We start from the raw sequence: 144,179 nt of genomic DNA, 5'->3' as shown, positions 1-144,179 counted from the left end.
TTTACTCACAATTCTTCCTCGGCTTAGAATAAACAATCATCTTAGGATATATGAAGAAATAGAAGTAGATGGATGTTACGCCTTTAAGAGTTAAGAAACTTGAAACCTTGTTTGCGCAACAATCAGTGCAGCTCAGAGCCGCCAAAGTGTCTAGACTAGCACATGATGGTAGTCAGCCAATGGCTCCATCGCTCTCCTCGGGGGCCCTGTGTGTGTGTGTGTATGTGTGTGTGACAGGGGGAGAAAAAAAGGAAAAAGGGAGAGAAACGGAGAAAGAGAGAGAGATCTGGGTTGCAGTTTGACCAGGTCTGAACACGGAACCAGAAGCACACTATAAGTCCACGGATTGTTCCTTTTCTGGCCCCGGCGCGCGCACACAAGGATATTTTTGGATCGCAAAATAGAGTGCGCTGGAATAGTGGAAAACAACCGGAATAGTGAATTCTGTGAGGAATTGTCTGTGGATTTAATTCGCCGAGGAGCAGCTTCATTCATGTCACCAGACCCGCTGTTGAAGAGTGGATTTGAACGTGTTTCAAAGTCCGAAAACATTTGAGAGCGCGCGACCAGTGTAGCTTTTCGCGTGTTTTTTTTGTTTTGTTTGTTTGTTTGTTTTACAACAAATGTATTTGATGTAGTTAAAACCCGTAGTGCGTTTAAAATCTAAAAACTTTCCAAACGTTCTTCACATGTAGGCTACTGACAGCGTTCTTCTAAGATGAATGCGTTTCTGTGTAGCCTTGCGGTTGTTTGACGTTTTCTGTTTTTAATGCAATATAACATTGTGCCTTCAAAACTAATGTTGTGGTTTTGCCACCAATATATGGTGCTCGGCTGTGCACGCGCTGCACGGCATTCGGCCAACATTAATGTTGCACGAGCTCAGAAATAGTTTTAAATCGCTACGATCTGAACGTAAATAACTCATCTAGAGTTTCAAGTTGTCGTATGTTCAGGACGAAACGCTCAGGTCTTGTGCGGCGACTCTGGAGAAGCCGTTTGATTCCAGATAAAGAGGGGGGCGATGGATATGGCAAAAGCGGCGAGGGGTCTCGAGACGATCTGCTTGGCACCAACCCAGAGAAAATTCCCAAGACGGAGTTCAGACCGATGACCCCGAGCGGGTCGCCTGGCGTGGACTATGGGGAAGTGTGTACGAGGAATCCCACTGAGAGCAGCGGCAGTGGTGGTGGTGGTGGCACCTCAGGGGGCGTTTTGGACCAAGATGGGGGTACGGTGTGTACGGTGGGAAGCCCTCGGTCTGTGCAGGACAGCGATTGTAGAACAGTCACTTGCTGTTTATTTAAAGATCGGGACCATCATTCTGGATCTAGAAGCCCGGAGCCTGGCTCGTGCCAGTTCGTGCTGAGGAACATTGGTTCTTCTCGGGACCCCGGTCCACTTGAGAGCCAGGAGACGAAACCTCGCTCCGTCATGGAGCAGGAGCTCAAGACCGCCACCTATTCGCTATTAAAAAGGCTAAAGGAGAAAACCTTGGATACTTTGTTGGAAGCCGTGGAGTCCAAAGGAGGGATGCCGAGCGACTGCGTGATGGTATCGCGGACCGAGCTGCGGTTAGGCGGCCACATGGCTCCTCCACAGCTGCTCATCTGTAAGCTTTATCGGTGGTCAGACCTGCAGCACACGGCCCAGCTTAAAGCGCTCTGTGAGTGCAAGAGCTTCGGAGCTCAGGACGGTCCGGTAGTGTGCTGCAATCCATATCATTACAGCCGGCTCTGTGGGCCAGGTAAGCGAAGGGATCAATGACGATTATGTCTAAAACTTAAACTGACTATATTGTCTCATTATTAGGCTTTGTTTTACACCTGCTGTTATGCCAAAGGTCTTTCCTCAGGGCTCCCCCAACAGTTGCATTGAAGCTGTGTTGTTACAGTGATTCATATACTACAGAATGCCATTGATAAAATTGAGTGCAGTAGCAAAGAAGAATTTAGCTTTGCTTTTCAGTGTAAAAAATAGGCTACGGTTCTTAGTAAAATGTAAACGTTTAAGTTTCAGTGCTTTAAATATCCAGTATTGACAACAGTGACTTAAAGAATTACAACTTGCACATTACCAGCTCTGTACTGTATACGGTTTTAGGAAACTAGCTAAATTGGCGGAAATAAAATACAAACATAGGCCTAATTAATTATATAAAATGCACGTCGTTTTTTAAATTTCTTAATTGCAGGTTACTGAATTGAAGATAGACAACATTTCTGACCTTATCCTTGATTAAATTGGGCTACTTGGTTCATTAATTTTCTGCTGGTCAATTGGTAATGTATTCTCCAAATCGTTGCCTCAAATAGTAGAGTAGTAAAATAATTGGTTTGGGTAGTTATTATATATATATATATATTTTTTTAAAGAATTTTCAGTCTGATGTCATGTAAACACTGGCTATGTGGCCTGAAAGATCTTAAATCTAAGACCAAGCGGTTCAAGAAGCTTAAAAATGTTTTCATTCACCAGTTCCTTAAGTCATTTAGCAATAATAGGCTATAGTTTAGTCAGCTGCTGGATTATTTCCTCTCACAAGGCTCATAGTCACCAATACTTGTTAATTTCTACATTTTAGATGTTATTGTGAAATATTTAGTCTCAACCAAATCTTGTCAGAGATAAACTGCTCTTCACATGCTTTAAAATCCCGAAGATTTATGGGATAACGTAACTGTTAGAATTCCTAGCATTCATTGACAGGATAGATTGACATCTTGTGAGGATACCATTGGGAACCTGAGGCCCTTGGCAACCTATAAGTCAGTTTTTCCATAATAAATCTTCACATATTAAGAGATAATTTTTAATCAAAGGCTTCAAACTGACAATTACACTCTTTGCTCAGCGTTTTATTGGAGTTTCTCAGAGCAGAGACGCTTGAGGGAGACAGCAGCCCCTCTCTCTCCCCTCTGTTCTCTGTAGACACACATAGCTCACAGGCGCTCATGCGTGTCCCCATGAAGATGGTATTTCTTTCATGCGATTGAACAACAGAGCCCTCTCAATCTTCAAACTCTATCAATGGTTTTGACGGGGTTTTTTCAAGGTTAATTTTCACAGATGACGTTAAAGAGAGAAATCCTATTGTTCAGTTGTTGCCCTATGCCTGTGAGTGCATTTATCACATAAAACAGTGTTTAAGCAAACATTTCAATGTATTTAGCAAGGGCTACAAAAAAAACTACGGGATTTGTTTATCAATGTTTAGCGATAAATACTTTTATTTTGCTTTGTTGTAGCTTTAGGTTAAGATGGCAGTATTTACGTTTCCATTTTTTTGAGAAGACTTATCTCTTTGAAATGATATCAGTTTCAAGTTGCGCTTTAAAAGTCGTTTTTTTTTCCTAAGGAGGACCCCTCATGCTATTTAGGTGAAGGAGTGGCGGTAATATACAGTTTGCATACAACTGGCGCCAGACTGACTCGCTGTGTATCTGAGTGACTGAGTTTAGGATCCTGGCAATTACTGCCGCCACTCTTAAAGAGACAGTCCACATTATGCTTTTCTTTTTCCCCCACTAGTACCAAAAGGCGAGGTCATTACTTGTCCAGAGACTTTTTTTCCTTTGTGCTGTCGAACTTTTAGTGGTTTTCTTTGTTACTAGAGGAGTTTTTGAGCATTGAAAAGATGAAAAACTTAATTATATACCTGCTTAAACAAGTAGTTTTTGTATTAATCTTAAATGGAAAAATCCTCTGAATGATGTCCATGCCATTAAATGGTGAATCACCTAAAAACAGGCAGTGTTTTATTCAGCTTAAGGTGATATTTGCCTCGGAAACACTAAAATGAATGAAATATTTGTATATATAGGCCTATAATATATTATTTTACATTACTGTTGTGTGTGTGTTTACAATAATTTTGTTTATGGGCCTACCCAAATTCAGTGATACATGTTTTTTATCCGATGTGTTTGTCTGTTTTAATCATTTATTTAAAAAAAAAAAAAAAAAACAGTGGTAAGAGTATACTCACCAGAGTTAATCTGAGCTGCTATTAAGATATATATTAAGTTTGTGCATATGTGATTTATGTTTTTCAGTTGTAATATTTGTTGCAAAATGTTGATGTATAATATGTATAACAAACTATTTTTGTCTCTCACATTATCTGCTCTGATTTTGGGGAAAATCTGTGTGATTCTGAGGAATTTACCTCTGGAATAGTGTTAAACATGGTGAAACGTGAATAATAATAATATGAATAAGAGTAGTACACTCATTGATATTGCAAAGAATTATAGATCTTAGTAAATGGCAGGCGTTTTAATTCCGCAGAAATGCTTTCTTTGCAGTTTTGTGTATGGACTTATACATATATTTTCTACGTAGTTGTAGAAAAAAATCCATATTGTCTACATTGTGTTTTTTATCATTTAATATATTGCTTTTTTGTGAGTCATAGACTCAACCTTGTCTGTCAGGATTAAATAATATATCTAAAATTAATTTCCCCTATGTTTTTAAATTCCAATTGTAATCATACTCTTGTCATATTTCAGAGTCACCCCCTCCTCCATACTCAAGACTTTCCCCCAGCGAAGAACACAAGCCACTGGGTAAGTTTCAAGCACGCTCTAATTGCTGATTAAATATGTATTTATTTAAGTTGTTGTTGTAAATGATCATGTACATGAACATTCTGAGGTAACAGATGATGGGAGATCATTTACTGACCAATTTAATAAAGTAATCTGTGTAACAAAATAACCTAGCCAAAATAAGTCAGTGCCATCAGTTGTCATCCACTGGTTGAATCCCTGGGCTTTACGGAGAGCCAAAGGGGAAGCAAAAAGTAGAACAACGTGAAGAATTTTAATGGTGGCAATTAGGCACAGTGACCAACTGAGAGCCAGTGGAGGCTGCAGCCAGTATCCGGCAGGCCCATTTTCAGCATGCCAATCTGGAGCCGGCCTGGGCTCGGCCCTGTCTGTTGTGAGGGATGCTGGGGCCTGGCACTGGGCTGGGATATCCTCTCAGTGCCATAGCTCAACATCGGGCACACTGTTGACAAGAGGTGGGGTGGAGAGAGGGTACCATCTGGAACTGATGCTTTGGTGGTTTGCAGCTCAGCTTGTTAATTGTGATTGCGTTTTTTAGAGATCAGCATCTCAGAAAGCAGAGAGCAGCCTGGTGACACATATTTCCGCTCAACATTTTTTACTGTTTACACCATAGCAATGAAATTTCACGATACTCAATAGAAAAGCAATAGCTAATATGCTAGTGAACACACTTGTTTATGTAAAAATTGTACACTACTGTTCAAAGTTTGGGGTCGGTAAGATTTATTAATGTTTTCGAAGCCTCTTATGCTCACCAAAGCTGCATTTATTTGATGAAAAATACAGTAAAAACAGCAATATTGTGAAATATTATTATAATTAGAAAGACAGTTTTCTATTTAATGATTTTTCATGATTCTTTAATGAATAGAATGTTCAAAAGAAAAGCATTTATTTGAAATAAAAATCATTTGTAAAATTATAAATGTATTTACTGGCACTTTTTATAAATTTAATGCATAATAAATGCTTAATAAAAGTATTATATTTGTAAAAAAAAAAATCTTACTGACCCCAATCTTAAACGATATTGTATTTATATAATATAAATATTAACTATTTAAATTAAGGCAATGCCATGTTGCTTGTTACCAGCACTTTTAACATTCCTAGTTGTATAATCAAATGAAAAATGATTTTTTTTGAAATTTCTAATTCTAACCAACTCTAACCAGATCCTTTATCTCCTCAGATCTGTCAGATTCCACACTGTCTTACACTGAAACGGAGGCTGCCAGCTCGCCTAACGTCACCCAAGGGGAATTCTCAGGTGAGTTTTCTCATTTAAAAATATTTTGGCTCTGAAATGTAGTGTTGCTCTGCCAGCATGGCCTGTGATACCATTGTCAGACTTGTTGCTGTTTTTTCCAGTCCCGGAGAGCTCATGTGGTAACATCTTTGTTCAAACAAAGGCTACGTGCCTGTGATGGTGACCTTGCACCAGATATTTACTTTTTTCCCCTCTCTGCAAGAGAGAGCAGTGAGCATGCAGAGGGTGTTTTCCCTTTTAGTCTCCTTTTTTTTTTGTAATACAAATCTCAAAGTTGGGCAGCAGTATTCCGTAGACAGTTTTGCATCCGTTTGCATAGCCAGGAAGGGTTAAAGTGCTCAGTAAAAGTCTAAAATGCAAAGAAAACATCAAGGCATACCTTCCGCTGTCCTAAGTTCTGCGGGTTCCCATGGAGTGTGTTTGAATAAATGAGCAAACTTTGCAGGTAATTTGGTTTTTATGTTGTGCTTTGCTCCTCCTCATTAAAGGCCATTAGGAGTGGAGAGAGTGCGGTGGAGATAAAGCTCTCATTGTGAGCCCAGCAGAGGTTCAGTGGGCCGTGTTGGCTGGCTATAGAGCCTGCCTCCCCTCCTCTGTTTTCTTTCAGAAATATTTGAGTGGGATCAAACTGTAATAAGATCCAAGCTCGCAGGGACACACACACACTCGAGCACACCGAGTCACGTTATACGCTCTACACACAGCGGCGCGTATCGGAACACGCACACACGTATCAGCCTTTATGGCTCTATCTTGACCGGTGTGGGCTTTTTTTCCGTTCCTGTGAAAGGGCCACACTGAGAGAAGAGAGGAGAAACAGTTTTGTGTCATGGTTTGAGATGAAACACTCCCCTCTTATGGAATGAAATCAACATGCTTCTCTCATAAAACTGGAACCGTACAGCGTACGCGGAGGATCATGGCCGCAGAGACAGAAAGGCTAAGTCCTTGTTTTGCAGTGCTAGAAATAGCATTCAAAGAGAGCGGGTCAATCTGCCCCCTTTCCCAGAAGGAGCTACCTGAGCTTGTGGCTTCATGCACCCTGTCACCACCACTTCACAGGCTGGCGACACTCCTTGCGCAAACAAATGATGTTTCAAATGCTTGCGGAGATTTTTTTTTTCTTCTCTGGATTGGGTCTGTGTGAACTATGATTTGCTTTGTAGGTACATAGTAAGGCCTTTTTAGCTTGCATGAAGGATAATTTTTAACTAGATATGTTTATTATTATCCTACACAAATCGGACAATATTTGAGTTTTTCTGTCTTTACCTTTAAAAAGTCTTAGTTGAATGTAATCTTTGGAAATTAATATTCATTTTTCTACTGTACATTATAATAATGCCTACATTCCCTTGTAGCTTTTTAAACAATATATTTAAATTTCACTTTTAAAGACAAAATTATATAGAATTTTAATATTGTATTGGCAAGAATATTAATACCGGTGTATCTGTACAAGGAAATCTTTTTAGTTAAGCATGCAAAACACATCATAGGCCCTGTTTACACCTGATATTAATATGCGTTTTCGTCGATTAGAACACTGTGAAAAAGAATTGTTGGTTTAACTTAAAGTAAGTTACCTGGTCGCCTTAAAACTTTGAGTTAATTGAAATTAAAAATTTGAGTTAATACAATGAAGGCGATTGGTTTAATCAGCAGAAACTCAAAATATTATGTTATCTGAACAACATTAATTATTGAAGTTGATTTGACATTAAAAAAAAATGTGATAACAAATCATGAAAATAATTTTTTACAGTGTAGATGGACACATTCCCATTTAGACCTGGTGTTTTTATCCATCTCTTTTGTCCACTTTTGACCACTTCTGTCCTGATTTCTTTGAGGGGAGCGTCTATAGGTGGGTAAATGTATGGGCTTTTCAGATCTTTTGATCTAATTGACAAAATAAGCTTGCTCAATTTACATATGAACGCGACAGGAGATGACGGAAAAACACATGTTGAACAGCAGCTGTAGTTTCTGCTCTAATATCCACAAAGACCACTACGAACGTGGTGAGTGCATTAGAAATCAGAAATGGTGAGAGAACATTGTGCTTGGTATGTTTTTCATATTCAAACCAAACATGGGTCTTCAGCCGACAAAGTTTAAATCCCGTCTGGCTAGCGTGCTTCCCACAATTTTTACAAATTAGGTCAGTAGCCGGAGAGTAGGTGGTCTTTTGTGGCTGTTCGAATGCATTTGACCACATGAGCGTCTACACTACGAAAGCAATAAAGTGGTCAAACCTCTGGAAGTGGTCAAAAGTGGACAAGCTCAAAACGTTTTAGAGTCTGTTTACACCTGTATTTAGCATCATTCACTTGTGATCCAATCGACCAGAACGCATCTTAATACCAGGTGTAAACAGGGCCTTTTCAGTACAGCTTATAATAATTTGGTGTGAAACATTGAATTGACAGTTTTACAAAAACGCCAGTAGATAAATTGCCATAAGTGACCCTCTCCAAATAAACAAACATAAGGTATGTAGATTTGGAGAGGGCGACCTATGGAAATTCATCCCTTTATGCTACCTGTAAAGAAAGAAAGGAAACTGTAGGATCTACAATCTAAAAGCATTCATGCATATGGCCGTCCACCCACTCTTGAGTCCCTTATCCCACCCCACCCACATGCAGGAACTAGTAAAGCTCTTAAAAGTGGGGCCAGGGGGGCCGAAGGTGGGAGGGGAGCCAATCACAGCCCCCTGGGCGAGTGTAACTCCTGCTCTGAACACTCATCCACTCTGTCTGACAATAGCAACAGAACACATCTCAACGAGTCTGATGAAAACTCCCCGTCTCCCAAGGGCAAGATTTTAGAGAATTTGGTGTCTTGGTTTGAAAGACAGTGTGTGGATGCTTGAGATCTGAGGCTATTTATGTAGTACATCTTTGATGTCTTGCTGCCTCAATGAGTTTGTTTGAAGAGCACTGCGTTAGAATTTTCAGCTCAAATCTTTGAGTTTCTGTAAGCTTTCCTGCATAAATGTAGCATTATGCGTGTTTCCGCACGGCTGTTTTTTCTTTTTCTTGCGTGTCCTGGAATCCGTGTGAATATTTCTGCATGTTTGTGTTGGTGTCTGTGTTGTCTGCGCTCCTGTGTGTTTGGGTACATCTCTGTCTGTTTGTGTTGTTTGTATCTGGATGTCTAGAGCTCGCCGTTTCACCCGCAGTTTCTCGTTTAAAAGCAACTGTGTTTGTCAGTTGATGTCTACACTGTGTCAACGCACAGCTATTGATTAAGTGTTCGCTATGTTTTCAAAGCATGGCCGTCGAAACAACATGTGGTCGTGATGTGCTACACGTGTGTCTGTAAAAAAAAATGTGTGTGTGTTTCCAGTCACATTCTGTAGCTGTGACTGGGTTGTAATGCAGCCCACCTGTTTCCTCACTCCTTGTTGTGGCCGTGTGGAGATCAGAATTATGTTCTTTGAAGTAGGTCTCATTGCTTCCTGTATAACTGTATGCATGTGAGTTTGTGTTTCCTCTCTATATTGGGGTTTTTGTGATCTTTGTGGTTCACAAGTCCCTGTATTGGGAAGTGGTCTCCTCGTACTCTGTGCTCTGATGCTGACGGAGAATGTCAGCATGATCATAATGGTTGGCACAATTTTGTCATGATTCATGCATTGTTATTTGAATGGAATTATACTTACTGGATGTTTCATTGTATTTTAAATAGAAGTTCATACAAATTTAAAACAGATAATTGTATTCTAATTTTTCTATACTGGTCCATAAAATGAAAGTTAATTTATTGTATAAATTATATATTAATTTTATATTAATAATTTTATATAAAGTAATATTTTTACATTTTTACATCTGTAATATACTAGTGATGTATCTGGGTCAATGACATGACGGGTCTTTTTTTTTTTTTTTTTTGTCCAAAGGCCTTAATAATAATAAAAAGCAAAGATATGACATCCAAAGTATGTAAGGTAGTACAACTATATCTCGTATATTGAATCCAAAAGGTTTAAATTATATTTTGCTACATATAAAGGTATTTTAAAGATTTTGAAGTATCAAAAGGTCATTCGTTTTTAACCGTCCAAAGGATAATACAGCCATTTCATTTGTGATTAAAATATCTTAAAATGTAATAAATGTATATATTTTTTTATTCTGGCATGATTCTATAACATCATATATCAACATAGAGCAAGATGTTGTGTAGAAGTCGTTGCTTTGTTATGAGCAAGAATGTCCAGAAAAATGAATTTCATTGATGTCATTCAGAGTAACCAATATAAAGGGACCATTTTGGATCAAGCCATGCGGTCAATATCATGTGACAGGATATGACATCATCCAGACACTACATGGTCATGAAGCAAAGTAACTAACTCTCTTTTAACTATTTGAAGAATTCATGTTTTCACTTGCTCATACGCTTGTCCTGAAAAATCATGTCATTCGGTACAACCGTTATAAAACATGGAAAATGTTGTAATATTTTAAAAACTTGTACTAAATATAAAATTTTTGATTGTCCTTTTGCTAGCTAGCTAGATATCAGCCTGTTAGCATTGTTTGAAAATATCGTCATTCGGTTTAACCAAAAGTGTCATTCGGTAAAACCGAAATTTTGACAAATTTTGTCCATCTTGTGAAAAATGACAAAAGCAGTGTTAATTGATTATAAAAACCACATAACCTCATTGTTAACACTTAATAAATCTTGAAAAAAATGAATTATATCTCCATTATGTTTTTTTACATTTTATTCGTCAAAAACCTTATTCGTCAATGACCCATCTATCTGAAAAACTTTTCTTTTCTTGTTAAAAATGACATGCAGTTTAATGAATTTCTTTGAATTTCAAATAATTTACTTTAATTACTGACAGCAGTTCTATTTGTTAGTAATTCAGCAATTGAATTGGGATTTAAAAATTCTCAAATGAATTCTGAGTGACGCACATCCCTGCCGCAGAACAGTAGAATTGTTTTTCCAGTGATTATTAGTCTCTGTGTTGACCAGTGGCTGTTTACAAATCATTCTCAGACCAGTCATTGATGTTCTACAGCTGAGAGATGCACCCTAATAAAGTCACTGAAATTTGTAAAAGGAAGCAAATCCAATAGTTTTCATGCGTATGCGTTCATACACTGAGACGTCACAATCACAGTGAGAATTTACTGTAGTTGTGTCATCGCTGTAGAAGAGACCCCACATCCCTCTGAGGAACCCTGTGGTGCCATTATGTTTTGTATGTTGTGTTTATTTTTTCTGGGGAATGTAGGAAAGGCGGTCGGATGGCTGTGCGGGTAGGTTTATGAAGAGCCGTTCTGGCCTGAGGAGGAGGAAAGGCTCAGTCAGGTATAGAGGATTGGTTTGGTGTTCTGTAATTTTACTCTGGGTTCACTCTTGGTGCTTTGTGATGTTTACACTGCCCTCACTGTTTTTGGGGAGTAGACCACAGCCTGGCTGGCGTCCCTAAGTGAGGTCTATCGGTGCTGTATGTCTTAAAATGGAAAGCAGTGACAGCCTCATTCAACTGTACTGGACTTTACCAAACTGATCAGCATTGTGACTGAAAACTAAAGCCAGTGAGACATTTTTTCAATAGTGTTACTGCTGGTGTTGGGTTTTTTTTTATTAAAAGGAATTAAATAATTAAAAGATTAAAAGGGATTTAAGGGAATAACGAAAAAGAAATAAGAATGGTAAAAGGTTGGGTTGGAGGACAATTTGGCCATTTCAATATCTATGGTGGTTACGGCCCTCAGGTAATGTCCCAAAGTACAGTTTCATTTTTCAAATCAAGAGTGGAAATGCGGGACTATTCAGAGAGTGACATTTGCACCATTTTAGTGAAAAGGGAGTTAGTGTCATGAAGTATTAAAGTTGTTGAATCCGAAGCACCTGGAGCCATTGGTTGATCACGGTATCAGATATAGACAGCATCAGATAGTACAACTTCTCGTCTTTGTTTTCGTAAAAGTGCCATTTTACAGGCCAGTATGTGTTTTGTTTTGACTGATAGTCTGACACAAGTATAATCACATACTTTCCCTCTCAGAGAATCACAAAACAGACCTTTTCTTTTTTTTCTTTTTTGTTGATAAACTGGCAGCACTACACACATGCCAGTCTGTCTAGGTCTGACCTGACCTCATTTCTACAGTGCATGAAAAGGGCATCTGGAAGAACAACAATTAAACAAAGTAATCGAAGCATGTGACGGCGTGCTGATTACCACTGATTTGATTGCATCCATAGATTTTGAACAGCCTTAAAAAGGCATGTGATGTCTTCTATTCAGCTTATTAGCTGGCGTGCAGATGCCTGAAAATATCTAGACAGTGTTTTTCAAATTCTTTTAATTGTCAATGCCTAAATCTTTCAGATTTGTTTAGGCTTTTAAAGGGATAATTCACCCAAAAATGAAAGTTCTGTCATCCTTTACTCTCCCAAATTTTAAAAGAATGTTTACGCTGCTCTGTTCTATATAATGAGAACATAAAGATTTTAGACCTTTCTGAATCTGAAGACTTGTACTGTATTTTGTCCGTCGCTGAGGTAAACTAAGCTCGTAGCAGTGACATCAGCTGTATTACGTCTTTTACAACAGAACTACGAACGATGAGTTGTATAACTTTAAGAGTCTAAACATTTCTTCATTGGGACCGTTTCAGTTTGAGCTATCCTTTTCCACTCGCTTTCTGAAAAAGCCATGCCAGTCCATATAACAGAAAGACAGAACAGTTCCACACGCACACACCCTGCCCTGCCTCTGTCACGGTGTTACTATGCCAATGAAAAATGAGCCACGGTGGGGTGGACAGTGCTGGGCCACCCTTTTGCCCTCCCCCTTCATATTCCCTCACCTCGGCGAGCCTTGGTATCTCTCCCCCTCTCGCTCTTTCCCTCCTTTTATCTTTTTTCTCCCTCTCCCCTATTCCCGTTGCCTGGCACGGGGCCTCAGGTTTCCACCGCAGCCCCAGAGCCTGCCCACACTCCCCCAGGGCCCCAAGTGCTCCAGGATACGGGATGTGGAAATAATGTGACTGGAGTACTTCCACCCTGCCTCCAGAAAATCAGGTTCTGCGGATTGTTTATTTGAGGGGAAGGAGGCCTCAGCCAAACATCCTGTTTTAAAAAGCTTGCCTGGGTTTTGTAGTGCAGTGGCTGCTCAACTACCCCTTTGACGGCAGGGGGAAGCTGAGGAATGTTGAAGAGAAGCCCAGCGGCCTGGAGGTGATGAGTTAGGATACATGTGTGAGAATACATGTGTCTGTGTGGCATTCATTTGATTTCAAATTATGTTATGTTTTTTATTTTGACGGAGAGATGCGCAGTTCCTTGCCATCGTGGCTATACCATACAGCTCTCCTTGAGCGTGTTCCTGTCCTGAATGATCGACTTCCTCTTCCCCTTACATAACACACATAAACAACACAAACAAATGCTCATCAGCCGATAGCAGATAGCAGAGTTATTCACCCACATTTATTGTATCCCACAACAGATTCCAAAAATGACAGGCATATTTGTTTATCATCATGTTATTTATGTCTCGTTGAGACTGTATTGAGTTTTTGTCAGTGGGTTTACATGTGTGTGCACAAGCAACTTGGTCTTCTTGATGAGGATTTGGAGTTGGATTTTTAGCGATATTTGATTTAATTTTATATTTTATATCCGCTTTGTTTGACCGCTATAAATTTTTCAAGATGTGAAGCAGTATTGAAAAGCAGAATTTTTTTTCTCAAAAGAACTCAGACTGTCTGTATTATTGTTGTGATATCAGTCACATATTACACAAAATCAATATCAAGAATGAGTCACTATTGGCGGTATGATGATAACTCTTTTTCTTGTAATTGACTGTGGCTTTAATTTCAACCAGGCATGTTCATTTAGTCCAATGTGTTTTTACAGAAGGCGTCAAAATGCAGGTGCAATATTCACTTTATAAGTCCTCTAATCCAGGGGGTTATTGTTTATTTTTTTTATAAACAATTATTTTATTTTATTGTATTATTTTATTATTTTTATTTTATTTTTTTTATTTACAGAAAGTGTGCAATATTTACTATATACATCCTCTAATCTAGCGGTTATTATTTTATTTATTTATTTATTTATTATTTTATTTAAAAACTATTATTTTTTTTAATTTTATTTTAATATTTATTTTATTTTATTTTATTTACAGAAAGCGTCAAAATGCAGGTGCAAAATTTACTGTATATGTCCTCTAGTCCAGGGGTTATTATTATTTTATTTTTTTATAAATAATTATTTTATTTTATTGTTTTATTTATTTTTTTTTTTTATTTTAATATGTATTTTATTTTATTTACAGAAAGCATCAAAATGCAGGTGCAATATTTACTATATATGTCCTCTAATCTAGGGGTTATTATTTTATTTTATTTTTTTATTATTTTATTTAAAAACAATTTTTTTATTTTATTTTATTTTATTTTATTTTATTTTATTTTATTTTATTTTATTTTATTTTATTTTATTTTATTTTATTTTATTTTATTTTATTTTATTTTATTTTATTTTATTTTTGTCCAGGCTAACACAGTGACATGAAGCATGCTTATTTATCATCCAACATATGACCAATGTGTCTGTCCATTTTAAAAGACACACCTATGAAAAGCTTGTGTGAAAATGCAGACCATTTGTACAGGTAATCGTTTCCTCACTGGCCCCACCCCCACCCAGTAATGAGTGAGGGATCGAGTCCTGCAATGCGCTCTGGGAAGGCTGGGGCAGCCCATCTCTCCTCTCCCTCCACCCTGCACGCTGCTGCGCCTGCCTGCCTCCTCCAATAGAGCCATTCATTCAGTCCGGGCCACGGGGTTAGGGAAACAAATAAAGAGGCAGCCATGCCATTAAAAATGTATGGAATGTCCAACTGTTAGTTTAGTGTTTTAGCGAGCCTCTTCTCAAGGCTGCGGAAGGGGGAACAATACTCCGTTGAGCGACCGTCACTGTAAAAAGCTTTTGCTTTCGGCCTCAGCTGGCTTGTGCCCAGCGGGCAAAAAAGGTGGCAGTAGTATATGCAAAGGCCGTTTTTATTTTCCAACCAGTTTCGGATTCCCGGTAATTATAAATTCCCGAGCCTGGCACCGGGGCGAACAAGCGGTGATTTAGGCCTGCGGTTTGATTGCCTAGCTAAAATAAAGTGAAGAATGTTTTCCCCCCTTCCTCCCCAGAGGAACATTGACAGTTGTGCGGGGACCTATGGCAGCCAGTATTTTTAAAACTGGGAGAGCCAACGCATTCCTCTTGCCTGCAGAATGCACTGTGTGGATTAACTGCAGGGGCCCATGGAGTCCAACATCCTCACGTTAACCTTCATTAAGAGAGAGAGACACAGAGCGTACATGGAGAAAGAGACATGGTGTATGAGGCACAATGGAGCGCTAGTCTTTAAATGATTAGTTCACTCAAATTTACTCACCGTCATTCTTTCTTTGTGATTTTTAAGTGAACTATTCCTTTCAGTGTTGTGTATGTCTTCTAGATACAGCGCGAGTAATTTTCTGATGTAATGTTATTCTCACACTGGATACATTTGTCACAGTGCATTTGCACAGTGGTTTTCTGACTTTTCAATGTTTCATTTGTCAATTTTTCTGTTTCTTCCTTTCTTTCTTTCCACAAGTTTGGCCAAGCAATGATGATGTTCTCTTGTTTTAGAAACGGGTGCTACAATCAAAAGGGTTGAAGGCAGTGCACACTTGTCAGGCTAACTCATATTGGCACTGGCATATTTTCGGATTTTTCCAGAACTCCACAAGGAGAGTTGTTTTTTCCTCTTGTGTTTGCTGCTCAAAATTATGGAAATATTATTCAGACTAACCGAGCAGGATATGCATGTCCAAAAGGGGGACTTCTACTCTCACAGAAGTCAAGAAATTAATGTATTAAATAAAATATATTACAATTATTCAATATGAATAATTCAATAATTGAATTCATTTGCCATTGATATACAATTTTTTTTTACTCTTACACACAAATCTTTCACCAAATAGTACACAGATATTGCAAAATAGTCAACTTATTCTAGTGACTAGGAGGAGCCATCTGCTTTTCTTAACATTTAAGAGTCCTTGATCCTCAAGCTAATGACTGCAAAACAGATAAGGGAAGGAGAGATAGAGATATAGCAAGAGAGACAGGGCTGGCGATCAAACTGCAATCACTCACTCTTTCACTCACTTAGCCGCAGCACATTCTCTGATGTGATTAGTGGTATGACGAAGCACACTGTACCTGTTTTAGTTTGCCCTGTTGGTCAATCTAAGCGCGGAACAAAAGACTCCCTCAGAGACACAAAACAGGATTTGTGAGCACCAGAGAGCAAGAGGAACACTGAGTTGATCCGCACTAACTGGACGTATTTGCTCTGTGTCCAGAGTTTGGTCTCTCTTTCTAAATTCAATTACAGCCCTCAATGGGGAGTTCATGCCATACCTCAGTGGCCCTTATTGAGGACTTCGTAAGCCCACAGCAAACAAGCCTGTTTACTTCTGCTTATTGTTGAGTATTTCATAGATTTTAGTGGCATTTTGAGGTGCGGTTGTCACGGTACCAAAATTTCAGTAGTCAGTACCAATACCTGTTGAAAGCTGTTGAATTAAGTACTTTAAAAAATTTTGTCCCGTTTTGTTTTGTCCGTCGGTTATCGCTGTCAATCATCGCAGTTTCCGATTCAGTCGCGCATTTAAATACGGTTGTCATTCCAGAAACTTTGCAGCGTACTTAGCACCTTGAAAAACTGAACTTGTATTCAAATTGTGAATGGGTAATCATGTTGAACAAAACAAAGACTTGTGCGGTAAGCGCATTCTGACTAACTTACGGACTAACACCTCTGATAGACCAGTGCGTTCACACGCTCAACAGATATGATTGTGATTGGCTACAGTGATCAGCGTTTGTAAAAACATGCTGTAAATAGAAACCAAACACAAACGAGAGCGTTTGAAAGCAATGTATATCAGCGGGTACCGAATATACCCAGTACTTGGTACTACCGGTACTGCAGAAATGCTGGTACCATCAACTTCTTTCTTTTTTTTCTTTTTTCTTTTTTTTTTTTTTTTGCTACCGATTGGTACTGGTAGTACCGGGACGTTTGACAACCCTGTTTTGAGTTGAACATGTCTGGGGGAGTGTCTTTTAAAGTATATGGTACTGGTGTGCCTCAAGGCTATGTCACTGGCACTTTGCTATTTCAGTCTCTCTGTTTCTTTGTCCTTCTTGCTTTGTCTTGGTCCTACCTGACAAGCTTTTCTTAGGCCGTGTGTCCACCAAAGCGTTTTTAGCCAGCTGAAAAAGTTAGGCGCTTCAGCAGTGCAGCGTTTTGTTTTTTTTTTTTAGTTGAGACGCTTTGTTGCTATGATACAGAATATCTGCAGCACTGTTACTTTTTCAGGTAATTTGTTTCAGACTAAAAATGTTGACACAATGTAGAGTACTTGCTATGTATGTTCAGAGACAAGCAATATTAATTTATCATCCATTTTGTTCCGTTCTCTGCTTGTTGATGTCTTTGTACAGCAAGAATGTTGTGACAGTTGGTCGGTGTTGTATTTGTCCCGCCCCTCCTCCACTCTGATTGGACGGCTGGCTAAAAAGTGACAGTGATGAGTGCAGTGTTTTACTCAAAGTTGAACATTCTTCAACTTGAGGCGACCGGTAAAAAACGCCAAGCGGTCAAGCGCTTGTGCATGAAAAAGACGCTCAGCGCCTCGCTACACTCAAAACAATTGGAAAAGTACCCTAGCCGCTGGAAAAAAACGCTTTGGTGGACACATGGCCTTAATGTAAGCCTTCTAAAGCTGGATAAAAAAAAATTTGTTTGAAAATTATATCTCAATCACTTTCCTTTTGATGATATTCGATACTTAGTTTTTTAGTTTTTTCTATATAAACATGAATGACTAATTAAATAATTTTAATTTAAATGCACTTATGTAACAGCACATGGTGATAAACACCAATATTTACTTATATTTAATATATTTTTTTTTATAAACCTCTTGATATCTTTAGGAAATGTACATTGAAATCTGTTAATTTATTGTTGAAATAATTGAGAATATATTGTGAATATTCAGTACATATCGCCAAGCCCTAGAGCCTTAAACTGTCTCTCCATTCATGTTGAAAGGCCTCATACCTCACAAGCTATTAAAAGTGCTCGCTTGTGCATTTTTAATAGGGGAACATAAACAGTTTGCTTTGTTTTAGGAAGCAGCTGTATAGCTACCCCGCACATGCGTGGCTTCAAGCTTTTGTGACTGAAACAGAAGGCGAAGACGGCACGGCTGTCAGGATGTATTCACTTGAGTGTTTATGATCCATTGGGCCGATCAATAGCACGCCATCATCTGAGCTGAGTATGTGTCCATCACCTTGCAGATGAGCTGTATCCAAATACACAGCTTTCGCCCTAAATTAACCTGAGATCAAGAACTGTCTCAACCACTGGCCTGGCTCCCTGCTCTGAAACTGTACCTGCTGTGTATCATTCAGCTGCCAGAGCCCATTTTACATTAATGTACGGCAAATATCTTTTATGACAGGAATGTTTGCGGTAATCAAACTCTGGTTTTCTGATAAGTTACGCTTAATAGATCATAATCACTTGAATAATAGATGATCTGTATTTTCGCATCTGTTTTCCTTGATTAAAAATAAGGATGGCTCCGGAACCAGTGGGAGAGAGTTTTTGGATAGAGTTAGAGTTTTGGAGTGTCCCCATAATAAGTATACTGTAATTTGCTTTGGATAAAAGTGTTGACTAAATGACAGACGAGTAAGGGTTTCATGGTTCATCAGATCTTTATGGCTTAAGTAATGCATATTTTCTTGGCTTCTTAGATATTGTGCAGAATCACCTTTAATCTGTTTTATTGCACCTACAGAGTGGTAAACACAAACCTATAATCTATCCCACACTCCCCTATAGAAGCAGCAGCAGTGTGATGTTGCGAGCGAGCTGTAGAAGGTCTGTATTTCTGGGAGTTTGTCCTTCACACTGCCCCGTCTGTTCTCATGGTAAAGGAATTCGGTTTGGATCCCCCAGTCCTTCTGGCTAAGTCTCACCCGTGGAGATCAGTACACAGATCTGTGGGTCTTCGCACCGTTTGACTCGGCTGTGGAAATCATTGCCGAGGCCCAGCAATCTGACCTGGGGAGACCGCATATTCGTTCATTTGTTGCTCTGGGCTCAGATGGCCCATGTGTTGAAATGTCAACACTAGTGAGTGTTAAGGAATCCGGAGAGGCAGGGCAGCAGTGACTGTCAATGAATCTGACTAGCTAAGCTCTGCTTTATATGGGTCTGAGGTGTGAATCTTGAGCACATTTGACCAAGTCGTCATTAACACTATAGAGCCATAGTGAAGGGATTAAAATATATGCTCGCCATCTGCAATGCAATCCGCTTGCAGTCTGTAATTCTAGGCTGTGAATTCTGTTTATTTGCATTTTGATAAATGCAAAACAGATTGAGATTGCATAGCCCCTTCTTGGCCTAATTATAGGGCTGCACAAGTTATTGAATAAAGAATAATAATTATGGTTTCTGCAATGAATCATGAAAAATGTTGATTACAGCATTTCTTTTATGTCTTGTCCTGATGCCAGTCTATTTGCAGCTTGTTTTTTTTTTGTTGTTGTTGTTTTTTTTAATTAATTATTTATTTATTTTTGCAGGAATTGTAACCTATCATAGACAAGTAAATGCATAAATGCAGTGAAGAATTATAATTTATTAATTAATAATTTATTTGAAATGTTATTTGAAAAGTAAATATGCAGATTTGATCTGGACAAAGAATACATCATGCATTGCCCTACACAAAATTTTAATGTAAATTATATTAAGCTGCAGCCCTATGTGAATGTTTTTTTTTTTGTTGTTGTTGTTTTTTTACATTTTTTATTTAAAATTCTGTTTGTCACCAATATAGAACCTATGAAATAGGAGAATAATAAAAAGGTAAACATGAATGAATATTAAGCAAATATAAATGTATTATTTGTATATTTCTATTATATATATATATATATATATAATTATAGAAATATATAAATAATGTTATTTATCTGTTATTTTTTTTTTAGCTCTGTTTGTCACCAATATAGATCTTGTGAAATGGAAAAATAAATAAAAAATATACATAAATATACATTTTTAATATTCATTCATAAATATAAAATTTATATTAAACGAACATTAATTTATTATATTTGTATAATTATATAAAAATGTATATATTTTATCCCTATTAGCCCTATTTGATGATTATTATTATTATTTTTTTTAACTCTTTGTCACGATTACAGAACTTGTGAAATGGCTCGACAAGCACAGTTTTCATTCCTGTGTTGATGTATTTCCTGTTTAAACAGGAAGTGGGGGCGGGACACATATTTTTTATGTCTTAAAAAAACTTAACTTTAGTTAAACCTGCATGAACCATGATTTTGCTCCCTGATGGTGGTTGCAGGTGGTATTAAAGTAAAGGACATTGTCATTCTAGAGAGCATTTGATTGGACAAAAATCTGTCTAGTGCAACATGAGTCAGTATTTTTGGTCTGTGTTTAAGTATTTTAAATATGTATATCTACTAAATGTTAAATTAGCACTTGCATACAGATGACCACAAAGCAGCCCCAAAGCTGTCATTTTGTTTTCCTGGTGTCTTTAATCCAATAGTTCCCTCTCACAGAAATGGTATAGAACGTTATTCCCTCTGCATGATTCCATTGATTTTGCTCCTGCCTTTTTAGATATGTCATCTCACCACTTTACAGCCCAGCAATGGAAACAAGGAGCCTGAGAAAATAGTAAAAACTCTAAAATTAATGAAGTGAAGGGAAGAAAAGGAGAACGGGTCAAAGAGAAAGAGATCTGTGTGAGAGTGCCGCCCCAGTTAGTGCGTCTGGCTGATAAAGCAGTCTTTGATGGCAGAGATAGCACAGACGCCAGCCTAAATGTGGCCCGTTAGTGTGTTGTAAGTCGCCCTGTAGTGATAGTTGTCTAAAAAATCAGAGCCGTACCAAAGAGAGGCGAGAGGGAGGGAAGTATGCCGGCATTGTTTGTTATGTTTCACTTTTTCCCCTGGTCCAGGCAACCGTAATTCCAGCTTCCCTCTCTGACCCCAGTGAGAAGAAGAATGCCCAGGCCTGTCAAGAGTGGCGTCAAAAGATGAATTCTGTCCACCATAAAACTTCACTGTTCTGTTTCTCCTGCTCACATAAACACTCTCTGTCTTTCTCCCCCTCCGCCTGTCAGCGCAGTGGTACAGTCTAATAGCTGGAGGGAATCTAATCCTTGGCACAGGATAAGAGACTCAGACTCCCCCTCCATTCCCTCCCTCTCCATCTCTCTCTCTTTCTCTCTCTCATTCGCTCTCAGTTCAGTTCAATTCAAGAAAGCTTCACTGCCATGAATGTTAGGATCACATTATTTCCAAAGCAACAGTGTCTCTCTCTCTCTCTCTCTCTCTCTCTCTCTCTCTCTCTCTCTCTCTCTCTCTCTCTCTCTCTCTGTCCTGTCTCTTTCCCTCTCTGGTTAAAGGGTCTGGCAGGAGTGCTGTGGAGGAATGAGTTCATCTTTTCAGAATTCCCTGGATTAGAGGGGATGAAAAAGACAGGGATGTGGGCCTGTAGTTTGGTGGGAAGAGATGACAAGCTGCTGTTTTTCCTCTCGATCTTTCTCTCGCTCTGGATCTGCCCAGAGCTCTATGGACGTGTGTTTACCCCAAGGCGGTTCTTTTCTTGCCTTTTCTCCTCCCTGCATGGTGTTTTTAAAAGCATTAGTGGATAATCACATAGTATCACCATTGAAATCAACCCCTTTTTGTGTACTTAGAGTTAATTACCTCCAACTCACCCCAAATGAATTTTTTTTTTGGTGTGGTGTGGAGGGTGGGGTGTGTGTGTGTGCAAGCAGATTCTCCAAATCTCTTTTTCTGCCTTTTTCTTTTAGTCGTTTCACCTCACATGGAGTCTCACTTCTGTGCATCTGCAAAAATGTAATGCGAGACATTGTTTGAAATACAATATGATCAATGTATGGTCCACATTTTTTCATGCATAATTCATATTCTACCATTCCTGTTGTCTTTGCTTATAATGCGCCGCATAAGGTCTAAACACAATGGGACGAATACATGAAACAGTTTTGCAGTCTCTATTACTTGTTCACCAATCACCTACAATCTAGTTGGACCAGGTGCTAGTACATTTAATTATTTAATATACTATAAGTCTCTTGTACTTAACAAGGTTGCATTTGTTTGATAAAATTCTGTAAAAACAGTAGTATTGTGAAATATTACTACAGTTTAAAATAAATAATATATGGGTCATTGATGAATAAGGTTTTTAAAAGTGTAAAAATGGAGATATAATTAATTTTGAAGTTTTATCAAGTGTTAACAATGAGATTGTGGTTTTTATAATCAATTAACACTGCTTTTGTAATTTTTTTACAAGATGGACAAAATTTGTCGCCAAAAAAGTAATTTGGTTTAACCAAAATTTCGTTTTTACCAAATTACACTTTTGGTTATACCGAATGATGATATTTTCAAACAATGCTAACAGACTGATATCTAGCTAGCTAGCTTGCTAGCTAGCCGGCAAAAGGACAATCAAACATTTTATATTTAGTACAAGTTTTTAAAATATTACAACATTTTCCATGTTTTATAGCGCTTGTACCAAATGACCTGATGTTTCAGGACATGCGTATGAGTAAAAATATGAATTTTTCAAATAGTTAAAAGTGAGTTAGTTACTTTGCTTCACGACCATGTGGTCCTGTGCAGGTGTCTGAATGATGTCACATCCTGTCACATGATATTGACCGCATGACTTGATCCAAAATGGATGTCCCTTTATATTGGTTACTCCGAATGACATCAATGAAATTCATTTTTCCGGACATTCTTTCTCATAACAAAGCAACGACTTCTACACATAATTTTAATACTAGTTTGCAATATGTTGATATATGATGTCATACCTCAAACTTTTGAATGGTAGAGTATATAGAAATATTAAGTAAATATTAGTAATATATAGTATTTATATTTATATTTATTTAAGATTATTCATATCAAAACCATAAGTGCAAAACAGCTTAGAGTAGTAGAGGAACAGTACCTAAAACAATATTACAAAACCAATATTTAGCCACATTCAAAGCCATTGTAAAATAGTTAATATACACATGACTGTGACTGCACATCAGTTGAATTCTTGCACCATTGCCTGGCAACCGTAAACAACTAAACTCCGCCTAACATTCTGCCTAACAACACCCCTTATTAACAAGTTGTTCATCGCCTTGACTTGTCTGTGTATTTTTGCATTACTCCACGTTTCCTCGTTGCACGTGTAAATAACGTAAAACAGTCCTGCCCACTGATAGCCGCGCACTGTATATACCACAATACCGCCCATTCCAACACAGATTGTTTTTTTTCTTTAATGCAAACATGGCCGTCTAGCCTGAGAACGGACTGTGAATTGCATGTTTACCTTACTGTTCGAGTAGCACATCCACCAGAGCATTATGTACAAGCTCTGAATTTCAAAGGAAATACCTTTGTGGCTGTCTAGCTGAGCGTGTGTGCATGTTTTGTTCATTTCAAGGGCTGGTATTTGTCTGAAAACAAAATGGAGACTAAATAAAAGACTTTAGCCTTCTGACAAAGTAACCTTTAGTCTCGCAGCCTTCTTAAGCTCTTGCTTTGTAAGTCAACAAGGCCCTCGCTGTTGTTTGATCTCAGCTGGACATGTTTGCTTTCCTTTGAGCGATTTACTACTCTAATATAATCTTTTCCTCAAGCAACTGTTGCATTTTCTACAAAGTTTGCACCTGTGGGCTGTGTGCAGAATTTTACACACTCTTGAACTGTCACTAAAAGTAGTCGCTGATTGTTTTCAACTGTGTAGTTTTCATGTGTTACAGCACACGGGCAGCAGCATGTTTGTGAAGCTTTGTGTTTTTCAGTCGTTCCAGCTGAGCTCGGGAAGGGGGTCAGACGCCGCCGTCCCCTCGGAGCCGATGACAGCGTGTGTCTTCTAAGAGATTGACACTGGCGGAGACAGTTTTGAGAATATAATAACAATAATAACACACTCTACTTTTCTAATGGGTAAACCGAGCTGTTGAAAGGTGCTGGGGTTAAATGAACGCAGAGCGGCGTAATTGTTCCCAGCTTTTGTCTTCCACCCCTAGTGAAGTGCGCGTGCGTCGAAAGAGAGAGAAAAACTGAAGAGTTCTGAGGTGTTCTCACTTAAGCTAGCACTTAGTCTGCCATTATTATCTGTACTCAAAGTGATGGGCCCACAGCGCTTAAGTGTTGTTAACTAAACCGTTGCTGAGTCATTAAGGTACATGAGTTGAGATGTCCACCGCCTTTGAACTAACACCTACTTGCTGCAGTTGATGCAGCCTAAATGAGGTTTATTATACTAAAGTACCGTCATTGGCTGCGATTAGAGCCGTGGTGCCGTCCGTCTGTCTGTCTTTCCTGGTCTGAGTAAGACTGTATTTCCAGCTCTGGCGGCTTGTCAGAGGCTCTTCACTGACTCATGAGTGAGGCCTCCAGGGAAGGGGAGACAGGAACTATTGTATCCTGCTTGTTGTGTGCTTGCTGATGTGCATTTTCCAGCTTCTACCTGAACACATGCACGCACACAAAAACACACTACCACACGGTGCAATCATTTAACGTTCTGATCAAGGGATGAATTTGTTTCTTGAAATGTGCAAATAAATGACCCTTTTATTTTATACTAAAAATGCCAGTTAAGATACAAAACATAATTCACAACTACACGCAGCACGTTTGGGCTTCCGCAAGAACCAATGAGGTTCATTCTCGTGTGTTACGCAGCACGTTTCGGCTTCAGCAAGAGCCAATAAGGTTCATTCTCATGTGTTACGCAGCACGTTTGGGCTTCCGCAAGAGCCAGTGAGGTTCAGTCTCGTGTTTCGCAGCACATTTTGAGCTTCCGCAAGAACCAATGAGGTTCATTCTCGTGTGTTACGCAGCACGTTTGGGCTTCCGCAAGAACAAATGAGGTTCATTCTCGTGTGTTACGCAGCACGTTTGGGCTTCCACAAGAACCAGTGAGATTCATTCTCATGTGTTACACAGCACGTTTGGGCTTCCGCAAGAGCCAATGAGGTTCATTCTCATCTTACGCAGCATGTTTCGGCTTCAGCAAGAGCCAATAAGGTTTATTCTCATGTGTTACGCAGCATGTTTGGGCTTCCGCAAGAACCAATGAGGTTCATTCTCGTGTTACGCGGCACGTTTGGGCTTCTGCAAGAGCCAGTGAGGTTCATTCTCGTGTTACACAGCATGTTTGAGCTTCCGTAAGAACCAATGGGCTTGCGCAAGAACCAATGAGGTTCATTCTCATGTGTTACGCAGCACGTTTTGGCTTCAGCAAGAGCCAATAAGGTTCATTCTCATGTTACGCAGCACATTTTGAGCTTCCACAAGAACCAATGAGGTTCATTCTCATGTGTTACGCAGCACGTTTTGGCTTCAGCAAGAGCCAATAAGGTTCATTCTCATGTTACGCAGCACATTTTGAGCTTCCACAAGAACCAATGAGGTTCATTCTCATGTGTTACGCAGCACGTTTGGGCTTCCGCAAGAGCCTGTGAGATTCAGTCTCGTGTTACGCAGCACATTTTGAGCTTCCGCAAGAACCAATGAGGTTCATTCTCGTGTTACGCAGCACGTTTTGAGCTTCCGCAAGAAACAATGAGGTTCATTCTCGTGTTACACAGCACGTTTGGGCTTCCACAAGAACCAATGAGGTTCATTCTCATGTGTTACGCAGCACGTTTGGGCTTCCGCAAGAACCAATGAGGTTCATTCTCATCTTACGCAGCATGTTTCGGCTTCAGCAAGAGCCAATAAGGTTTATTCTCATGTGTTACGCAGCACGTTTGGGCTTCCACAAGAACCAATGAGGTTCATTCTCATGTGTTACGCAGCACGTTTGGGCTTCCACAAGAACCAATGAGGTTCATTCTCATGTGTTACGCAGCACGTTTGGGCTTCTGCAAGAGCCAGTGAGGTTCATTCTCGTGTGTTACGCAGCACGTTTGAGCTTCCGTAAGAACCAATGGGCTTCTGCAAGAACCAATGACGTTCATTCTCGTGTGTTACACAGTACGTTTGGGCTTCCGCAAGAACTAATGACGTTCATTCTCATGTGTTACGCTGCACTTTTGGGCTTCCGCAAGAACCAATGAATTTTGGTCTTGTGCGTCAAGCAAATACGGATGAGCTTCTGTTTATGTTCGCTGATCAAAGTTTATATGTGAATAAAAGCCTAAATTCAATCTCTTCATCATATAAAGTGATCTTGTCTCTTTAGAAAAATTGGTCTAAACCGCTCAATTCATATGGATTAGTTTTACAATCTCTTTATGAACTTTTTGAAGCGTCAAAGTGGTAGTTGCGTAGCTGTCAATGGAGGGACAGAAATCACTCCAGTTTTATTAAAAATATCTTCATTTGTGTTCCAAAGATGAACGAAAGTCTTATGGGTTTGGAACAACATGAGGGTGAATAAAGAATGACAGAATTTTCATTTTTGGCTGAACTATCCCTTTAAGTTGGTATGAACACTGGTAGGTAATTTGTTTGTTGTTCTTAGACCAACTAGAAACTATCTACCATGTTGCAAAGCTATCTTAGGCTGGATATTTCAGGCAGGGAGTGTTTAAGGAAGAGTAAATCTGAAAAACAAAGAGATGGCACTGACTGGTTTTGAGTTCTAAGATTCTAATGAGTTTGCCCGATTTGTTCTCTTCCTTCCCCGTCTCCTTTCCCACTGACACACACTCACACGGCACCACTCAGGCGAGAACAGCCAAAACACACACTCCTCTCTCAAACACAAACATTGGCTGATATTCTCTTCAGCTCTAATATACTTAAAACACATGAACACACATGCACAACACCCTCAGGAAAAGGGCCGGTCTCTGGGCTGAGCATTGTTCGCTCCCAAGCTAAACATTAAATAGATTATTAACCTTTAATCTTTGCACCTCTGTTTAAACCCACAGAGCAGGCAATGCAGACTCAACCACCCCCTTTCTGTATCTCTTTCCCTCTCGCTCACATTAAAACAGGGGGGCATTAATCATATCACAGCACTTCTGCGTTAGACCGCCATGTTTCATTTTTGCATCTCATGGATTTAGGTATAAGTTCGAATTCAGCCCTCATTAGGCTGCATAGCTAGAAGCATGTCTTCCTGTATCTTTTCCAAGCTACTGAGTTCACATAGATTCTTTGTGGAGAAAAATCTGGAGAATTATTATGATTTAGTCACAATATTCCCCATGGCGTGTTTTTGGATGTAAAGGCCAGTGCAATGGTTTCATTAAACCATTCAGGCAGAAAAACCACCTTGCAAGCTCAAAGGATGTAAGGAATTCTGTAATTTTAACACATAGGGGCCCAGTGCAAGGGGCCATTTCAGTAAAGAGTGTGTGTAAAGAGAAGTCAGTCCTGATTCCACATATCCAAACAGTTATGCTTGAATCGGCAGCAGTTCTCATACATTTAATTTGTAGGTTTGCTCACTGTATGCATGTGTGTGTGCTTACATTGTTTGACGTATTTGATTTATGGGTCAATTATTGGTCCTCTACTACATCAGATCTTGGCACTGGTTAAAGGGATAGTTTACCCAACAATAAACATTCTCTCATTTATTCACCTTTATGTAGTTTCAAATTCATATGCTGTTATGTTGTTTTTCAACAGAACACAAAATGAGAGTTCTGAAGGTAAGTCTTTAAATTGGAGTCAAGAACCCTAGGGTTCTATAGAACCTTTTTTTCTAAGAGTGTAGTTTTATGATTTTTTTTGTGTGTGTGTTTGATGTCCTTTTTGGAACATGACAGCCTTGGTCGCTGTAAAATGTCGCATAAAGATTCTTAAACTTGCAGCACACGGATTTGGAAAGACATGAGTGAACTATTCCTTTAATGACCTGGGCATTTGTTCGCCCCTGGGAGTCACAGCAAGTGAATGAAAAGGAACCATAGACCTGGCCCTTAAAATCTCCCTGCCAATAGCCTCTCGGGAGCAAAATAATAGCATCACTCAATGTGCAAGTTAATCTGAGCTGATAGTGTGAAGCCTGAGGGGTCAGGAGGTCACAGACTTGCTCTAAGTTGTCAGGGAGCTGAAAGCTGTCCCCAGGCCCACAGCGTGAGCTGGCAGGGAGGAGACGCTCCCTTTCCATCCAAGCCATCACCACCATCACCCACCCACAGGAATGTGGAAGAGAATAGAGACGGGGGAGGGAGTTGTTGCCGGATATGAGCTCACAGCTTTTCCAAATACCCCATCCCCACAAATACTTTCTCCCCGGATCAAGAAAGAGCGCGCAGAAATATACACAATGCCTGCCGCGTGGAAGCGTTTAAGTGTGTGTGTGGCTGAGATAGACACGTATTCAGGGAGTTGTAAGTCACTCAGGGTTTGGCAACATATATGCAATCCACAAACAAACTCTCAATCCATGGAAGTGAATCAAATGAGCTGGTTTGGAGGGTTTTGGCTGTTCTGTATAACGTGTGAATTGCGAGTATGCTTTTTTTTTCCTTTTTTCTTTTTTGGAGAGTATAAGATTCAATTGGAATTTGGAATATTTTTTGTACTTGTTTTGAGACCTTTTTTCTCACCTTCAGCTTTTCTTTTGCGCACAACATATGAGTAAATAACTTGAATGAATTAAGTTTTGAAGTAGTGCCCTCTTGAGGCAATACATAACAGTGCAGCATTCAACTCCACTTCTCTAACTATGTTTCTGGCCAGCAAATGTTTTCATTTTGTTTGCAGTATAATGTCATGGGAAAACTTAATGACAGACCCATTCTCTTTTCTTGTTTCAGATGCCAGTCTGTCACCTGATGCCCCCAAGCAGAGTCATTGGTGTAACGTGGCGTACTGGGAGCATCGAACGCGGGTGGGCCGCCTCTATACGGTGTACCAGCCAGCTGTCAGCATTTTCTATGACCTACCTCAAGGCACGGGTTTCTGCCTCGGCCAGCTGAGCCTGGACCAGCGCAGCAGCACCGTGCAACGGACGCGCGGCAAGATCGGATACGGCTTGCTCCTCAGCAAAGAGCCGGACGGAGTCTGGGCCTACAACCGCAGCCAGCACCCCATATTTGTCAACTCGCCTACCCTGGACGTACCGGGGAGCCGTAGCTTGGTGGTGCGCAAGGTGATGCCTGGTTACTCCATCAAAGTGTTCGACTACGAACGCTCATCCATGCTCAGGCAGGGGGCCGAATCCGAGCTGCTAGATGGACCGTATGACCCGAACAGTGTGCGCATCAGCTTTGCGAAGGGCTGGGGCCCTTGTTACTCCCGTCAGTTCATCACTTCCTGCCCGTGCTGGCTCGAGATCCTCCTCAACAACCACAGATAACACATACACACATGGACTTGATTGTGTTGAGAGACTTTTGGACTCCACAAACTATCCCAAATATCATCTACTTAGATTTAATATAAAGTTTTATATATTATATGAAATATATATTATACTTGTAAATACTGGAGTCATTTTTACGATGTAATTATTTATGTATGGTGCAATGTGTACATGGACAAGAGGAAAAAACGGGAAATGCACTTTGGCTTATATATTATATATATAAATATCTATAAAGATACAGAATCTTTCAATACCAATTTGAAAAATTATACAGCAAAAATAGGAAGAGCCTGGTTTTGGTGTATAGTTTTCATATACTATTAATATCCAGATGAAAAGCTAACACCATTCACACATTGATAATAAAGTATTCGCATAATATCGTTTTGCTTTTTTTCTTTCACTTAGGATTTTTTCACCCATGAACAATACTTGATTTTAAATGATTGTTTTTACATGAAAAACAAGACAATGTGAGTGAGTACTGCACTGTACGCTCTTAAAGTCCCGCTATTATGCTATTTTAAAGATTCTTAATTTTGTTTTGGAGGTCTCCTATAACAGGTTTACATGCATCAAAGGTCAAAAAATGCTTTAATTTTCTCATAATATACATTGCACATCACCACATTTTTCAATGATTCTCAAACGACTCGTCCGATGCAGTCTCTCTAAATCCCTCCTTTCCTAAATCCCTCCTTTCTGTTGTGATTGGTCTACCACTTACACCGCATGCGAAAACAAACGCCCATTACCATAACTGATTCAGCTCCGGAGGGTTCCTAAAGCTCAGCGATTGTACACACTGTAAAGACAGTAACGATGACGTTGATTTTACTATATCAATCCGAGAGCAAGTCCGATGATGAAACATTGGAAGAACTAGTTATTCAACTTGAAACTCCATCGCAAGAACGACTTGAGCAGGACGTTTCTCAGTGATAGACTACACTACCACAATTTGACGTATATTATGACATGTTGCAACTGTAATTCCTCTACATCAGCATTAACAAGTGTATCCCTCAACAAACCGATGTGTATATTTCTAATTTATTGCGGTGCACATGTGGGAACCGTATCATTAACTATCAATAATAGTGCTAACGTTAGCCAAGCACTAACGTGAATGACTGATGTAACATTAAAGTTTGTAAAACAAAACTTGCTCCATCCTTTATCACTACTCTGAGTAGTAAGAACGACAGACAATCTGCATTAATGGACACAATTTTACCTAATAGCCAAGACTATAGAATAACACAAGATGCGTCACATATTGTTTTGAATGGTGCAACACGCAATATGGAGGAATAAGTCCCGCCTTCTAATTGGTAAAGTCATTGCGCCACTGCAGCGGCCGTTAGAAGCTCCGGTTCCTATAGAAACAGTCAGACGTGCACTTTCGGCTTCACAACTTTGGAGATCGTTTACATTCACAGACAGCTACGTTACACATTGCATGAAAGGTAATATTGGAAAAAGCATAATGGGGCACTATAAAAATAATGGTTCCAAAAGGTGGTTTTCAAAGTGATACCATTTTGGGTTCCCCAAAGAACCTTTCAGTTCAGCATTTCTAAAAAAAAAAAAAAAGTGTTTTTTCTCAGTGTGAAGAACATTTCCTAAAGAACCATTTTCTACTATAAATAACCTTTTGTGCAATCTAAAGGATCCAGGGATGTTTAAGGTTCTTCATGGAACCATAGATGTCAATTAAGAACCTTTTTAAGAGTATAAACCATCATTTAAAACTGATAATAGGCTTTGTGCTTTATCATCACATCCTCAGTTGTAATTTACACTGTGTCAAAACCAGATGCTACTTTGTGCCATCCTTCTGTCCACCATGAAACCTGATTGGCCGAGAAACCTGCTCCTCATAACAGTACATTAAACATAAAAAAATCTCCTGATCACGCCTGGTTAGGACGTGGTGTTGTGCACGACCTGCTGTTGAAACAAACTTTCATCACTGTGGAGGTGAAAAGAAATACACACTTTTGAAAGAGAATTTTCAAACTGGGGCTTTGGGCATTGGCTGTCATTCTATAAACTGTTCAAACCTCTGGAATTAACATTTTAAAACCGAGGGAGGCTGTTTTGCTGGTGCAAAGTTATTTCAGGCATCAATCTCTGCTTTCGCTCCAGAGCCGTTGGTTGAGAGGAGGTTACAGCCAGAGTTCCTTGAGATCCTTGAGAGCCTTGCTGGCTGATGTTGAAGAGGGAGGAGTTTTTCTGAAGAGAAGATGATGTATCCTCAAGCATGGCTTCATCTCTGCTCCGTCCCTGCAGCTCCTAGCCGACTAGCCTCCACAGCGCCCATGGTCAGTGGTTTATGGGCCCAGCTGTGCTTCTTTCTTCTGCGAGAAGAGGAGGTGGTGGCTCCCATCCCAGTGCATTGATATATCTCCATGAATGCACATGGCAAAACCAAGACCTTTAAAAGAAACTATGCGCAGGCCAGTAAACTGCATCCAAGGTGGATGTGGTAGGGCTGGCTTCCTTTCTAATTGTGGGTGTTGGTTGTCAAAGTCGCTGGGAGAGAGGAGGAGGGGGCGGTGGACTAAGGCCCTGATGTACTCACGGCAAATTTCTTTTTAATTCTTTGCTTAGGGGTAAAAAGAAGTTTGAAATGCCTGAGCAGTGCTATACTGTTAAGGCCGGGATACACCAAGCCAACGGTGGGCCGTTGGTCAACGTTGTGTCGTTTTTGAGCGTTGGTCGGCTTCATTTTTTTTGGTGTGTTCTGCACCGTTGTCTCTAGTTGGATGTCGTCAAGGTTTTTTGGGCTGATTCAGCATGTTGAATCGGCGCCGGGCCATCGGTGAGAGAGAGAACTCTGATTGGCTGTTCAGCTTAGCAAACGAATCAGTGCATGAGAATAAAAGCGAAAGTGATGAAAGTGAGCAAAGAAGTCAAGACGGTACAGACAGAATGCTGTTATATATTTTACATCATCTTACCTGAACATTCGAAAGCACAAATATTTTCATAATAACATGAGCTGATTGGAATGAAGTAAGTGATCAGTGTGATTGATATTCAAAATGGTAAGCAAGCGCTGCTTTGTTTACGGTTTGTATATCTGCAGTCCTAGTTTCGGTTTCCCTTTCTGAATAATGAAAATAGACTATTGATACCTGCTGATATAGACAGATGTTTACTTACACGCAGACGCAGAACGTACGCACTAGTTGACAGTCGCCTTTAGTCCTTTTGGTGTGTTTAAGCACAGCTTTTTGGCCGAGATGAAGCCGACGAGGCGACAACACAGTCAGCTTTCGTCGCCGCTAGTTCTTTGATGTGGAACCATGTGCTTCACTTTAAATTAGAAGTACAACTTCAGTTTCTACTATAAAGCAGCTATCCAGTGTGTTCATGCTTTAACTTGTATCTGTCCTCGATGGACTGAACTAAAGAAATGAACTAGAGAAGATTTTAATGTCAAAAAAAGCGGAGCCCCAGAGCATAATCGCCACGGACCAGTCATAGTTCGAAGGTGTTTATTAGCTGGAGCAAACTTTTTCAGAACTTTTCCAAAGTCCTGAAACAAACTCCAAACAAACTTCATTTTGGTCTGATTTTGTTCAAAATTAACACCAGTTCATGTTTCAATTTTGCTTGAAGTATACTGGGGACTAAACCTGCCAGCAGCTAGTTTAAAAAAAAAAAAAAAAAATAGATGTGCAACACTGGAGGTATTGCAAAAGCGGCTTTGCCATCTCACACAGAGAGCAAAGCATTTTCTCCCTACACGCTGTCTGCCGCCAGCCCCGTGCCGAGTTCAAACAGCCCAGAGGAGTGGCTCCTCTAACTGCAACTGGGGGCCATTATCCTGCTCTTTTGTGTCTGCTTTATGGGAAGAGGGCCCGGATCACCACTCGGGGAGGAACTGGCAGACTATTATACTGGGCAGGGCTAGAGCCTGAGACACATAGTACGCAGATTACACAAGGCACCTCAGCGGGTACAAAAGGGGGCCTAATTAGACCAGGCCTGGGTGAGGTCCAGAGAAATAGCGAGAGAGAGCGCTACCAGGCCTGGGAACGCGCCCTGCTCCTCAGCGACTCCAGCGCAGAGTGAGTAAGAGAGGGACGGATGGGGGAGAAAGAAAAGGAGGAGGAGAAACGGAAAAGCCATGTAAGCAGCTTTGCGAGTGTGCCGCTACCTCAGGGATGGTATTGATTAACAGGGTTTCAGAGCGCTCTCGCTGCCAAAGATGTCTTAAGCTGCTATGAGCTGGTGAGGGCCAGCAAGCACGCCATTTTGTTTGCCCTGTTAATGTACAGTTCAGTGGCCTTTGTGCCTTGCAAAAAAATCAACTTTTTTTTCTCATGTCTCTCAAATTAAAGAGAGACATTCAGGAGAGATATCAATAATGTCTCAGATTTGCCAGGATAGCTTGATGCTTAATGAAACATAACTTAAAATTCCATAAAAGCTACTGAGCTTTCAATGAGCAAACTCTGAGCAATAAAATGTTCTTCTAGGTCTTAATTTGACTCTTTTTGACTTAAAGACCTGTGTTGACATTTCTTATTTGGCACGGAGACCAAGCGGGCAAAACATCCATAGAACTGCATTACCGATCAATTTTCCATCTTAAAAGAAGAAAAACAAAAATATGTGAAAAAAAAGCCAAGTTTTGGGCACCCGTGATCCATATCCAGCACCTGCTGCAGTATTTCAATCACTTAAAACAGTGAGACGTTCTAAAACGCTTAACGCATAAAGAGCTTAAAGTGCCTTAATGTACTAAAACAGTGATGTTAAAAGACCAAATTCAGTATACACCTTATTGATGATGAATACTATATACAGGTGAGATGAGCCCAGAATATGAATGCAATGTGTTTTCTTTATAATGGTTTTCTATGGAAAAACGCTTTTGTGTTCTGTTTATATTCTGGGTTCATCTGCTAGTCTGTACATAGTGTGCATCATCAAAAAGGTGTATATTGAATTTAGTCTTGTAATATTACTGTCTTACTTCATTAATACTTTGTACAATCTTGGTAAAAATAACTGACAGGCAATGAAGGAAAGCCTTGTTTTGCCCTCCAGGTGGGCGTTCCTATAAGTGTGTGATGTCATGTGAAAACTATGAATAGGCACATAGTGTTTCTTTACAAAGTATCATCGCCAACTACTGGCCTGGCATGCATAATGGTTTTAGTCGTTTTCGCTGATCTGTGTGAACGGGGATCGTTTTGACATTGTCGTCTGTACGCAAAAAACGCAAAGGAAAAAACTTTTCCGTTTTTAGTTCATCGTCGTCATTTAAACATACCCTAAAAGACAACAACTCCAAATTTGATTTAACAACCAGTATTTTTCAGCATTACTCTACACTGACAAAAAAAGTGTTCTTAAAATTGTCTTTGAGTGTTCGTGCTTGCTCTTGAGTGTCCTGAGTTTACATCTGACTATTTCTTTTAAGCCTAGTTTGGAGGCTTTGTGATTATGACGTGCTTCTTGCCAAACCCTCAATGAATTCCGTTGGCCACAGAGTTCAGGATGCTGTCCCTCCTTGAGTCTGCTCCCCTGTTGCACACAGGGTAATTACTGCTAAACGCTAAAAATGGACTTGTTTTTGTCACAAACAAAGTGAACTGAAACAATCGCAGAAGTAGTCTTGCATAGCCAGACCTTTTACTTCCAGCACAAAGTCTGGTTCTCGATGAAGCTTATTCTAGAATCGCCCCCAAGAAGAGACTATCTGGATGAACCGAACACAGTTTGTTTTGCTTTCACTGAGTGTGTAATCTGAAATGCATAACTTGTGTTACCTTTTTCTCCTGGTCGACGTGATTTTGCCAAGCAAGACATCTTCCTGGATCAATACTTTTTGTTCCTGTCTGAAAACATAGTCCTAACCCTACACATAACTTATCCCTAAAATCAGCGGGGAAATGATAGGTGAATAACACTAATGTAGAAGCACCTGAACCTGGTTGCAAGCCTAAACTATAGGTTGATTAGAATGTTGTTCCAGGATTGACAAAGATGTTGATCCAGGAACATGTAGTAATCACTTTCACCTTTTCCCTCCTGATTCTGAATTTTAACATCTCTTCACCAGGTGCAGATGGTTGACTTACAGATGCATGCATTAGTCAGTTGCACTGCTGACATACTTATAATTTTATACCTCTAAAGTATTATTTAAACATTTCCCACACAGAACCCACCCACGTTAGCCTTTCTATAAACTAAACAATGGCTTATAGACTTACTTTATGACTCACCTTTTCCTGTGCCGTGCATTTTGCTTTAAAAAATAAAGAGCAACCTATGATAATAAAAGGGTTTACTGGTTTACTAGATTTAGGGCCAGATTTACTAACAGCTTGCACCAGTGCAAACCCACTTTTGGTTTTGAAAAAACTATACCGTCAGGATTTACTAAAGATACGCAGTGAAAAAATACCGCTGAAAAAGCGTGGACAGGGTTATTTTTGCGGTTGACCTTATTGCATATGCATTTTTAGGAGTTTCCCTTTCAGATACAAAATTAATGGGAGGAGAGTATTTAAATGAATCATGCCATTTACTAAATTTTGTGATTTATCAGGTGATTTACTAAAGTTTGCGCTAGTCAATTTACTGGTATTTTTCGCCAATATTTAACACCCAAAAAGCATGTCTTAAACCAGACGCTAATTTGCACTGCTCTTGGTAGATTGCGTTGGTCATTATGGAAATGATCCGACTGCGTCTGTGTTCAATTTGAGCGTCGTCAGTAGATCACGCGCAGAACTTTCCACTCCCATCTGCGCTTTTTTGGAATTGCGCTCTCATGCTAATTTGCCCTGTTTAGTAAATCTGGCTCTTAAAGTCTTAATTGACTTTATTGGGGTCTCATTTATGTTTCTTGTAAATATTAATTTCACTTCTAAAATTAAAAAATAGACCCAATTGAGATCATTTTTGACATACAGTAAAAGCATAGTGCTAAAATAATGCAGCATAGATAGCATTGCTTTGATAATTTGGTCTCAAACATATCTGACTTTTGATTGCAGACCACACTGTAAGACTAATAATTTTTTTCTAAATCTTTATTTTCAGAGTAGAAAATTAACATTAACATGACCAAAAAATAAAAATTCTGTCATCATTTAATCACCCTCATGTCGTTCAAAACCTGTATGACTTATTTTCAAACAATTTTGAGTACTGAAAAAAAGACATTTACAAAAAGTCTTTTCAACTGTTCAACAGAAAAAAGAAAGTCATTCAGATGGGTGTAAATGATGATGAAATTTTCATTTTTGGGTGAACTATCCCTTTAAGCTCTTATTACTGTCTTTTCCTTTTCTTCATACCAAATGTCACTTTTCCGCTTGATTTTTACTAGATCATAATACTTTTAATCCTTGATGTGTTGAGAGAATTCCAGATGTGAAATGATATCAAGGGCTCAGGTTTATTCTTGTAAAATCACTCTTACACCACTCCCAGGTAATTCCCTAGGCTGTTATCAGCGTGTTTGATGATACAGCACTGGAATGTGTTCAGATGCTGTTTTATTGCATGCTGTCACATCCTGTGAATCACTCACTCTTTACACAGCCATGATAAAATGTCAACTTAACAGAACAGTCATGTATTTACTTCTTCCGCTTTGTTTCTGTGACAACCGTTCAACAAAACTGCACTGCACAAACTGCTCAAACTCCGTGTTTAGCTCTGACAGACAGGGAGTGGAGGAGCAGTTAGCAGCAGCTGCCTGATTACCGTACTGCACAGTAGCTGCTGCTGCAGTTGATGACCTGCTCCAGCCCAGCACATCTGGCGCCGACACAAACACACTGGAGTAATAGCACATTTGAAGGCAGGCGATAGAAGAAGATTACATGGAGCGCCTGAAAGACTTCCTGCTCGCTCTCTCTCATGAGCGAGACCTGCGGAAGTCTTCTCACCTTGGCTCAGGGCGCTCTAATTACAGAACTTCACCTGACAGCAGTTAGACGGACATGCACGCACATGCTTTCACGGTTGATGGTTCGGGGATGTACAGAGCAGGAGATGAGACCACACTCGGGTATTAGGGAAGACAATGCCGGAGATGTTCCTTCCTATTATGAAACGTAAGATTGGATTAACATGCCTTGGTGTGGCTAAGGCGCATCATTCACACCCTAGATAATGGAGCATGTTAAAAATGCCATCTTCCTGTCATATTGTTCTCTCTAAGTCTTCATTCTCTGACTTGCAAGAAAAGTGTTGGGCAATAAGTGTTGTTTACAAGTACATTGGGCAATATTATGACAATATCAGCTCAGTTTGAGATCAAATTGGCCTTGCAGAGTTTCATCCAAGAGGTGAAATGCCTGTGCCGAAAGCTTAAGGTACTTTTGAGAGCACTGCAGCAGCAATGTTCCTGCACTGTTCCCTCCCTCCCTTCTATAATTGCAGGGTTAAGAGGGGCCTCACTGACGTACACACAGGATTTATTTTAGTGAGTTTCCACAGAGCTTAAAAGAATGCCATAGCACACCCTCCACACACATACACATACGGAGACTTTTGAGTCTAACATGCAATAAATACAAATGCACTCTCATTCCACTGCATGCACTCACTGAAAAACACACACACACACACAGCCTTGGGCAAGTTTCTGATAACATAAATCATCCGGTACATCTTCACAGCCTTCACCTCACTCAAAGCTCTCTTTAGGCAAAAAACACACAATAGACCTTTTTTAGTTTTGCGGTTTCAGTTCGGCTGTTTACCAATGTTAAAGACCTTTGATAATTTATAGTCACTGCACAATTTCATTGAGAATTTTTCCTTTAAAGGCTTCCTTGTTAGCGCAAGCACTGATACAATGGGCCGGCTTTGTGAACTACTCGGGTTTGCGTTTGGTTTTTTGCATTTTAAAGACTGACTCATTGTCTTCAGGTCCTATTTGAAAATGGAGCACATTAGTATGTTTTCTCTCTCTCTTAACACAGAGACGCTGCGACTGACTCCACTACAATCTTCCCATTCAACAGCATGTAGCCATGACAGTGGGCCGTGTCCCTACTCCTGAAACCTGGCCAGGACCCCCCCTTTTTCTGAAGAATGAGAAAGGCATTCCTTTTTCAGTTAACCCCTACCAGGGGACAAGGCTCCATTAAAATGGAATCAGACTTAAATTACTTTGTCAGAACTTTTGTTTTAAAGAATGGAAAGGTGATTTTTCATATGGATACTCGCTGGTCCACCATAGACCAATGTAGATCATTCATTCACATGTGTTTTTTTTTTTTTTGCATACAATATAATGAAAAAAAAAGAATAAAGTACCTAATAATTATTTCTGACTAAAGGCCTGTTCACAGTAAGAACAATAACAATATTGTTTCTCTGCGTTATCGTTGTGGTGTGGCTTTCATATCCCCATAGAATAAGTATGATTACTATAGGTCAGGGGTGTCCAAACTCTGTCCTGGAGGGCCACTGTCCTGCAGAGCTTAGCTCCAACTTGCCTCAACACGCCTGCCTGGAAATTTCTAATATGCCTAGTAAGAACTTTATTAACTGGTTCAGGTGTGTTTTGCATTTTTGCTGCGTTATATAGTTCAAGTCTGCTGAACTTTTTAATTTGTATTAAGTGAAAACGAGTGACTAATAGAAGGACGACAAGTCTCATTCGTTGCTGTGTTCGAATAAATTTCGCTTGCGTTACACTCACCCCCCTAAACCTCACTCCCATCTGGGTCACGGCACCAAATGTGACCGGTCCTACTCAACTTGCTCTGAGCGGGACTCGAACCGGTGTCTCCGGTATGGGAGGTGGGCGTGCTAACAAGGACACTAAAGACTGCACTCTCTAGCATCAATCACTAGCGTGCCTCTTGAGGCCAGGGGAGTGAGGTTTACATGCACTGCTCTTACTAGCTTGCTTCCGTTACACTCACCCCCCTAAACTTCACTCCCATCTGGGTCATGGCACCAAATGTAACTGGTCCTACTCGACCTGCTCTGAGCAGGAATTTTGAAGCATTTTTTTTTTTTTTTTAATGTATATAATAAGTAACTTAATAAGACAATTTGGGGATGTGAGTGTGTGCAGTTTACGTTGTAGAGCAAAACGTCAAGTATCGTCAAGTTATGTTTACCACAGGCTTTATTTTACTCATAAATTAAAAAAAAAAAACATTTTAAAACCCATAGAAAAATTTCAAAGGAACCACTGGCGAATTGTCTTCGGGGTTCAGACGTCATACCTGCACCACTCTATTGAGGCTTGTATATGCATATATGCCTTATATGGAAAAGATTTGGGTACGTTTAATGCAAATTACTAACCTGCTGAGCTCACTAATTTTGAGCAATCCAGATTTATCAACATTATCGAAGGTAAGAACAAATTTACGTGCATGCGCAATTGTTGTGAATCTGCCAGAAGTTTTGTGTAAGAAGGTTTTCTGCGCAGACAAATTATTAGTAAATGTGGACCAATGTTTTGTTAGTTTAGTTTGTTAGTTTAGTTTAATTTTGTTGATTCCAATAAATCTTCTATGTGATACTATTATTTGGTTGGGCGATTAAACAAGAGACAGAATGCATCATTTTAAGGCTTCATAAGGCTTCACTCCTGGTATAAAAGCTGTTATGAAAGGTAGGCAACTTAATTATCATGCTTTATACCTCCTTTATGCCACATAGTAATCCCAGAATACATTGCGACAGGTTTAGTGGAGGGGAGTGCTGAATTCTGACCCACGTACTGGCATAAAACTCTTAAACTCTTCAGCAGAGGACTGATGAATGTTGATTATAAAATAATATAATTCATTTCAAAAAGTGTCCATAAAAATAGGTTAAAATAATTATAAGCATATTTAACCCAAAATTTGTGTGTGCTATATTTATACTTATTAGACTCTTATGGTGTTCATCTTATGTGGCGTTATTAGTATGACACGCTATCAACTGTAAAGCATTCCCAGATAAGTGTACACCCACACACAATTTGCCCACAGACTTCTGCAGAACTGGAACACCCATCATTCCTAATAATCCATTTATTCTGTAGCAATCTCAGCTATATGTAACATATTTTACTACATTTAAATATCTGTTCTGCGCAATTAGATTTTTCATCAAAATCAGTGCAGATTAAAAAAAGTCTGCAGGTTCTGTCTGGGCCTGCTTATGAGGTTTCATGATTATTATGATGAGGCCTTAGAAGACAACTTTGCATCAGCAAGCTTGGCAAATCAGATGTTTATGATTGGTTTTAACTTTGTCGGTAACACTTTATAATAAGTATACAGTAATAAAGTACTTACAAATGTATTGTAGTCTCTACATTGTTAATATATTAATAGACTATATACAAATAGTGAGTTCTTCGTTCATTGTCACCGTAATTAACACAATTATTATTGTTTAATTAGCTCGTAGTAAAGGAAATGTTCATTGGTTATCAGGAGTAAATAGTTCTCACTTTAGATTAGGTCACGGAAAATGGGAAAATGCCATTAATTAAAGGATTAGTTCACTTTAAAATTAAAATTGCCCCAAGATTACTCACCTTCAAGCCATCCTAGGTGTATATGACTTTCTTCTTTTGGTGAACACAATCGGAGGTATATTAATACATATCCTGATGCATCCAAGCTTTATAATGGCTGTGAACGGGGATAATGAGTTTGAAGCTCAAGAAAGTGCAGTTATCCATCATAAACGTACTCCACACGGCTCCGAGGGGTTAATAAAGGCCTTCTGAAGCAAAGCGATGCGTTTGTGTATGAAAAAGATCCATATTTAACAATATGCCTTCCATATTCAACTTACGAAGAAAGTGTAACGCCTCTCACAGTTCAAAACACTTATGCTACGTCCTACGCCTTTCGTATTCAGCTTACGGAAAAAGCGTGACTGACGCGACGTGGATGGATGCACTTTCTTGAGCTTCAAACTCGTTGCCCCAGTTCACTGCCATTATAAAGCTTGCACGTGTCAGGATATTTATTAGCTATGAATTAACTAGTTTGCAAATGATTTGTAAGTACTTTATTACTGTACTTATTATAAAGTCTTACCAATTTGTCAATGTGGATTGTGGGTACAGTCGATGAAACAAAAATGCATGTAAATCGCTCAAGTCATTTTTGATGCCCTCTTCTGCTATGAACTTTTGCCACAACATTCCCTCATGTCCCGTTTGTTTTTACAAGGCATAGCATTCCGTGATTTAAAACGATGTAACGCTACTTTAATTTGGGGTGAACAAGCGGCTTTTCTTTTATACTGGTCTACCAGCCTGTCCCATCAGCAGTAAGAGAGACAGTTTTTTTTTTTCCAAGGGGGCCTATTAAATAGAAAATGTACAATGCTAACCACCTCTCTCTTTCTTTTACTCCCTCCTTTCTCCTTCCTAATATGTTCCATATTGTGAGTTTAAATAGGGTGGACTCAGGAAATGCAGTCACACTGGCTTGCCTTTCCAAGATTCCAGGCTGAGGTTTGGCCCAGTGTGACGGTGGTTCTGCGGACCCGGGCTCCTGGGCAAGCCTGTGTCGGGTTTCCTCCTCTTGGGAGAATAGGTGTCCACGTCGCCTGTTTTTGCAAGTTATATGCAGAATGGTTTGTTCTCTGCTGCTGCTTTGCAATGCAATCCTTTTGCAAATTAGGTGCAGTTGTACAACAGGGTCATTTAAACAGTTATGGAAGCTGTGTTATACTCATAAAAGTCTGCAAATAATTTTTGTTGCACGAGGTGTGAGAATTCTGTACTAGTATGTTTGTGCATGCACAAGATCATGGCATCCATTGCATATCCTAAAGATTCCAATCTCAGTTCTGGGAGAATCTGGAGAACTTCAAGAACACTTCAGCGAAGCAGAAGAGATCAGAGATGTTCTGTGAATACCTCCCTCTTTCTCTACTCCAGCTAATCAATCACAGAGCTCGGTTTGCTGCTGCCAAACATCTGAAGTGCTTCTTGCGGGGGAATTAGACAGAGCAGTGTTGTAGTTCTCATTCATGTCTTTATCTCGGGCTGTATCTCATGCAGAATTGCCCGCAAGGAAAGTGCCTCCCGACTTTAAATAATATTCTTATTGTGGTTTTCAGCTCGGCTGTTTGCAGCTTCACCTCAGGAGGAGCGTGTATGTGTGTATGTGAGTGTGTAGAGGGGAAAAGGGGGGTTTTGGGTCCTTCTCTGAAGAAAAAAGATGAGTGAATAGATTCAGCTCCAGCTTAGAGGTCAGGTTACACATTCCAGGGGCACACACTACTGCCTGTCTCCACACTGAAATACCTGTGTGCATTTGTGACTGTGTGTATGTGTGTGCTCGTTCATTTGTGCATGTAACCATACACATACTTTTCATAAACAACTGCATTTCAATACTCTGACGCACACACAGTATTCCTTTTCATAAATCCACAGACGCACACTCATTCCAGATATGATATCCAGCATATAATTACAGTATTGTAAGAGGCGAATTACTCTGCATTAGTCTGTGGAGGGCTTTTTTGTGCAGAAGACTTTGACATTTCTGTGGGAGAGAATGGAGCTGGTATGAGGGCCAGGCTCCAGAGCAGTGCTGTGGAGAGGGGTAATGAGAGAGAGGAGCCCAGAGGCAGCCACTGTAATTGGGCTGTAAATGTCCAGAGAGCCCCAGGGACCAACCCCCACACATGGACTTTCCAGATGTTGGACGCCCTCTTCAATCATTCTGATATCTGAGTCACAGTAGCCACACCCATCTGTTGCATTTTTATAGAAAGTCTTCAATAACATTTTTTTTTTTTTTTTTTGATAAACAGTCGATCATATAAAGAACTCCAGTGCAGGACACTGAATGTTTGGTTTTCGATTTCATGACTAATCGTTTATAGACGCAGTTGTGTTAGAATCCCAGATTTTGTGGTAAACATTTAAAGACGTGTACAGTCTCAAACTGATTTCATTACTGTAAGTAACAGGCTCACTACCACATGTATCTGCTAGAATGAATGTCATAAACAATTGCATTTGAGGGACTACATGAAGGAAGAAAACGGAAAGAAGAGAAAGAAAGAGCGCTGCTCTTTTAGTCTAATTTGTGGAAAAGCTTGTGCCCTTAAAACTCTGAGGAATCCAGTAAGAGAAACCACGGGAGTGGCTTTAAGTGCTGCTGGTGCCTACTGGACTGCTGTGTATATGTGTGTAATTGAAAGAGAGAGAGAGAGAGTGAGCAGGACAAGGCCCTTCCACACTGTGGCTTTGATTAAGGCAACAATGCTGTTTATTTGACTATTTTTTGACTTCTAGACAGAGAAACAAGGAAGAGGGATCTAGATGCAGCAAATGATGTTTCTATTTGTTAAACATACAAACCAGCTGGAGATTTTAGATATTTTCAAGTCTATAAGATGAAGCTTGCTGTACTTGACATGTTACATTCTTACAAAAGAATTCAACACCAAGTCCAAAGGGGAAATAACAAAGAGCTACACTTATATAATCATTATCATTCAACAGTTAGTTCCAGTGCTCAAATTTGATTGGCTGATATTTAGTACAACAGCACTGGGACTTTGCATTGTTTATCATTCTGCTTGTGTTTGTTTGCGTGTTCCAGACAGACTGACAGTCTAAATTAGTGGTGGGGATTTTTCTTTTCTCTTCTTTCTTCAGTTTCTAGAGATACACCAGTAGTTGGTGACAAGTGACTGTCTTTACGTGCAAGTTAATGAATCATTGAATCAACCATTTCATTCAGGAACGAAACATGTGACTGGCTGCGTCTGAAATCGCAATAGCTATGTTTCCATCATCCTGTTTTTATGCGCATTTTGAAGTATCGCATCAGAAACAAGCGATGGAAACGGCAAATTTCGGAGAAAAAAATCCCTTAATTCACAAAAAAGTCTTTACGCTCGCTTGAGGTGATTTTTGACCACCCAAGTGACTAATAATCTGTTTCCGCTGAAGTTGTTTTATTTACTGTTGGTTATTAGGTTACCAGTACCACTGTCATCCACTCAAACAACTTGATGGAAACGCACCTAATTCACATTTGTTTGTTTTTTTCTTTTTAGAGAAATTTTTAAAAACTTGCTTCACGTTTGGATGGAAACCCATGCAGCTACTCTCTCAGTAGGTACTTATTTTAAATAATCATTAATATATAAGTATGTTCTGCATGTAGTATGAATGTGTGTAGTATGAATGTAATCCGGATGTACTACATTCATCATGGTGTCATTATCATGTGACCTACCAGTTTCAGTTGCATGGCTTCACTGCCATTCACAAATCCTCTCCCAAGGCCTCATGGGATGGTAAAGTGTCCATCGTCTGCACACTTTATAATCTCTCCGGAAGAAGTATGTCACCCAGGTACATTTTGCCTACCCTTTTATGAGTACTGTAAATTCGGACATACTACTCTTGTTCACCTACTATATAGTGGTGAAGTACTGTATGTAATTTCGGAAACAGCCTGTGTTTATGAGTGAGTCATTGAATCATTGACTCAACTGACTCGTTTAAATCGCTTTGAGAGTTTCTGCTGGAATTAGTGCTTAAATCATATTGTTTACATATAACTATGTTTCATTAAGATTTCAAATATAGTTTGGCCTGATTAATAAAAATGTATTAAAATATCTTTACTTTGAGTATACGAAAATAAACTTGCAAATGTATGTATGCATATGTACGTTTGTATGTATGATGATTAGTGACTCTTTCTGCAGGTTACATCATTATGCCAGTGGGTGCAGGTGACAAGACTTTTGGGTATTATGATTCATTAAATCATTTACTCAAATGATTCGTTCAAAAACAGATTCTTTCAGGAATGAAACATCTTGAAGACAAGCAACTGTTTCTTATTTAGCTTTGTTTGGAACTGTTTTTGTCGACTAAGCAAAAATAGAGGAAATAACTGGTGATCGTGTTTAAAATGTTAGTTAAAAATGATTAGCTTCTTGTCTGATATTTGCAACAATACACTTGCTTGCTATATCTTAATTTTAATCAACATCTAGAAAGTTCAGCATTACAGTTTAACGCAACATAATTGCTTCACTATTTTCACTCTCTGACATGATTATTGCCTGTTCAGGTACATTATTTCACAAAGTAAAGAGCAGAAAGTGAGGTTACGGGCTTATCCTTCTTTTTGTGTACCTCTACTCAGCCGTATCTTCAGCGGAGGAGCCCAGGGCCCCCAAACTTGAACAAAAAAATTCTGCTAAAGGCTTTAAAAGGCCCTGGCAGCTCCCTGTGTTAATAACCTGTCTTATTCCTGAGCCGCTGTGTAACCGAAGCCCCCGCTCGCATTCCTCTCTCTTTTGTTTGACTGCGTTTTGAGCTTTTGAGACTGCCGGAGCTCCTGACTGCTTTGCTTGTCTTGTGCCATCCTACTGAAGGCTGTTTAAGGCCTTAATCTGGACCTGTCTGTCAGCTCTGCCCTGTTAAGGCCTGAACTGATTGACTATGAATGCTAACTTCTGTCAGCGCCTGGGAGTAAAGACCTGAGGTTTGGGGGACGGAAAGGGGGACAAGTGAATGAGATAGAAAGGTAAGAGGGGGGAAAAGACCGAAATGCACAGTTGACAAGTGAAGGTTTTTCATGTGTGCTGCATTTACTGACAGAATCTTTTCTGTTAGCTTCATTTTGAAAATTGGCCATATGATAATTGCATTACATATATTTCAAATGTCTGGAGTTTGTAATCAGGTCTTGGCCTGATGGAGACCTTGAGGTTGTTAAGGCAGGTTATTGGGGGAATATATTACATGTCATTGGTGAGCTTTGCAGACCTGCTTAAAGTGAGAGGGAGCAGCGAAGTGTTTCCATCTGGCCCTTTCCATGGCGGTTTAGTTTCTAAACCGAACACACACTCTCACAGACAGAATGATGTCTGTAGAATGTATACCATTAAACCTGCAGGTACACCAGGAAGTCACACCAAAACGTGCAACCATCGTGCAAATGAAGTGTCATATGTCACAGGAACGTAGGATGTTCCTGGCCTGGTTCTCACGGATTCCTGCAGGGAGATTTATGTAAGCGCCCTTCCCCTCACCTGAGGCTGCAGGTACGAGTGGCGGCAGTCTGTCAGGGATGACGACGCTGACAATGTTCAAACAGTCATTAACAAGGCCAAGAATCCCTATTAGGAATGACCCTGCAGGTACGAGAGAGCAGGTTTAACCTAGGGCTCAATATGCGGCATGTACAGACGCATTGCTCCGAAACCCACACAACATTGCACTTGCCAGAGCGGAATGATAGTAAAAAAAATAACATTGTAACCAGGAGTTATCTGATAACATTATAATTTTCTATTTTTTTGTGTTTTTTAAAATGTTTTTATTTTTCATGCGATGGCAAAGCTGAATTTTCAGCATCATTACTCCAGTCTTCAGTGTCACATGATCCTTCAGAAATCATACTAATATGCTGTTTTGGTGTTCATTTCTTATTATGTTGAAAACAGAATACGTTTATGAAAATCATGATACTTTTTTTCAGGATTTATTTTATTGTTTTCTAATATTATAAATGTATTTTTTTTTACTTTTTTATCAATGATAAAAGCACTAATTTCTTTTGAAAAAAATCTTACTGACCTAAAATTTTCGAACAGTACATGTGATTTGTGATTTACCATGATAACTATGCAAGGGGTAACTTGGCATTAGCAAAAAAAAAAAAAAAATTAATATGGTTTTAAAATAAACATATGGTTACCATAGTAAAGTTTGTGGGGTTATGCTATTTCCTATGAACTCCTTTTCCTTGTATTTGCATACATTTCTTCCCTGTCGGCATTCCCCTTATGTCTGTGTTTTCTTCTGCTTGTATGAACAAAATGAAGCAAGATTATTAATATAAATGCAGTAATAACTGCCCAGAGGCTACTCCAGAGTCAGTATAATAGCAGGCGCCTGAGAAGAGAGAGGGAGACAAGCGGGCCTCTGCATTCTTCCTGAGAGACCTGCATGCTCAGGCTTGCTGCTGCTGTTTGGAAAGTGTGCAGCCTGTCTTGCTAACACGCTTCTCTGTTGTTCACACAACCAGTCAACTGTGCAACAGGTAGTCCAGCATCTATTACGTAACTGCCCTGATGTGAAGCCCATATCGTGTCAAACCAATAGTTGGTTTGGAGAGGTAAACTGATTGCATTTAAGAAAATGGTGGGATGATTTTATTAATGTCATTTTGAAGTGAAAATTGTTCTTATATAATTGTTCATAATGCTTGATATTCGATAGTGGGATTATGCCTTCACAATTTACTTGTACTAAAATTACGTTTCTTATCAGCAAAGCAAAACTGTTCAGTTCAGGGCTATTTAAACAGGACATGTTCATGTGTTTTATCTTTGTGTTTTTTTTTAATTATTATTGTTGTGGTCAGTGGTTAAAAAAAAATCTAACTTAATTAAATGACTAAAAACACAATATTTTATTATATTTGACTTATTTTTTATTTATTTTTTTATCCCTCAATGACTATTGTTTTTCTTGAAGAACATACAGAATGAGAATCTTGGATTTTCTGTAACCACAAAAGGAATTGTGGTTAATTGATTTAATTTAAAGTGTTAGTTCACCCAAAAATGAAAATTCTGTCTTCATTTACTCACCCTCAAGTTGTTCCAAACCTGTATGAATTTCTTTCTTCTGCTGAACCCATTTTTGAAGAATATGGGTAACCAAACAGTTGATGGGTCCCAATGACTTCCATAGGATGGGAAAAAATACTATGGAAGTCAATGGAGATTATCAACTGTTTGGTTACCAACATTCTTCAAAATATCTTTTTTTGTGGTCAGCAGAAGAAAGAAATTCATACAGGTTTGGAACAACTTGAGAATGAATAAATGAAGACAGATTTTTCATTTTGGGGTGAACTATACCTTTAAGAGGATATTTTAACCAAAAATGAAAATTCTGTCATTATTTGATCTCATTGATCTCATGTCATTCTAAACCTGTATGACTTTCTTTCAAAAGAAGATATTTTGAAGAATGTTGGGGTTCAAGCAACACTGATCCCCATTTCCACCAATTTCCACCACAAACTTTAAAAAAACAAACAAAAAAAAATTGTCTTTTGTGTTCCACAAAATGAAGACATTCATAGAGTTTTGGAACAACATGAGTAAACAGAATTTTCATTTTTGGATGAACTATCCCTTTAAGCGCATGTTGCATTTGGATGGCATACTTTTTAAGATTATATTTAGCCTCAGCTTCTTTGTATTCCACAGAAATCTGCCACCTCATTTACACAGTTACAGTGTTTGAGGAATTTTGGTGCCAACCTTTTAGATGTCAGGGTGCGATACCCGATGAGGTTCCCGGCATGTACTGTATATGTCAATGGCATCAGTGTTGCAGGTTTCAGAAGGTGTTTGCTATGAGGAGACGGAGCAGAGGGACATGCAGGTCGCAGCTGACTAAGCCCAATTTATAAAATGTCAAAGAGCCATTTTTATTTTGTTTTGACTGGACAAATATTTGTGAGTCCATTATGGGGTTACACCTACAGACACCCGCTTAGGAGACAGTAGGAGTTTGTTTTCATCCTTTTCATCTTTTCACTCCCTCCGTCACTCCCCACTCTCCCTCCCTCACTCTAGAGTTTTTAATATCAAAGTGCACTGTCTGACAGGAGTAAGTCAGGAACAAGGGGGCTTTTGTTGGATCTTTCTAGAACCAGCCAGGGACGACAAGAGCTTGTCAACCCTTGTTCAGCGTGAAAGGGAGATGCGGGGGAAAAAAAAGACCAGGATGGAGAGAGGTTCTTCTGTGGAGCACAAAAGAGATTTTTCTCTCTCTGTCTGGTTCAGGCACAGGTTTGAAACTGAATAACTTAATTTCACTTTGTCGGGGCAGACAAGAGATGGGTAACAAAGGTCTCCTTTTTCTTAAACCACCCCAGCACTTTGTTATTTACAAGATCATGACTTCTAACAGCATGAAAATAGCTGTACTCTCCCGAAGGCATTTGGATGAAGAGAGGAGGGTTTTTACAGTGGTTAAACTGTGCCCTGGCATATTAGAGATGAAAAGCATACTTCAGCACGACTGATTAAGTGAGACCTGTGTTGCTGAAAACTAAAAGGCTGCTCAACTGTCAGGCGTTGCCCCGAGGATGTGGTTTGTGTTGTTTTGCACATTGCACAACCGCTAAACAAAACTCGATGTAAGGACGTTTTTGTGTGCTACAGACACAAAGGGAGCGAAAGCAACGTCCTCACTTCTTCAAAGCTCCTCAGGGTGTGCGGCACCTGTGTGGTGAGGAACTGAATAAGAGGTTTACCTTCCTCCTAAAAACATGTTCAGAGTAGCTGCTCCTCCATTGTATTATTTATTGACTGTAATTAAAATGTACAATCTCATGTCACGTCAGCTGTATTTCACCATGGTTCAAAAAAAAATAAAATAAAAAAAAAGCAATAAGAGTTGTGTTTATTTCCGAAGTCAAATTTTCTTTCAAAGTTTGATTCATTTTGATTTTTTCTTTTTCTTTTTCTGGAGCTTCCTTTCCCAGCACCTTCATTTCCATTCAAAGCCTTTCAAAAGTTTCATATTATAGCATATAATTTGTTACACGACAACCCAGAATGTGACTAAAATGGACACCAATGCTATAAAAAGCATGTAAAATGTAATCGAGAAACCTTTGTGTGCTTCCAAAATCTGTTTCGCCAGATCTCATCTCGTTGTATGTGCCAATGAACAGCACGAGTATGATTTCCAATTCGCGGAGCAATGGCTGTGTCTGAAATCACATTCTCTGAGAAGTACTTGAAATGTATTATTGTACTTCTATAGACAAAGTATAAATGTGTTTATTATGAACGTAATCTGGAATTCAACAACTTGTTATAGTCATGTGACCTACCAGCATCAGTTGTGTCTCTAAAGTGTCCATGGATGCGTACGTTATAATCTCACCGGAAGTAGTAGGTCATCCGCGTACTGTTTGCCTACTGTTTTATTAATATTGTGAATTCGGATGTAGCCTACTTTTTTCACATACCGTTTTTGCCTGCTATATAGTAGGGAGTTGGAATATTCGGATGCAGCCAATGACTCCTGATGCAGTTTTTTAAATGAATCATTCAAAAAGATTCACAACAGGTTGAATCAAATTCGCTAAGTCAGTGAATTGTTCAGAGCCACAACTGACTCCCTCCATAAATCGCGAGTCATTTCTCGGTTATGTCTTATTTGAAATAAACAGGGAACCCAACTGTGATTAGGCTATGTTTGTGATTGGTTGTTCATACACAAAATAATTTTGTTGTAATAAATTAACTGGTATTCTATTTAAAAAAAAAAAAAAAAAAATACTATTAATTATTGTTGTAAAATTTTAATAATGTATTAGTAAATGTTGAAATTAACATTAACAAAGATTAATAAATGCTGTATAAGTGCAGTTCATTATTAGTTCATGTTAACTAATGAAATTAACTAATGTTAACTAATGAACCTTATTGTAAAGTGTTACCCATTTAACAGATACCTTAAATGACTTACATGAATTCAATATATTTATACCACTAACGTTTATTAAGAGACCAAAAACTTGTTGAGTTGCACACAAAGAAGACACGTTTCATCACCCTGAATGTAGCCTAAGGAATATGGCTGTAGTGCTGACAGATATCCTCATAAACATCCTGATAGAATAGAGAATGTATGCTGAATCCATCGCTCAAGGTGCTTCTCATTTTCAATGTTGCAGATGAAATATTTTCATCAGCTCTGACAAAAAAACATTGATGGAAGACAGTGATGATGTGCGATGACAACAGCAAGTCTGCTTTGAAGTGCTTCACAGTGCAAATCTTGAACATCTAAGGCCTTGTCCCAAATTACACACTTCATGTGCACTTAACTGTTTTATTCAAGATAACTTAAAAGGAGCGAGCAAAGATGAGCATAACTGATGTCCCCCTGCATATGCAAATCGATATTTAAAAGCTTTTTTCATTTTTCTTCTTCACACTAACGTTTAGATATTTAATAGAATAAAACACCTATAACAATGTGAACTACCTAGTTCACATTGTTATAGGTGTTTTATTCTTTATAGATATGCCATCAGTTCATACTGCTTTTAATACTTTCTCTGACAAGCGGATGCAATAAGACCAGTTTTCCGGTTTGGTCATGTGACATTCCACATATACCCTATGGCCACCGAGTGTGCTTGTCTGTTAAAGGGATAGTTCACCCAAAAATGAAAATTATCCTATTTACTCACCTTCAAGCCATCCTAGGTGTATATGACAATCTTCTTTCAGACAAACACAATCTAAGTTATATTAAAAAATATCCATGCTCTTCCGAGCTTTATAATGGCAATGAATGGCGCTCCAAAAAAATGCAACCATCCTTCATAAAAGTAATCCATACAACTCCAGGGGTTAATAAAGGCCTTCGGAAGCGAAGCGATGGGTTTTTGTGAGAAAAATATCCATATTTAAAACTTTATAAACTAAAATAACAAGGTTCCGGCAGACGACCTACGCAAATCCAGTTACAACAGAAGAGTAACCCCTGACGTGATGTTTCAAATAGTGAGACCAATGAGGACAGAGGATTACAACAGATCATCTGTGTTGGCTGCATCCGAAAACGTAGGCAGCTGACTTGTTGCCTCGCTGCCCTGTCAGGCAATGACTTTGCAGGCAGCGCTTGTGCACAAAACGAAAATGATTTTGGACAGACTTCTGAGGTATAGCGTAACAGTTTAATTATCTACAGCAAAATAAACTGAGCTTTGGTGATAAATGAGTGATTATTTAATTACTACAATAGTAATTTCCCCGCTAGAAATGACATCAGAAGTGGAAAACGTTGGTCAAAAACGTACATTTACACTCAAACTGACCACCAACCGCAACTTTCAGATGCTATATATTAATTTTTTTAGCTTAACTGTCACAAAATGGAATGCACAGGATTGTGGGATTTCAAAGGCAGCGAAGGATACATCTATGCTGCTTTATGTCTTTAAAGGGTTAGTTCACCCAAAAATGAAAATTCTGTCATTTATTACTCACCCTCATGCCGTTCCACACCCGTTCGTTAATCTTCGGAACGCAAATTGAGATATTTTTGTTGAAATCCGATGGCTCCGTGAGGCCTGCATAGGGAGCAATGACATTTCCTCTCTCAAGATCCATAAAGGTACTAAAAACATATTTAAATCAGTTCATGTGAGTACAGTGGTTCAATATTAATATTATAAAGCAACGAGAATATTTTTGGTGTGCCAAAAAAAACAAAATAACGACTTATATATTGATGGCCGATTTCAAAAAACTGCTTCAGGAAGCTTCGGAGCATAATGAATCAACGTGTCGAATCAGCGGTCACGTGATTTCAGCAGTTTGACGGTTTGACACACAATCCGAATCATGATTTGACATGCTGATCCATTATGCTCCGAAGCTTCCTGAAGCAGTTTTTTTAAATTGGCCATCACCATATAAGTCATTATTTTGTTTTTTTTTGGCGCACCAAAAATATTCTTGTCGCTTTATAATATTAATATTGAACCACTGTACTCACATGAACTGATTTAAATATGTTTTTAGTACATTAATGGATCTTGAGAGAGGAAATGTCATTGCTCCCTATGCAGGCCTCACGGAGCCATCGGATTTAAAAAAAATATCTCAATTTGCGTTCCGAAGATTAACGAAGATCTTACGGGTGTGGAACGGCATGAGGGTGAGTAATAAATGACAGAATTTTCATTTTTGGGTGAATTAACCCTTTAATGACCCTACAAGTTTGATTAAACCTTCAAAATATGAGCAAAATATTTTATATTTTTTATTTTTTAAATATGAGGGAAGAAAAAAAAACACTAAACCTTAATGTATTATTTGGCAGCAAAAAAAAGGCAAACTATAGCTACAGGTTTTATTTTACTATGAAAAAATGCATAGATTCTCACAGGAAAAAGTATACATTGACTATACAACATAATCAGTTATTAATATTTTGTTGGTTCTCTCTTGTTTTTTGCATGTGCTCATAATTTCTTTCTATGACAGCCATGCCAAAAATTATCTCCGCATAATTTAACGTTTCATTACGTTATCACAAATAAAACAATTGACTCCAAGCACAACTATGCAATATGCTTACAAAATCTTTAACAAATTTTTAACAAAATTTGAATAAAGGGTGAAAAGGTCAATTTTCCTAGCCTGGATATCACTTTTGGCAACTATTTAACATGAATTGCAATTCACAACCCATTTTACATCAGTAATGTATTTCAGAGTGAAACAGGATATTGGTATATTCACAATAACATAATGTTACATTAACGTTAGTTAATGCATTAAAGATACATTTATGCATTGTTTACTGTTCACTGATGAATCATTCAGAATAAGGCCAGAAGCATGCAGTTAGAAAGTCACTAGACTCATGTTGACTTAAAAAAAATCTGTGTAACATTATAGGTTGATAGAAATAAAGCTACAGTATAAACCAGCCCAAGTGTAAGTTTGGTTTGATTGAGTGCCGTGTGTTGTTGGCAAGGAAGAGCTTTGCTCGCTTTGATATGGATAGTAGCCATCAGTCACTGAGCCCTGCTCTGACCTCTGTTGTGAGCTATAGATCCAAAGACATTACAACTGACTGAGCATGAAGGGGAAGCAGGCAAGAGCTTTAGGGGGCTGCTGGCCAGCTGATACCCCAGATGTGCAGCTCTGTTTGGGGCCATGTCTGGCAGTGGAATCATGTTCTTACAATAAGGGCTTACCCTGAACAGACCCTGCTGGTCTGCCGAGCATATGACAGATTTAATTTGATATTCTCTCCTGATCTGGCTGGTTACAAAAATGGGAAAACATTGAATAGATATGGAAAACCCCTCACCTTTAAAAGCCAAACTACTTCACAAGGGGCTCTTGTATCCCATACGTCTTCCTAAATTAACATCTACTGTTCATTTACTCAGCAGCATAACATTTCCGCAGCTCCGCACTTCTTTTTCCATATACAGCGCTCTAAACAAAGAAATGCTAAACAAATAGACACAGAAATAAGCTGCGGTGCCTTGTTTATCATCCACATTTGGCTGAGTTCATGTTAGGTCACGTTGTCTCTCTTTCCCCTTGTACTTCCTTCTCATCTCTCTTTCCAAACTCTGCCCCCTCAGGTCCCGCGCTGAAGGACACGACGTGTCCCTCTTCTCCACTTGGCCGAAGAGTTTTCCATGCGCTCAGAGAAGTGGCACTACTTCGGTTGTCCTTTCCCATAGAAATCCTAGAGGTCTCTCATCTCTCCGTGTGTTTACTTTCCATTGCCCGGTATAGCAACCTTATACCAAACTCCAAGAATGAGTCCACTTACTATTTCTAGAATATACAGCTGAAAAAAGATACCTTCTTCCAAAGATTATGTAATTACAAATACAAAATTGTACAATTTTTCCATTTTGGATGGGGTTTTTTTTATACGCCCTTTCACTTTTTTTGTTAATACTTTTATTAATGTTAGTCTATTTAAGAAGGTTTTTTTATGAGGCATGGGGCTGGATGAAAGATGTGCTCTTTACTGTCCTGGAAGCGCCTCAGTTGCTGACAACTGCACACCGAGTAGCAAAACTAAGTGTGGAGTGTTTCATGCTCTAACAGGGGCGTCTGGTCACGATTAGAGCTCATTGGTTTCTGTCAGAGTGTGGGGCTACTCGCCTGTCCTGTGATAGATGAATTAGCGTAACTGAACGAGGCTCTTGGAGAGAGCCCTCCAACTAAAGATTAGATTCACACTGACAGTATAATGTAATGTGCAATTTCTGTGGCACTACTACTGTCTCAAAGGGAAATTGCAAAAAAAAAAAATCAGGTTCCCTGAAAAGGCATGTTGTTTTCCATTGGTCAGACATACAAGATAGCTCCTCCCCAAACTCACGCCATTGGTTGAGCCGATATTGTTATGCCGGGTTGGTCGAGATGCTCTCTTCAACAAATTTGAACATATTAAATTAGAATATGTTAACTACATGCAAAACATTTTAACAATAAATTACAATAATTAACTATACATATTAACACTGATCCTATATTTCTTTTTTTTTTCCATTCCCAACTTGTAGGTGTACTTCATGATGTCACATAGCTACAACTTAATTACAATACATTCTTCCTTCCCTTTCAGGCCACAAGGGGGCCCCCATATAACTTTTAAATTGAGCCATAACAGCTACCCCAGTCTTACTAGCAGCTTTTAGTATTTTTTTTTTTTTTAAATTTGTGGAACCCTAAGTGACCGGTTATACTATTTATACAGCTTTAAATGTTAAAAAGCTTTAAAAAAAGAAAAGGGACTGCACTTAAATATCAAGTGTGTACAAATTTGCAAAATTAAAGACTGTTTTCAAACAGGTTTCCCTGTTTTCCATTGGTAAACCAACAAATAATCCCACCTCAAACTCAAACTATATTTATAATTTTTTTTTTTTTTTTGCACACTTTACCTAAAGTAAAACATGATTTTTAAAGGTACCATAGAATTGAAAATTGTATTTACCTTGGCATAGTTTAATAATAAGAGTTCTGTACATGGAAATAACATACTGTGAACCTCAAACACCATTGTTTCCTCCTTAATATATGTAAATCTCGTGCATACAAAAGACCACTGAAAAAAGTCGTGGAGTTGCACAGCCGAATCATCAGAAGTTCTGCAGGTATTAAGAAGAAGCAAGCAAGGACAGCGAAAATGGCAGATGGATCGATACCAACTGTTCATGATCCATGATATCATGATATATTTCGTGATATTTGTAAATTGTCTTTCTGAATGTTTCGTTAGCATGTTGCTAATGTACTGTTAAATGTGGTTAAATTTACCATTGTTTCTTATTGTATTCATGGAGACCGTTATTTTCATTTTTAACCCGAAAACGCTTGCAGTCTGTATAATTCATAAACGCATCTTCATTCTTATTGAGTCTCTCCAACAGTGTGTAGCTTTAGCCACGTTAGCCGTGCAGCGCTATCAAACTCATTCAGAATCAAATTTTAGCAAACATCCACAAAATACATGCCATACTTACGTGATCTGATATGCTGCATCACGAACAGTTTGTAATGATCCATTTTGAGAGTTATATTTGCTGTGTGAGCTTCTGTATTATTTATTATAATGTATTATGGAGTCATGAGCTTGGGAGCGGGGTGCACGAGCTCATTTGCATTTAAAGGTACACACACCAAATCAGCGCATTTTTTCTCCCACCCCAAAATAGGCAGTTAAAACATTGTATAATAAAAAAATCTATGGGGTATTTTGAGCTGAAACTTCACAGACACATTCTGGGGACACCTTAGACACCTTATATTACATCTTGTGAAATGGCCATTCTATGGCACCTTTAAATAAATCAATATCATTGTAAAAGACAAAAAGCATTTGAACTGGGTGTGTAATGACAAGGGTAATAATTAAAGGTGGGGTAAGTCATTTTTCAAAAACACTGTTTGGAAGTTAGTCGGGCTGACACCAACAACAAACTTGTAACCAATCACCACTAGGGGGTGTATAACGGTTGAGGAGAGAGAACGAGCAAGAGGGAGATTTGAAGAAAAACAGAAAAAGAGATGAGACACAATACAAAAGAGCTCAAAAGAATATCACTGGAATGAAGGTTTATGACTGGGCAAGCGCTTTAGGACACATGTTTATATTAGAAAAGCTTTCCAGCGCTGGAGAGAGCTAAGTGGGAAGGCCTGAAAACAGACTCGGAGGCTGCTTTGATTCTGCTTCACATGTGAGTAACACTGGGTTTGAGTGTCATTGATTGTCTGGAGCTGCTGTTGGCGACTAACAACAAACTCTTGTTTGTATTTACTCTTGTGTACGGTACGGTAATTTTTTTGTGCTTCCTTGTCGTTCGTTCATCATCTGCGCTTTATTTTTCGTGAAGCATTATTTTGTTGCGCGTCAGCTGTTAAAAACAGACATCCACTTTCGCATTGCGTATGTAACAGAGGCCAGATAGTGAGAGCTGTGCAGGTAAACCACTGCATACTGACGACCGTTACAGAATGCATCATTGTTAGTGCATTCGCCTCACCTGCCAGCAGCGATCGGGCCGGGGTTCAAGACCGACTCGGAGCAGCGTCGTTAGGATTGGAGGGTGAGTTTTGGAGGCGAAGCAATGAAGAGAGGGGTGGGTTTGTTTGGGTTGATTTCAAATATCAACAGTGTTCAGCAATGAATTTGAGAAATGGCTTTACCCCACCTTTAAAACATTTCTCTATTATTTTTTAAAGACATTATCTGCTTATCGCAATATTTCGCTTTCTCTATTCTCTCTCACTTCTACTCCACATATGTCTTACTACCGTCTTCCACTTCCTCTGAATTCTCTCTCGGCTCTGACAGATAAATAAATACACACATGCACACATACATGGCTGTCATTGTGGATAATGCATGTTGCTTTTCTAAAGAGAAGAGATAATGGCTGAAGAAAGAATGTAGAGTGCTGTAGAGTCCTCCTCCCTCTCTGTATCTCTCTCTCTCTCTCTCTCTCTCTCTCTCTCTCCCTGGCCTCCCCAAGGGGATCGGATGTTCTCAGCAGTTATAAGCAAGCAAAGCTGGCGGCCGGCAGACCGGCTGGCTCCACAGCAGCCTGGGCACAGAGACAATGCCAGACCTTCTGTCATGAGGCTCGCTTTCACTGAGGTCAGCTAAACCAGCCTGCGGGCCATAACACAGACATACACACCCACAAACACACACACATACTAATACACAATGACATAAACAGCTTCGCATTTAGCATATTTGAAATGTTAGATTTATTATGTTTTGGATCATTGAGCAATGGCACTAGTGAATGGCCGAGCAGCGTCAACATGTCCCCACTATCTCTCTCATTTAATCTGATGGTAGACAGAAATCTTTATAAATAACACTGTTTTTTCTTTCTGTTTTGGTTTTGAGTGACAATAACCCCAGTCTTAGGCATTCTCTAGTATTTATTAAGATATTTACTGAAGTGAAACATGAAGCTGTCTTTCCCCATGTTGTAGCATGTTACTGGTATTTTTATGGGGGGAAATGATAATAAAAAGGGAAAAATTATACTTTTAAATAAAATTCATGAGGAACTGGCATTGAGTTTCTTTTTTTCTTCTTTTTTTTTTTTACTTATACAGATGTAGGTGATATGTGTTCAACAGATAGGTCAGGTAAACAGGTCTTTTCTATCAATTGAGTGTTAAAAGTCTTTTTTGAAACGTCATACACTACCAGTCAAAAGTTTAGAAACATTACTATTTTTCATGTTTTTGAACGAAGTCTCTTATGCTCATTAAGACTGCAAATCAGCATATTAGAATGTTTTCTGAAGGATCATGTGACACTGAAGACTGGAGTAATGATGCTGAAAATTCAGTTTTGCATCACAGAAATAAATTATATTTTAAAGTATATTAAAATAGAAAATCATAATTTTAAATTGTAATAATATTTCACAATATTATTGTTTTTTCTGTATTTATTATGAAATAAATGCAGCCTTTATGAGCATAAGAGACTTCATTCAAAAACATTAAAAATAGTAATGTTTCCAAACTTTTGACTGGTAGTGTATGTTCTTTTCATTCCTTTATAAGAGAGGATTTTAGACACGTTTCTCTATTTAGCTGTCTTGTACACATTGAAGTAGGGTCAATTTGGACTTTCTGAAACATATTTGAGGTCAAGTCTCTGCATGCCGGGTCATGTACTGAGTGTAGCCCCATTCCCCAAAGTGTTGCGATGATAGAGTCCAAATGTAGAACACAGACTGCCAGAGCTCACAATATTACCACTGTGTCTTCATGTTCCATGAAGATATTTTGTAAATTTCCTACTGTAAATATATCAAAAATTTATTTTTGTGAGTGGATATGCATTGCTAGGACTACATTTGACCCTGGACCACAAAACCAGTCATAAGTTGTTCGGGTATATTTGTAGCAATAGCCAACAACACGTTGTATGGGTCAAAATTATCGATTTTTCTTTTATGTCAAAAATCACTAGGATATTAAGTAAAGATCATGTTCCATGAAGATATTTTGTAAATTTCCTACCGTAAATATATATATATATAAAAAATGCATTGCTAGGACTACATTTGGACACCTTTAAAGGCAATTTTCTCAATATTTAGATTTTTTTGCACCCTCAGATTCTAGATTTTCAAATAGTTGTATCTCGGCCAAACTATACAAACCATACATCAATGGAAAGCTTATATATATATATATATATATATATATATAATCTATCTATCTGGAAAGTGGAAACATTGTATGTTCAATTAAATAATTTATTAAATAAAAAACAAATAACAATTATGAGACAATTTTTCATTTACAATGATCACAAAATGGTATTATATAACCGGGACGAGAACATTTGTGAAAGCCAGAGCCAATTGTCATGAAATTGCATAAAAGCGCTTATTCAAACTTCTTTTTTAGACCAAAATAATGTTTACTGTAATCTGAGCCATAGGAGACAAGCTATTGAAACTAATAAAACTCCAGTGACAGCTCATAATTGATGTGTTATTCAGGAGGGAGGCAGTCTGTGTATTTCTTTCTCCATAGATGTCAGTAAAATCAGCATGGCTCCTGAGCCACAGTGTTAAGGAGTTGAACTAGGTAGATAGACAGGATTTGCCCTCCTGGCTTTTGGGACAGACAAATCTGCTCACACTCCGGAGAGAAAGAGTAACTTTTTAGAGAGAGTTATTCCAGCTGAGCCTGCTATAGCAAAGATGTCTCGGCTGGTTTTAATTTTACCCATCTGCCACCCCCATCCCCCTTTTAACCTGTCATGCCCTACCTCCCCCGGCTCACACACATATGCACCTCTCCTGTTTGAATTCTGACATGCACCACAACAGGTGTTTACACTTCCCTATCTGTCTGCACAGGTCTAATAGTGATTTATAGAGGATAAAGGGAAATTAAGCATGAAAGATTACTTTGTGTTTAAGATACAAGCACTGGTGGTGTTGAGTGTGGTGTAAGCATGCCAGTGCTGCAGCTCTTGACTTATGTGTGAAGGCATTCAGCTTCTCTGACTGCATGTTTCATATGTACATAAAACATTGGTAAAATATGTGATGGCACACATCTTGTTATACACATTCAAGTTTTATTATAAATACACTTGCCAGTGAAAAGTTTGTATACACTTACTTATTCTTCATTATTACTATAAATATAAATTAATACATATAACATTTGTGTTATTTTTAGAAAAAAAGAAATGTGTGTATATATATATATATATGGATTCAACGTGGATTCAACAAGGTGCTGGAAACATGATAGCATCACACAGTTGCTGCAGATTTGTCGGCTGCACATCCAAGATGCAAATCTCCCGTTCCACCACATCCCAAAAGTACTCTATTGGATTGAGATCTGGTGACTGTGGAGGCACTTTGAGCGTAATGAACTCATTGTCATGTTCAAGAAACCAGTTTGAGATGATTTGAGCTTTGTGACATGTCACGTTATCCTGCTGGAAGTATCCATCAGTAGATGGGTACACTGTGGTCATAAAGGGATGGACCATAGACCGTAAAAAAAGATGGACGATACTCCTTCACTCTCTTCCATTGTAGTAAGTGAAGCCGCCAGTGTGCCAATATGGCGCTGACATCTTGAGTCTCGAGTCTGCGCTTAGTGAACTTGGAGCCCAAGTCTGCGCAGTAGTGAGCGCGAAGCGGAGCCGCGATTATCAAGGTCCTGCCCACACTCCTGCAAAATCAGTTAATACAGTTTACTGCAGAACAACACATTATGTCGGTGCGAAATAAACAGTTCTAGAAATGTAGAAATTAAAGTTAAAGCTCCAATCTCCTCCTAAAGATCCAGAAAAAAGTCAGTGCTTCAGTGACGACTTCGCTCAGAGAAGCTGTCAATCTCAGCTGTCAATCATAACATAAAAACCTGTGTTTTTATAGCATCAAATAACTAAAACCAAACTTATTTAAAGAACGAACACTTGAACTAATGTCAGCGTGATAAAAACTGCCTAAAATGACAGAAACTATTTTTTGAAAAAAAAATTTTGACATGTAATTTGATTGTTTAGTTTGTCCCACATCCCATTACATTAGATGGAGAGGGCGGAGTTTATGACCTATACAGCATCCAGCCACCTGGGGGGCGATCGAGATGCTTTGGCTTCACTTTTCAGGACTCGTGTGGCACGCTTGGGATGGACATGGACATGGTCAGCAACAATACTCAGGTTGTGGCATTTAAACAATGCTCACTTGGTACTAAGGGGCCCAAAATGTGCCACTGTGAAAATATCCCCCAACACCATTACACCACCAGCAGCAGCCTGAACCGTTGATACAAGGCAGGATGGATCCATGCTTTCATGTTGTTTATGCCAAATTCTGACCCTACTATCTGAAAGTTGCAGCAGAAATTGAGACTCATCAGGCCAGGCAACGTTTTCCAATCTTCTTTTGTCCAATTTTGGTGTGCCCGCGTGAATTTCCAGCCTCAGTTTCCTGTTCTTTGCTGACAGGATTGGCACCCGGTGTGGTCTTCTGCTCCTGTACCCCATCTGCTTCAAGGTTCGACATGTTGTGTGTTCAGAGATGCTCTTTTGCAGACCTCAGTTGTAGCAAGTGGTTATTTGAGTTCCTGTTTCCTCTTTATCAGCTCGAATCAGTCTGGCCATTCTCCTCTGACCTCAACAAGGCATTTTCATCCACAAAACTGCCGCTCACTGGAGATTTTCTCTTTTTATGACCATTCCCTGTAAACCCTAGATATGGTTGTGTCTGTGAAAATCCCAGTAGATCAGCAGTTTCTGAAATACTCAGACCAGCCTGTCTGGCACCAACAACCATGCCACGTTCAAAGTCACTTAAATCACCTTTCTTTCCCATTCTGATGCTCAGTTCGAACCTTGGCAGATCGTTCCATGATTATCTGATATTTGCATTAACGAGCAGTTGAACAGGTGTACCTAATAAAGTGACAGTGAGTAAAATGTAAACAAAACTGTATATTCTTATATTTTAGAAATTCGTGTATACAAATGTATAATTTCAAGCTTTTGAACTTTAAATATAAATGTTTTAAAATCATGAGGCATAAATGTGTACACATTTTGACTGTTTTCATATTTCTCTGTGGTACTGTGCACAAATGCATGTATAAAAAATGTGCTGCTAATGAAAAAGATTTATTTTTGCGTTTGTTAAATGAATAAATATTGCACTCAGACTGTTCCCGAGCTCAGCTGCAAAAGTGAAAATAAGATGGAGGAGAGGAACAAAATGTGAATGGAGAGACCTTGAGGAGAGTTAAATCATTCGTTTGTTTCTCGGTGTGACCGAGAGAGCACATCAGCGTGTGATTGAGCAGTCTTTAAAGCATGCCCCAGAGAACGGCAGAGAGAAAATAAACTGTTTAGTGTTTCAGTGGAAACTTTTTTCTCCCCCCTCCTCCCACTCTCTCTCCCTCTCCCCCCATTTCTTTCTGAATGAGAGGCTGAGTAGGAGTGCTGTGGAGTGCTAAGGTCTATCAGAAACATATGTGTGGAGTTCAAGGGCGGTTGGAGGAAGAAAGCGGATAAGTCTCTCAAAATGGTCTACATTCAGTTCAAGACTTACCCTCAGAGAGGAAAAACAAGCGCTGAAATGCCATCTCCTTGTTCAAAAGAAACTAGTGGAATGCTTAAACCAGCTGAAACCATAAAACCAAACTTGCCTTCACATCAATTACAAAGAGAGCTGTATTTTTCTCTCATTCTTTCCTTCGCTATGTTCTCTTAGCAATCTACGAGTCTCTCGTGTCTCAGTTGGTCATTTGTGGGTTTTTGAAGGACCGAACCATCATGCAGTTTTGAAAAATTATGCATATGTACATTAAGTGTATGCATTAATCTAGGACTCTAGTGATTTTTCAAGTGTTTTATAGATAGAAAGAGATCTAGAAAATACAGAACAGTGAAGAGTGCTGAGGTGGCACTCTCTCTGTCTTGTGTGTTTATTGTGAGTCAGTGGCTAACACACATCACATTGGGGACGTTTCATTACTGACACATGTTACCAGAGTACCATAGCTCCCTCTTTTGAAGGCACATTTGTGGAACTTGTGCTCATCGATCCTGCTTGGAAATGAACTTTTTGAAAAGGAGATTTTATCCCCACCTTCTGGTGGTTTAGCACAGTTCATGCTTCTTTTTATGAAAGTAATATCTTCTCTGTGTTTCCATATAATACAGAGCCATTGTAATTTCTACTGAATAGGTGACATTCCACTGTTTTTTCCTATAGTATTTTTAAAAAATGAAATTAATACATTTACTTAGCAAGGACACATTAAATAGATAGAATGTGACATATATAATGTTACAAAAGATTTATATTCCAAATAAATGCTGTTCTTTTGAACTTTGTATTCATCAAAAAATCCTGAAAAAAGTATTACGGTTCCCACAAAAATATTAAAGGTAGGGTAGGCAATTTCAGAGAGGCTAGCAATAGCAAGCTAGCTTTGAAAGCATAAGATCCCACCCCCTTCCTTGAGAGCGCTCTTTAAAGCCACGCCTCCTCCAAAACACATGAACGTGCACAGCCAGAGCAGAGTCTGCAAAGTGTCATGAGACGGCGTTAAATTACCTCATGTCTCAAAGCACATAACATTAAAATAATAATAAACATAAACAACTTACAGAACTCTTACTTGTAACAACTCTTACTTGACTGCTGCAGATTCATTTCGGCTGTGTTGACAAAGAAACGCAAAAATCTGAGTCTGAGGACGTGAACAGCTCCGGCTAAAATTTCACGTCTCATAAGTAAGCAATAAGGTACGAGAAGTAAGCAATAAGGTACTCCGCTTCACATCGTGCCTAACAACGCCCTTCAGCCGTGACTTATTCACGATGCAGCACTAGCCTCGAGTACCTTATTGCTTTTATAAAACAGTTACCACACAATACAAATATTAAAGCCAAAAATATGTATCAATGCAACTTTCATTAAGTAAACTTTCAATAAAAGCCTTCCTTCCGCCGGAAAAATTAGTCCCTGACCATGAACAGCAACAGAAGTTACATTATTATGCCATTAGATGGCGGCAAAGACTGTCTTTATGAGTGTGTCAGTCAGTAGCAAAGACTTTTACATTGAAAAGACTGAATTGTTGTGAACACGGAACAAGACGCAACTGACAAATGCTTTGCCTAGCGCTGTCAGTCACGGGAAAACCCCTTAACTGTTAAAAGGACAAGATAATACATCGGACATTTAAACAGATTTTTTATTATGAACAAGGGCTGACCTGAAGGATAATGCTAAATCTGAATGCAGGTAATAAACTCGCTCACTCGATCTTTTTCTCACAATACTCTTCTACATAATACAGTAAGCTTCAATGAACAATATCAATTGAGAACTTACAGTTTACGTTGCTAAGAGTGGTTGCTAAGGGTGTTGTGTAGTGATACACAGAAGGAACTGGTTCAGGAGGAACTGTAAAAGATGGCTGCTGTTTGTTTGTCTGATGGCGTGTGATGTGAGCAGGGTGCGCAGAGGTAAGGAAATACAGGCAAAGTTATATTGTTGATAGGCAAGTAGGACATCATGTAATTGCATTCGGACTGAATGTAATGATTGGATGAACACTTTTTGGTCCTGAGATTTCCACAGAAGATATATGTACATTTTTAATATTTAGACCACTTATATTATTGATTGCTATCAGAATGTGAAGGGAGTTTCAACCAGAGTAACAAAAAGTGTTTATAAAAAAAATGCCTACCCTACCTTTAAGCAACTTTTGTAAGCATGGTAATAAATGTTTCTTAAGCACCGAATCAGCATGTTATAATGATTTCTGAAGGATCATGTGACACTGAAGAATATATATTATTAGATAATTATATATTTTTAATTTATTTTTCTCCTTTTTGCTTTTTTATTATGTTTATTTATATAATATAAATTACAATATATATATATATTTAATTATACATATATACACACTGACAGTGTAGTTAAAGCAATTTTGACCGTTGATGTTGTTCATACACAATATGTATTTGAATTTTTTGCTTCTGTCTTGCTAAGCATTGTGAGTTTTTGGTTTGCCAGAGTGTATTTGGGCTGAGCACGGGAATGGAAAAATCTGTGGCATTTAGGTAGAGCCGTGTCATAAAGACTGCGCTAATGAGGCCAGGCTTTTGGGAAGGGGGGAAATGGTTTACATATGGAACCGAGAGCATACAGCCATCACAGCTATGCAGTCTGTGTGTAATGAGACAGAACAAGCTCACACACAAGCTATTTCTAACATTTATGCAAAATCTAACAAACAGGAAAAGAGTTAGAAATGGAGAATGAAAGATAAAAGAGGAGAAAAATCCATTTCTCCTTCTCAACTTCTCCCCCTGTCGCAAAATCTAACACCGTATCGCTATATCCACATACATCATTGTCCAAACCAGCCGAGTTTTACAGGTCTCTTGCTAAAATAAACAGTAGAGTTGCAATAACCAGTTAAAGTGCTCTCAACCTCGAGCTGCTTTCCTTCAGGCACCGTAGTTCAACCTTTGACCCCTACATGCAAACACATATGCTCTCACACACACAGGCTCTCATGTAACTACACGCTCGCAGGCACACATCATGTCAGGAAATACCATTGACTGCTCATTGCTCTGCCAGAGGAGGGAGATGAAGGCAACAGCAAACCGCCCATAAAACGGCATAAAGAGGATAACGGTGGTGGGCCGAGCATCAAAAGGTCATCGCCCTCCCTTTCAGCAGGGAAGAGGAACAAATGTGCTCATAAAAAGTCAATTAATGTACTCCAAGAGCGGCTCCTCGGGCAGCATTAAAAGAAGAAAGTGGATGTAAAAATTAAATAAGCTTAGAAAATCTATATTTTCAAAGCTACTCGCTTTGTAAATAACTTCTCAGTTAACCAAAGAGGAGATATTATTGATTCAAAGACTAGATTAAACCCGTTACTACCAGCAGGGCAAGATATAATTAGTCTGGTATACTTTATAGACACCAAAACCCATTTCAATATGCAATAGGATGAAAGCAAAGCAATTTACATCCATTGTGTTTATTAAACCATAAAATAGTACTGGTCTTTTTATTGCCGTAGTATTTTTATTACATTGCCTGAAGCTTTAGAAATCAATCAGATTAGGGGAACAATGCTATTCGTGGCTCTTTTGTATAGTAATCAACTGCTATAATGTGTCTTATTGTGGCTGACCAATTTACATATCAATTAATTTTTTAGAAAATAATGATTATTGATGCACTGCTGCATCCGAATATCTCTCCAAGCCAGTGGTGCAGAAAAAAAGCTTATGAAAGATATAAAATGAGAGGGTAAAAGTGTAGTGATAGCTTAAGGGATTGTTTAACAATTGTTTTTTTTTCTTCTATAATGTTTTTTTATTTGCACCGCCATTACCGTTTAGAAACGTGTTGTTTCCATAACTTAAAGTAGAATTTATCTTAAAGCGAAATGATGGTTTAGTTTTGCTTTGCCATTTAGAGTCAATTCTAAACCTGTGGTCAGTGTTGGGGAAAGTTACTTCTTCCACGCGTGAGTTTAAAATATTCTAGCTGACCACCCCAGAGTGAGTTTTTTTTAAGGCGACCGTTATATTAGATTGTTTGCCCTTACTGTTTCCATGGCGATGCGCACACCGCAGCCGCAATAACACTATATGACAGATCGCTATTATTTTGTTTTTCCTTTTTTATTTAAAATATTCACAAATTTTCTTACCGTGTCATCAACTATCTGATATTCCGATTATCAAATATGTGTGAGTGTGTTTTGTTGTTTAAAAACCTTTATAAATGATCTTTATCTTGATCTATAACGCCAGACGCCATCTTAGTTTGCGCCGCAGTTCGCAGAGTCCTGTCAGTCAGTCGGATTTACAGCACCTGAATTCATCAGTTTCTCCCGAAATACATGCAAGTAAGTGACTGGTGAACTAAAAGAATAATAGAGTAAAATTTATAGTTACTTAGGCCCACTATGTGTGTCTGATATGAACAAACGTCGGCAAATTATATTTGAATGGATTGTTATTGCTGCTTCCACTTATGTCTGACAGTGTGTATTTTACAAACTCTAAATGTATTCTTTTACTGGTGCTTATATGTATTTAAATGTCTGAAATCTTGAAAAAAACAAAACAAAAAAAAACTATGCATAGTTGTGATATATGACAAGCACTGAGCGCGTCCATCTCACAAAAAGCGCAAATCTGGCAGTTATGTGACGTTCTAAATCTCATTTGTGGGACCGTGCTCTCAGGGGCACAGAAATAAAAATCCTATATGTGGGACCGCACTGCTCAAAAGGTTAAAAGTAATGCATTACAATATTGCTTTACTCCCTAAGAAAGTAACTAATTGCGTTACTTTTTCTGAAAAGTAATGCGTTACATTATTTTTGCGTTACTTTTTCTCACCTGGGCTGGGCTTGCTTGTTTGTTTTTTAATAACAACAAAAAAAGTTCTATTTTTGGCAAATGGAAAAGTCCTTTCACACCAAAAGTGAAATGAATAAGCCTCAGGTTGAAGGAAATGCATAATTACATCTGTACAGTAGAGGGCGCAGCTCTAACTAACCTTTCAGCTGTGCTGCCATTCTGGATTAAAGAAGAACAGTATACAGGATGAGGAAGTTCAACACTCTTATTTCTAAATCTAAAGTAATTTTTGCTTATTAGTATGGTTGAATTAGATCATTAAAGGTGTAGTGTGTAAATTTTAGCGGCATCTAACAGTGAGGTTGCGAACTGCAACTAATGGCTACACCCCTCCCTTTCGGAGAAGCTACGGTCATGTCTGGTCCACATGTCGTCGTCTGAGAGAGCAGAGAGTAGCCTGTGTGAAACAATGAGGTTTCTTCTTACTTCTAACAAAGAACAGTCTCTGCTTCTAATAAACCAGACGACGACTACTACTAATATACTACTTCGTGCATATTCAACGTAGTGACGATGCAAGCTGCCTCTAAAAACACAAACGATTTAGAAGAAGAACAACATAGTGACTAAACGCGCTCTGTAGAGTGTTTGTCCATTTAGGGCTGCTGTAGAAATATGCTGGCGCATATAATGGCGACTTGACATGGAGTATGAGATAGAAATGGCTCATTCTAAGGTAATAAAAACATAACGGTTCATTATGTAAGGTCTTTATGTACCACTGAAAACAGAGTTATGCATATTATATTGCATTTCTGTCAATAGTTCCTCCCAAATTTTACACATTGCACAGCAAAGACATGTGCATGTTCACATTTAGTCTAACTAAAATAACCATCATGTTTACACAGCCCACACAACACCTCTGCACTTTATTTCTCTCAACATGGGGACAGGAGAGATGTCAGTCAATAAATGTGAAAAAGTAGCTTAGATATTTTGTTGTAAATGAAAAAGTAATGTGTTAATTTACTAGTTACTTGAAAAAGTAATCTGATTATGTAACTCAAGTTACTTGTAATGCATTACCCCCAACACTGCCTGTGGTGACAGGCTATTTGCCAATAATCGAATAGTTAGTCAAAAGCAGGACACACAATTGCACAATCCGTGTTGTTTTAAGAGGAAAAATTGTTATTACAGCCCTCCGGCAACTATGAGCCATGAAGAAGCTCTGCGTTCACACCACAGAGACATTAGTCACCACACGAGGAGACGTCCCTAGCCACTGCCCCTCCAAAATAAGCATGTTTTAATGTTCATGAGGAATGCTTAATTATCCGTAAATGGCAATTTACAAGCGTCTTGCTGTAAGGCACAGCCACTTCAGTAAGGAGACAGGCCCTAATTTAATGGAAAAAAGCATTACTGGGTGTGCAGTGGAATTATCCACAGCATTACCCCCATTTCATAACCCACTTTAACGTTGGCAATTTCATGCATATGGAAACAGTGGCTCCTAGCATGGGGCGATAGGGGGATGAGGTGGGGTTGATTGCACTCAAAGTAATTTCACAATGATTAGGTTAGTTGGGTAATTTTGTATATATATATGTGTGTGTGTTTCAGTATGTGTCTTATTACATCACAGTGTTTGGTGTTTTCGATGGCTCAGCGAAGGTAAATGTCATTGACGCCCATAAGTCTCTTGTCTTGCCTGAAGGTATGTCATGTGCTCATTTACCATAAAGCGTAAGCTGATGCACGCATTAACACGATTCCTATCCTTCTGACTCCTCTTGGGATATTACAGTGTGAAAGGGCCTGTTCTGGAGATGGATAGGCATGATCATTGACAATTAACATCTGAATAGTGGTGTTAGGTTTAAAATGTCCCCAGAGAGAGGCACACTGGCTCATGAATTAAATGCGGTTCAGCACTCGAGCTTTAGAAACACTGTGTGGAAGTAGATCATGGGTATCTATAGGGTATTTTCCTCCTACTAACATCATTCAAAATAGTATTCGGCACGTAATCAAAGGAAATAGAAGGCTGAGCTGTCAGTAGGGCTTCAGATAACGATTATGTTTTACTGAAATTCATTCTAGAGTTAAAGGATTAGTTCACTTCAGAATTAAAATTTCCTGATAATTTACTCACCCCCATGTCATCCAAGATGTTTATGTCTTTCTTTCTTCAGTTGAAAAGAAATTAAGGTTTTTGAGGAAAACATTCCAGGATTTTTCTCCATATAGTGGACTTCACTGGGGTACAACGGGTTGAAGGTCCAAATTGCAGTTTCAGTGCAGCTTCAAAGTGCTCTACAGGATCCTAGCCGAGGAATAAGGGTCTTATCTAGTGAAAAATCGGTCATTTTCTTAAAAAAAAAAAAAAAAAAAAAAAAAAAAAAGTATATACTTTTTAACCACAAATGGCCATGACTTACGTAATCTCGATGGAAAGGTCACGCGTGATGTAATATTCTAATATTCTGATTTGGTGCTCAAGAAAGAAATCTTTTTATTATCAATGTTCAAAACAGTTGTGCTGCGTAATATTTTTGTGGAAACTTATACTTTTTTTCAGAATTCTTTGATGAAAAGAAAGATAATTTATTTGAAATAGAATTTGTTATAACAATAAAAACTCTTTTTTTTTAATCAATTCAATGCAATTCAATGCATCCTTGCTGAATAAAAGTATTGATTTCTTTAAAAAAAATGTACTCACTTCAAACATTTGAACAGTATGTATATTAAATATTTACATAAATATATATAAATAACAATTTATAAATAATTCAAACATTTTAAAGAAATTTCATTTAGTAAATTAAAATATTATGCTTATTTTCTTGTTAAACTAAATGCAATGTTTTTAAAAAAATATGTTAATATCACGTAACATAAGAAAACATTGCAATATTTTAATTAACCACTAGGTGGAGATATGTTGCTATTTTTAAAAATATAGCTCTTCATCAGAATTGCTTTGCAACAGGATGATATAAACAGTTTTAGTTCTTAGAGTTTCCAGCTCTTAATATCTATCCCTTTATGACTCTCCTTTCCCTTATGCCTATAGTCAATAGTGTTGCAGTGAAAAGAAAAAATACTTCATTAAAAATAAAAGTTGTAAACTGATTAAAATCAGGTTACCATTGGGTTATATTGCTAGATGATGCAAAGTCAGACAGCAGAAAGCTTAGTCTTTGTCTGTTAGGAAATAAGTAAATATAAGGTATTTGGGAAAACAGATTATAAGGTGGGGAGTGTGTATGATGGAGGAGTGTGTCTGAGGGGTTTATTATGGGGTCAGGGGAGAATGATATGGGATGGGGATGTGGGGGACAGCTCAGACAAGACTGATGCTGCCCCAGATTTTGTTTGGAGCGACTGATACATATGGTCTGCAGATATAAGCCTGAGGTAGCACCCTACTTAACCATTCAGAATTTGTGTAATTAAAACCTGTATGGTACACATTTACTTGGAATATTTTAACACAACTGCCTATTGATATATAAATATACAGTATCTACGAATGTCAATCACAAAAAAAAAACCCTCTAATCTAATTGTTTGTGGTAAAGCACACAATCACATTTAGGTTTCCATAAGTGTTATTAAGTTTTATTGTGGTTACACAAAAGCCCCATAATCCTTTGCCCCCTCCTATTCACACCATTGTGTAAAGTCCAGCTGATCCTCCCACTCCCCCTTTAAATCCGGACTGCTTCCCATATACCCATTGTGGAGTCCGGCACAATACCATTGTTATCCATCGGATTGTCTGCGGTCATTACTCATTCGGCCATCCACTCTGCCTTTTGTCCACAGCTATCTTTCACTCTGGCCATGGACCTGAGACTCTGCCGTTCTCCCATCCTGCTCAACCTCAGCCCATCTGCCCCCAACTCTCTCACACACACACTGACACTCTGTCCACACTCCGTACCAGCTGTCCCGGTGAAGTCCCTGGGGTGGAAACAGGTGCTGGGCTTGTGCGGGCCGAAGCAGACGGCACATGGCAGCACACGCTGCCTCCTCCTCACCCTCCCCAAAAACACATGAACTTGATGTTGCAAGAGTCCTTTTCAGATGCATTAAATCTACAATACCATTCAGAAGTTTGTGGTCAGTAAGATTTTTAAATATAAATTAATACTTTTATTCAGCAGCGATGCATTAAATTGATCAAAAGTGACAGTAAATTTCAAAATACTGAATACTGAAATACTGAAAAAAAATGTATCATGGTTTCCACAAAGGTATTAAACAGCAACTGTTTTCAACATTGATATTAATGAAAATCAGCATATTAGAATGATTTCTGAAGGATCATGTGACACTGAAGACTGGAGTGTAATGGCTCCTGAAAAATCAGCTTTGCTATTGCAGGAATAAATTACATTTTCAAAGATATTAAGTAGAAAAAAGTAAAAATAAAATAAAAGTAATTTTACTGTATCAAATAAATGCTGTCTTGGTGAGTATAAGAATCTTTAAAAAAATAAATAAATAAATAAATTAAAAAAAACTTGCTGACTAAAAAAAAAAATCTTACTGACCCCAGAATGTTGAATAGTAGTTTACAATTTGCTGTGTCAGGTTAAATTATTCCAGGTGTAATGCTGGCAGGAACAAAAGAGATGGCAGGCGTAGAGGTGGGGTCTATGTGCAGGGTTTATTAGTGCAAACGAACAAAACATAAACAAAGAACTAAGAGCTAGGGAACACCAGGAACAAAAGAATGCAGACCATGCATGTAACAGCAAACAACAACTGACAAGGAAACAAACACAAGATAACAAAGGCTAACAAGGGACAGGTGAAGGTGATTAGTTGCTATGGCAACAAACAAGGGTAACTATAGAAACTAATAAGGCAGGTAATGAAACAAAGGAAACAGAAACAAGTCAGAACACTGGAAAAATAGGAACAAAATATACTTCAAAATAAGAGTCCACAACACAAGAAATCATGTCACCAGGTTTGCTCAGTCGACAGCATTTGTGGCATAATGCATATTATCACAAAAAATTATTTTTGACTCGCCCCTTGATTTCTTTAAAAAAAGGGCAAAATTGAGGTTGCGATGAGGCACTTACAATGGAGGTGAATTTTTGGAGGATAAAGCCCATAGTTCACTTTTTACACATACATAAGTGTCAGTATACAGTGCGTGTGATGCAGATTTCGTCATCAGAAGAGTACGCGTGTACTAGTGTGGTCGAAAGTACCGATTCGGTACCAATCGGTACTGAAATTTTAAAAATGTGATGCTGTGAGCGCTGTTGAGCAGATTTGTAAACACCTCTGATTAGCCATTGTGTTCAGACCCTCATCCAATATGTCTGTGATTGGCTAAAATTATCAATGCACGGCAGCGTTTGAAAGCACACGGAAGTGTTTGAATTTGAAAGCTGGCGTCTATCAGCGGACTGGTCGCACATGCGCATTTAATTTTTTTTGCAGTAATTAGTTTATCCACAAGGTGGCAACCGTGCCCTGGGGGAGTTGATTCACAATGTAGTCAAAGCAAAACTGCATAAACAGAACAGACTGGAGCAGAGATTGTACTATTATAGGGAGATGAGAGGGTCTGTATCTCTTACCATTGTAGAAAGCGTAACGGCTAACTTAATCGAGTGTGGCACCTCTCAGCCTATCGTGTAATGGTCTCCTTCCCTGCTTACCACCACAGCCGGAGTGTTAGCATTAGCCGTTACGCTTTTTTTGCCTAAAGGTTGCAGGCTTGCCTTCCAGTGGCTTTGATTGGAGCTCATACAAGCTACAGCAACAATGGAGGCCTACATAGACGAGAGATTGTGCGAAGAGGTTAGAAAGTACCCTCATTTGTACAACTCTAGCATGAAAGAATACAAAGATGTTTACATGGGTTGTAACTCGTGGAGAGATTGCTCAAAACTGCGCATGCGACGAACCCCTGTGTATTCGTACGAGTCAAATGAAGTATACTTTCCAAGGCTGTGCGTTCTACTGTGCGCATATAGCGTACGCATAAAAAAACGAAGTATACCTAGGGCTTTATAAGCAGAAATGTTTTTGCAATATTATATAAAAACATTAATTCTTCTATTAAATCTCGTGTATTATTTGAGCTGTAAAGATGTTCACTTTTTATGGTCATTTTGGGGTTTATGTGTTATATTGTCATGGCAATGAAGCTGTAAAATTGGATACAACTTTGCACAGAAAAGGTTACTAAGGGATTTTTCCCACACTAATATCGTATTAACAATCATATTGTTTACATCTTGTGGCTATATTGGTGAAACTGAGAGAATAATTTGACTTCAGAGTTTCTCTTTAGGCCTGATTGAAGAGATATGAAACCGTGCCAGATCCCAGCATGAAATTATTACATGGTGTCCATTGATGGTAAGATAAAAATAGATAAAAGGAAAAGGGGACTATCAGTATGGGCCTCTGGGTAGAGTTATTTATATCATAAGTGCAGGGGGAGGGGGATGGTGTTCAGTACATACTGCATGAATAACAGCCTACAAACAGATCAGAATACCCACACTCCAGTCACCTTAACAATTTCTACAGGATGCATTCAAGGTGAAATTAAATCACTTTTATTGGGGGGATCAAAGGGTTAGCCAGAGAGGGGTCCTCTATTTTAGGACCTTACATTGTGGGTTGTAAAACAGGGAATGTGTCGACACTTCACATGTTGGGGCAACTGACGTGCCATTTCTCTTTACTATGCCATGTTGCACATTGCTCTCAGAGGACATGGCTTTAAAAATAAGTCAGAGCTGTTTTTGTTTCACTGGGTGATAAGGCAGTGTTTTCAGGGAATTCGGTCTTGCTTAATATTTGAATTACTGAATAAATGATGAAAGAATTATGGGATTTTCAGTTACAGATATTATTGGAACAGGTGTTATTTAAGTAGTGATTGTGATAAAACTGGTCATATTTTTGTTATCCATTTTGGGCCATTTTGAGTCATCCAAACATAGATGTGTTCTTTAAAATGTCTTGATTAATGTGTCACAGAGGAGAGTTAGACGGAGATGGATTTCTATGGACTCAAAGCCCTTGTAGTCTCTCCAGCTGGCCTGAATTGACAGCCTTCTCCTGAATGAACGTGAACTGATTCGGGACATTCCCAGTATGTGCATGCCCGAGGGCAAGCTGCAACAGGCCTGAATATGTATGCAAGTGCACACAGGACTGCTGTTGTCTCAACCCCTGCCCCCTCCCACCCCCGTCTGGAGTCCAGAACTATTGTATACAACTTAAGTCAGAGCTTCAGGTCTAAATAATGATGTTTTAAAAAACTTTTTTTCAGCACCCACTCATTCGATCAGTTTGATTTGTGTTTAAAATTATGTGCTTAAAATAGCATATTTATGGAATTGAATTAAATTGCATTGAGGCATTTTGCTTAAAAAAGACTAAATGCATAAACAAAAAAATAGTTTAAACACAACTAAATAAACAACACAAACTAAAATAAAATCCTCAGTCAACATGCAATGAAGATTATTAAAAATACAAGCTAGACATTTGGTAAAAGTTGTATTTAGGCATTTTTGAAGAATACTATTTCAACCAACGCTAAACTTTTTTTTTTTTCAAGATAATTAAAGTACAAATAATCTTAATACTATGTTAAAACTGACAGTACAAATAACATAATATAATAAATATAATATGTTCACCCATTTCCAAAATGCTAGGGTTGCAGATAATATAATATTTAAAAAAATAATAATTTTAAAGCTGACACTAAAATGTATCTTATTTTAATAAACAAACAAATAAATAAATGATATAATATAATATAATATAATGTTCACCCATTTCCAAAATGCTAGGGTTGCGGATAATATAATATAATTTAAAAAAATCATTTTAAAGCTGACACTAAAATGTATCTTATTTTGATAATAAATAAATAAATAAATTAAGCACATATAGGATATGGGTTTTTGATATGAATGTTTTTATTTCAAAATCTCTACATTTCTAACAGATAATTATATAATGTGCAAATACTCTTAATATTATGTTAAAACGGACAGTGCTAATAATATAATATAATATAATATAATATAATATAATATATTTTTATAATTTTAAAACTGACACTAAAATGTATTATCTTATTTCCAAAATCTCTAAAGCTCTAGTCTAAACTAAAGAGGAGGAGGAGGAGGAGGAGGAGGAGGAGGGGCGGGTCCAGACAGCGCTGCGTCTCGCCGGATTTCATCTGTGTGCTGCTGTTCACTTTCCACAGACATGAGGGGCTGAACATCTCTCATCAACCGGCAATGTGACTCTGGCCCTAAAAAAAAACCTTTCTGTTCTTTTTGATCTGGCCATTTAAACAACGACTTTAAAAGCATAGAACCTTGTAGTCCCCTGATAAGGAATATATTTAGAGCTGTTGTTAATTTACTAAAGATGTCTATACTGCCTTTCACGCCACCGATTGTAAAGAGACTTCTGGGCTGGAAGAAGGGCGAGCAGAACGGACAGGAGGAGAAATGGTGTGAGAAGGCAGTGAAGAGTCTGGTGAAGAAGTTGAAGAAGACAGGACAGCTGGAGGAGTTGGAGAAGGCCATCACCACCCAGAATATCAACACCAAATGCATCACTATACCGAGGTACATACTGTAGGCTGTCTAAAACATAGTGAGCTGCTTATCTAGATGGCATTTTGGACATAATAACCACATTCTAAACGTCCCGAAAGCAAATTCGGTTCCCAAAAGGTTGTCTAATTAAACAGCTTACTAGTTTTTTTGAGACGCATCCATACACAACCAAGAACTGTGAGGCTAACGCTGCTAACTAGCAAAAGCCAGCGGGTATTCTCATTTTAACAGGCTTTTATAATACTGCTTAAATTGTTAATGTGTTGAGTACTTCTTTCAGCCGTTTTTTGGGTTTCATCTGTCAGTAAACCATCTATTTTTTGACAGTTACACTGAAGTGAGCGCGTCGTTAGTTGGCTAACTTGCTAAAGCCATTATTGCTTTGCAGTGTCATATCTCGTTTGACAGTATCGAGAGAAGAAAAAATGTTTTGGTTAATATATTAAGTTCTCATATTTACCAGTTTCAGTTTGCTAGCATTCATACAAGCACTTGTTAGCTAGCCAGAATTGCTGACTATGTTGAAAAATATTCGTTACTTTTAACTGTTGAGTTGGCTTTGAAAGCTTAAATGGATGACCATAAACTTCACCCATCTATATTCATAACAGAGAGACAGTTTAAGCGGCTGCGATAAAGTTAAATGTTCAGGCTCGTACTAGTGAGTAAAATGCCAACCACTACTGTGTGCCAAGCTAAGCTGTTATATAACAGTCTGTGATATCTGGGGCAGACTGAGGCTTTTTTTATTTATTATTTTTAACAAATATTAATTTTGAGAGCTGGACTGTGCGTTCTTTTAATGCTTACAGATCAAAACTTAATGAATTAGAGGTAATGTTGAAGTAATGCCATTCAATGAATATTTAGCCAGTGGTGAGGTTAAAGACTATCAAAGCAAATAATTGCAACTAGAGGATGTGGTGGCCCTTTATGTAATTTTAATGCTATTGGGTAAATTATCTGATGTTTTGTCTTTTAGTGTACTCTACGTCGTCCATACACTGCCTTTGATAGTGTTATTAAATTTGTCAGTAAATCAGTGTACCTGTGCCCTAGATGGTGCTGATGGAGGAGAGTAAAGCTTGTTATATCATAACCAATGTGGTAGTTCTATCCAATTGTACTCAGGACATTTTGTCATGGGTAAAAGGATTTGGAGAATTAGTAGCCCTACAGATGTAAACGCAAAGCCTTTGTGGCTGTTGAGAACTGCAATATGCATATTTTTACTTGATAATAACAAGTTTTATATGGAGGGTACATGTAATTTTCATTCAATAATTTAGCAAGATAAAGTTGAAGAATCATATTGAGATTGCTAATTGAAAAAAATATGCTTTACGAATGTGAAGTCCAATGGCATTTAATGTATCATTTATTTTGATGAAAAAAATGGTTATCAATCATGTTTCTCGTACCAGTCCCTCTATATGTCGTTGGTCAGACAAACAGATAGTCTCGTTCCAAACTGGTGCCATTGGTTGAGTCAATGTTATTGCCTCGGCTGGCCAGTATTCTCAGATAAAACAGCAGTATTCAAATTTTTTAGGGAAATCAACCTACAAATGGCTTACTAATAGCTTTCTCTGTACATTAAGCTGGCATATGGGATTTTAACATAAAAATAATTTCATCACAGGTTAAAGAACTAGACTTCCACATCCTCAGCCTCATTTATGTTACTATTAAATAGGGCTGCTTGATCAAGGCAATTAATAATCACTGTTATTTTGGTCAATACTGAGAGCAAGATTATTAAACTACACACACACACACACACACACATATATATATATAATATATATATATATACACACACACATACACATACATACGCGCTCATGTACAGTATATATATTTAGGAAGGGACATACTGTAAGCGCAACACTACAAAGGAAAGGAGAGCTCTGCATTTATGGCACAAGACGAAATGAGAGCTTCATTGTGAAACAGAATGCGGCACATTAATTGTATTGTCTTAATTAGCTTGTTTTCATAATCATGGGAAGCCAATTGTTAAATTGTATTTTCAATTACTGAAAACTAGTTGCCCAGTCCTACTAATACTGTCAAAAAGTCATGTTAAGAACATTTTCAGTCCATACAGGTCTGTGTAAATGGATAAATGGTTGAGAGTCAGGTCAAGAAATCTCAGTGGGATTCCCCTGGAGACTAGCATAGTGTTAATAAATAGAGGTGATATCAGCACACGGCATTTGAGCCTGGGGTTACATATTTGAGCATGTAAGTTCATACCTTACCATCTGTGTCGATAAGAGCAGAGAATTCTGCAAAAAAATATGTATCACATAACTTATCTCATCTTCCAGTTGTTTTCCATGTCTAGAGATCACAGATTATGGCAGGTCAGCTAGAATTGCTCAGTCGTTACGTTGTGCTTGCTTACCACTGGCATCCCACTGGGATATGTTCTTGTTCGCCTTCTTCCCGTTTGGCTTCTGATTTCCTCACACATCTCTCCATTCTAGCTTGGCAAAGTTCAGGAATTACTCCAGCACTGTCCCTCAAAGGCTTTGAGGCTTTAAGTTAATGTGTGTGTTTGATGATCTAGTGTACTTAAAAACAGAACCAAAATATTGATTCTCACAATATGTCAGTATCAATATTACTGATTTTCACTACACAAATTTTTGTCTGATCAAATCAGGGTTTATTCTAGCTTCATGCATTTTATTAATCAACACTTGAATGTGGGTATGATTCATTTAAAAAAGCAACATTTTGAACAAAAAAGCTGAGAAAGTCGCATTTTTGTTAAGAGTCTATGTCCGGATCGAATTCAGAATGACAATCAAAACATAGAGTAGATTGCATCCATCAGCACCCCCAAAGCTTCATAGTCCTGTACCTCTTCATGGGTCAACATTTCATTCAGTTAACTTATTTCATTCAGTAAGTTTTTTTTTTGCTTCTATCACTTGTTTCTGCTGCTTCTTGATCCGGAGATTCTGTACTCTTTCAGAAGAATCTAGAGACCAGTTGGGCACGGTTTTACAACTGGAGCGCGCTTAGATTGGTTTAATCGCTCAGATTGACAGGTCTTGATGTATCATGCGCCGTAGAATAGGAGCGCACAGCTGAAACAGTGCTGGAAGATCACTCATCCACCAGGATCTTATTACTTGTTTATTCTGTGCACTTTTATTATGGCATTTACACAAGTAGTTCTTATGCTCATTATAAACTCATTTGTTTGGAGAGTATTTTGGACCCTTGGTTAATTAAGTTTCGAAAAAAACGGCTAGCTTACCTAATCTATTACATGGCTTGAAGACATTAGGTGTGCTCAGACTTGAAGCGGCGCTGCGCAGACCTCAAAGTACTGTGAGAGCGATTAAAGAGAAGACAGCGTAATACGTAACTACGGCGCGCTCGCTTTATTTTTCCACATGTTTTGCACATGAGCCGCACACACCTCAAAACTACACACTCTAATGATAACCTTGCTTAAAGGGGAACTATTATGCCCCTTTTACAAGATGTAATATAAGTCTCTGGTGTCCCCAGAATGTGTCTCTGAAGTTTCAGCTCAAAATACCCCACAGATAATTTATTATAGCTTGTCAAATTTGCCCCTATTTGGGTGTGAGCAAAAACACGCCGTTTTTGTGTGTGCCCCTTTAAATGCAAATGAGCTGCTGCTCCCGGCCTGCTTTCCAAAAGAGGGCGGAGCTTTAACAGCTCATGCTTCGGTTGCTCAACAACAACAAAGCTGGAGAATCTCACGCAGCCAAAATGAGGATTGTCAGTAACAGTGTTACAGCCTAATAATCTTTTGTGCAAATCCAGCATTGACTTGACCCTCATTTTTGAAGCAGTCCGGCGTAAAATGACGACATGGTAACAACACTCTATTACAATAACTCTTCCTCTTCTCTAAAGCAGCCCAACATGGCCTCACCCCCTTTGTTGCATATTTTGGGGGCAGGGTTTATGTAAATTTTAGGGTTAGTGATGTCACCAACCTGGGAAGAAGCTTGTTGTAGTCCCTACCAGCCGTTTGTTGTAGTCCTTAAAAAGTGATTTCTGTAAAAGAAAATCTCTCTTTGCATTGAACTTTGAGCGTCGTAACTTTGCAGATGTTGTTTATGCTCAAACAGTAACATTACACACTAACTAAAGTTAAAAAAGTGAAATCATAATCAAGGACCCCTTAAATAGACCATCAATAAGTTTTATCGATTAAATTATTGTCAATTAATCGATCGTCGATTAATCGATAGCATTCCTACTATCTACTCTACTACTTATCACTTATGCAATATGTGCGTTGTCAGTCTTGAGCTAATTTAATAAAGTGTCAGGAAGTTGTGCCTGACTGATCGCTTATGGTGTTAAATTTTGGCATTCTACAGTTTGACCACATACATCCTGCCCCTTTTAAAGGAGCATTCACACAGGAAATTAATGCTTTTCTGCTGCATCTCTTCTCTTCACTGCTCTGTCAAGCAAACCTCCAAACTACTGTGTCATTTCTCATGGTATTTTTTTATTTTTTAATTTTTTTTAATTGATTTCTCATGTATATAGTAAGCAAATACCCAAAAAACACCATTTAAAACATTCACTTGGATGTCTATGTCACACACTCAAACTCAGACAGACTTTCTCTGTTCTTTAAACACAGCTGAGAGTGTGTTTATTCAACACACTATGTGGCATGGTTATTCAGAGATCAAGAATGCAGTGCAAGGTCTGTGGAGGGCGTGGGTTGCTCTCTGGATTGTGGTTGAGTGTAAAATTTGGCGTTAGGCTGGTCTGAATATACTCAACTGTGACATACAATCTGTGAGGTCCTGATGCTGCCTAAACTGATTTGTTCTCTGCTCTTTTGGATGAAATCTTCTCTGCATTAGTGGCCAGCTGGGTGGCAAAGGGAAGACTGCACATATGTGCAACAGAACAAAAGCAGGAAATCATCACCTGCTCACAGGCTTCTCTTAGTTTCTGAGGTTACGCTACTTCCTGCTCCCCTCGCTTATTCAAATAGAGCACAGATATTCTGAGAGCCACTAACCAAAGTGAGACATGCTAACTGCTGAAAATATATTTTAATATAGGGCTATCTCAGTTATGTTTACACATTCTAAAATAGTTTGATAATATTTAAATATTTAATAAATAATATAATAAATTATTTAAATATTTAATCATCATAAATAATTTTACATTTAATTAAACGATAAATACTCAAAAGTAAGTTTTTGAAGAAGTCTCTTATGCTCACCAAGGCTGATTTTTTTTTTTTTTTTTTTTTTTTAATAAAAGTGCAAACAGTAATATTATGAAATACTGTTACAATTCAAAATGAATCTATCTAGTGTAATTTCTGATCTTTTGCTTAGATAATTTAGCACAATGACAATTATGGAACAATTTCCTTAAATGGAGTAGTCAACAGCATAAAAAATTCAGTGGCAAAACTGGTTAGAGTTGAGGTCAGGGGCCTTTTAGGGGCCATGATGTTGACTAATGGATTTAGCGTGATTCCACAGATGGGAATTGTGGGAGAGAGTAGACAACAAACACTGCTGCTCGAAGAGGAAGCTCCTGAGGTTACTGGTGAGCCACACACTCCCCGTCTTTCCTTCCAAATTCTCTTCGGTTCCCTTTTTTGTTTTAAAACACCCGTTTTATTCACAGTGTTGATTTCTGGTTTTAGTAATGTTGTTGTTGTGAATGACTCCAGTGTTGATTTTAGAGAGGCAGTGTGTACAGGAGGGGGTGGGACAGAAAGAAGCTGCTCTTGGCTTTGACAGAAGGGTGAATGAGTTCTGCTGTGTGTGACTTTCAGGTCAGTCTGGAGGTCAGTTTGACTTGAACAGAAGGAATTGAAATTGTGTGTTTGTTTTCAGCTGAGCTGTGGCAGTGACTGTGGGAGACTCCAGGACTTTGCTTTGTCTACGTGGTCTGAGTCAGACAATGGGATAATCTGTCTTCTCTTTGTCAGGTTGCAAACTCACAGAGGGTCTGGTCAACAGCTTTTTGTGCCGTGTCTGATGTTGCATTCAAGCATATGCAGTTGGCTGACTTATTTCTTTAAATGTGATTTTGGTGTAGATGTTTAAAGGGCGAATTAAAGGAATAGTTCACCCAAAACAGGCATGCTGTTGTTTTTCCTGTGATGCACAAAAGGAACATTTTTGAAAAATCATTAAGCAGCTTATAGAGTTCATAGTGACGGTCAGGGTCCAAATTTCCTGAAATGTTACTTTATTTAAAATCTTCCCTCCTTAGCTTCTCATCTCCAATGTGGTTTAATGATGTAACTGGCATCCAACCTGATGCAATCTGTTGAAAGGCGGCATATTCTAAAGCTCCAGTTGAGGCTCGAGGGCAAGATTTACAGTGACTGAAGTAACTTCGGAAGACTTGTGATGGTTGTGCATAGTGTTTGTTGTAATTCCTAGAGCTTGACAGATGTGGTCACTCTGAACTTTTTTTTTTATGGAACAGAGCGTGTGTGTTCTTCAAATTCTCCTTTTGTGTTTTATGGAGAAAAAAAAATATAGCATTCCATTTTGGAATGACATAAGAGTGACTAAATAATGACAGAATTTTAAATTTTTGGCAAACCAAAAAACCCTTTAAAGGATTAGTTCACTTTAGAATTAAAATTTCCTGATAATTTACTAACCCCCATGTCATCCAGGATGTTTATGTCTTTCTTTCTTCAGTCGAAAAGAAATTAAGGTTTTGAGGAAAACATTCCAACATTTTCTCCATATAGTGGACTATAGGTCCAAATTGCAGTTTCAATGCAGCTTCAAAGCGCTACATGATCCCAGACGAGGAATAAGGGCCTTATCTAGCTAAAAAATGGGTCATTTTCTAAAAAAATAAAATAAAAATAATATACTTTTTAACCACAAATGCTCGTCTTGCAGTGGTCTGCGATGCACCACGCATTACGTAATCATGTTGGAATGGTCACGCGTGACGTAGGCGGAAGTACTGCAGTAGGGGTGAAAAATTTTCTCCTCCAGTTTCAAAATCACCCAACATCGTTGTTTTACCCTTTTTTTTTTATGAAGGGCGTTTGACTTATTCTTTGCACGTTCGCTTTTCTGGGTCGGTACTTTTACCTACGTCATGCATGACCTTTCCAACATGATTATGTAATGCTTGGCACATCACAGACCAGAGCAAGATGAGAATTTGTGGGTAAAAAGTATATAAAAAGTATATACACTTTGGCTAGATAAAACCCTTATTCCTCATCTGGGATCGTAAGAGTCCTTTGAAGCTGCATTGAAACTGCAATTTGGACCTTCAACCCATTGAACCCCAGTGAAGTCCACTATATGGAGAAAAATCCTGGAATGTTTTCTTCAAAAACCTTAATTTCTTTTCGACATAAACATCTTGAGTAAATTATCAAGGAATTTTAATTCTGAAGTGAACTAATCCTTTAACCCATATTTTAGCATTGAAGATTTAAATATTTTGACATATGACATATAATATTCAGCCTCTGTTGTCTCACTATATGAGTACATGAACGCATGAACTTCATCTCCAGAGGTGCTTTGAGAGTTATTTCATGAGCATTTTACCGTTTTGAGAAAAACTATCGTCATATCATAAACACACAAAAACTCAAGGCAACCCGTCAAAATAAAAGTTCAGTTTACCTTGAAGAAATAGTGACAGAAATATATTACTGTTGTACAGTAGAGTCTCAATGCAATAATACTACTAACACTGATAATAACAATAAATTATTATTAAAAACTATTTTTAAGGAATAATCACAATTTCTCTTTCATGTTTTAATTTTAACAATAAATATTTGTTGTGCAGCACTTTGTTTGACAAAAAGTTTAATTTCACATGATTAAAAGATAAATTAAATTAATGTTTTATGCCTTCATTTGATTGCCAGAAAAATGAAAATACACAACACGGAATTTCTGAAAAAACAAAACAATTCATAGAAATGATTTTATTTTAATCAATACATTTTGTTGTTTTATTATTCAATTAATTAGACATTCTTTTTGATTATTAAAATTTAATTAAACCATTAAAATGGAATCCATACAACTTAAAAGAGAAACACAGAATTTGGTAAAAATATAATTGAATTTGAGGAAAAAAAAGTATTTCATAGGGCCCTAAAACATGTAATTTTTGTTAAACTTTTAATAAATTGTTGATAAATTGTATGTTTCATTATTTCAATTAATTAGACATGCTTTTTGATTACTATCCAAAAAAAATTAATAAATAAAATGGAAAAAAACGGAATCCAGAAAAATAAAAATGGAAAAAACGGAATTTGCAAAAACATAAAACGGAATTTGGAGAAAAAATGAAGCGGATTTCATAGGGCCCTAGTTAAAGCTAAATTTACTAATATATTACGTAAAAGATGATAGGCAGCACATTAAATTCTGGGTTAATGTTTTTTGTTCTGTCTGGCAAATACAGACTTTTCTAGAGCAGGATGCTGGCATTCATACTGCTGGTGCATAGCTGAATGAATAGGTAAACATTACATTGGAAAAGTGTGCAGGCCTCGTCTCAGTCTGCTGTCTGCTGTCTGCTCTGCCACGCTGTCTTTCCCCTCCTTCTGAACTCAAGTCAGGTACTTCCTCTAAATTCACTCACTCACTTTCTCTGTTCATCTTCTGTCAGTCCTCTGAGCCTGAGCTTTTTAAAGAATTAGGATAATCCTGATGTAGGGTGAAAAAGCATTATTGTGATGAAATTCATTAGCAATGGCTGTCATGGAGCATAGACCACAATAGCTTGAGGATGATTCATGCTTTCTCTGTGGCTTTCTCTTCTCACAGCCGGTGACCTCTCCACCCTGTATGAAAATAAGGCCTGATTCACTTTCCACTAAAAGGGTCTCTTGCACCATTTGAATATCCTGACTTCTGCGAAAAATGAATGACCCAGTGCAAGGCTATTAAAAGACTCACAGGGCATGATTTATAGCGCTTTCACTTTAATTACGTTTTACATTTGTGCGATCAGGCACGTTATATTTTAGAAACAGTTTGGTTATAACATTTTAACTGCACTGTTTTCTGCAGTTATACATACAGGTATTATACTATTATAACAATGTTTTGTAATGCAGATTTTGTAAGTAAGAAACCAGTGAATTAATGTTAATAGCTTTGTCATTGTTTGTTTTCCACTACTAGGGAATCATAAAGGATTTAACGAATCTGTTTCAAATTCTGTTCCACTAAATAATATCATTAATGATTCCATTGCTCCCCCTTTAATAATTAACTAAACAAAAACATTACTATTAGCATTACTATTTATTTACATATTTTTCCTTATAAAAAATATCAAAATCTGCTAAGGGGTAATTAAATGTAGCAAATCATGTAAAAATATGTCATCTTTTATTGAAAAATTAAATATTTTATCAAACTTTGATAACTGCCTCAATCTTTTAAACAACTGAGAAGATAGTGATCAAACTACATTTTATAAAAATCATCTGTTAAGTTGATAATATATATTATATCAGCATATGAGAGTCAAATTGGATGACTACAGGGACTCATCTCAAGATCACTCATTAAAAATGTCATCTATTAGCAAAATTATGAAAAAAAAGATCAGTTAAAGTTGCAATATGTAAGATTTTTGCAGTAAAATATCCAAAAACCACTAGGCCAGTGTTATATATTTTGTTCACTTGAGTACTTACAATATCCCAGATGTTTCCAACTATTTGTAAATCGTGAGAAAATTGCAATTTTAATAAAGTAAAATCACTAAAAGCCTTCCTTCTGCCGGAAAAAATAGTCCCTGACCGTGAACAGCAACAGAAGTTACATTATTACGCCATTAGATGGCAGCAAAGACTGTCTTTATGAGTGTGTCAGTCAGTAGCGAAGACTTTTACATTGAAAAGACTGAATTGTTGTGAACACGGAACAAGACGCAACTGACAAATGCTTTGACTAGCGCTGTCAGTCACGGGAAAACCCCTTAACTGTTAAAAGGACAAGATATTGCAGCAGACATTTAAACAGATTTTTTATTATGAACATAGGACTGACCTGAAGGAAAATGCTAAGGTAATAAACTCACTCCCTCGATCTCTTTCTCACAATTCTACATAATACAGTAAGCTTCAATGAACAATATCAATTGAGAACAAGCAGTTTGTGTTGCTAAGAGTGGTTGCTAAGGGTGTTGTGTAGTGATACACAGAACCGTTGGGTGAAGCAGTCATAGCTGTGTCTTATCATGAATAAAACACAGCTATTGACTAACAATATGTAAGATTTTTGCAGTAAAATATCCAAAAACCACTAGGCCAGTGTTATATATTTTGTTCACTTGAGTACTTACAATATCCCAGATGTTTCCAACTATTTGTAAATCGTGAGAAAATTGCAATTTTAACCAAGGCTCTGGGTCATGTGAGGAGTCGCCTGTCAATTGCGTCATACACGCGTTACCCTCGGTTTCCGGTTTTATTTTGTAGAAACCATGGAAACACGAAAGACGCTTTATTATATTACACATTTTAATAGACAAGGATACAACTATTTAGATATATTTATAGACAGAAAACTAATTGTTATATAGCTCAACATGTTTAGTCTTATTGTTTAAATCTAATTTTCTTGATTTTTTGCAAGTACCATGCTTTACCATGCCTCAGAGAAAAACACTATTTTGTCAAGTAGCTAACACAGCATAATCAGATGCAGCTTTATTTTTAGTAACAGTAATACGGAATTTTCTCCATCATACAATACGTTTTAAAATAAATTGCATGCCATTTATCAACACAAGCCATCCAGCATTTAATATAATATTCTAAAATCGATCTAGCTTACTGCAGTGTGTCTCAAACAAGTGTCTCACAGCAACCACCGAGCACAGAGTAACGTTATAACATCATTTTCAACACACTCAAATGTATCTAATAAGATTAAACAAAGCTGTGTTACCTCATACTCATGACCGGAAAAGCGGAAGCGGCGCCGGCGATTGTGACATAATAAAAGTTCCTCTGCTCGTGAGCCGTGTGTTGCGCAATCGCTCCAGCAGCCTCGTTCAGCTCCCACAACACTCGGTCCTACTCACGTGCATTATGAATTGCATATGTTATTGTCTGACAGACAGCATGTTGAAGCCTCTCAGGCCGCCATTTTCTCCCTCTTCTCGGAAAGTGATGACACATTCAAAACATCCTGTAGTGTGGGTTTTCCAGAAAATGTGTGTACTCGCTGGACCTCTGCTTCTCATAAATACTACAGTGTATTGTGCTCTTATTTTTTGACAGACATCGATGTTGTGACGGATGTTATTTTTTGACAGATGTGATAACGTGCGTGAGTGGTGAATTATGTTCATTATAACATGGGTAATTATAAATCGTGCTGAGGACTTTCTAAATGCTTTTTGCGTCTTTCATTTAACTTATGTTACAGAATGAAAATTATTTTGTGGCTTAAATAAATTGTTACTCCGAGACTGACATGTTTGGCTTGCCAAAAATGTTACATTCAGCTGTCACAAATTCGTTGACTTTTGATTTTCCAGGAATGGGGTGGTTTTGATGCGCAAAGTTGTTTTTATTGTCTCTTAACAAAATTCTTTTATTTAAACCCATGAAAATGCAGATCCTGTTGTAAATAATGTTGTGAAGACTTTTTAAAACTGTTGTTCCTTTATTAGCCCTTAGCCGATTTTGACTTATTTTTGATATATATATACTGTATTTCTATGTATTTCTTTTTTAATTAGAGTACTATTTGTTACAAAAAACTCTGTTCAGAATATTTACTTTAAAATACACTTTATCATATGTAAAAACAGTTAGTATTTACGTAAGCTTCGCGTCGTACCTAACAACACCCTTCAGCCGTGACTTATTCATGATACAGCATAGCCTCTCGTACCTTATTGCTTTTATAAAACGGGTACCACACAAAATACAAATATTAAAGCCAAAAAATATATGTATCAATGCAACTTTTACGAAGTAAAATCACTAAAAGCCTTCCTTCTGCCGGAAAAAATAGTCCCTGACCGTGAACAGCAACAGAAGTTACATTATTACGCCATTAGATGGCAGCAAAGACTGTCTTTATGAGTGTGTCAGTCAGTAGCGAAGACTTTTACATTGAAAAGACTGAATTGTTGTGAACACGGAACAAGACGCAACTGACAAATGCTTTGACTAGCGCTGTCAGTCACGGGAAAACCCCTTAACTGTTAAAAGGACAAGATATTGCAGCAGACATTTAAACAGATTTTTTATTATGAACATAGGACTGACCTGAAGGAAAATGCTAAGGTAATAAACTCACTCCCTCGATCTCTTTCTCACAATTCTACATAATACAGTAAGCTTCAATGAACAATATCAATTGAGAACAAGCAGTTTGTGTTGCTAAGAGTGGTTGCTAAGGGTGTTGTGTAGTGATACACAGAACCGTTGGGTGAAGCAGTCATAGCTGTGTCTTATCATGAATAAAACACAGCTATTGACTAATAGAACTAACTGTTTTATAAACCGATTTAGATCTCATGGGCCATAAGTGAAACATAATGGTCACAGTTCTTGGTTTGAATTGGACATTACTAACTGATGACTCACTGAAGAACTGCTTCAATTTAGTGATTTAGTGAGCAAGTGACTCATTAAATAGATTCAAACCAGTAATATGAGTCTTTATGTACAATTTAAAAAAAAAAAAAAGAAACAGCTTATAAATTGACTTTTCTAGTCATGCTGTATGTTTAATGTTCTGTCAGCATTAAGAAGGTAGAATAATTCTTGTGTTAATTTTTAACTTTTATGGGACCGGTTGTTTAATTGTTACCTGAACTGTATGTGCAGGTCTCTGGATGGCCGTCTGCAGGTATCTCACAGAAAAGGCCTCCCCCATGTGATCTACTGCCGGCTGTGGCGTTGGCCTGACCTGCAGTCCCACCATGAATTGCGTGCCGTAGACTTGTGCGAGTTTGCTTTCCATATGAAGAAGGACGAGGTGTGTGTGAACCCTTACCACTACCAACGTGTAGAAACACCAGGTAAGCCCCGAAGGTGTTTTACCTGTAGTAGTCAGTTTGCTTCCATAATCAGTTTTTCGTATGAAACTAATTTGAGTTATTTATTGGGATAAATTCATTTTTCCCCCGTTTGTGCGTGTGCAGTTTTGCCTCCAGTCCTGGTTCCTCGGCATGCTGACATCCCCACAGACTTCCCTCCGCTGGATGATTACTCCATCCCTGAGAACACCATATTCCCAGCGGGCATTGAGCCTCCGAGCAACTATATACCGGGTGAAAACATGTTTTCTGTTTTCTCTCTGAAAATCACACATTAACTTTCACCCAGACATGCCCTCAGGACTACACAACAGGCATTACTCACTGTAACACACACACACGCTGGTTCATAGACACATCTGCTTGAGTTGATTTTGTCGTGTCTCGGTTCGTTTAAGATGTTTTGTCAAAATCTAAGTGTTTAGTCTGGTGTCTTATTAAAGTTGGTAAAAGCGAGTAATACAAGGAGAGATCAAAGTGCTGATCTCATGACTGGTAACATCATATTGAGGCTCAAGACTATTGGTTTTAAATGTGTTCCACATGACTTGAGTGAAAGAATTCTTCTTTCCAGGTGGACCTTCTCACTGTAGGACACGTTTGCAGTGTGACATTTGAGTAAAGTGCTTTATAAAGCCAAGCACATGCTACAAAGAAAGCTTTCACCCTTTCAAGTAGTGTTAATTTTGTCAGCTATTTTTTAATTTAGTCTTAGTTATAGTCCTGTGTCATATAGTTTTTATCATATTTAGTCAAACTTGTCCTGTTTTTGTTTAGTCAAATTTTAGTTGACTTAATGATGGCCGTTTTAGACTCGTTTTAGTCAATGGAAACTTTTCATCATGCTGCATAATGTTTAAACTGATAATAATGATTTTTTTCGCTCAGAATTATTTCGCAATGATTGTTGTCATTTGAAAAAAAATATTTTTACATTTCATCAGAATTATTACACTTTCACCAATAAGCACAAATCAATAAAATGTCGACTCATACGCATAGTTTATTTGACCTCACTTAGTGTACAGATTTATTATAAGCTATTTATCATATAAATTAATATTCTCTGTCAACTGGTAAAACAACACAATCGCAAACAGCATAGTTAAGAACCATGTTTGGATTTATTACAGTTAATAACAAGAAGGTTTGATCTCAGATTTAGTCGCAGCAAACGGCTCAAGCAACTCGTGACAGAACATAGACTGAATGACACTTTTATTTAAGTAGAATATCTCAAATGCAGATCGCTGAACTCCAGCTAACTTGTTTGTCGGTATTTTCAGTGTTTTCAGATCATCAGTGGCACTTCTGCAGTGTAGAGAGAGAGCGTGTGCATGGTTGCCAGATTGCAAAGATTAATTAAAACACCGGGCAGAAAATGTAGCCTTTTAATAGAAAAGCTCTGATTGGGGGACTCTTGACATCTGGCAACCAAAAACATGAAAGCTCGTAGTAGAGGCTTGTACGGCAGTCTGTAATATTTTGTCGTCTTTTTTTCGACAAAAATAAAGAGAGATTTTGGTAAAGTTTTTATTTTTAAACTACATTTTAGTCTCGTTTTTTTCATCAACGATATTGCATGTTGATATAGTCACAGTTATCATTTAATAATCTTACTGTCGTCTTTGTCATGGGAAAAAAGCTTGTCGACAAACATTTTTCATCATAGGTTTCATTTAATTAAATTATCACTACTTTTAATTTTTAATTCTGCAACTACTATAGTTTCAGCCTCTGTTACCACAGTGTCAATTGATACTTGAAGCTGTAAATAATTGGTCAACACACCCCAAACTGATGAATCTTTAAATATGTGCTCTGCAGGGAGACTGAATTATGTCTTGTATTGTACATTTGGCGTAGGTGTGGTGATTAATAACACTACATGTCTGATTTGTGTTTCAGAGACCCCTCCTCCAGGCTACCTAAGTGAGGATGGCGAAACCAGTGACCACCAAATGAACCACAGCATGGACACAGGTTAGATCACAAACAAGCAGATGCTATTCGATACCAGAGCTGAATATATTTGTTTATAATTTTCTAATTCTATTTTTTAGGTTCCCCAAATCTTTCACCCAACCCTGTCTCTCCTGCAAACAGCAACCTAGGTAAGATTGCAGATTGTCAGAGAGATATAAATTTATCATAGGTCCCAGATTGTCAGAGTGATATAGAATAATAAAATAACACTAATATTATATTAGTGTAGGAATTATACATGAAACGTTAAACATCTTATACTTCAAGTTTTTCGAAGTTGCCACATTTTGTTGCAAAAGGCAGCAATTTTGGCTTTCACTTTCAGCACCTTTTCCCTTGCATGTGTGGCTGTAGTGGTTTTGTTCCATGAAAAAAAACAATCATCTCCTTCAAAAGTGTTTGTTGTGATGGGAACCCTGGAGAGTCAGAGTGATTTTTGTAAGTACTCCACCCCACTGTGAGTCTGAGTTTAATCTGGCTGGATTATCTCTGACATATTATCTCCATAACATTGGTCTGCGTGCCTGCCTGGTCCTGTGTGAGGTGATTAGTGAGAACGGAAGTCTGCTTCAGTGAGCCCATGAGAATACACTAGGACGAGTCACTGCCAGTAAAACAGATGAGTAACGTCACCAGCATCCTGTACTATCTCCATTGAGCACATCTACATTTGCTAACAATAGGAAGGCATGGTTGAAAAAAGAGAGAATGTTTTGGGGGAGTTTTATATTATTTTTACCCATTAGCTGTTTAGATCATTTGGCCATATAACAAGTGGGTGTGTGCATATATTTTCAAAATCAACTAGTTGAGGTGGTTCTCTGAACAATTAGTCAGATTAAGAAATGTGATGTAATGGTGTTGGCGTAGGGTCATGTTAAGCAGACACCAGTCAGATACATTTCTTAAGGATTTGCTGTATACTACCTTTCAATCTTTACAGTCTAAGAGTTTTTAAAGATTTTGAACAGTTTCTTATGCTCTCCAAAGCTGCATTTATTCGATCAAAAAATTCAGTAAAAAAGTAATATTGCTAAATATAATCAAATTGAAAATAACAGTTTATAAATTGTTGTAATTTATCCCTGTGTCAACCCATCCCTGAATATATTTTAATAGTTAGGGAGCCCCAGTCCCAGGCTTTGCCTCTCAGCTGTGCAAAAGGAAGCCTCATATAAAAGAAGCCTTTGTTTCTGTCCTCTCAGTCAGCCCAGGGTAATGTAATAATAATAATATCCTGTCACTGGGTTGTTCTATCTCTGCAGTGAGACACCAGGAGGCCCTGTAATAAAAATAACAAATAACCCATTTCACATGAGCTGCCTGCTGTTTTCAAAGAGCCACATTCTGTCAACAGTGTGATCACTACACACTGATTTACACCAGAATCCAAAGTCCAGTGCTTTTCCTGTTGTTTCACACTTTGTTCTGCACTTGTTTTGTTTCTCTGATCCTCTCTCATGCTCATATATGTATGTCTTTTAGATCTGCAGCCAGTAACATATTGTGAATCCGCATTTTGGTGCTCGATTTCCTACTACGAGCTGAATCAGCGTGTGGGTGAAACTTTCCACGCCTCGCAACCGTCTCTGACCGTGGACGGCTTTACAGACCCCTCTAACGCAGAGCGCTTTTGCCTGGGCCTGCTGTCCAACGTCAACCGCAATGCAGCCGTGGAGCTGACGCGCAGACACATCGGTACATTCAGCTCACATTTATAAAAAATGTACAGAAAATACTGGAATTCGAGATTATGAAAATTATGAAATGAACCAAATCTGTTTTTGCTCTTAAACTTCATTACCTTTCCCCAGGCCGAGGCGTGCGTTTGTATTACATCGGTGGTGAGGTGTTTGCTGAGTGTCTGAGTGACAGCGCTATTTTCGTCCAGAGTCCGAACTGTAACCAGCGGTATGGCTGGCACCCCGCCACAGTGTGTAAGATTCCTCCAGGTGAGTCAGTCCGTCTGTACACTGTGATTGGATGAATGTGCAGCTGTGTATATATACATCCTATGAGTCACTCAGGCATGTTCTAGTGTCAAGATTTCCTCATTATGTTCCATGGAAGCACTTAAGCATACATATTTGTGTGTTTTTTTTTGCTTCTGACTTCCTCTCAGGATGTAATCTGAAGATCTTCAATAATCAGGAATTTGCAGCTCTGTTGGCCCAATCAGTAAATCAGGGATTCGAGGCCGTGTACCAGCTTACCCGCATGTGTACCATTCGCATGAGTTTTGTCAAAGGCTGGGGGGCAGAATACAGGTAAACCAAGACACACATCACAGGATATATATATATATATATATATATATATATATATATATAATTAAAATATATACACACACACACTACGTTCAAGTTTAGAGTCAATGATTTTTTTTTTTTTTTTTAAGAAATTAAAACTTTTATTCTATTTTATTATTATTTTATTATTAAATTCTTCAAAATAACAGTGAAGATATTTTTAACTTTAATTACAAAAGATTTCTACTTAAATAAATGCTGTTATTTTGAACTCTCTATTCATCCAAAAATCCTAAAAGAAATGTTATCATGGTTTCCACAAAAATATTAAGCAGCACATCTGTTTCAAAATTGATAATAATAAGACATTTTTCTTGAGCAGCAAATCAGCATATTAGAATGATTTCTGAAGGATCATGTGACACTGAAGATTTGGAGTAATGACTGCTGAAAATTAAACTTTGCCATCACAGGAATAAACAGTATTTTAAAATATATTAAAATACAAAAGTTATATATATTGTTTGTGTATGTGTGTGTGAATTAAAATTAATTTCTTATTGCTCTGTACATGTAAATGCTGAGTACTAAAAAAGCCACACACAAATGGCATTTAATCACTTTATTTCTGTCACAGTAGCGCACAAAAAGCTAATGGTTGCCCTTGATTATGTAAAACGGTTATTCCGGGCTGCTCTGTAGTGTGTTAAAAATGCTTGGCAGGCATGGAAGCACATTACTGACCCAGATTCTCCTTCCTGCAGGCGGCAGACAGTGACCAGCACCCCCTGCTGGATAGAGCTGCATCTCAATGGCCCCCTGCAATGGCTGGACAAGGTGCTCACTCAGATGGGCTCTCCAAACCTCCGCTGCTCCAGCGTGTCATAGGACGAACCCTCAGCTCATTTCATGTAACCATAATCATCTAATCACATCCAGGACCCACCCTTTATTACTGCTTAATGCCAAGCAAGCAAACAGAGCAAGGACGGGGGAGACCAACACCTGCTGGACTCAGTGTCACTTTATCAATTACAGATCTCAATGTTTTGCTGTGAGCAAAAATGGACACGTACAGTTGAAGCACTTTGAACAATGACACTCATGGAACATGGCTGATATTTCCTCAAGTGTGATGAGTTAAAATGAGGAATTTTCCTCATTGTGAATTTTAATGTGATCATAAAATTATGATTCTGTCCGTTTTTTGTTTTGATCGAGAAATGTATCACACATTTAATTTGATCTTAAGGTATTAGAATCATGGGCTCAAAATCATAAATGTCCTCATAGGGGGCCTAGTAGACGTTTCTGGCGACTTAGTGCTGCACCAGACAAGCCTTCAGAGAAGAGTCCTTTGTTTCCACCACCTTCAGTGAAGGGGTCTTGTGTGAACTGTTACAGTATGTTAGCCTGGGCAGTTTGTCTAGTTGTGCTCAAGTAAATTGCACTGCACTGGACAGGTCAATACAATGTGATTGCGATTGCTGTCTGTCTCAAATGCACGGTCGACCAGGTTATATTTCTGACAGAAACTGAGTGTGTAAAAGCTGCTTTGCCTTGATTATAAAAAGCACTTGTTTTTACAACCTAATGACGCCGTAAACAAGAAAATAGCATTGGAAATTTGTCAATGACATGCTAGTAGCTAATAGTGCCATATTTCTTGAACTTGGTTACCATTTGAATTTTGCTCAGCAAAGACATTTTTGTAAAAAGTATTTTTGCATAATAAACCCAATGGAGATTGCGAAAGTATATTTTTACTGCTGCCCTAGAGTATTGTAATTAAGATTGTGTAGTAAAGTATTTATCACCCACATCTGCAGGTGGGCATCACTGTCATATTATACATAGATTTTAAGAAAAATGTACACCTTTAAAGGGATAGTTCACCCGAAAATGAACATTTTGTCATTAATTGCTCACCCTCAGGCTGTTTCAAACCTGTATGAGTTTATTTCAAAAAATTGTATTCCTTTATTTTTTATTATTTAAAAAAAAAAAATAACTGTCTGGTTACCAACATTCTTTAAAATATCTTCTTTTGTGTTCAGCAAAAGAAAGAAACTCATATGGGTTTGGAACAACATGAGGGTGAGTAAATGATACAATTTTTGGGTGAACTAATACCTCTAAGGTGTAGTCACATTAGTGAAATTGGTGCAAAATTTCAGGGGTAAAAATGTTAGCAACATTTCACTGGTCCATTGTATGGTAGGCTTTGGGAAAAAAAAGTGTCTGATAAATGCATAAATGTATAAAGCACTGATCACACGGAAGTCACTTTTGTGCATGAATCCATGTGACCAACGTGAACCTGGTATTATCTGAGTAGTGAAATCTTTAGCAAATTCCCAATTGTGCGGATTCATATTAAAATGACTGGATTTTGCAGACAAAAATTTGCCAAACAATGGTAAATGTGACCGCACCATTATTCACCACATTTTCACCAACATTCACTTGCTTTCATTGATTCTCTTCTGTGTGCATGAAAGGGATGTTTTAGACTCAGGACTGTCAATCCATTGAACTGATTTTTGAGCTCATGAAGTCATCTAACAACTGACAGCATTTCATATCTCTACATATTACACTATTTTACATTAAGTGATTTCTGAGTGGGTAAAAATTGCCACTATTGTATTTAGAGGGGTTTTTTTTTCACTGAAAAATGGAGGGCAAGTACTGCTGGCAGCTCTTGGAAAGCTTGTATTTTTACATAAAGATTGATTTCACAAGAGAATAGTGTAAATGGCTAGATTTTTATGTGTACACTTTGATCTTCAGGTTATTTAAATCCCTGAATTTGTTGTACTGATATTTAACAACTAACTCAATGCATGGTCAGAAATCAGCAGTCCGTATGCATATTTCTTATTTAACTGGGTGATGCCTGGTTTCTCAAGGAATAAGCACTGAATCATTGCTCATGAAAATCCTGACAATCTCTGCTTGATTTTGAAAATCAAATGGATGTTTCATGGAACAACTGATGCTTGTGTTTGATTCCCCCAAGCTGTGTCTTTTGCTCTGAATCTTGCCGACTCTTTATCTGTGACCCAACAGGGCTAACGGATTGACAATGGACTGTTGATATTATTTAGATTTGTCCTTTTTGCTGGAATATTGCTTGTATCCTGTTTGTTTTCTTGCACTCTTGATTTGGAAGCAAATACAACATTCTTTGTCTAATAGTGTCAGTAAATTAATTCATATACTTAAACTGGTGCTTAATTCTTGTTTTCCCTGAATTTCCCTTTTGCTTTTCTGTAACGTACACTCACTTCACTTTTCTTGTGAAGTCAAGACTTCACTTTCCTTGTTATATTGACTTTTATGTACATTTTAATAATAAAATGTTTTAAGAGCATCGTTTTCAGTTTTTGCACTCACTTTGTTTCTTATGTAAAGTATCAAATGTATTTCCAAACAAAACAAAAGAACATCTAAATTGATTTGACAGATTATTCTTTTAATTGATGAAGAGCTAATGACATGCTCAAGCATAGTCCGTAATTGTGGCTTATCAAGAAAATAAGGAAAACTAAGTTTAAAAACAATCTATATTTGTCAGCTCATCTGTCATATGATTTACAACAACTCTTGACAGAACCATAGGCTTCATCCTTGCATGTGGCTTGCACCAGAGAGCAGACAAGATAATCTTGCCCCCCCCCGCAACCCATCCCCTGGCTCTGAGATTACAATGTTTAAAGCCAAAAGCCCATAATGACTCTGTACTGCCTGATTGAGGTGTTGGACGTTTAGATTATAGTAACAGCAGTAACATGAAAATTTCAGTTGCTGTTTTTGCCCACTTCCTTGCATGTTCCTCACGTCGGATCTTGGTTTCTTGGGCAGGACAGGGCTGGGCTGGACAGATTTGGGACGACGGGGTTCGAAGGGTGGGCTGAGTATTAACAGTTTAAGCTGGTTAAGAGTAACTCTGGCCTTAACTCTCCTCCCCTGATGACAAGCCATCAATCTCATCCTGGTCTCCACCAATAGCCATCCAAAATGCTTTAGCAACCTGATTGAGGGTAAATCAACTGTTAGTTCAAGATGTAATATTAAAAGTATTAGTGTTAAAAAGATAATATTACCTTCTCTGCATGTACTTTCCTCTGTTCATGTGGCAACGAAGAGGCCTTGTCTACAAGAAATTTAAGAATATAGTGAATACTATTCGTAAAAAAGGCCTTCAATCAAATGTTTCAATATATGCATACAATATATACATATGTTTCAGTATATATATATATATATATATATATATATACACACATGATCAAAAAATTGACAGTAAAGACAATTATCATACATACAACACTGATGATAATAAAAAAAAATGAACAGTAGTGTATATATATGTCTTTTTACCTTTCATTTCTTTCAATTTTGTAAAGAGCCGTTCAAAATTCTCCACATCTGCATCCCCAGCTGTTAGATTAGCCAACTCTTGGATATCTATGTCAATCATGGGATCTGTGACAGATTGGCAAATATTTTATTAAACACTGAACAGAAGTACATTCAAATATAAAAAAACAGCGTGTTCCATTTGTACTTTATATGCTAATGTGCTATTTTACCATTAATTTACCTCCAAAATGAGTATAAATATATTGCCCTTAACAAAAGTACATACCAACTGCTGTGTCTACTGTATTATTCTGGTTATTCTCTGCTCTCTGGCTCTCAGTGCCTTCATCTGTACTGTTGGATGGGGAATGAGAGGTCTAATAACAGGGGGAAAAAATAGCCTGTTACAACGAGATGACCTTAAAGTGACAGTTCATCCAGAAATGAAAAGTCTGTCATCATTTTCTCACCCTAAAGTTGTTCCAAATCTGTATGAGTTTCTTTCTTCTGCTGAACACAAAAGAGGATATTTTGAAGAATGTTGGTAACCAAACAGTTGACGGGCCTCACTGACTTCCATACTATGGAAAAAAATACTATGGAAGTCAATGGGGTCCAACAACTGTTTGGTTACTCACATTCTTTAAAATATCTTCTTTTGTGTTGAGCAGAAGAAAGAAATTCATACAGGTTTGGAATAATTCGAGGGCGAGTAAATGATGACAGAATTTTCATTTTTGGGTAAACTGTCCCTTTAAGACTTTAACATACCCAGACAAAGCTAAATAATGTCCATCTACATATTTTAAAGAGTAGAAAATTAGAAAAGGCTAACCAGTGTCTCTTGATTGGGCCGTGGGTTGTTGTGATGAGAGGCCACCAAGCTGCTCATTAGCCCAAATCCCTGACTATGTTCTGAGGGGAATAAATGATAAGCAAAAGAAAAGTTAATTAACATCACTTAGAATGAACCTGTGAATATGGTTTGCTGTAGATGGCATAGGCATTTCATAATGAATGATCTTTACACAGCTGAACTAAAGTGAACTGAATAATGACTCTTATCTTTTTACAGCAGAATTTGTCTTATATTTGATGAAGTTTGCATTATTAATTCGGTTACTTTCCTGTTTATTACTGTGAAGCTGCTTTGAAACAATTTCTATAGTATAAAGTGCTATAAAAATACAGGTGACTTGACATTGTGCATTTTGCATTAGGGCAGTACAATCTCACCATCTTTCATCTCGACACTGGACCACACGTTGGCGTTGAGGGCCTGCAGTATTCGTTTTATTCCAGTGGATTCTGGGAAGTCATCTACGGGATACACAACATAAACAATACACTGTAAGCAAAACCATTTTTGTGCATAATCATGACTTAACCATGTCTTGTCTCTCACCATCTTCATCGGGTAGATCTTGAGGGTTGAGCTCTACTAATTCAAATGCGTGAGCCAGACACCATTGCTGGGCTTCATGTCTGCTAACACCTGCAATGGTATATTCACACCAAATTTAAAAAACAAAACAAAAAAAAAACACACTGAATGATGAACGATACCAAACACACACTCACCGCTGTCACATACATGGTCACACACTAGGATCAGCACTTCTGGAGCCAGTTCCTCTACTACTGATAACCAGGGGTTGACATTGTTAAGGCCGTCTTTCTGAAATACATAAAGAGGTGAATCAAGGCACATGCACAGAATGGCGAATTTGTAAGAAGATCAATATGTCCATCACTCACAGTTTTGCTGTCAAAATAAATGATGAATGCTTGCATAGAGCGGGCAACCTCTGCATTCATGTCGAATGTACTTGAAACCACACATAGACTGACATCTGCTGTGTAGTATTTGTTGTTAATTGTCCATGGAAACCAAGAAACTCTTTCCTCTATTTTGGAAGCTTGTGGTATTGATTCTGAGCCCAAGATCTCTGGAATAAATACAGACAAAACTGTTATTGGCCAAATGTGTATTTGATATCAATTAAAAAAAAAAAAAAAAAAAAAAAAACACAGCCACTGAAATAAGCCATAATAAGTTAAACGAAGCCCAACACTGCCGCCTGCTGGACACATAAAAAGAAATCACTGGATATAATGAATAAATACATTTTTTTCCCTAAAATGTACTAAAAGTAAACTTATACATGATTAGATAGATAGATAGATAGATAAATAGATAGTGTAACCATTATCATTAGAATAAACGTTATAAACATCATAGACAAGAATAAACCTTACACAACCAATTTTACTGGATTTTATACATGCAGTCTGAACATGTACTATGCTTCACAAGAATTACCCAATGTATCAGGCTATATATTATAGCACACGTATTATGTAGTGTATCACTGTATCAAGAATATCTGTAAATACCAGAAATGATTCACACATATTGTCCAGTTGTACCATGTTTTACCAATAACCTAAGAGCAAGATATTTGTAGAAAACCAATATGAGACACAAACGTGTAAAGAAAGCAATTTAACTTTTACGTAACACTGCATGTTACATGAAATAAGCAAAAAGCCAGATGTAGATGTCCACATATAAGATGACAGTTGGGTAATCTTTACAATAAATACTGCTTTATGCTATAGTTACACAATACATTAATGTACAATACATTTTATGCAATTAATAATTAAACAGTTATCGCGATCAACACAATTTGATCTGTAATCAGGAGACACCACGATGGATGTTTCTTGTTGACAGCTAACGTTAGCATAGCTGCAAGGCTAACGAGTCTAGGATAAATGTCCCGCTTTTACTCACGTCTAACGAGCTCCTCTTCTTTAAAGCTTGAATCACAACTTGTGACTAAGATACACGGCAGAGCAGGTACTTCATCTCCTTGATCATCTGCCATTTTAAGCTTCTGGACACTTAAAAACAGCTCCAAATGAAAGTTAGCACGTTAGCAACAGCTGTCAACCTCCTCAAGGAAACCTTTCACCTCTAACCTCAACTTACTTCCGTGTCTGCGCGTGTGTGGGATAGAAAATCTAAAGTTTACTTTAAGAGTTAAAGCAAAGCGGCTTTTCAATGAATAGCTTTAAAAAATAGCGTAAGTCAGTAAGTGACACACACTATTTAATCACGAAATGATAATAATAAATACTAAAACTGCCTGACCGTGCTTATCACAGAGAACGTAATGCCATACGCGTCGTGTTGCCATAGTTACGGCCAGACCTTTGTTTAGAAGAAAAGTTATTTAGTTGAGGAATGGCCGACGTCCTTAAAAATAAGGATGAAGTTGGGCATATTTTAGTACAGGTATAATAGACAAGAAGGCTTGACAACTGTTGAAGTGTTAAATATACAAACTTACATTATATAATTGAATATGACTATATTCTTGTGCATTTTCTTGTGTCTTAGGTGCAGGATGATTTGAGACAACTAAAAAAGAATCTTGTTAGATTGACTGTGCAACAGAACGGGGAAGTTTTGGACATTCAAGCTCTGGATACAGCCATCAGCAGGACAGAAAATGGAATAAGGGTATATAAATGACGACTTTATGGCAACTTGATTAGAATATGTTTGTATAGTTGAGGTATATCCTAAATACACAGCATACAGTACTAAATTACTGTATTGTCGTAGGGGGGAGTGTGTAAAGAGTGAGGTGGGGAGTTTATAAAATTTCAAATCCAAAGTTTTGTAGGCCTGTAGCTTCTTTTTTCATTTTAATTTATTTTATATTTTATTTTAACATATTTTAAATCAATTTTAGGTCATCTTGCAGTCCCTCGCTTGTAAGATTCATGCAATAAAACACACAAATATGTGAAATGTGGATGTAATGTATGTAATTATGATCTGTTTATTGATTCACAGAGACATGCGGACGATTATCTGAAAACCATTAATAATCAAGTTTTGACTCTACCGTGTATTGAAGAGCCTGAAAAGAAGAATGCCCCTGCCAAGCCTGTTAAATGGTATTTTAAAAAAAACTCCGATACTCATGTAAATAAAAAAATCTACAATATCAACAGTATTTTAATTCCATCTAACATATCTAACATTTTTGTAGGCAGCCACCATATGAGACAATACCAAATGCACGTCCTCAGAGAAGCCAGATTTCTGGTCCATCACCAGGGGAAAAGGTTTCCATCTTTACACTTTTTCATAACATTTGTGAAGCCAAAAAATATTTGTATTCTGTACTCTATGTTTCTATCTCCCACACAGCACAAGTCAGCATTTATCACGTGTCTCCTCAACAACCCTTTTCACCCAAAGAACAAGGAGCTTATGCAACAAAATTATGGCATTCAGTTTCCTCACCTGCACAAGAGAAACGAGGCTAGCGTGAGTTCCTGATAGGAATGATTTTATTTATTTATATTCTTATTCAAAAAGGTCTATTAAAGGGTTAGTTCACCCAAAAATGAAATTTCTGTCATTAATTATTCACCCTCATGTCGTTCCAAACCCGTAAGAACTTCGTTTATCTTAGGAACACAAATTAAGATATTTTTGATGAAATCCGAGAAGTTTCTGATCCCCCATAGAAAGCAACGTAATTACCACATTCAAGGTCTAGAAAGGTAGTAAAGACATTGTTAAAATAGTCCATGTGACTACAGTGGTTCAACCTTAATGTTATGAAGCGACGAGAATACTTTTTGTGCACAAAAACAAAACAAAAATAATGAATATTCAACAATTTCTTCTCATCCCTATCATTTTCCTACGCTGTTTATGTTAATGAGCTGGCGTTCTGACGTTGAACCCAGAAGCGCTGCACTGTGTCTACAACGTAAACAGCGTAGAAGAATGACAGGGAAGAGAAGAAATTGTTGAATATTCATTATTTTTGTTTTGTTTTTGTGCACAAGAAGTATTCTCGTCACTTCATAACATTAAGGTTGAACCACTGTAGTCACATGGACTATTTTAACGATGTCTTTACTACCTTTCTGGACCTTGAATGTGGTAATTACTTTGCTTTCTATGGGGTATCAGAAACCTCTCAGATTTCATCAAAAATATCTTAATTTGTGTTCTGAAGATGAACGAAGGTCTTATGGGTTTGCAACGACATGAGGGTGAGTAATTAATAACAGAAATGTCATTTTTGGATGAACTAACCCTTTAACTCACTCTCATGTTGTTCCAAACTTGTATCTTCCTCTTTCTTCTGCAGAACACAAAAGAAGATATTTTGAAGAATATTGGTAGCCAAACAGTTTTTGTGACCATTGACATTGTAATGAAAAAAAAAAAACATTTCTCAGAATATCTTCTGTTATGTTCCACAGAAGACAGAAGTCATACGGGTTTGGAATGACATGAATGTGAGTTTTTCCGGTGAACTATCGCTTTAATACTATAGTGTTCTCATTCCTTTATATTACATGTGTGTCTGCATTAGAATCCAGCAGCTTTTATGATTAAGGCTTAATGATAGTGTTGATTATATGGCGGCCAGCGTTGACTGTTACCTTAACACCAGCGTCTGTCACATGAGCCTCACGAAAAGAAATGACGTGACTGGCGTGTAATAATAGATGACTCCAGTCACTTTGCTTTCAAACAGGAGATGTGGATTTGAAGGTCACCTGGTTTGGCAGTGACAGCTAAATCTGTCTGTTGGTAAACAAATTAATCTTTCTAAAGGTCACCATTTGTTTTGGTGCTCTGTTTCCCCCCCTTCTGCTTTCCGCTGCGGTTCTTCCTCTATCTCCTGCATCCTCTGCTTGTCACTCGTGAGGAGGCTGTCATGTTGTTGAGAAGAAGGTATGAGACTTGGCTGCCGAAAGCAGACAGACGCAGATTGCGGCACATCAGCATTCTTCTGAGGACGGCCACCGCCTGATTGCAGTTGTATGGGCTGCTGCTTTACAGCTGTCTCAGGACAGGCACTGGTACCTGTTCCCGCATGCCAATAAGACAGCCGTGGCTTACCCAACTGGCACTCGCTGGCGCTCTGCCTGCTGCGTCAATATCTCTATGCTGTCGGCTAGTTCTCTGCTGAGTCTCCAAAGGAGCTCCCACTGTTGTCCCCTTGTACCACTTAAACAGCTGCGAGCCTCAAAACCACTCCAAACACCTGGCTGGTGCTCGTGGTTTGTCAGGGAGCTCAGTGGTGTGACAACAGGCAGGCCAGAGAACATCAGGGGGAGAATCCAGAACAGCAGGATGAGGAGAGTACAGAAGGGCTCTGTCTGGCATGTGCCCACAACTTGACAAACTCACAGTGTGCTCTCCATTATATGTATTTCGGCAATGAGGAAGTGACTGACCTTCTTCTTTGATGCTGTTTTGTGTGCTATGATTAATGCACGTCCTACTCGTTCGATTTTTTTTTTTTACACCAAAAAAGTTTATCTTGCTTTTAATAGGCTATAAATTGTCGGTAGATAACACGTTTTCATTGGGCTTTTTGTCTTTTAAAGTGACATTATGTATAATTTGTGACTTTTGGTGCTTGTTTTTATCAAATGAGTGTTAAAATTAATGATGAATTATATTAGTCACTATATGACTATTGCGAAAATCCTAATTATTGCAGTACATCCATTTTATTGTGGAATGTGAAGCACGACTTTCATTTGATTTATGAACTATTATATGATAATGAGGAGGTAGGAGCATTTTAGGCATTGCTCTGATGGAATTTAATTCTAGAAGATTTCAAACAGCTGTTCACTTGAGAGAAGGTGCGAGACAAATAAACCGAGCCGTGCTCAAAGTATCCAGAAAGCATTGCCAGCATGTGATTGATTGCTTCAGGGAAGGGGGCTTATTGGCCAGTTTACAATGTCATTAACTGCCTGTATTTTAGCTCCAGCTTTATTTTAATGAATGCGGAAAATCTGTTGGTTGTAATCACACAACATCACCGCGTTCTCTCTCTCTCACAAATATGCACGCACTTGTGATTCGCTACAGCCAACGGAACAGAGAGAAAGAGAAACCATATTTCTTGACATCTACAAGCTGCCACCAGCCTGATTAATGGATAGTCGTCTCCCTGCCTTTTTCAACAAAGTTTTGTTTGGAGGGAAAAATCTGATCAGTGACCCGAAGCTAATAGCATTCTTCATGAGCAAGTTATTGAGTGAAGTATGTTCCCGCTCTCTCTTCTTCTAGTATTGGGTGAATGGTGGCTTTAGAGCCTGCAGGCAGGTCTTTTTGGCCCAGTGAGACAGGGCAGTAGGTTAATACTCTTTGTTCTGTCACTTTCAATACCTCTGACCTTTGACCACAGAGCTATCATTCGGGGCTCAGTAATTCCTCCATGTTTGGACAATGTTTTATTGCCTTTTGGAGACATTCCCATTACTTCCCATTACTAGTTCATCCAAGCTTAAAGGGATAGTTCACCCAAAAAATAGAATTCTGTTACCATTTACCCTGTTGATGAAAGTGAATGGAGACCATGTTTGTCTTAACTGATCGTAACACAAGAAACTTGAATATCCACTTTAATGCCAAATTATGAATTTAAAGTATCAAGTACAGTTAAATAAATCATGACAAATTTTCATTTCTGGGTGAAGTAGCTCTTAACTATATTCCAGCTTAGGTGAACCACAAAGGTTAGAAAAAGTATAGTGTACTTTTATGTAATGAAAATTTGCTTGCCTTGGTTTTTCTAGGTTGGGACTCAAAGAGTGGTCACTGGCCCCGCTTTAGGAAATTTCGCCACAACACATGGAGGTCTGCCTAAACAACTACATCCCAAATCACTACCCGAATGCGAGCACACGAATGCAGGTATAAAGCTCTTTGAAATTACATTAAACACTATTGTTCAAAAGTTTTGAGTCAATAAGATTTTTTAAAATGTTTTTGAAAGAGGTCTTTTATGCTCACCAAAGCTGAATTTATTTGATCAAAAATATAGTAAAAACAGTAATATTGTGAAGTATTATTAGAAAAAAAAAAGAAAAAAACAGTTTTCTATTTTTTTTATATATATATACTTTAAAATGTAGTTTATTCCTATAATGGCAAAGCTGAATTTTTCAGCAGGTATTACTTCATTAATCATTCTAATATGCATATTTGGTTTTTAAGAAATATTTCTTATTATTATCAATGTTGAAAACAATTGTACTGCGTAATATTTTTGTTCAAATGTTTTTTCCCCCCAAGATTCTTTGATGAACAAAATTCAAAAGAATAGAACTTATTTGAAATATATATATATATATATATATCTTTGTAACATGTAAAAGTCTTTACTGTCATTTTGATCAGTTTAATGTGGCCTTGTTGAATAAAAGTATTACTTTCTTTAAAAGAAAAAAAACCTTACTGAACCCAAACTTTTGAATGGTAGTGTTGTGCTTTAGTCTTTCGTTTAACAGGTTCCGAGGAGGCGTGAAGAGAAGCACACAATGAAGCGAATCCGTTTCAGGAACTTTACTTAACTTATTAAATCACAACTTTACAATAGCGGGGGTTTATGCTCTTGCCCAGCGCTGATTGGTTTATATACAACTATCCGCACCGGAGCCTGCAAGCATACTGACGCTAAACGTAAAACAAACAGTGAACTAAACCCGCATGATGACGTAGCCACATCTGATTGGCTAATACAGAACTTATTATGAATACATGAAATAACTGTAACACAAACAACTTATTTACAGTAGTATTACTTACTTACAGTAGTATATGTGCATGTTTGCATTTTGTTTTTTGTTTTTTTGTTTTTTTTTGTGCTCTCTTTTTGTGTTCATGAGTAATGTGTTGCAGTCACAAACCCTGAAATATTTTGTGTACAGATCCTCTCTGCAGATTGTAATGAGACTTGTTTGGTGCATTTCAGGGCTGCAACCCTCAGCAGCTGACCTCTCTTCAGTGCAAACTCCACCACAGCCCAAAGCTGTCCATGTGCTCCAGAGACAGGACAGTGGCCAAAGTAAGATGGGTCAGGCTATTTCCATAATGCCATTATACACTTGTGGCCTACATTTAAAGTTAGAAGGTCAATTTTGTATGTACCAAAAAATGTGAATTGGATCCTCACAATCTACATTCATAGGGAGAGTAAACTGAATTAATTTAGAGGGGTCACATGAGCTAAATTAACTCAAACAAAAAGAAAAAAAATGTTTTTGTTCAATTAACATTTGATTGTGATATCTGTGATATCTTATTTTACGTGTCAGTCATGTACTTTTAGATATATATACAATATATTGCCAAAAGTTTTGGAACGCCTGCCTTTACGTGCACATGAACTTTAATGACATCCCATTCTTAATCTGTAGGGTTTAATATGGAGTTGGCCCACCCTTTTCAGCTATTACAGCTTCAACTCTTCTGGGAAGGCTTTCCACAAGGTTTAGGAGTGTGTTTATGGGAATCTTTGACCATTCTTCTAGAAAAGCATTTGTGAGGTCAGGCACTGATGTTGGCGAGAAGGCCTGGCTCTCAGTCTCCGCTCTAATTCATCCCAAAGGTGTTCTATCGGGGTGAGGTCAGGACTCTGTGCAGGCCAGTCAAGTTCCTCCACACCAAAATCGCTCATCCATGTCTTTATGGACCTTGCTTTGTGCACTGGTGCGCAGTCATGTTGGAACAGGAATGGGCCATCCCCAAACTGTTCCCACAAAGTTGGGAGCATGAAATTGTCCAAAATGTCCTGGTATGCTGAAGCATTAAGAGTTCCTTTCACTGGAACTAAGGGGCCAAGCCCAACCCCTTAAAAAACAACCCCACTCTATAATCCACCTCCACCAATCTTTACACTTGGCACAATGCAGTCAGGCAAGTACCGTTCTCCTGGCAACCGCCAAACCCAGACTCGTCCATTGGATTGCCAGACAGAAAAGCGTGATTCGTCGCTCCAGAGAACATGTCTCCACTGCTCTAGAGTCCAGTGGCGGCGTGCTTTACACCACTGCATCCGACGCTTTGCATTGCACTTGGTGATGTAAGGCTTGGATGCAGCTGCTCAGCTATGGAAACCCATTCCATGAAGCTCTCTACGCACTGTTCTTGAGCTAATCTGAAGGCCACACAAAGTTTGGAGGTCTGTAGCTATTGACTCTGCAGAAAGTTGGCGACAATGGTATGGTATGACAATGTTATATATTTGGTCTTGGTGGAATAGATCTGTTATGCCGCTGCTGCTTTTATTGCTGCTGCTGTAGGTTATTGCTGCTGCAGAGCAAGTACGGGACTTGCTACTGCCAATACATACATGACACCCTGACATGCTGCTGCTGTATAATAAAGCGTACCCGTAGCAGATCTATACAGGTGAAGCTGGGGAAGGTGGAGGGTTTCTGAAAGCGCGCTGCACTGCTAAGGCAAATGCTACCCATGTTTTTGAAGGTTGAGCACGTGAGCTCATTGGCTACTGATACAGCAGGAACCAATCAGCTGTGTCCTATAGAAAATTATGTGATTACGAGCAGGTTGAGTTAAAGGACCTATTAGCCTGCGCACATCTAGAGTTTCATGACAGAACTTTGTATATGTATATGTCTTTGACATTTGACTGTAGTATGTTCTTCTTATCTGTTTAATGATAGATGAGTCAGAAAAGGCTTGTAAAAGGGAGATGGATGTTAGCAGAGACGGAATGGCTCTTGGAAGATCATCAACCGAGAGTCCAACATCCAGGACCATGCGCACTCCCCCTCCTTCTGCTGCTTCTGCAAGCTCTGACAACAGAGTACTGACTCGTGGGTTAGCCCGACTCACCCCACTTAACCTGCAGGTATTATTTATTTATACTGAGGTGCATAAAGTTATTTATGACAAGGATATATAGTGTGCTCTGCTCACTGAGGTAACAAACGGCTCATTTTCCATTCCCACTACTGTATGTGTCTTCTGTTTCTAATAATCGTTTGTTTTTTCAAAGATACTGTTTTATGCTGTATTTTGTCTGTGAACACATACTAAACATGCAATCTGGTCATGAAGGCTTACTGACTGATAATCAATTTTCCTTTTATGTGTAAATTGACCTTTTACCCCCTGATGTAATGTTAAATGTGTCAAGAATAGCTTCAGGGCAGATATAGGCAATGATTTGAAATGGTCAAGCCAGTGGCCTTTCGATTTATGACTGCAAAAAATAAGCTTTTACAGTTGCTTCCTATTCAGTTAGTGGATTTCATTGTTTTGTTTTTTATTTATGTTACAAAAAGTTTTTAAGACAAAAGTTATGTCCCAAATGACGTACTATATACACTATGCACTTATACTATGCACTATGTATTCAACCGTCTAGTGTATGAATTTTATAAGGTTATATTTGTCATTCAGCATCGGAGTCTGATAGCCAGTTGAGTTGCATGAAGTGTCCAACATTTCACACTTTTCGGTTAATTAAGTGCATCATTCGAAGTGAATTTTTCCTTTTTGGAATTTATATTACGTAATGGCATAGAGTAGTGCATAAGTATGCAAACTAGGACACATCTATAGTTTTCTTAACCCTTTTTTTTAATTAATTGCAATAATGTATTTCTTTCTCCTTAGAGCATTCCTGTGCCAGCTGCTGTCAGCAAATATCCTTTCACCATAGTTGAGGGGCAGATTGACCCTGATGCTCCTGACTACTGTAGGTTTAAAAAGCAGTACTGTCTGTGCTGGGGTGCAATTGTGGAGGCTCTGGACCAGCTGCAGCGGATGCTACTGGACTTTGCGGTGCCATTGGCGCGGGTGTGCGGGGAGAGGCTGGCAGCTTGTGTCCAGAGCAGTGAGCTCGACTGGAGAGGCAGCAGGGGCTGGTGCACCCATGTGGAGAAGCTGCTGTCGGTGCTGGAGAACAGGGATGAGGTATGGGATCTTATGTGTCAGCCCGGCCAGCGCTACAAAGGCAACGGGGGGCATCAGGCAGCGGCTGTGTGTATCCAGACCTGCTGGAGGCGTTACTCTGCCCATACCGCCTACCTGCTCCAACTCAGGCCCAAATGGGCGGCACAAATTATTGCCATGTCTCTGCTGAAACGTGCCAAACTGGGCCATTTAAAGAAAAGTCTGCAGGCCTCACGTCTCCGCCAACTGGAAAACTACCGCATCCGGGCAGAGGTAAATCATATACACATTTATACAACAGTTAGTTCTGGTCCTCGAATCTGATAGGTCGAACAGCATTCCAAAAGCATTGATATAACGTTTTTACAGGGGGATTTTTCATTGTTTGTATTGCTAGGTTCGCAATGCTTGTCTTTTGCGCATTCCAGATTGTCAGTCTGTATATTAGGTATTACATTAGAGGAACAAACAGGGTCATCTGTTCGCGAACGGAACAGGCTGATGGGGGGCTCCGCTTCCGCTACCTCACACTGGGCCCTGCCCCATACTTGGGATGGCCCTGTGAACAAAGAATGAGGAACAAGTATTAATGTGTGTAATGTAAGTGAAATCTGGACATACTACATCCACCATGTTGGCTTTGTCATGTGTTCACTGCCATTAACAACAACTTCCCCATGGCATAATGGGATAGTAAAGTGTCTGGATACGAACTTCAGAATCTCAGCAGAAATACTGTTTTTTTGCCTAGTATATAGTAGGAAAGTATGCATATTCGGATGGAGGGACCGTCTTTATTTATTTGCGAGTCATGTTGTTCAACCAGTTGGTTCATTTAGGAACAAAACAATTGTCCCTACGAATGAATCATTGAATCTTTCATTCAACAAATTCTTTTAAAAATGGTGATTCATTCAAGAACGAAACAACTGTTCTTATTTGTGAGTCATTATTCAACTGATTCATTTAAAAACACTCATTCATTTGCAACTTTCTTTATGAATGAGTTAATTGAATCATTCATTCAGCCAATTCATTCAAAACACTGAATCGGTGTTGCAGCGGTTCTGCTGTGGCTTTGTTTGGAAAAAAAGTAACTGACAATTTTGTGTCTAAACTGTAAGTTACCCTATATTAACTTCTTGTTTATTGTTGTATAAAAAAGCTAAATCCCACAGCCTCCTTGTTATTTTGAATGATTTTTACTGTATAATTAGTTATTGTTTTTAGTGTGACCAGGTCTTTACTTCAATAACTTCTCTGAAGCGGCTTACACTGTTATTTGTCAGATCTTATAAATGGCGGATCCTGAATACGTGACACAACACTCTCACAAGAAGTTTCCTGAGACACTCTTTGGTTTTTCCTTACGTATTTACATACTAGTTCGCTAAAGTGTTGTATAAAATCAGGCTGTTTAACAAAAATGTGAAAACACACCTGTAATGAACATGTTTTATCGATACAGCTCTGGAAAGAATTGAACTTTCAATGCAGAGGTGCTTATACAAAGAGTAATTGTGATAGCACAAGCTCACGTTTAGATTAAGTTTCTATTTTTTAGAACAGATGTTTCATCTGTGCTGTCATTCCTGTAACATCTTTATGAATCTAGCATGTCTCTTAATTAGTGCCCACATGTTCATTTATCCTCACCGTCACTCACTGTGAGAGGAGACACAAGCTTGTGTATGTTTCCACCCTTTAAACACTCACATCCTTTTAATTAAGCCTTAATCTTCCCCTGGCAGAAAGCTTCATGTAGCCTGCTAATTGAATTAATAGAGGGAAGATGTTTCTAAGTATGCACTTAGCTGATTTAATTAATGTGATTTATGCTTGGTTTGTCTCCATGAGACCCAGGGAGAAAGACAAGCATAATTTCCTCACTTTGCTGCCATCGGTGGGCCGACAACATGATAAATCCATGTGCTGCTGGGTGCTGTCTGTCACTGATCACTTTAATTCTCTTTCATTCTCTGCTGTCTGTGATTCACAGAGTCTGGCAGCCAACTGGAAACACATCACCTCCACCAAAAGGACTATCATTCACATCCCATCATTGGGTAATTTCTTTGCATCTGTTATGATCGCTCCTGGTCACATAATATTTTTAAGGGAAAAATAAATGTATTTAGGTGTACCTGCAGAAAAGGTGAAAAAATTACCACAAATGTATTTATCAAAAACTTGTCATTGAAACCTGCACTGGCTATTGAGATGATGATGATGAGTGTGAATTGTAATCACCAGCAGATGGAGTGTGATTTTTGCACTAGGGGTTGGTGAGGAGAGGCCTGTGTGAGCTCAGATAATTAAGAAGTTGAACCCTATTGTTTTTATTGCCTCGCTCTGTTAGTTTGCATGCGTTTAATCATTTCATTACAGAGATTCGTTTCTAACAGTCTTTTTGAGGTTTTTAAGTGTCCTGTCATTAACTTATAGATAAAATGTTTAAAATCTCATTTCAAACTCATTTTAATTTGTTTGACAGGATATTCCCAACACCAGCGACTCAGTCTCAGGGGATTTGATGTACTTCAGAATACCCAGATGGGGCGACTATGTGACATCAGAGGTAAGAGTTTTAACCACGACACAATCAAATTGGATGAAAGACACATGAAAGCAAACATGGTACTGTTTGTGTCACATACAGATGAGAACGTCGAAGTCATCTATGTGTCTCCGGTGTGCCTGGGAGAGGATGTTCTCCAGTACTACACTCACCTGCTTGGCCTGCAGACAGCCATTGAGCTGGGTGACGCTTCTGTGCCTGAGTCCAACTGTGCCAAACGCTTCACCATCCTCATGCCAGAAGCAATGGAGTATTTTTCAGTATGGTGAACCACATACACACACACGCAAACCTAGATGTTCAAACACAGACCTTTTGTCTTCCCTCAAAGTGATTTCTGAAATATGGTGGTGAACATAAATTTGTAAATAATTTTCATGGAAGAATTTGTTGTGTTATTTCTCGCCTGTAGAGGGTGACAGAGGTGACCTGTGTACACTGTGCAGATCTCCTATGAATGGATTAATATTAGCACTTTTCTACATTTATAAACATTTGATATTGTACGAAACTAAATGCATACATTGACTGAATGAACAGATATTAAGATAGATAGACAGATAGATTCCCTTGTGAGGAATCCTCTTCTTAAAATATGAGTGGAGCAATATATTTTTATGTGTAAAGACCATTTATACTTTATGAGAAAAATATGAATCATGATATTATAATGGCAAAATGGTTGCCAGATTAAATAATTAGCTGGTTATGGTAATGGTAATTATAAAAATAAAAATTTAAATGTAATCTAAAATATTTACTTGTGTATCTTTTTAAATTCACTGTTAGTGTTAGATGTAGAAACCTGAAATAGAAACAATTTCAATAAAATTCTAATTTATTTTAATAGCGTTTTTCAAAATAAATGTTACCTTAAAGGGTTAGTTCGCCCAAAAATGAAAATTCTGTCATTAATTACCCTTATGTCGTTCCAAACCCATAAGACTTTCGTTCATCTTCGGAATTAAGATATTTTTGATGAAATCCGAGAGCTTTCTGCAACGTTATTACCACTTTCAAGGCCCAGAAAGGTAGCAAAGTCTTTCTTAAAATAGTCCATGTGACTATAGTTGTTCAGCCTTAATGATGAGAATACTTTTTGTCCACAAAAAAACAAAAATAATGACTATTAAAAGTATTCTCGTCGCTTCATAGCATTAAGGTTGAACAACTGTAGTCACGTGGACTATTTTAACAATGTCTTTACTACCTTTCTGGGCCTTGAAAGTGGTAATTATGTTGCAGTCTATGGGGGGGTCAGAAAGCTCTTGGATTTCAACAAAAATATGTTAATTTGTGTTCTGAAGACAAACAAAGATCTTACGGGTTTGGAATGACATGAGGGTGAGTGCTTAAAGACAGAATTTTCATTTTGGGTGAACTAACCCTTTAAAACCCCGGTTATCAAGCAGAAGGTGACAGTGGTGAAATTAGAACAATACAACACAAATGCAAACTATTCTTAATGCAAGGAGAGTTTTTTTTCACAACACTATGCAAATTTGTTTCTATAATTATTGTAGACCTGACTGACTGCACGTGCAACACAATGCGCCTCTGTTATTTATTGCCGCATAGTGCACGAGTGGCACGTGCTGCCTCTTCCCTGTCGATTCCTCTCCGTGTGTAAACTCTGCCAGACGTGTCAGCAGGATAAATCTCTGTTAGCCATTGCTGCCAGCGTGGCGTGCCAATGACAGACGGGACAATTCTGCTTGGATCAAACATACAGATGTGGAGTAATTAGTGCTTTCCCCACGGAGCCCATCACTAAGCACATAGTAAAGACAAGAGGCTGCAGAGGTGTACGGCCCTCCCCTGACTCTCCTTTATCAATTTAACGTGTTGGAGTACAGGAGAGGTCATGACCCCTCCGGCTGCATGTAATGGGCCCAATGTGTTTGCACTCGTTCATAAATTACAGCCATAGACAAAGGAGACCTTAGAGGTGGAGTGGAAAGGACAGTTATTTATGTACACAAAGACCTCTGAGATTTCACCTTTGTGGGGGAAATACACATAATAACAATTTATTTTTGTAATGTATTCTCTTTATTAGAGCTTATTATCTTTATACAGCATTAATTCGGCAGCTTTTGTACTCTTCAAATTGACCAATTAACTCAAAATGGTGCATTATATTCCTCTTTCAGACCCGAAACATGTGTTTAGCTTCACTCCTGAAGTACAGCCCACGAACACTAAAGCGCATCAAGAATTTGATCCAGGGGAAGCAAGCCTACATGGTCGGCGGTGTCACCCACATTGATGACCTGGCTGTGGCAGATGAGCTGGAAGTTCCTCTTCTGGGCACAGAGCCTGCGGTCGCCCAGCTATATGGCACTAAATCTGGAGGGAGAAGGATCTTCAGTGGTGCAGGAGTCGATATGCCTCCGGGAAAGTGGGATATATACACCCTGGAGCAGGTCAGTGTGCAGTCCGTCCATCTGTGCATAATATATTTATTATATTAAGAGAAATTCATATATCTCTCTCCCAGCTTTATGAAGGTCTGGCCCAGTTGATGACAGAACACATGGAAGTCCAGCGATGGCTATTCAAGATAGATAGCGAAGTGGGTGGAAGGGGAATGGCTTATTGTGACGTCTGCTACCTAAAATGCCACCAATGGGCACAGCAGGAGTTCAGCCGCCATGGGCCTAAACAGTGGAGAACATCACTGCCTCAAGTAAGGGTAGGACTGCTTTATTTTTAATTGAATTAACTTTAACAGGCCTAATGAAGTGCCTTGAAATGCGCAGTGTGTTGACGTAATTTCCACTGAAACAGGAAGACAGGGCGGGACATATTGAACAGCTCCTCCCCTTTTTTAAAATTGCCAATAGCGTTTCGTTTATATCACAGCTCAGCCAGAGCTGTTGAGCTTTGTAAAGCCTCAGTTTCCTTCTAATGTCTAGCCGTTTGTCCTCCTAATCTCCTCCATATCGCTTTAAAATATAGCATTCTGTGTAGAATTCAAATATGTTTTATGGTCTGCACCGACTCGCTCATAATCCGCTCTGTGCTATTGTGTCTCTGGACCGGAGCAGACTGTAGGCGCGCTGTGGCTGTTCGCGTGACACTAACATGAAACCAGACTTCGTTCGCCTCAATAGAAAGCATATTTACACTGTCTCAATTGTTCCCTATCTCTTATTTAGTGCACTATGTGCCATTCACCTTGTAGAAAATAGTAAATGTGTGAACAAGTGACCGACTTCAGCGTCTATTTATAATGTAGGGGGTGGGACGCTTTAGATTCTAGAGAGCATTTGATTGGACAGAAAATCTGATGAGAAGCTGAAGTGTAAGGTGATGTCATCAAAATCATTGATACATTCATTTAAGTTCCTCCATTCATTTCAGTTCTAAAATACCATAATATGTTAGCATTATGTTTAATAAAACCCAAATACAATACTGAAATTACTAAACATTTCGCAAAAACCAAAGCTTTTGGTAAGGCAGGGTATATACTGGTGATTTTTCCCTTTAAAACGAATAAAATAATCATATTTGTTCTGATTTGTCCTAAGCGCAGTTAGACCTTTCAAATGCACAGTCTGCATGAGTGCGTGCCTATTGTGCAACAGTAGCAATTTAAAAGTATCAAGTGGCTTGTTTTTAAATGCAAAATGAAATGTGCCATTTCTTTTATTTCGCAAATGCAGCTACACTTCAGTCACGAGCGCTGTTCATTAGAATTTCTGCTTTGCCTGGTTTTTATATTTATATTCTGTACATAATGCACCCTTGTCTCAATGGCAAGCCTGTCATTACTGACCAAGGCCAAACTTTGATGCCATCATCATGATTTGTCTAGAGAGTGCTTATGACTCAAATTCATGGGAAATTAATAATGAGTCATTTGAATTTTAGCATATTTATGTATTCTAATTCAAATGCGATGTATTCAACACTCTGTTGTGTGCTTTAAAACACATCAGTTTTATCCGCCTGTAATCATGTTCATAACCCTCTCCTGCATCATATGCTTACAATTTGGCCCTTGATTTAAATACTGTGTTTTGCTATTACACCGTGAGCTTTGTATAAACTAATTACAGGGTTATCATCATCATCATACACGGCTGTGTGCAAAATCAGACCTAGCTTTTTTTTTATTCCAGTCTTTTATTGTAACCTTCTATCCCGGGGGCAATAGGAGGCCACGTGTCCAACCTCCAAGCTATTAGCTCAGTCCCTAATTCACACTGAGGCCGAGAGAGGAATCTGGGGCTGTAATTGTGGTGGCATTGGCGCTGTTAATTACAGAGGTAAGCGGTTGAGGCCCAGCCAAGCTCCATTATGGTGATGGCGGTGAAGGAGCTTTAAATGGGGGGCTCTTCACCAGCTGGGGTCCCAGTGAGAGGAGAGGGAGCTGGGGCCTGATGAGCTGGCCTGCACCCTTAGGGCTTCTGGGCCATATGGAAGCCAGTACAGGCTTTTATTCTACCTCTTCAACCTTTTTAATCAATGGCAAGCTCTGCTAACAGAATGGAGAGCATAGAGGTTATTTCAGCGTGTCATTCATTTTCTACAAATCTGTATTCACTCTTTTAGTGGCAATTTTGCCGTTCCGCAGCGCCCCTCATGCCTGAATTTTGCTAAATGCTCACTGTTCTGTTTACGGTTGCGTATTTGCATGTCATTCGTTTTATTTATCTTTTTGTTATGCTCATTGCATTTTATCTTTATTACTCTAAGCTAATAAATTCAGCAACAAATGCGGAAATATTGTAGAGCAGATTTATCAGTGTAATGTTTTAATTGCAGTGGGTAATAAAGGGTAAATATTGCCTTTTGTTCTTTAAGTACAAAAAATTAGTATGTATGATGTCTGCCGCATATTTGCAATTAAATTTTAAAATGTGCATTTGAAGGGCCACTTTCCTCAGAGAAAAATATTATAATGATTTTGCAATTATCAGTGCTCAGTGGCTTCACTTACGTTTTGTGTTTGGCTTTAGTTATAGGAGTCATAAGAGTTTAAATGCTGTTTTGCTTCTCTAGGGAGCTGTTTTTTAGCATAATGCATCCTTTAATTTTCCCCCTGTCAAGCCCGGGCCTATGGTGAGCTCCCCCTCTATTTACCCTATTTACTTTGTGCACATTGTTTAATTATTGATTGTGTAAGGAGCCTTTTCTAATGCAGGGGGAAAAATACCAGAACCCATGTGGTCCTATAGAGGAACAGCCACAGAGATAAGTGTGAAAACAGACCTAGAGGCAGTGTAAAGAAAGACTGTGTGATTCTTTGCAGTGTGTTTGGGAGGCCCACACCCCGAGGGGTGTTTTAGCCTGGGGCGAGACTCGCAGCTATTCAAAGAAGATGGGTTAAAGACATGCGGATCTCACTCTATTCAACGGCTGGGTGGACCCGTACACGCAACACTTTACACATTACAAACATGCACGTTCTGCCAGCACATGGGTCATTAGACACGAGGGAGCATTATACTAATAGCATCAACAGATAGACAGATTGTCTCCTACTTATTTTATTCAATGCATGTAGGATTACGTGTTGTACCACGTTTATTATATTCTATTTTGAATGTAACGACACTTTCTGTATTCCCCTTTGGTTAATGTTGCATTTGGGAAGTAATCCGCAAAAATGTCCATATAATAGCCAGGCTTTATTTTCAAAACCATTCAAAATGTCGATTTACCTGATATCATCACTTTATATTTGTGCAGGAGTTTTTTGTATGTCTAACATCTGATGTATAGGAAAGTTATATCAGATGGCTTACGCAAAAAAAAAAAAAAAAAAAAAAAACATATATATATATTATATATATATAGTCAAACCAAAAATTATTCAGACATTTTTTAAATTTTTGATATATTTTTACTAGTGGGTGCAGGACACTATAGTTCATTTATGTAAGTGAGGATGGGAAAATAAAGTAAACTGTGACATATTATACCCAAAAATTCTTCATACAGTGGACTACCAGTAAAATTGATAAGAATTTGGCCACTTTGACCTGACCATGTTTTGCTTAAGTGTTATCTGACATAATTAAGATACATTTTTTTCTGACAGTTTAACTCTGAGATCTTGTCATATTTTATTACCATTTTTTTAAACTATAGTGAATAAACTGTATTAATGAATGAAATGTTCAAGGTGTCTGAATAAATTTTGGTTTGACTGTATATACGTGTATATAAATATATATATACACACACACACACACACACACACACACATATATATATATATATATTTGAAGAATGTTTCACCTGTTGTTTTTGTCCATCTAATGAAAGTTAGTGGGGTCCAAAACATCCTTGGACCAAACTGAATGTCACTGTGTGGACAAAAACTGAGACATTTGTAATGACATGAAAATTTGTAAATTATCGCAGAATGCTCATTTTCAAGTGAACTATCCCTTTAAGGAAAGCTGAAAAAGCCCCATGTCCCTCTTAGGAGGTATGCTGTTGAACATGCTTGCAACTGCAATGTCGCTCTTCCTAATGTAGAGATCAAACAGCAATCAAAGCACACAGGAGACATTTATTTTATTTATATATTTTCAAATAGCTCATCTTTATGTGGAAGCCAAGCAAGGCCCGAATCCTCTCTCACAGTACAGTTCGCAGTTTAAGTCCAAATAAAGAATGGCAAAAATTATTCCCTCTCGCTTTCCTTCCCTCCCCGCTGTTTGTGTGAAGTGCATTGGCAAATTCTCAGAGCGCGCCTGCTCTTTCGCGGGGAACGAAGGCCGTTTCCTTACACTTTTTGCCGCACCATTGTGTGCTTTATGGCTTGTGTCGGGGGTGAAATCACTGCGCAGCGATTGACCCTGGCTCTTCTGGTACTTGAATATGATGATGGCTGTTTCATGACTTGAATATCAACAGCATCGTATCTCCCCGTTTTGAAACTTCTTCAGTGATGTCAGACATTTGTTTGAACATTATAAATGTACTCAAAAAGCATAAAGACTTAATGAAGACCATTTTCTAATTTAGAGCATAACCTGCACTTCTCAAGGTTGTAAAACGGAACCTATTGACTTTTTATATGCGCTTAAAATAAAAAGGATCTTTTATTAAATAGTTTCCCACCAAAAAGATTCTTTACCCTTTTATGTTGTGCTTAAGTAGAAACTGTTTTCTATATCTCATTGCAGTTGTAAGCACATAAATTATGTACTTAATGTGCTTGTGGTTGCAGTCCTTAAGTGCTCAGTCCATTCTTCTCAGTTTTGAGAGGTCCTTAAGGTGAAATTCTTTCCCTTACTAACCAACAGGTTTTAAGAGGCACTCCTGGAAAGTCAAACATTGCAATTAACAACTTAATTAAGTGTCAAAGCCATTATGGTGTTTTCTAGTTACAGAAACAAGGGCTGTATTGATCAGAAACAGACCCTGATTGATCTCTTGATCGATTGGCTTGCATAGGTATTTATCTGCCAGCATGTGTCAGTTCGTATTGGGGACAGGTGCAGTTACTATTGCCTTCAGTTAAAGCTATTAGACTACTGTGATGCCCTGGCAATGGGCTGTCAATCAAAGTCCCCCACCCCCATACACAACCACCTTCTGTGCTTTTGTAAGGCGTGTCAAATTAAGACACACTTCAGTAGTTACTGCTTCATCAGGGGTATCGACACTATGTTTTTTTTTTTTTACATCGGGCCCAGACACCATGGTCAGAAATTGCTTTATGGTGTAAAGGGTTGAGATATTAGTTTTATTTAGGTCACTCTATGGAGCTTAGAGGATTTTCAGTATGGCTGACTGTGCTTTTATCTTTTATTTTTGGTGCAGGAGTCGGTGATGACCAAGTTCTTAGAGGAAGTTCCTCATCTTCTGGCATCCTATGCCCGTCCGGCCAACACATCCTGCTATTCCACATGGACCTGTTTCTTAGAACACTTCCTCAGGGAAGGTAAATTTGCAATTTGCAAAGTACCTCTAACCGAAAACACTGTAAAAATGATTTTTTTGAAGAATATTGGAGTACATTTCATGTTAAATCAATGTGCTACTTTCCATTTCTTTGTAATTGTTTGGGAAATTTACTAGCAATTTCTTAGTGAAAATTGTTTCCAAACTATTTTTTTTTTTAGTGAACTTGTCAGATCTTCTTTTTCTTTGTACACTCTTACATTCCAACACTTTTTTTCATCCGGGTATTTAAAGTGCACTTTTTCTTTTTGGAATTTTCAGTGTGAACACAATACTCACACTTTTTATACTACAAAACGGCATAGAGTAGTGCATACTGCAAGTACGCAAATTGGGACGCACCTTTAGTGTGAAGAACATAATCTAAAGAACCTTTTTTCCACTTTTTTCATGGAATCATAGAAGAACCTTTAATTTTAAGAGTGTATCCATGTCCTTCCCCAGGTGGAGTGATAGAAGCCTTTCCTCCTTCGGATAGTGTGACATGTCTGACGGTGGATCTTCTTGTGGAGCCGGGTGGAGATGTACACATGCTGTCCTGTGGAGATCAACTGCGTGGGCCCAGTGGGTTGGAAGTGGTGGGCTGCACTGTACCCCAGTCCTCCATCTGCCCTGATGTCCTGCACTCCATCTGTAATCATATAGGTCAGGCCTGTCAGAAGCGCTCCATCATGGGCCACCTTTCCCTTGATCTAGTCACCTTTCTGGATCCCAGCAACCTGGAGCAGCAGGTTAGAGAACCAACTCAATCTTTAAAACACTTCTCAATATAAAACACATAGGCCCTGTTTACACCTGGTATTAAGATGCGTTTTGGTCGATTGCATCACAAGTAGATGATGCTAAATGCAGGTATAAATGGGGGAAAACGCTTTGAGCTTGTGCACTTTCAACCACTTCCAGAGGTAGTTCAAAATGCATTAGACCGGATTGATTTCGTAGTGTAGACGCTCATGTGGTCGAATGTGTTCGAACAGCGCAAAAAACCTGCCTACTCTCTGTCTACTGACCTAACGTGTAAACATTATGTGAAGCGCACTAGCCAGACGGGACTTAAACTTTAGACCCAAGTTTGGTTTGAGGACGAAAAACATACCAAGCAAAATGTTCTCGCATGATTCTCACCATTTCACAGAGTTCGGCTTGGTCTTTCGACTATCAGAGCAGAAATGAAAAAACCCATACATTTACCCACCCATAGACCCTTCCCTCAAAGAAATCAGGACAGAAGTGGTTGAAAGTGGACAAAGGAGACAAATTAAATTACCAGGTGGAAACAGGAATGCGTCTCCCTCGTCCACTTGTGATCCAATTGATCAAAACGCATCCTAATGCCAGGTGGAAACAGGGCCATATTTACACTACCGTTCAAAAGTTTGGGGTCAGTAAGATTTAGACTAAGAATACTTTTATTCAGCAAGGATGCATTCATTTTTGTTACAATTTTTTGTACTTCAAATAAATATTGTTTTAAACATTGATAATAATAAAAAAGTTTCTAGAGCACTAAATTACCATATTAGAATGATTTCTGAAGGATCATATGACACTGAAGACTGGAGTAATCTGCTGAATATTCAGCTTTGCCATCACAGGAATAAATTACATTTTAAACTAATTTGTAATCATATTTCACAATATGACTGTTCTTACTGTATTTCAGATAAAATAAATTCAGCCTTTGTGAACATAAGATACTATTTTAGTTGAATGGTAGTGTATATTTGATATATATTTTATTTTTTATATTTTGTAGATATGAAGCATCATAAAGTAGTTGCTTATAATGTACAATTGAGTATGAATAAAGATAAGATTTAGATTAAATTTATAGGTATGACATTTCCATTCACATTTCTCAAACACTTTTATTCAAAACAAACTTGGTATACCTTTTTATTAGTAGAGTTTATTGGAATCAAACCCACATCCTTGGTATTGCTAGCACCATGCTCTACCATTTGAGATACAGGAACAATGGAAGCACTCAGCTCCATCTATCTTTCATCAAACAAGCTTGCTCAGAAACAAATTGACCCTTAAATGTCAGTGGTGTGTTTTACAGCTCTATGAAAACAGAACCTGCCATGTTAAGAAGCTGTTGAAAATGATATGGGATCTGACACGTGGCACTGTTCTGTCAGAGCCCGTAACACTGTTCTCACCTTAGAATATAGATAGTGTGAGGGTTCAATCGCCTGACCCGGGGCTCTTATTGAGATATTATAAGATCACTCCTAGGTTCCCCTTAGGAGCTGTACAGATGAGACAATGACGGGTGGCTAATGTGCCAAAAGGCTATCTAATAAACTGTCAAGTCTTATTGTGTCAATAAACTAATTCGCCTTTTAAGGCCTTGACCCCTGACCTTACAACACCCCAGCTATGTACTGGTGTCAGACAGAAGGTCAGGCTGGAGTGTCTTTTCTTCAGACGTTGGGTTCTTGGTCACTGTCGAAGACAGATTGAACAATATGGTGTTTTCTCTATCACATTACTGTTGATGTTCTCAAGTAAATAGAAATAGAACATTTTGGCTTGGTTATTTGCAAGATTTTCCCTTTCTTTTTTCAATTTCTGCAAAAAATACAGTAGGACACTACATTGAGTAGATTTTAGGGACTATATGTACTTTAGAAATGCTATCTAAAGAGCTTTTTATACCTAATTTTTGGACTGCGTAAGCTAATGTAGTAAGGTTATAAACAGTTAATTTAGATGTTAATTTAGACCTCATGAAGCTCATTTTTAAGGTTACCTAAATAAACATTTTTTACAGTGCAGAGCCACCCCTAACAGTAGGAGGCTAACTAGCATTCCTTGCGTTTCAGACCGTGCACGGTTTGCTTTGCATCTCTGCCAAAGGACATGACAACTGAAAAATCTCTGTGGGGGGAAAAGGGAGGGGATACATTAAAATAAATTTAAGTCTAATGTGGAAAAAATGAAATGGATTTGACCTCACTGACCTTACTGTGTTGGATATTGATTTAGTCATTTTTCAAAACTTGTGTTTCTAAATTTAGGTCTGTTTATTAAGTCATGGGATGTTAATATCCCCTGTGGAAATGTTGTACATAGTGCAAATGATTAGTGAGCAAAGAAGTGATTATATAACTAGGCAACATGATGCATAATTAATTAGAGTACTGTGATTTTTATCAATGATCCTTGCTGGCAGGCCTAAGATGGAAATGTGTCTTGTCACATTGTTCATTTAGTGATCCAATTCCCTCTGCCACTAGAGGGTGGCAGAACACACTCGCATTGAATTCACTATATCTATCACTATTTCAAAAATAAGACCTCCTCTCAGTTGTTCTTGATGTTGGAGTGCCTGCAGATGGACAGACATGTTGGTGTAAACCAAATCTTAGTGTTCTAATCACTCATGTATGTGCTTGAAATGTTAGTGCTCAGAAAAATAGCTTATGACATTTACTTAACAGTGCAAGTCAGTGATTTATTTTTACAGCTTCATATTCACATACTATTTATCACTCTGAAAGGGTTAGTCTAGTATGAAATGCTATAGAACAGATATATTTTCAAATGAATGTCATATACTGCTGTTTTAATCATCGACTCAGTTGGCATGCTGTGATTTTAAAATAGATGATTGACTTCAGAAGGCAGAGAACAGCAGCTTTTTTTAGATAAATTACTCATCGAGGTGGAATGTACGTTTCCACAGAAAATTTCACACTTGAATCTCATATACACTCCCGATAGAATGGCTTTTAGTCCTGCAAATGAAAGTAATTCATACATTCTTCTGATTGAATAGCACCAGGATTCTCTATATTGTGAATTCACAGAGGCACGGGATGAATTTTATTCAGCGTGTCTTACTGAGAATAAACTGCGCACACAATTAAAACCAACAAAAGGAATTCAGGCGGATAAATCCAAACATCACTGTCCCATCTCTCCTGGCACAGAGGAAGACAGATCTGCCAGACTAGTGCTAACCTGTCTCTATTTAAACATCAATTTACATTCAAACCTGTTGCTAAAAGCAGTCTGTATTTTTTGTATGTGTGGGGGAGAGGTGGGTCGCATGTGTTTGCCCTTGCAGGCTTGCCTCACATTGTGTGCGGAGGGAGGCTCAGCTGCAAGATTGCAGTTTTTAATGAAAGTGAAGGGGCTATAGAAGACAGGTACAATCTGGGCGTATATATCAAGCGTCTTTGTTGAGGTTGACAATGAAGCAGGCTTGGCTGATTCTACAGACTGGCTAAATGGTCCCACCTATCCCACAAGCGCAGGTATTAAGTATGGACAGGAGGCACTGACTGCTGGATGAATTCAGTTCTATACTGAGGTCTTCTTGTGAGTCCTGAGTCCTGTTTTCAGAGGTCATTGCTTTGCTTGATTCCTTTACAAGGGCTTATTTCGGACAGGGATTTGTGCTTTGAAATTGTCACATTTTGAATTTACTACTTTCGCAAGCAAAAAAAAAAATAGGGTAAAAACACTGTGGTGGACATCATAACATTTTCTTTTATATAGTTACAAAAAGGAATATTTTTCAACAGAAAAAACAGGAATATTACATAAATATTTTCTTTCTTTTTAGTAGTTATTATAAACTGAAATTAATTGGTGCGTGCAATTGAATTAAAGCTGGTGTAAGATGATGATTTAGTGCACTGTATATTTCAGCGTGTGAATGTTGAGCACAATACTGTGATCAGAAAGTGATTTCAGCAGCCGAGCCACCATTTGCATTTGCTGGCAGCAGCGTTTAGGTTGACAAATAGGGACGACAGGAGAGTCAGCCAACTGCCACTTAGTTATTAACAACTCCTTCAGTGGTGATTTATTTGCCACTTTTTGAAGAAAGGGCATAGCTATTAGATTATTATCAGGGAAAATTAGCCCTGTTTAAGCATAAGGCCACGACTGGGCCTGACCCCTTAATATCCTTATAATGATGCCATTAACCATACAGATGTGAAGAGTCTCCAGTTGGGCTTTAGACACAGTATGTTACTCTCTCTCTCTCTCTCTCTCTCTCTCTCTCTCTTTTCATACACACATAATCTCTGTTGAATCTGATTGTGAGCTCTATTTTTCCCCCCCTGCAAATTCAGTTGTTCATCTGTTTGTTTGTTTTGGATTTTTTGTCATTGTCTACTTGTGTGCTGGTTTGTACTGTATTTAGGTATGGGCTATTGATCTTGACCTGGGCTACAGTAACCAGCTGGCCATGACTCAGATGATGCTCATGATGACGAGGGGGACGCTGGACTGCCGCAGCAGTAAATTGGAGGTTTCTCCTCCAGTCAGAGATGTGAAGTCTTCCGTACGACATGCAGGAGTAAAGACCAAAGCTGTAAGAATCTCTAATTTCATGTAAAATATCCTTTCTATTGGCATTAAAGGGTTAGTTCACCCAAAAATGCTCACCCTCATGTCGATCCAAACCTGTAAGACTTTAGTTCATCTTCTGAACACAAATGAAGATCTTTTTAATGAAATCTGAGAGCTTTCTTTCCTTCCATTGACAGCCTACACAACTACCACTTTCAAGGCCCAGAAAGGTAGTAAAGACATTATAAAAGTAATCCATGTGACTCCAGTGGTTTAACCTCACTTTTATTTTATAAAAGCAATGCAAGTGCTTCACAAAAAAACATAATTTACCACTTTATTCACAAAATATTAATGCTTCACGAAAGCAGATGTTGTTGCGTGAACACGCATTGGAGATTTATTTTGTAAAATTGAGGTTAAACCTAGGGCTGGACCTAAAATCAAAATCTCGATTAATTGAACATTTTACCTCGATTACGATTAATGAACAATTTTTTTTTTTTGCCCTCATAGTTCACTGACAACTATGTCACTGACATAGTTCACTGACAAAGCATACCTTTAATAGTATGCTTGACTATTAAAGGTGGGATATTTTTTTCTAATGAAAGAGTTCTCTGACATAACAGCTCACTTTCAGCAGTTATTTTATCTATGGTTCGTAACATTTCTTACAGATTTCTGCTCATTGTAAATCAGATACAGATAAATTAGCACAGTACCAGTAAATGCATTTGAATGCGTTAATGAGAGCGATTGCGTGTGTGAATTAGTCATACTGTCTCTCTATTAATTGTAAAGCTGTGGGTTGTAAGTAGTTACTTCAAAAGTAGAAAAATATATGCTATAACCTTTGAGTTTCTAAGCTACTTTAGTGATAAATCACAGGACAGCATTGACACTGAGTTTCTGTGCTCCTCTGTGCACGCGATCTTCACGTGATGTAGCTCAATATAACAATACACAACCGAAAGGGCCTTGAAAGTGGTAGTTGCGTAGGCTGTCAATGGAGGGACAGCAAACTCTCAGATTTCATTAAAAAGATCTTCATTTGTGTTCAGAAGATGAACAAATGTCTTGCAGTTTTGCAGCAACATGAGGGAGAGTAATTAATGACAGAATTTTCATTTTTGGGTGAACTAACAGACATGATTTGTATATACTGGATTTGAAATATGGTATTAAACATTTGTCAGGTATTCAAGACTTTATATTGGAATAGTCCAGTAATGAAAAATTCTGCTATTTACTCACCCATATGATGTTCTAAACTTACTCTACCATTCAAAAGTTTGGGTTTGGTACATTTTTTTGAAAGAAGATTCTAATGTTCATGAAAGCAGCATTACTCCAAATCTTCTGTGTCACATGATCCTTCAGGAATCATTCTAATATGCTGATTTCATGCTCAAGAAACATTTCTTATTATTATCAATGTATAGTTGTGCTGCTTAATATTTTTGTGGAAACCGTGATACATTTTTCGGGATTCTTTGATGAACAGAAAGTTCAAAAGAACAGCATTTATTTGAAATAGATGATTTTGCACAGTCTTTACTGTCACTTTTGATTAATTTAATGCATCCTTGTTAAAAAAACAAACAAACAAACAAAAAACATTTGAATGGTGGTATATATGACTTTTTCTTTTTTTTCATTTTAATGATCATGCTATTCTCATCCATACAAGGAAAGTGGAAAGTGGACTATTGGCTGTCAAAAAAGCACCATAAAAGCAGTGTATGCAACTTGTGTGTTTTATTCCAAATCTTCTTAAGCCTTGTGATAGTGTGAGGAAAGACTGAAATTGAAGTCATTATTCACTGAAAATCTTGCCTTGGAAATCTTGCTTGACAGCTTTGGTCACCATTCACTTTCATTACATGGTAAAGGGCAGCTTGTAAATCCTGCTATAAATAACAATCCTTTTATTTTCCACAGTAGAAAGAAAGTCCTAAAAGCCATAAGGGTGAGCAAATGATGACAGAACTTAAATTTTTGGCTGAACTATCACTTTAAGCGTTAATGCTCTGAACCTGGATGCTTTCAGCTCTTTAAAGCACAAGAATGCCATTACCCAGAATGTGTTCCTTGAGACTGGACCAAAGAGCAATAAGAGTCCTCTGCTGGATATTATCCAGATAAATCACAGCATCCATAAAGATTGATCCAGCTAAGCTTTGTTGTTTTATTTTGGTTAAATACAACTAAACGCTGTAATTACGCTTCTGACCTGATTGGTGTTTAGAAGAAGCTGAATTCATTATCATTTTGATAGATGAGCCTAAATAATCAGCCCATAAATAATGCATACCATATTCATTATGCATGTGTATGCATGCCTGAGCACCTCATCAACCTGATGCCAGCCCCTAAACAATAGAGTTCCTTTATTAGCGGCAAACCGGAGTTTACGCTTGTTAATCTGCGACTTGTATTATTTTATCAAACATTCATTTAGTTTGTATGTCCTCATATCGCCCGGCTCCCGCCTGCCTGTCTTAATGGCTCTGGCTTTGGCCATCATTTAGGCCTAGAATATTACAAACACAATTAAAACCCTGCAGGAAAAGCTTTTTATTGTTGTTTGAGGATAGTGTGTCTGACAGCTGAAAACAGAGTTCCATAGAAGAGAATTACTCATGCCCCGCACACCGTGCGAGGGCTTTACCCTCCGCTTCATATCTGTCACTGAGAATATGCCTCATGCCCGCTACGAGTCCTGCGAGTCCTGCCACTCTTAACTAATCCGCTCCTGTGGCGTTCTTTTAGACACATCTTTTATCTGCTGTGTTTGTGAGCATCGTTGGGTTTTAGAGGAAACCTTTTTGTTTTCTGCATCGGTGTAACCTAATAACACAGGACTTTTGTCTCCCTAGTGCCCTATATGACTGTGAGACTAATGCCCCTTTCTCCATGTGGGCTTTTGAAACTCTTCTATTTGTTTCTAGCGTGGCTGTTATTGCTTTCCCCGAGAGGTCAATTTATCATTTAGATGTACTGGTCAAATTTTTAGCAACAGAATCACATGCAATTTGTTGTCTAACTCTCTGTGTGTATGTGCTCTCCTCAGCAAACCTCCCTGACCAGTCGCTTTGCAGTGATGTGCCCCCGACTTCTTCACACCAATCTTTCTTTGGTGTATTATAGCACTTTTTTTCTGATGTGCAAAGCGCAGGGCATAGGCTATGATGTCAAGGTAAAACCTCTGCTTACGTCCCAATAATACAACTGGAGTTCTTTGATTGCAGAGCAAGTGTTTTTATTTGCTTCTGCTAATGTTTCAGGCAAGGCAAGGCACCGTGTTCGCCCTCCATGACAGTAGAGATAGAAGGAGTCTTGGCATGCTGTGAGTTCCCACATGAAGCAGGCAGACGCATTACCCTTATCTTTCTCCAGCTCTGTTTTTTCTTCCTCTGTCCCCATTACCATTAGAGATATATCTAGACCTTGAGCACACTCCCAAGAGCAGATTAAACATTATGTAGTGAATACCTCAACCTGAAATGTGTCAGCGCACAAAATACTGCCAAGTCGAATTAAAGGCATTCATCACATAAATCCTATACCTATCACATTGAAGCCCTGCTTTCCTTCCTCATTTCTCCCTAAAGAATAGCACACTCTTTAAGGCTGAGAGTTCTCATTAAGCTCCTTACAGCCCCACAGCCAAACAAGGTGATTGTTTTTTTGTTTTTCTCTGATGATGGTTCTGGGGGATCATTAGTAAGCTCGTTTGTTTCTGCGTGTCGTTAACAGAACAATCTCGGAGAATCTCCAGGGAGCGCTGCTGACCTTTGCTCGCAACCTGTCAGTCATTCATCAGGAAATATCAGCTCCGAATATGCAAGGAACAAACAATTTTAAGGTATGTGGACATTTATTTTTTTCTGACCCTCCTTATGCTAATGGTATATTCTCCGCTTCACTTTACTCATCGAAAAAACACTATTCGGATGTTTCACGTTCAGGTCATGTATCTACAAACTAGGACAGAAATCACAATGATTTTTGACAGTTTCACCATATTAAAGGGTTAGTTCACCCAAAAATGAAAATTCTGTCATTAATTACTCACCCTCATGTCGTTCTAAACCCATAAGTCCTTCGTTCATCTTCGGAACACAAATTAAGATATTTTCTATGAAATCCGAGAGCTCTCTGACTCCTACAGACAGCAATTTAATTACCACTGTCAAGGCCCAGAAAAGTAGTAAAGACATCGTTAAAATAGTCCACATGACTACAGTGGTTCAAGGCAACGTTTGTGCATGAAGGCACCTCACAAAATTGATTTCGGACAGACTTCTGAGGCAGTGTAACAGTTTAATGATCTACAGCAAAATAGCGCGAGCTTTGGTGAAAACTAAAATATTTAATTACTACAGTAGTAATGTCTCGATAGAAATGACATCAAAAGTGGAAAATGTTGGTCAAAAACGTATAAAAATAATGTAAAAATAATGACTTTATTCAACAATCTCTTCTCTCCCCTGTCAGCAGTGTTTGGGAAAGTTACTTTTAAAAGTAATGCATTACAATATTACATTACTCCCTAAAAAAGTAACTAATGCGTTACATTACTTTTGCGTTACTTTTTCTCACCTGGGCTGGGCTTGCTTGTTTGTTTTTTAATAACAACAAAAAAAGTTCTATTTTGGCAAATGTTAATGCCCTTTCACACCAAAAGTGAAACGAATAAGCCTAAGGCTGCAAATTCATGCCTGTACAGTAGAGGGCGCAACTCAAACAAACCTTTCAGCTGTGCTGCCATTCTGGATTAAAGAATAGAATACTGGAGAAGAAAGTTCAACACTCTTATTTCTAAATGTGCTACCCCCAACACTGCCTGTCATTCTCCTATGCTGTTGACGTAGTACGCACAGTGCAGCGCTTCCGTGTTCTACGTTAGAACACCGACTCATTATTACTATGGGGGACAAAAAAACTCTTGGATTTCATCAAAAATATCTTAATTTGTGATCGGAAGATGAACAAAGGTCTTACGGGTTTGGAACGACATGAGGGTGAGTAATTAATGACAGAAACGTCATTTTTGGGTGAACTAACCCTTTAAAAAATAATGGTTTTAGTGCTTTTTGAACACTCGGGGTCACTTTTCAAAGACAAAGAATGAGCTGACAATCAAATAATTAACAAAAATATATCCACAACCGCAGCAGTAAGAATCAGTCACTCAGCAGAGGAGTTCCTTCAAGTCCACTTCTCCAATACTTGCTCCAAAAGGCTCTGCGAAACTTAAGTGTCATGCTAGTAATAATAAACTTCATGCTTCACATTATTCAAGGTTGTTCTTTTTAATTTGGGTGTTTTTTTTGTTATTAATCAAGTCAAATTGAGTTTTGATATAACAATTGTCAGCATATCACCTTTGGCAAATGATGAATAGACTGGGCCATACAAGTGTAGTGAAAAAAGGGTTAACAGTTTGCACAAAAATATTTGTCACAATCTTGTCTATACATTCTATTCTAAATAAATTATTTCTAAGTATTATAACTAAAGTTTATTATTATACTAGCATTATACCAAAGTTCTCAGATGAGGGAATATTTTACTTGAGCACATTTTTTGAAAGAAAAAAAAAACATGCCAATTGTCTGTCATAATAACATCGTATACAATACACAAGGTATTTATTACTTATTCATTTATTAAAGTCAAGGCTTTATCTCTGGCCATTATCTGCAGCTGAAGTCATACAAATGTAGAATGTTGTGGACATTGTCGGACATAGTGAGTGAATTAGAGATTCTTTGACACTTGCTAAATTACTGCATTCAACACACTATTACTTAATTTTATAGAGGAATTTTCATTCACTGTTCAGTGGTTAGAGGTTAGGATGTCTGTAGTCAGACATATATTGAATGTCTGCTATTGTTTGCTTTTACAAGGGCCTTATCAAGGACATCGAGGAGGTCCTGGGCATGACTATACAAAACCAAACCACATCTCAAGAAGAAAAGGAGATTTCTGCAGTCGGAAGCGAACAGTTATCACCTCATAAACCTCACAGACCAACCCCAAATAAATCAATATAGTTATACCCTATCATACAATACCACATTTGTGCATTCAGTTATAATTGCTGTCAACAAACATTTCTGTAGAACTCAGTTATAGCTGTAAGGTGGTTAAGATACAGTAACATCTTGTCCATGACCTTTTTTAGGTCACATTGTTATAGGGATCTAAAATGTTGTGCAATTTTATTTTTGTTTGTAAAGATTAACAATGCCAATGCGAATGTTATATGTGCCATTTATGACATTTTAATAGCTCTTCACAGGTAGAGACTACCTGAATTATGTTCCAGGGACACAAAACATACTGTAACTATGCATTAATTCTTCTTTAAATGCATCTATAAATTATACTCACTCAAAAATAAGTTTTTGATCATCTTTAATTCATAATGTACATTATGAATGTACATAATGTACTATGTAATGTACTCTATATATTACTATATTGTTAGTATTATATTTACTAAATATTACTAGATTGTATTTTATGTGTAATTCCAATTATGACTGGAAGTATAAGTGTGCATGAGAATAAAGATCCATAGTATACATACTGCAGCATCTATGCTAGAGCAAATAGGAACAAAAAAGCGCTTGGTTGTTTCTTCCCGGAGAAGATATTTATCGTACCGCTGAATGTTATATTGAACACCTCATAATAATTTTGCGAAAAACTAGCACATTAATCGTACTTTCGTCAAAGTAGCAATGTAAATGTTTGTCAGACGAGTTTTAAAGCCGCTCCGGTAAATTGTGTAACCTTCACTGACAACCGAACCGGGAATAGGATTCAAGATCACAGAAAGTTTCGGCGATATGTTTGCACTGACTAAAGGTCAGCTGCTGTTTTTTGGGGTTTTATGCTCTTTATTTCTCGTGACAGCTTTGTTAACAAACTGTCACGTTGCTTAATTTCTTTTTCATTACGAAATAATGACGTGACGTGCCAACGGTAGCTCTTTAAACGCCTTTTTAATATTAGACTTTAGGGTTTACTCAGAAATGACAGAAGTTCTGCGGAGAATACACAGCGGCATCCTAAAAGTGGCGTTGTTCCCTAGCACGTTTGGGAATAAAGCGCTTCGTCCTGCCGCCTCTGAAGTATTAACATGTCACCTCACACAGCGCGCGCTCCCGCCCTGGACTTCGTTCTGCGTGCGCTACCGTGACGTCATCAATGACCAGTTCGGTCTGTCCAACTTCAACTGGCAGGTGCAGGGAGCGAACTACCACATCCTTAGGACTGGTGCTTTCCCTTTCATCAAATACCACTGCACCAAAGCCCCTCCACAGAACCTGGAGTTTGAAAATATGTTTTTTGGTGCATTGAAAGTCATCAATCTTGGTGAGTTTAAATACACGTTTTATCTGATGTTTCTGAAAACACTCCAAAGCCATTTCTAATATGTTTTTCCTCTCTTTCTTTAAGGTATCCCATGCTTGGCATATGGCTTGGGCTCATGGATGGTAGTTGGTGTGACAGAGAAAGTTCAGACATCTGCAGGACCTGTTACCGTTTACTTTGCGTACAAGGAGGTGGAGGGCGCTCAGTTCTAACATCAGAGACACAAGGAGTATTTGAAGGACTCGAGTGTCACAGGCCAATATTTGTCATACAGAATCTCTAAAAATGTATGCAAATGGCCTGGAATGAACAAATGCACTTTTGCACATATATGATAATAAAATAAAATTATTAATTTTCAATTTTGGGTTTTTCTTTTCAATATAACACAATTTTGATAACTACAAATTAATAAAGACATAGAAAACAAAATAAAACTCCAAAAATAAAGTTCAATTATTCATTATTTACCAATAGTATTTGCCGAAACTATATTTTCCCTAAAGCTTTGAGAAATATGTGAAGCTATTTAAATAACCAATCATATAAATGGTAACGCTTTACAGTAAGGTTTCATAAGTTAACATGAACTAAGATTGAATAATACTTCTACAGCATTTATTAATCTTAGTTAATGTTCATTTCAACATTTACGAATACATTATTAAAATCAAATGTTGTATTTGTTAACATTAGTCAATGCACTGTGAACTAACACGAACAACCAATGAACAGCTGGATTTTTATTAACTAACATTAACAAAGATTAATAAATATTGTAACAAATGTAATGCTCATTGTTAGTTCATGTTAGTTAATACATGAACTAATGTTAAGAAATGAGACCTTATTGTAAAGTGTTACCACATAAATTAATAAAGACATTAAATAATAAAGAATTGAGGGGTAAAATTCTACTCATTAAAAAAGCTGACCAGGTTTTTCAGAACTTCTGATCTTTTCAAAGTAAAGGCATAGATTTAATTACATGCTTTTTGTTATTATTTATCAAATTAGTTATTGTGTCTTTCAGCCATTTGTCGCAAGTAGGCAAGTTTATTTTGAAATATGACATTTCCACATCTTTGAGAAGTCTTTTTTTTATTTTATTTTTTTATGTTTTGATTGGTCAAACATGGGATGCAGATCATTATGCCATTATTAGGCATTATTGTGATCTAAATGTATTCTTTGAAGTTTACAAGCTATGCAACTCCTCGTTTTCCCACTTGTTTTCCTCCCTAAAGCTAATGCAGAATTTTAAATACCTTCAGCTCATTTATTTAAAGTCAAATTAGAGCCCACGCCCTGCCTGGCACATTGTCAATAGGAAGCAAGAGGGATTGTTTAGAGGACAGGTCTGATAAAATGGTTTTTAATTACAATAGAGGAAGTGTGGCCTTCGTTCAGGGCCCACCCTAACCCCCTCCCCCTGTCATTCTCAGATGCTTTGATTTCTGATAATGTGCTTTGCTGACTCTAGCTCTCTTCTGCAGGATCTTTCGTCACATTACCTCTGAGATCGGCTTTGACAAACTACCATATTGATCCCTTAGACTTCTCAAAGCTTTCTGCTGGCCACATTAATCAGAGGCCTCGATTTTCTGGCCTTGCCGCCTTCTCTCTTAGTAGCAGTAGCAATGTAATAATTTCATGTATTACATGCAAATCAATGGACCTCTTGGCTCGTGTCTTGCAAATCGTAGCCATTTGATCGAGCCATTGTATGATGGCTAAATCTTGTAAGAATTAAGGCCGTTTCAAACCATCAGGGCTGTATTGAATTACCAATAACCCTTATGAAGAATTTCATCAAATTTGACCACAAATGACGTAAAAGTCTTTCTTTGGCTGTATTACATTCCCAGGCAGGCAGCCCCTATATTACATCATCAGTGAGTGGGCTAATTGGCCTTAATGGAAATCATTTAGACACCCAGTGAAATCTGATCAGCACTATTAGCCTGAACGGCTGGCTCTTCCTTTTCATCTTTGAGCGTTGAACTGCTGCATGGGGAATGCTCAGGGAAGCATGTCTTAATTCCTCATTGACTCTTTGACCTTTTCCTCATCGCTGATACTGTAGCAGACCTGGAGGAGGAGTAGAGTGTCACAGCGTGGTGACAGGCCAGGCCTTTGTGGCTTTGACATGCTGACGTGAGCCCTGAGAAACTCAAGCCGATGTCGCGGTGTTCCTGTTTTTGGTCTGGTCCACGAGTGTGGTGCCAAGACACAGGAGACGACATTAGTCTGAGCGGGTGCTTATCGCTTACACCTCACCTCGGTCAACAGTCTAGGATAACGGAGCAGCAAATTGGCTACTGTAAAGTAACGGAAAATTGAACGGTGCCATGTTAAGAGATCAGTGCCTTGTTTTAAGGGCCCTGCAATCAAGACTCGTGTTTGTAATTGGAGGTCTAAATTACCCTCTCTTGAATATAAGGTACTAATCAACAAAGGATTAAGCACTTGTATTAACAAGTTCAATTACATGCAAATAAAGGAGACCAAGTTGAAATCTTTAAATACAAACACTATTTACATCTTAGGTAACTAATGAAAATGTGAAAGCTGGATTTGATTGTGATATGAGGGGGGAAATCAGAGCTACATGGTGCATAATCTATTATTTAGCAAGAAAAATCACATTAATTTTTGGATGACATGGAGATGTATGGGTTTGGCAGAAACAATTATTGTATGAATAACCCCTGCAGCTAATTCTGTGAAGGTTATCATTGAGCTCCCAGACCAACTACAAGATCCTCTGCCTCACAGGGTGCTCTATCAGCAGGGGAATGTCAGCTGCGTTACAGTTTGTCTCGTCTGTTTCAGGTACGCTGTGATCTTCATGTCAGCAGAGGTGCTGAGACAAATAGGTTTGGAATTGAACTTCTGTTGTCATAAGTCATTAAATGATGGTGACAAACCAAGGTAAGCAATTATAGCTCACTGAATCACATTCATGAGGACATCTTCAAGAATGTCACAAATCTGCCAGTGTATTAATTGCATTTGTGTCTCGTGATATTACAGATTTGGCCGCAGTCCTGAATTCTGATTAAATTCATTTTAGTGAGGAAAATGATTTTCTTATATAGATGATGATCACTATTAAGAGTGTAATTTCATCTCTAATGAAATCATAATGTGAATCTAGATAAAATAATAATATTTATCTATTTATATTTTTGTCAGTTGCTCTTTTTGCATTATTTAAACCCTAGTTTCACATGTTCAATACACAAATATCTTAGGGTTAGTTCACCCAAAAATGAAAATTCTGTCATTAATTACTCACCCTCATGTCGTTCCAAACTTGTAAGAACTTTGTTCATCTTTGGAACACAAATGAAGATATTTTTGATGAAATCTGAGAGCTCTCTGTCCCTCCATTGGGAGCAACACAGCTATCACATTCAAAGGTAGTAAAAACAGTCATGGTCATGGTGCTCCCCCTACTAGATTGCAGGTCAATATTTTCTTAAATAAAGTGGTAAATAATGTATTTTTGTGCAAACAAAGCACTCGCATCCCTTGATAAAATTGAGGTTAAACCACTGGAGTCGCAAGGATTACTTAAAGGGATAGTTTACCAAAAAATGTACCAAAAATTTTGTCATCCTTTACCTCACCCTCAAGTTGTTTTATACCTGTATGCGTTTCTTTCTTCTGTTGAACACAAAAGAAGATATTTTGAAGAATGTTGGTAACCGAACAGTTGACGGTAACCATTGGCTTCCATAGTATTTTTTTTTTTTTTTTTTTTTTGAGAAAGAAACTCGTATAGATTTGGAACAACATGAGGGAGAGTACATGATGACAAAATTTTCATTTTTGGGTGAACTATCCTTTTAAATTATGTCTTTACTACCGCCTTGAATGTGGTAGTTACGTTGCTCCCAATGGAGGAGTCAGAGAGCTCTCGCATTTCATCAAAAAAAATCTTCATTTGTGTTCCAAAGAGGAACGAAGGTCTTATGGGTTTGGAATGACACGAGGGTGAGTAATTAATGACAGAATTTTAATTTTTGGGTGCACTAACCCTTATATAGTAGAGGAAACTGAATGGTTGTAACACTTTTTGCTTTAATGGGCCTTATTTTAACGATCTAAGTGCATAGTCTAAAGCGCACAGCGCAAGTGCACGCAAGTGTCCGAATCCACTTTTGCTAGTTTAACGGAAGGAAAAATGGTCAGGGTGCCGGCGCATGGTCTAAAAGGGTTGTCTCTTATTCTCTTAATGAGTAATGGGTGTGTTTTGGGCATAACGTGCAATAAACAAATCAGAGTGTCATTCCTCGCATTCCTTTTAAAAGCCAGTTGCGTTCGCGCCATGGCGGATTCGCTATTTACATGGCGGAATTTGCAAGCAGAAAAACTGAATGTTAAACTAGCAAAAGTGGATTCAGACACATCCTAGGTGCACCTGCGTTGTGCGCTTTAGACCATGACCTTTCTAGACCTTAGAAAGTTAAAATAGGGCCCCAGGTTTCAGTTGGTCAATGGTGTAGCAACGCGCCAACAATGCACCTGAACACACCCCGTTTTCATACCAGCACGCCCGTGGGCGCACAAATGGGCACAAATGCATTTGCTATTTAAACAACGCAGCGCAGGACATGAAAATGATAACTGTGTCGGCCTGAAACTAGCAAAAGACTTTGCGCCTGGCGTATGATAGTGCCCAATGTCTTAAAACTTTAAAATAGTTTTCCCACATTTGTCTGCAACAAATTAAAGTTGTTTTGAAACATTTAACTTATCCCTAAATTGATTAAATTAATGTCAAGTGGAAATAGTGCTGCTGTTGCAAACTGAGTAGTAACAGTAGGTGAGGAGGGGTTTACACTTTACACTTCTACATGCATTGAAAGATTTCAAAAAAATGTATAAAAGTATAAAGGAAAAATATTATTTTAAAATCATTACAAGTTAGAAAAACTAAGCCTTTAAGCCTTTTTTAAAGATTTACGCAATGTAATTAATCCTTACGCAATTTAATTGAATAATTGAACAATCCTTAATCAATTATTCAATTAAATTGCGTAAGGATTATTCAATTCAATTTGATGGAATTTTACTATTAATTAATTAACTATTACTATTAATAACTATTTCTACTATTAATAACTATTTCTTCTTTTACTTTTACAGTAGGTGATGGTTTGAGTAAATGTTCATTAATGTTCATATCAAATTAAAGAATCAGATTCAGATGATACCATTTTATCATTTAATATGCATTACCTGATCAAATTAGAATCAACAAGTGAAATGTTGCATCTCAAAATAGTTTTTTTGTCATGTAAATCCTTTATATTTCATATTTGACGGTCAGTTCAGAAGGAAAGTGGTCATGCATGATGGTTATTTCATCCCTGTACTTCCCAAGTGTTGCTGTTACAACTGACCGTGTGCTACAACCATCCCATAGCCTTTAATAGTTAGTAAGTATATTTTAATGGAGATTTCCCTTATTGCATCATGTTAGCATAGCATTATCAGACTGAAAAATGAAAATGGATTTAGTGCAATTGTTAAAGCCTTAGTGATTTCTGTGTATTATAATTGCTGACCTCACACCACTGAGGCTGGAATTACTTGATGCTTTTTTCACATTCTGTTGGGTGCCGAGAGTGGTTCTTATAGAGAGGGGAAAAAAGCCATTAAAAATCTATTAAAGCAGATCTTTTTACCCAGAGGGGAAAGCCTTCTCATTACTAAGCAGATTGGAAGGGATGACAAGTGGCTGTATATTTCTATTTTATTTTCCTTTCTTCTTTTTTTTTCTCTCTGCATTTTTTATTTTGAAAAGGCCAGCTGAAAGGCAGCATGCCCACTGTGCCAATCAGTATTTCTACAGCTACAGGCTGCAGGTGGTTCCAGTGGCTGTCAGTCATGCGAGGCGCTGACCCTTTCAAGTCTGGATTCAGGCAAGTGATTCACAATTCTCGCAGAACAATTCCTCAAGGCCGTCTCTGAAGCGCTCTTTAGTTCGTGTTTAAATAAATGCAACATTAATTAATGCAGAAGTTCATTAAAAAGTTGTTCATTTGAAGTGCGCAGTGCAGATGATGTTATTTATGAATGCGTGATAAAACGTGCTTCATGTTAATGGCTCATCATCTGACTGACACATCCGTGTAAATGTATCCCGTCTGAATTCATGTTTTCTGTTTTGATATTTAGCTTAATGCATTGTTTTTGGTTCTCCTTCGAGCTGATTACAACATCGCTTTTGCTTCTCCCTTGGAGCTTGGAAGATGCCTCGCTCATATTTACTGTTTACAGTGTTGACATTAAGAATAATGGATACTAATGGTGTCTCCATGAATTATTGTGAGAGTTAAATGAACTCTCCATTTTATTATATATTATGCAGTATTTAAAGTTTTGGGTCATTAAAAACCAGACGGCCCCCTCCCCCCGCCCCAAGTTTGTCTTTTACCCCCTGCCAGTGTGCAGCGATGCCCTTGTTGCCACAGGCTACATCATATCTCTTCTTCAGAAAAGCATTATTACAATATTCTGAACTAATGCTTTGTTTTTTGATTCAGCATTCAGATACTCTTGTAATTTTATTGGAAGATTCTACACTAGTCTAAGCAACCTGAGGTGCTACAACTTGTTTATGTTTATGTTTTAAAATAAGTATGAATGTTGTAAAGCTTGGTCAAAGACTATAGAATAACACAAGACGTGTCACTCTTATTGTTTTGAATAGGAGAAAGTGCAACGCGCAATATGGCGGAATAAGTCCCGCCTTCTAAATAAGAGCCAATCGCCAATTGGTAAAGCCGTTAGAAGCTCCGGTTCCTATAGAAACAGTCAAACGCATGCTTCCTACAGAGATGCGCACTTAGGACTGCACATGCACATTAGCTTGATCCAGCCTGAAAAATACAGTTTTTTGTCATGATTCGAGCGTTTAGAAACAAAATTTATTAGACAGTTTTCATTGGTGATTTCAAATATGAAATTTAATTGAAAGCTTGGCAAACAGCTTTGGAGAATTTGATGTTTCCTCATTCAAAGAGATAGGAGATCCAATTGCATGCCCAAGAGGCGTTTCAAAGATGGCCGTCTTAAAGGGACTTTGGCTTGGTCCATTCAAGCTTGCTTTTCTTGTTTTTTGATGTAGGTTATACTTATTTAACACTGATTTACCTCTCAAATGTTTATCGACAGTCCCTAAGGGTGGTGTGTCCACCAAAGCATTTTTTCTAGTGGCTAGCGTACTTTTCCAATTGTTTTTAATGGGAGTGCTGCGTTTTTTAAACGCCAGGAGTGTAACGAGGCGCTGAGCGTTTTTTCTCTCTTTTACCTGTCGCCTCGAGTTGAAGAATGTTCAACTTTGGGTAATATGCAGCGCTCATCACTGTCACTTTGTACCCAGCCGTCCAATCACAGTGGAGGAGGGGTGGGACAAATACAACACCGACCAACCGCCACATTCTGCTTGTACAATGTCAACAGATGACAACAACAAGCATAATAATGGAACAAAATCATTTAAAACAAGAGCCAGAGCAAATACTTTACATTGTTTAGCTAGGCTAAAAACATATGCTTTCTCTCCCTAGAGGTCAACAGCATCTACCAAAGGTCAAGATTGAGTTTTATTCCTCTTAGAAATGTGTATGTGTGTGTATCTGCCTTCTATACATCCATATGCATGCATTCTCATAGTTACAGCAGGATTCATTCCTAGCCAACACAGCTCTTATAGTAACATTCAGTGAAATCGCCATCCACTTTAAATACACATTTTTTTTCAGAGAGCAAGCAGCAAAAAGCAATCCTTTACAAAGGAAAAATATGGAGGAAAGAAAGTGAAATAAATCATTCCTGTTATCCACTTTGATACTCATTCTCTTTTTTTTCTCAAATGTGATGTTAGATCTCCAATCTTTCTGCAAATGAGCCCTGGCTCTCTGTAATGGCTTTCTGCTTCTCATGGGAAGTGCGAGTCGTACGCTCGACCCAAAAGCTGCTGATTGAAGAGGAAAATGTAATACAGGTGTAAAGCAGACTTGATGGGGGTCTTATGCAAGGGTTATGAATTTTAACCATTTTCATCTACACACTTGTATGTACATACATATCCAATTGGATGTGAATGTGCTGGCTGGACTGTTTGCTGCTCCACAGAGACCGAAGGGTTTCTGCTGGGCTGTCGCTAATTCCAGATGAGAGGATTGCTATTATGCTAAATTAATAGGAATTAAGGAGGATTGAGTTGGTTAAGCAAGCACTTGATTAAGCTTTATACAGTCCAGCAGCTTCATGAATGTAGGTGACGCAGACTGTGACTATACAGGACAAAAGAGCTTGGACAGAGATCTTAAGATGCTTGCTTTTTTTTTTTCATTTTGGCCATTGCAATTAGACATTAAGGACCGTTCACACAAAAAAAGATAACTTTAATGATAGCCATGTTACTTTGGAAATGTAATAGGTTACAGATTACAAGTTACCCTTTTTAAAATGTAATAAGTAATTTAACTATTTCAATTACTTTATTAAAGTAATGTAACTGATTACATTTGATTACTTTTTGATTACTTTTCAAAATTTCTAACAAATGTTTTCAACTGTTAATCATTTTCAAACATTTAAACCAGGCAAGGTTAACCTTACAGTAGTATTCAAGACTGATTACTGTCAGACTTTCAAAATTTCATTACTTGAATTAAGATTATAATAGCTTAACTTTAAAGCACATCCACCATAAAATCAGACTTTAGCTCGTCTTTTTACTTTGAGATCATTCTGAGGTCAAATACAGATTTAAAATCATAACAAGAAATCTTTGCATAGCTAATAGGAAACACTGGCATCTAACAATGCCTTGGAAAAAACAATTAACCTTAAACAATAAAGCATATACATAAACCCAAATAGGAAATAAAACAGTTATTGAATAAGCATGTGTCCTAAACTCCTGAAACATTGGTGTCTCATATTTTAGAGGAGTCTATGCGATTTGGGAAAGAAATCAATTAAACAAATTAATATTATTCAACATATCCTACCTTTTTGCAGAAAATATTCAGATGTAACCTCCTTTGTAATCGTTAACATATTCATAAGTAATTGTAATTTAATTACAACGGATTATAGTTACATTTATTTTGTAATTAAATTACGTAACTCCGTTACATGTTGTAACTAGTTACTCCCCATTACTGACGATAACTATATTAGCGTCCACACCAGCGGAGGATATCGTTCTGTTTATTCTAAATGCATGCTTGTCTGCCGTTTTAAATGCTCAAGCTCGTTATAGCAGGATTGATTCTGATTGGCTGTCAGTGATTTTATCATTCATCAGCTGGATAAAATCATTCTGAAAGTGATTCCAATGATATAATTTCTTTGTGCCATTATCGTTATAGTTGTGGTGTGAACTCTGCTATTCTTTAATATTGAGAATGATTTTTAGAACTATATCTTTATCATTATATATAAATTGATCTCAGAGTTAAACTGTGTCAGAAAAAATTAATCTTAATTATGTCAGATAACACTTAAGCAAAACATGGTCAGGTCAAAGTGTCTGAATAATTTTTGGGTATAATATGTCACAGTTTACTTTATTTTGCTATCCTCACTTACATAAATGAACTATAGTGTCCTGCACCCACTAGTAAAAATATATCAAAAACATCTGAATAATTTTTGGTTTGTCTATATATATATATATATATATATATATATATATATATATATATATATATATATAGTTTACTCATGAAACTCTAGATGGCACAGGCTGATGGGTCCTTAACGCAAGCTGATGATAATTACAGCATTAACTACTTGGCACAAACTGATTGGTTCATGTCACTTCTGCAGCCAAAGAGCTTGTTGCTCACACATTTAAATGGCTGGTTACATTCACTATAGCAGTTTGCAGTGCGCTTCAGAGTTCCTCTGAAACCCTCCACCTTCCCCAGCTCCACCTGTATAGATCTGCTATGGGTAATTTTATATATGCTATTTGTGCAGCAGCAGTATTTCGTACTCGCAGCAGTGTGTCGGCGTATGTATTAGCAGTCCCTGTACTTGCTCTGCAGCAGCAGCAATAATCAAAAGCAGCAATAATCTAACAACAGCAATAATCAAACAACAGCAATAATCTACAGCAGCAGCAATTTAGCAGCAGCGTAGCAGATCTATTCCGCCAAGACCAAATACATATACATTACTATGCTAAAAATCTTCTGAGAGTTGTCATGATTGAAATATGATATATATGATACATATATATATATATATATATATATATATATAAATGTAAATATATACATATATGTGTATTTATATATACATAATAAATATACACAGTACACATATATATATTGTGTAAACAAACTTTTATTTTGGATGTGATTAATCAAGATTAATCGTTTGATAGCACTAAAAAATATTATTTTCATCTTTGTTATGGGCTATGTATATTTGTTAAGTTTAAAATGCTACACAATTTTCACTTAAGAAGGATTGGCTGTAAAAAGAAAAAGAAAAGAAAAAAGAAAGTAGTTAATATTAGTAATAATTATGAGAACAGTACATTAAGTAAGTTTCTACATCTGTGCACAGTGTTTTTCCTTTTGAAATCTCAGGTGTGTGATGGCGTTTGTGGGCATTATTTTTCATAGATCCACCAAATGGAGGCATTTATTGATAATCCCAATATTAAAGACCTGAAAAATAAGTGTTATAGTTTTAAATAATGCTCTCAGTTTCACTGGATATGATGCATCTGGCTTCACATCCCTCTAAAAAATGTGAAAGTTACAACCACCCTGCAAATTTAAATCAACAGTGTGGATCACTAGTGTGTGTGAGGGCATAAACCAGGATGAAAGCTTGACCTGAAAAGCCAAGTGTACCTCTATCATGGTCCCTCTACAGGGATAAAGTAATTGAGGGGTGGAGTCTCATGCCTGCTAATTTATTACCTATATGTAAATTTAATGATGTGATTGGAAGGGTGCAGACCTGAACCCT

At 38.0% G+C, this 144,179-nt stretch overlaps 5 protein-coding genes across 8 annotated transcripts; 4 read left to right on the top strand and 1 right to left on the bottom strand.

The window, feature by feature from the left end:
• Positions 1-185: 185 nt before the first annotated feature.
• Positions 186-29,749, top strand: smad6b (SMAD family member 6b). Its single transcript, XM_051869726.1, has 4 exons — positions 186-1,747; positions 4,515-4,571; positions 5,770-5,847; positions 28,818-29,749. Exons 1-4 carry the CDS (start codon positions 949-951, stop codon positions 29,357-29,359), a joined length of 1,476 nt encoding a protein of 491 aa, XP_051725686.1. The 5' UTR covers positions 186-948; the 3' UTR covers positions 29,360-29,749.
• A 46,332-nt stretch (positions 29,750-76,081) lies between these two features.
• smad3b (SMAD family member 3b) lies at positions 76,082-97,168 on the top strand. 2 transcript variants are annotated; one of them, XM_051870511.1, is made up of 10 exons: positions 76,082-76,495; positions 89,346-89,539; positions 89,663-89,791; positions 91,466-91,540; positions 91,621-91,671; positions 91,898-91,981; positions 93,029-93,241; positions 93,358-93,495; positions 93,666-93,810; positions 94,557-97,168. In XM_051870511.1, exons 1-10 carry the CDS (start codon positions 76,293-76,295, stop codon positions 94,678-94,680), a joined length of 1,356 nt encoding a protein of 451 aa, XP_051726471.1. In that variant the 5' UTR covers positions 76,082-76,292; the 3' UTR covers positions 94,681-97,168. The 2 variants fall into 2 exon arrangements, with proteins under 2 accessions (XP_051726471.1, XP_051726472.1); XM_051870512.1 differs by lacking the exon at positions 91,898-91,981 and having other exon boundaries at positions 76,085-76,495.
• An 81-nt stretch (positions 97,169-97,249) lies between these two features.
• Positions 97,250-101,172, bottom strand: aagab (alpha and gamma adaptin binding protein). The gene is made up of 10 exons (XM_051870530.1): positions 100,961-101,172; positions 99,919-100,109; positions 99,742-99,838; positions 99,566-99,655; positions 99,397-99,480; positions 98,996-99,075; positions 98,447-98,537; positions 98,179-98,283; positions 97,902-97,951; positions 97,250-97,828 (listed from the first exon to the last, which is right to left on the bottom strand). The coding sequence occupies exons 1-10, from the start codon at positions 101,052-101,054 to the stop codon at positions 97,751-97,753; spliced, it is 960 nt and encodes a 319-aa protein (XP_051726490.1). The 5' UTR covers positions 101,055-101,172; the 3' UTR covers positions 97,250-97,750.
• Positions 101,173-101,318: 146 nt separating this feature from the next.
• On the top strand, positions 101,319-132,328 carry iqch (IQ motif containing H). Of its 3 annotated transcripts, none has more exons than XM_051870501.1 (21): positions 101,319-101,464; positions 101,570-101,692; positions 102,032-102,135; positions 102,231-102,306; positions 102,392-102,511; positions 105,808-105,925; positions 106,986-107,078; positions 108,700-108,887; positions 109,658-110,209; positions 111,936-112,002; positions 112,431-112,514; positions 112,596-112,774; positions 114,668-114,940; positions 115,015-115,203; positions 120,306-120,426; positions 120,891-121,177; positions 125,614-125,784; positions 128,839-128,964; positions 129,053-129,114; positions 129,525-129,633; positions 131,684-132,328. In XM_051870501.1, exons 1-21 carry the CDS (start codon positions 101,414-101,416, stop codon positions 131,828-131,830), a joined length of 3,240 nt encoding a protein of 1,079 aa, XP_051726461.1. In that variant the 5' UTR covers positions 101,319-101,413; the 3' UTR covers positions 131,831-132,328. The 3 variants fall into 3 exon arrangements, with proteins under 3 accessions (XP_051726461.1, XP_051726460.1, XP_051726462.1); XM_051870500.1 differs by having other exon boundaries at positions 115,015-115,209; XM_051870502.1 differs by lacking the exons at positions 128,839-128,964; positions 129,053-129,114 and having other exon boundaries at positions 115,015-115,209; positions 131,684-131,831.
• Positions 132,329-132,433: 105 nt separating this feature from the next.
• Positions 132,434-133,522, top strand: c18h15orf61 (chromosome 18 C15orf61 homolog). The gene is made up of 3 exons (XM_051870534.1): positions 132,434-132,650; positions 132,798-133,160; positions 133,245-133,522. Exons 1-3 carry the CDS (start codon positions 132,632-132,634, stop codon positions 133,370-133,372), a joined length of 510 nt encoding a protein of 169 aa, XP_051726494.1. The 5' UTR covers positions 132,434-132,631; the 3' UTR covers positions 133,373-133,522.
• The last annotated feature ends 10,657 nt before the right edge of the window (positions 133,523-144,179 follow it).

This window comes from Ctenopharyngodon idella, chromosome 18 (assembly GCF_019924925.1).
Source record: "Ctenopharyngodon idella isolate HZGC_01 chromosome 18, HZGC01, whole genome shotgun sequence".
In the NCBI taxonomy this organism is placed as follows: domain Eukaryota; kingdom Metazoa; phylum Chordata; class Actinopteri; order Cypriniformes; family Xenocyprididae; genus Ctenopharyngodon; species Ctenopharyngodon idella.
Note: the sequence above shows the minus strand (reverse complement) of the source record. Positions and strands in the feature narration are given on the sequence as shown.

What these genes read in the sequence shown, in the direction of transcription:
- smad6b (XM_051869726.1), top strand. Translation starts at nt 949, where the DNA reads ATGTTCAGGACGAAACGCTCAGGTCTTGTGCGGCGACTCTGGAGAAGC. An exon ending in CAGCCGGCTCTGTGGGCCAG is followed by an intron (nt 1,748 to 4,514) that starts GTAAGCGAAGGG and finishes GTCATATTTCAG; the next exon opens with AGTCACCCCCTCCTCCATAC. An exon ending in CACCCAAGGGGAATTCTCAG is followed by an intron (nt 5,848 to 28,817) that starts GTGAGTTTTCTC and finishes TTCTTGTTTCAG; the next exon opens with ATGCCAGTCTGTCACCTGAT.
- smad3b (XM_051870511.1), top strand. Translation starts at nt 76,293, where the DNA reads ATGTCTATACTGCCTTTCACGCCACCGATTGTAAAGAGACTTCTGGGC. An exon ending in CCAACGTGTAGAAACACCAG is followed by an intron (nt 89,540 to 89,662) that starts GTAAGCCCCGAA and finishes GTGCGTGTGCAG; the next exon opens with TTTTGCCTCCAGTCCTGGTT. An exon ending in AGTGTGTAAGATTCCTCCAG is followed by an intron (nt 93,496 to 93,665) that starts GTGAGTCAGTCC and finishes ACTTCCTCTCAG; the next exon opens with GATGTAATCTGAAGATCTTC.
- aagab (XM_051870530.1), bottom strand. Translation starts at nt 101,054, where the DNA reads ATGGCAGATGATCAAGGAGATGAAGTACCTGCTCTGCCGTGTATCTTA. An exon ending in AGATCTACCCGATGAAGATG is followed by an intron (nt 99,481 to 99,565) that starts GTGAGAGACAAG and finishes TGTATCCCGTAG; the next exon opens with ATGACTTCCCAGAATCCACT. An exon ending in TACAGTAGACACAGCAGTTG is followed by an intron (nt 98,284 to 98,446) that starts GTATGTACTTTT and finishes AATCTGTCACAG; the next exon opens with ATCCCATGATTGACATAGAT.
- iqch (XM_051870500.1), top strand. Translation starts at nt 101,414, where the DNA reads ATGGCCGACGTCCTTAAAAATAAGGATGAAGTTGGGCATATTTTAGTA. An exon ending in ACAAGAGAAACGAGGCTAGC is followed by an intron (nt 102,512 to 105,807) that starts GTGAGTTCCTGA and finishes TGGTTTTTCTAG; the next exon opens with GTTGGGACTCAAAGAGTGGT. An exon ending in TCACCCCACTTAACCTGCAG is followed by an intron (nt 108,888 to 109,657) that starts GTATTATTTATT and finishes CTTTCTCCTTAG; the next exon opens with AGCATTCCTGTGCCAGCTGC.
- c18h15orf61 (XM_051870534.1), top strand. An exon ending in ATTGAAAGTCATCAATCTTG is followed by an intron (nt 133,161 to 133,244) that starts GTGAGTTTAAAT and finishes TCTTTCTTTAAG; the next exon opens with GTATCCCATGCTTGGCATAT.